Here is a 144,179-nt window from a genome sequence, read left to right on the forward strand (position 1 = left end):
ATCAGTCAAGTTCTCATCAAGAAGAAGAAGAAGAAGAGACCGAGTGTGAGGAAGAACCAGGTTGAAGTGTTCAATTGGCAACAGAGGTCAAACTTGTAGAGAAGAAGTGAAGAAAACTGTAGAGAAGGCAGGCATCGAACCGATAGAGTGTAGTATCGGTGGAGAGTAGTAGAGCAGCAGAGAGAAGAGGCAACTAGAAGAGAGAACCGGCAGAGAGAGAACTAGTAGTGAACTAGACTAAAGATCGAGCAGATAGATTTGAAGAAGAGTTACAAAATCCATTTGTAACAAGAAGATAACTTTGGTATCAAAATGTGTTTTTGTATTCACTGAGTTGGAGCTCAGTGCAGGGGTTGTAGCTCCTTGGGTTAATTCCCTAAATAAGGGGTTGGTGCCCTAAAATAAGGGGTTGGTTCTCCTTGGGTTGGTGCCCTAAAATAAGGGGTTGGCACTCCTTGGGTTGGTGCCCTAAACATTGTAATCAGAGATTGATTGTGCAGTTGGATTGGAGCAGTAGTCTCCAACAACATTTCTCACTAAGGTTTTTCCCATCTTGGGTTTTCCTCATATATGTTGGTGTTATGTGATGTCCCTCTTATGTGAATGCATTTGTGATTAGTCTCCCCACTAACTAGTAAGTCTACATTGACTTAGATCTGATAACCGGTATGCTTGCATAGGATAGTTAAAGGGAAAAGTTTGAGAATCACTGATTCACCCCCCTCTCAGTGGTGCATTGTGTCTAACAATTGAAATCAAATCCTAGGCTCCCAGTTAGATGAGCTTTCTCCAGCTTGGGTAGATTCTAGCTTAAGGACATAATGGTTTGTTTAGCATCAATCCCTACTCCAGTTTTTGATGGTTCAAACTATTCTATTTGGAGTTGTAGAATGGAAGTCTACCTATCCTCTCTAGGGTTTGATGTGTGGATATCTGTTGTAAATGGCTACCCTAGTAAATTCAACCCTCCCACCGATTCAGATGCGGAAAGAAGATACCAGTACAATGAAGAAGCAATGAAGGCTATACTCAGTGGGCTGACAGATGTTGTCTCCTCTCAGGTGGACAGATGCAAATTGACAAAAAGCTTATGGGAGAGATTGAAGAGCTCTATGGAAATGAGTGAACTGGCTTGTGATGATAGGATGAGAAATGCATCTCATGTATCTACAAATGATGAAGGCGGATCTGCTAGCAGCTACAACAATGATGATGAAGGAACCCATCTCTTCATGGCTCAAGAATTAGAAGATGAGAGGCACACATCTAGGAATGATCATGTAGATCACTCCTATCGGCAAGATGTGTTTAATAGTGATAGTGAAGGTGAAGAAGAAGAGGAAGTAGAAGTTGATCTTTAAGTAGAGCTTGTAAATAGACTTGAAGAACTTAGAAGAGTAAGAAATGAATACAGGCTATTCAAGAATGTTGTTGTAATGGAGCAGAACCGGTTGATAAAATGTCTTAAAGAATCTGAGAAATGTACCTCAGAGTTGAAGTCTCACTAAGGAGACACCAAGGAGTGTCGGTGCAATGATCTAGCCTCTAAGCTAGAAGTAAAAGATAAAGAATACCAATAGCTGGTTGGAGAAATGGAGGTTCTCCGAAATGACCTTGAGAAGTGTCAAGATGAGCTCAAGGTAAGAATCTAGTTCGATGGTAGCAGTGAGCCTTGGACAAAATGTTGAAAAAGAAAAAGAATGCCAAGGACACTGAAGGATTAGGAAGTGGTGATGGTGAATGCTCCACCCACAAGAATGTCTCCCATAATGACATTCTGTTTGTCTCCTCAAATGGAGAAAAAAAGGGATAGACCTTTTCTGTTAAAATTTTTCCCCGAAAGAAGGTTGACCTAACCACAACTGGTGAAGATTTGTAGATAAGAATGAAGACCGGTGCTGCAAGGAGGAACAATGCAGATCCCAAAGGAAAAGGAAAAATGGGAGAAGACAACTTTCTTAGAAGAAAGAACATGAGAAGATAGCAAAGAAGACCTCTTACCGGTAGAGGACAAAGAAATTCTATTTCCCACATGTCAAGACAAGTGAGGAAGATGAAAGGACCAGATGGAGGAAATGCAAAGAATGGACGACCCATGATCCATCATCAGAGAAGGAGAAATGGAGATACCAAACCAATAAGATCTCCTCATGCATGGCAGAATAAATTTGTAATTCATATGCCATCCTTCTCTAGTTATTGCTTTGCATGTAATGGTCATGGCCATAGGGAAGAAGAATGTAGAAAGAGATCTGGAAGGATTAATATAGGATCTAATAGAAATCATACATATGAGAAAAATGTATCAAGGAGTAGATACATGCATATCCCCTCTCCCGGTTATGCAAATAATATTTGTTATAACTATAATAGATCAGGCCATATAAGTTATGAGTGCAGGAAGAAGGACTTTTAGTCATATGACAACTGGTATAGCAGTTATACTCAACATAGAAATGAATACAAAGCATATGGAAGTAAGAGGTCTACATGGAACCAAAGGAGAAATATCCCTACAAGATTAGGAGGTCCACTGGTTTCGGTTACAGTCATAGCAACATGACTAGAAGAAGATGGTCAAACTGGTATGTTAAGAGATTTTCCAACCATGAAGTAGGGATGGATGTTGTGTGCTACTATAGAACTACTTCCGGTTGTGATGCAGAGTCTGGAAATGAAAGGACCCATCAACAAAAGATGGTAAGACCTTCTCCCAAGATGGAAAATGGGAAGAAGAATGAGACCAAGCAGGTATGGAGGAAGAAGAGCATGGATCGGCACTATGCATTCAATGCACAAGTGATATCTCCTAAGGCCTAAAGGATATGTAGGACCTTAGGGGGAGTATCATTCACACCCTTAGTGAAGAAGGACACTTGGAAGAACAAGATGTTGTTAGTATGAATGATGGAAATAATAAGATAAGTGTGTAGCGTGGCTTCCTTGGCTACACACCTACAGATTAGAGTTGGATCACTACTGCATGTGTCAATGGATGGATATTATCAATTGAAATCAGATGCACCATGACACAAATGTTTGGAGTTACAGGAAGGTACTTCAGTAGTGATGATGGACCGGTACAGGAAACCGGTATGTGCGGGATGTTACCGATATGAATGCTAATAGGTTCTTGCAGGTTATGTAAGACAATAAGGTTGGAGATCAGTGCATTGGTCATGGTAGCATGGAATGTGGAGTTTATATCTTAGGTGGTATTGGAAAAGACCTGAATGACATATGTTGGCCCAGTTGTTAATCATGCAGGCATGAATGTTTTTGGGATAACCAGTTTAACTCTTGGCATGATGATGACATTGTATGGCATTGTGTACATTTGGGATCATGTCATAGGCTATGGTGGATATGATGGAGTTGAAAGATCATTAGATGATCACATATGCAAAATTCAACCAGTATATGGAGTTGATTGGAGACCCAGGATTGGACATGACATGCAATGAGGACCTAAAATGTATGACTCAGGGGGAGTTCAAGTGCTTATGAAGTAGATCCTACATACTTGAACTTATGATGATATTGACTGCCCAAACTGCAGATGATGGAAATTGTTGTAGGAATACCTTGGAGAATTTCATGGTTAAGGGTATCTACTTGTCATTTGGTTGGTTGTACTCATAGTACAATCACATTTGATTCTAAAGAAATTTGGGATCAAACAGGAGGTGATGCATTTTGACCGACAGGTAAGTACTATTCACTCACACATCTTTCTACAAATTGAGTGCTTTAACAATTTGTATCATATTTGCATGCTCAATTGGTGTGAGTTGATGGTTGAGTCCTCCATCTCAAGTGTTTCTCCTTGAGAAGATGTAACAAGTGGTATCAAAAGAGGAGATGCATCCGATAAAGATAAAGGGGGAGAAAGATTGTTGTCAGTGACCGGTAAATAGAAGGAGGAATGATATCCTGACAGTACCCTTTGCCATTGTTGTCAAAAGGGGAGAAATATTTTTTAGTATACCGCATACTATATGTGTGAGAATCCATGGGATTATACAAAGGGAGAGAGTTGGATCACACAAAAGATGAGAGCGACTATGTAGTATGTCGGATACTACATGAGTTGACATCAATGCCAAAGGGGGAGATTGTTGGCATTGTGTTGTCATTGATGTCAACCGGTATAGGATGACTACCGGTATAAGAGATCTATGTGCAACACTATCATGGATGAGTACATGATGACATATCTTTGATATCACCTTGTGTTGTAGGACGTCGATAAGGTAACAGAGAGAATGTCATTCAAAGGAATGACCACTACACTCATAGTGGAGTCACCGGTACACAAGTTAGTGTTTGACTTGTGTGGATGAAATGGATAGGTTACCAGTACAGTCTATCAGTGGTAAGGAGAGGATGTCAACTGGTAAGTAATGTGTTGACAGTGAGTGGTTACCAACCTGGCAAGCTTATGACTAGTGTACAAGCAGGATGAGCAAGGTGCTTGAGTTGTTGTTTGTGATGAAGAGGCAGAATGTTACCTAAATCACATCAACACATGAGGAGAAGCATGTACAGGTCACCGGTATGCTATGTGGATGCAGAACAACAAGACTCCCACCAGATAAAGATGCATTCACCATGTGAAGAGATGACTAATAATTAATGTGCTCACATTAAATCTACCAAGGAATCAAAAGGATGCCTCAAGTGCATGAAATCTTGATATGCACTAGACTGACAAAGAAGGCATGTTGAGTTTCCGGGATAGATGAAGAGTGATGGGTTTGTCACTTTGACAAACCGGTTGATGACATGGTGTCATTAGGATGGCTACCAATGAGCATGAGAACCGGTAAGGAAGCAAAGGGACTAAGTGATATGCTTCTATTTAATGAGAAGGAGCATGCTATGGATAGACATGTGTGGCGACTGATTAAGGTGTTCCATTGATAGATCAACAAAGTGCAAGGTTGATGATAGACCGGTTTCAGGGTTTAACCAGTAGGGTTAGTAAGCTGGTAGATGAACCCAGTAATGGAGTTGGTCAGTGATCCAATCCATATTGAAACATAGTTTCCACATAGAGGTGAAGTGGCATGCATGCACAGGTCGGTGTGTTAAGTCGGTGAAGTGTCAGGCGATGAGGAAGATGGTGACAGGTCAACTTTTATGTCAACTACGAGATTCACGGGATGAAAGCAGAGGTTTGTGGATCAATGTCTAGAGGACAACAAAGAGCCAACCCAAACTAATTGAGGAGATTGATGCAGGTGAAGGAAACCGCAAAACCAATCTTGGTAATTGACCAAGAAATCGACCAACAGGTCAAAAGCAGATTGCCAAAGATAGAAGGTGTGATAAAGAAAAGCACGACAATGGCAGGATTGATTGATGAGTTATAGGTTGAGTGTGAGGAAGAATGGGGTTGAAGTGCTCAATTGACAACAGAGGTCAAACTGATAGAGAAGAAGTGAAGAATACCAGTGGAGAGCAGAAGAGCGATGGAGAGAAGAGGCAACCATAAGAGAGAACTGGCAGTGAACTGGACATAAGATCTAGCAGAGAGATTTGAAGAAGAGTTACAAAATCCATTTGTAACAAGAAGATAAATTTGGTATCAAAATATGTTTTGTATTCACTAAGTTGGAGCTCGGTGCAGGGGTTGTAGCTCCTTGGGTTGGTGCCCTAAAATTAGGAGTTGGTGCTCCTTGGGTTGATGCCCTAAACATTGTAATCATAAATTGATTGTGAGGCTGGATTGGAGCATTAGTCTCCAACGACATTTCTCACCAAAGTTTTTCCCATCTTGGGTTTTCCTTGTATATGTTGGTGTTATGTGATGTCCCTCTTGTGTGAATGCATCTATGATTAGTCTCCCCACTAACCGGTAAGTCTGCATTGAGTTAGATCGGATAACTGGTATGCTCACATAGGATAGTTAAAGGGAAAAGTTTGAGAACCACTGATTTGCCCCCCTCTTAGTGGTGCATTATGTCTAATATCCCTCAGTGAAAGTTTAACCAGATCCAAATAGGACCACATAATAGCACGCCATCCAATATAAAGTTACCAAATACTCAAGATATGATCAAGAAGCACCAACAGCATGAAGGAAACCAATTCCATAAGCTGGACCCAAAATCCACTGACCAAGTCACCAAAATAGCATACCGGTAAAGCTAACCGAGAATGCCAGAAGCCGGTAAAGCAAAAAGCTAGCCAGTAAAGGCATAAACCAACTGGTAACTGGAAATACCAAAAGTGATAACCAAATCATGAAACCACCAAAACATAGAAAGCATGTAAGCATCAAAATAAGCTTCCAAAACCAATTCTAGAGATCTGATCATATCGGATCAGAATCACAACCAAAACCAAAATGATCACCACTAACCAGGATAGATCCAATTGGGATAGTCTCTAACCGAGATACAATGTTGACAGCAATGACAACACTTAACCAAATCTAGCATATTGGCAACAGCCTCTTGTTTCGTGTTCTCATACTTGTATGAATTAATATGTTTCAAGACTTGTTAATTACATCTTAAAATGACTATCATGTTTATTTTGCCTCCAAAAATACTGAACTTATCACCATTTTACTAGCTTTGATGACCTATCACTTTTTGTTTTTAATATTCCTACATTAGCTACTCAATTTACTATCACCCTGTCCTATTTGAACCTTGCCTTGGCATTTGTCCTTTTTATAGTCAGAACAATCTCAAGGATAACACCTTCCTTGGTACTTTGATTGAATTTCAAAATTCTCGATCCACCCTTATAAACAAGGACACCCTATTCAAGAAGTGCTAGTCATTCCCCTTTTATAATCAAGGGATAATTTTTAGCGCCAAGAAGTACAACATATTTCATATATATGATTGGAATTGTTGTTTCTAAGAAAACAATTTTTCTTGTATACTAGATTCTATATGAAATTGATGTTGTTATATGGAGCCTAATCAGACTCAGAGGTTAAATTTTCCCTTCTATCGACATAGTTTCCCCCCAAATTATTTAACGTGGGTTTGGGGGTAGCGCCCCGCGGGCCCAAATGACTTTTATTATTTTATAAAGGCGTCAAAAGATATTTTCTTTTGGATGACATATTCTAACCCTATTTTTGTAATCGACATAAGTCTTAATAAAATGGCCAAGGGTTAGGGTTTTATGTAGAGAATTTTGTAGCATTTTGCAGCAATATAGAGTTGCAAGGGATTACTAGTTGTAATTGGTTTCATTTGCTAGATAATAATATTGGACTCTTTTTTTAGTAGATATAGTCCAATTTTGGGTGAACAACATTAAAAATCATCTCCTAATTGCTATTATTTATGTGTTTTTCATTCCTATGTTTAATCTTTATTTGCATATAATTAAAAAAAATTGCATGCAATTCCTAGCAAGTGGTATCAGAGCGAGTTGTTTTTTATTATCATCTACAAGAAGTTCTCATGATTGAGTGGGAGTCTCACAGTTAAGTGGAAGCAATATCAAACGAGGGTATATTGAAGGTAGAAAAAATCAATGGGCAAAAATATCAGTTATAGAAGATGCAGATGGAGGATTAGCTCTATCAGAAGGGTTTATGGAAGTCGTTGGAAGGAATAGCCAAGAAAGGCACAATTAGTAATGAGGATTGGAATATTCTGGACAAAAAGGCTTTGGGAACCATTCAACTTTGCTTGGAACCATATGGGGCATTCAATATAATAGAAATGAAGACAACAGATCAACTGATGAAAGATTTGGCTAAATTGTATGAAAACCCTCAACCTCAAATAAGGTATTTCTCATGAAGCATTTGTTTAATCTGAAAATGATTGAAGGTGGATCTATGACAGATCATTTAAATGAGTTTAATATGGTTACTAGTCAATTGACTTCTCTAAAGGTAAATTTCGATGAAGAGGTTAGAACTCTCTTAATATTATGTTCTTTGCCTGGAAGCTGGAATAGTTTGGTAATGACAGTTAGTAACTTTGTTTCTGGTTCAAATACCCTAAAATTTGATGACGTTGTTGGTGTTATTCTGAGTGAGTAAATTTGTAGGAAAAGCTCAGGTGGATCCACATCAGGTAATGTTTTGAATGCAGAAAGCAGGATTAGAACAAAGGAGAGAGGAAAAGGTTCTAGAGGTTGTGGGAAGCCATGAGGAAATTCAAAGGACAACAGATCCCAATCTAGAGGACCAAAAGACTATTGGTACTGTGGGAAAATAGGTCATCTGAAGAAAGATTGCTAGTCTCAAAAGAATAAAGAAGGAGACAAACAAAAAGGTAATAAGGAGGCAAATGTGGTAAGTAATAAATCTGAATACAATGCTTTGATTCTTTCCCTAGATAATGTTGATAATTCATGGGTTTTAGATTCAGGGGCCTAATTTCATGCTACACCCCATCGAAGTTATTTTCTTGATTATGTAAAAGGGGATTTTGGGCTAGTTTATTTGGGAGATAATGAACCTTGTCAGATTGTTTTGATTAAGTAAAAATAGGTTTTTGAAAGGAACCTGAACCTTATTACATATCAGGAAAAATATAAAGCATGAAAGCAGAAGACAATTGTGCCTGATCACCCAAACAAAAAATAGTTCCCAACAAAATCAAAAAGGGAACTCAAAACACATAAAGTCGCACAAAGACAACTAAAGGATAGAAAAAGGACAGCACAAAGACAAAGACAGAGACAAAGGCAACTAAATATTTTCCATAATATCTTCTGTGTGAACCGCCATCTGCTTCATGTTGTCCGTAGAGTTCTTCAATTCATCCATCTCTCATCCCTTGATATCACCCTGATTCCTGGTGTTGGCCCTAGTTCTCTTCTCATGACCTTTTTTCTCCATCTAGTCCTTGTTGCCCTCCTTGTCTTTAATGTTATCAAATCTATTAATCATGATATTCATATTATCCACTGAGGCCTTAAGAATTTGGAAATTTTGTTCAGCAATCCTCTTCACAGTTAATTCCATCTTGTCGACTCTATTGACTAGGTTGTTCATGGTAGTTTCCAGCCCGTTCGCCTCTCTATTCCCTTCCATTTCCTTAACCTTCTTTTTTGTTTCAAGAATTTTACCAACCATGGCCTCAATAGCTTCAACATTGTTGATAGCAACCACTAATTCTTTAACATTTTCAGAAAGAGGCTTCTCGCCTATCATAGAATTTTTTATAACATTAATATCATTCTTCAGGTTGTTGATATCTTTCACAATTTTGCTAATAGTTTCACAAAATCCCTTAATACTATCATTATCCCCATGACAGTCACTATGATTTCCCCTTTTATTCTCTTGGCCCTCATTCTGCAATCCTTGAGTACTCATGTCCTCACCACGATCCACATCCGAAATCTCATCCTCCTTACCCTTCATATTGTCATTTTTTTCCTCCTCTACATCCTCATCAAAAGCTATCAATATTTGCTTTTTTACCTTGTTAGCTCCCCTACTGGTATTTTTGTTCCTCTGGGTTTGTTTTCCCATTCCCTTTCCTTTCTTGCTTTTGATGAATTTCTCCTCAAAGGACTCATCCTCGGAGTTCAAGAGGTCAGAATCAACAACAATCTATTGGAATATGCACACACCAATGAGACATTGTATGTGATTGAAGGTTTTGTCATTAATGGCAACCTTGCAATCCTATGGCACCGGCAAGACAATGCACCAGCATCAACAGATCACTCTACACCGGCACCGGCACAGAAGAAAACAAGTATACCGGCACAGAGGCCGACGGGATTTTTATTATGTAATATTTTGTTTATTATTGTAAGATGACTTGGAAAATTGTAAAATGACTCTTATATATAAAGGAGATCATTATAGACATTTGAAGAAGTGATGTAGAAGCAAAAAGAAAAATATTAGGCAGACCTAATGTGCGAAATATAGGTCAAGGGTATATGTAAAGAACAGAGCAAGAACCGGTATTGAATCTGGCATTGAAGATGCTATTGTAAAGCAGTACAAGTCATTGGATTAGTATAATCCTTATTGTAAATCAGTGTGACTTCCCATTGAGCAGTGAGCTCTAGGCAATTGACCTTCCTGCATGTGCAGGCCCCTATTGTAAGTAATATTCTCTTTTTGGCCAGTGAGTGAATATTGAGGGTCACAAATCCCACCGAGGTTTTTCCCACACCGGGTTTCCTCATTAAACATCTTGTGTTATGGTGTACTTTTCATGTGGATATTCTTGATTCTGTTTATTGCATTATTTCTTGCATACCAATACACTGCTATATTATGTTCTATATGTTTTAACTTAAGAAACTCTTATCACCGGTTAGATACTGATTCACCCCCCCTTCTCAGTATTTGTGGGACCCCTAACACAATCCTCTTTCTTTTCCCCTTAGTCCTCCCCTTTTTGCTGAGATCCTCTGACTCACCTTCAATTTCAGAGTCGAAGTTGAAACCACCATACTCACTTTCCATGTCATCATCCTTGGTATTTTTACCTCTAATTGGTTTCTCAATGGATTTCCCTATCAACAATTTGTAAACTAAAACCATAAGACTCTAATGAAGAGCATGGCCACCCTGAGGGTCTTTCTGCATTTCTTTAATGGTATGATCCATGGAACATGCTAAATAATAGGACAGGCTTACCTTTTCACCATGGCGAAAGTGGTTGAGCAGCACAAATGGTACCCGTAAGCCCTCGTGAATATTCCATCCAGAGTAATGTAGGTTTGTGAGATTCTACGAGAACCGAGAACCGAGCCAAGATCTAATGTCGATCGTAGATCACATGCAACTCCTCACACAATGGATGATCAAAGATCAAAATAGCTAAATGAAGATAATTTCAATATGAGAGAGAAATAGAGACAAAGAGGAGAATTTGGAGAAGACTCTCACCGAGCTATCACTCCACTAACTTAACTAGTGAAGGTGAGAGTACAATGCTTATTATATAGAAAAATATAAGCATATACATCCAAGGGGTGCATTAACTCCTATTCCCCATAAAAAGTGGGAGGTTTTACCTTCTTGGTAAATGTAAAAACATGTGGCATAACCTCCTTACATGAAGACAAAGAAGGAGTTGAGAAAGTTGGCACATAAGGCCAAAAGAGGGTGTGAGACCCAACTACCCCATAACCCACTTAGGAAATGACAAAATAGTGGTTATGAGAGGTGGCACAACAAGCCAAAAAAGGGTGTGTAACTCAACTACCCATGTGAGGTGGAGAGTTACACATGTAGCTGAAGTATTTCACCACGTGTCCTCATATAAACCACTCCTATTAACCTAAGCAAGTTTAAATAATATATGTGTAGGAAAAATAAATACCCCCTAACATAAGGAAAATAAAAAAACAACACTAACACCCCCCCTTAAGCGTAGCTTAGGTGGGTGAAAATATGGGTCCCGAAAAATGCAACCATGTTAGGTACCCATGTACATAGATAGCCCCCCCAAAAGAAGAAGCTCCCCATCAGAGGAATAGCCCAAAGAAAGGAGGAGTAAGAAGTCCCTCCTGCAATAGACACCTATCGTATCCCAAGCAGAGATCGCAAATGAAGGAACTTGCTTTTGGTGAAGGGTTTGGTGAAGATGTCTGCAGTTTGCTCCATTGTAGAACAATACTTAAGATCAATGATGCCTTCCTGAATGAGCTCCTGAATATAGTGCGTATGTATCTCAATGTGTTTCATCCTCTGGTGATGAACTGGATTTCTTGAGATCTGTATAGCACTTTGATTATCACAAAAGATGATAGTAGGTTTCCTAACTGGAATACCAAACTCAATGAGAATATTCTAAAGCCAAATAGCCTTAGTGGTGGCATTAACTGCCCCTCGATACTCAGCCTCTGTTGATGAAAGAGAAATTGCAGACTACTTCTTACTCGACCAACAAACTGAACCAAAACCAAGTGAGAAGCAATACCCTGAAGTGGATTTGCGATCCTGAGAATCACCTGCCCAATCTGAATCCGTATATCCCACCAAGTCAATATCCATGCCTACCGCATACTAAATTCCATAATTGTGAGTACCTTGAATGTAGTGGAGAAACCTCTTAGCTACTTTCCCATGCAAATCATGTGGTTCCTGCATGAATCTAGAGACCATGCCCACTACATATGAAATGTCAGGTCTCGTATGAGTCAAGTAGATGAGGCTCCCAACAATTTGTCAATATAAAGTGCTATCAACCAAGTGTGAAGAGCACTTAGCCTCAAGTTTGACCCCAGACAAAAAAGGAGTAGGTGCAGGCTTACAATCAGCCATGCGAAATATAGAGAGCATATCGAGTGCATACTTGGGTTGTCTAAGGAAGATGCCTGAAGAAGATTGAGTAATCTCAATTCCCAAGAAGTAATGTAGAAGACCCAAGTCTGACATCAGAAATCTATCATGTAGAGTAGTTTTCACTACCTTGATGGTGGATGAGTGACTCCCTGTGATCAACAAGTCATCAACATAGAGAACTAGAAATGTGAGAGTATCATCCTGGTGCAGAATGTAGACGTTCGGATCAGAATGGCATCGAGTAAAACCAACTGTCAAAAGGAAGGAGTCCATCTTGGCATACCAAGCTTGAGGAGCTTGTTTGAGGCCATAGAGAGACTTTCGAAGTCGACACACAAGTGAAGGATCTTGAACAAACCCTTGTGGCTGCTCCATGTAGATTTCCTCCTGAAGGTCACCATGAAGAAATGCACTCTTGACATCCATCTGATGAACTTCCCAATAATGGGTTGCAGCAATAGCAAGGACAAGCCGGATGGAATTCATCTTAGCAACTGGAGCAAAATTCTCAGAGTAATCATCCCCTGGAACTTGGGAAAAGCCTTTTGCTACCAAGTGAGCCTTATACTTATCAACTGACCCATCTGCTGCAAATTTTGTTCGATAGATCCACTTGCATGGAACAAGATTCCTTCCCTTAGGAAGAGGAACTAAATCCCATGTGTGATTCCTTTCCAAGGAATTAAACTCTTCTTGCATTGCAGCATCCCATTCAGGAACACCTATAGCTTCTCGAAAAGACTGTGGGTTAGAAGCTAAAGCAATGAAGAGATATGGAGCTTGTTGAAATTGTGACCTAGTTCTTCTAGAATTTGATGGATCACCAAGCCAATCTCCTACTGACTCAAAAGTTTGTCGAGCCCAAAGAGGCACTGAAGCTAGAGAGTCTGGGGGAGAATCATCAACCTTTGAAGGATGACTATGAGAAGAATGTGAATCCTCACCATCACTATCACCATCTAAAGTGGAGGAAGAAGACTCCTCAATAGGATTAGGAGGATTAAGATCCTCAGAAGAACTATCATCATCATGCAATGTCTCCAATGTGATAGTAGATGGAGAAGTGGTATGAGAAGAAATAGAAGAACTCTCCTCAAAACAAACACTCCTCTCAATGAACAACTCATGTGTAGAGGGATGGAGAAGTCTATACCCTTTGACATCATCTGGATACACAACAAATATGCAACGCTTGCTCTGCAGATCCATAGCCTTGCGTTTTGCTGTTGGAATGTGGGCCCATGCAAGAGAACCAAACACTTTGAAATGCTTAACTGTAGGTTTCCGACTAGTCCAAGCTTGAAAAGGAGTTACCCCCTTCACAGCTTTATGAGGAACTCAGTTCTGGATGTAACATGCACAATTGATGGCCTTTGCCCAATATTGAGGTGCCAAAGACTTGGAGTGAATCATACAATTTGCCATCTCCTTCAAGGACCTATTCTTCCATTCTATGACACCATTCTGCTGAGGACTGTATGGAACTGTGTGTTGCATGTTGATACCTTTTGAATCACAAAATTATTCAAACTGATTATTAACATATTCACCCCCATTATCTGTACGCAGAATCTTGATGAACTTCCCAGATTGTTTCTCTACAAAAACTTTGAAATCTAGAAAATTCTCAAATGCCTCAAACTTTTGTTTGAGAAAGTAAACCCATGTAAATCTGGAAAAGTCATCAATAAATGTTAAGACATTGTTAGGGTTTCAAGCATATTCAAAGAAAATATGAACTAACAATTATATGCAGATTTAAATACAAAAGATAAAGAAATAAAACAAGACACAGATAACATAGAGATTTAACGTGGTTCACCCAGAATGGGTTACGTCCACCATACACAGCCGTCCAATCTTTCTTATTATCCAGCAAAAATAGTACATCAACCTTACAATGCCTTAAGCATCCCAGCTGCTTATAACATGCATTTTTAGGGCAACAAACAAAGTTGGCCTTTTTAGGGTTTTATTACAATGTCAATTTTCATAAACGAAAAATGGCAAAAAAAAAATTTCTCGGGGGCTCCCATCCTCGAACCCCTGCCCGGGGCCCAGCCCGGCCCCGGACCCCAGCGAGGATACGTGTTGAGTGTACAGTACTTTGCTAATTAGTCACCACATTTCAACAAACATATCTAGCCCTACTAAAAGATGGTCGTGGAAATGGTCCTGCCAAGTCACTATGTACCAACTCCAATAGTTGTGGAGCTCTCCATGCTTTGCCTTTATCATACTTCTCCTCAGGATGCTTACCAAGAATACATCCCTAGCAAACTCCATCAAAAAATCGAATAGAAGGCAACCCTGAAACCATGTCTTGTTTACTGAGTTGTTGCAAGTAACGATAGTTCAAGTGGCCAAATCGTTGATGCCACAAACAACTAATCTCATCTGCATGAGTGAGTAAAATTGTTGAAGGAGAGTCAGGAACAAAGTGAGAAAACTGATATAATCTGGATTGATGATTTGCTTTTCCCACAGCAATAGTAGACCCATTATGCATTTCACTGATTACCACTGTATCTGGTGTGAACTCAACTCGCTTGCTAGAACTAGTGTGAGTGATCTGATAAACAGATAGGAGATTAGTTGATAAAGATGGAACACAAAGGACGTCCTTAAATTTTCCTTCGTCCACATCAATAGACCCTCTCCCATGCACTTCAATAGGAGTGTCATCACCCATTAGTATGGAAGGCATAGAACATGGCTCTAAAGAGGTGAAATCATCTTTTGAAGAGCCATGTGGTGCGAAGCCCCTGAGTCAATTATCCAAGAATTGGGTTGTGAAGCAACAACAACTAGGGCCTTACCCTTTCCTTTCCCTTTACTCTTATCTGTATCCTTGGAAGATCCTTCTGATGAACTCTGTTTGACTAAATCAGGCACTTTGATATTATTCTTTTCAAGAAGATTTGAAAGGTGATCAATTTGTTTCTTTAAACACTTATGTTCATCATGACCAAGCCTCTTACAATAAGAACACTTGACCTTCTCCTTCTTAGGTTGTTCACCTGTTGATGAAGAGGTCTGATTATCTGCTTTTGAAGTAGTAGATTTCTGATCTTTTTTCTTCTCTCCTTGGTTCTTTTGTTTCTTATCTTGCTTACTAGACCCTTTTTATTCTTTTGTGCCTTGATTTACAACTAAGGCATGTGACTTAGAGGGTTTTATTGTACTCATTTGAACCAATTTGTCTTGCTCCCTAGTGAGTTGTGTAGCAAATTCATCTAGAGAAGGCATTTTGAATGTGGTACCTAGGGCACATTTTGTAGCATAGAATGTAGAAACAAACACTGAATAGTTAGGACCACGCTTAGAAAGAATACTCAAAATCAGTTGCTTATCATCTTTCTTAGTTCCACACCATTCCAACTGCAATCTTACAGACTTAATTTTAGTGAAGAAGTCATGTATAGTATCAAAATTGGTTGGATTCAACCCTATGAGTTCATTCTCTAACTGATGACCTCTTAGCTCATCCTACTTACCAAAGAGGTTTTCCAAAGTGGTCCACACTACATTTGGTGTAGTGGCAGATTCAATGTGAAAAAGAAGGTCTGGAGAGACTGACATACATAGAGTACCAAAAGCTTCATCACATTTATTAAACCATTTAATCTTTTCTGTAGCATCTTGAGGTTCAATTTCAAGTCTCATAGTAACACGATGATATCCATGTCTTTTCAGATATATTATCATCTTAGATTTCCATTCAAAATAATTATATGGTGTTAAAAGTGGAACTATAGATGCATCCATGATAGTAGAAAAGAAGATTGCAAAGAATCAAGAAAAGTGCAAGAAAGAAGGCACAAGAGACACCCCCCTTTTCACTAGTCTCAGAAATCACCCCCCCCCAAATATTATAAGGTTGGCACTTTATAATTAGTGCATTTACAAGGCTTTTTATCAGATTACAATTCTTTTAAGAAACCAATAGAAATTTTAAATACAAATAATTTGAGACAAGATCTGAAATAAATTAGCCTTATAACTACTTAATTTATCTCAATACCTTTCCAACAACTATTAGTTTTTGAAAAACAGAGTTGTGAGGAGAAAGATATGACCAATTGAAGAGAAAAAGAAGCAGTTGATACAACCTTTAATATCTAATAGAAAAAGGCAAAAAATTTCAATTATACCTACAATAATGGAGAGTTCTCATTTCCAGCTTTCCGTCAAGTATTTGTTTGCAAAAATCTGACACCTGAGGCAAAAGTTGTGCAACTTTTAAGAAAGGTTGTTAAATTTCCCTGATAGAAAAACGGCTTAGGCCCTATTCAAGCTCAATTTATGCAAATTGTATTAATTTTCTGGAAATACCATCCGAAACCCAAAAGTTTTTCAATGTTGGGAAGAAAACCCAGAAATCATTTTTTGTGAAAGTGAACAAAAGTTGGAACACTAAAGCCAAAATGAAAATAGCTCTAGTAAAAAACATTTACTTTGATTTTTTACTCTGTCCTCCAAACTCTTATTTTGGTGAAGTAAAAGTCACTTTTGACTTTGTCAAGCCTTATGGACACTCTATAAATTCTTATTAAGCTTCCAATATTACCACAAAGCTGCAATCACCCAGATCTTACAATTACACATACATGTAAACTAGATTTAACTAGAAGCTATTTTCCTTTAAACTGTTCTGATTCTCCAGATCACAGGAGAATGCAGGAGAAGAGCATACTTAGTTTTTAAGGAAAATATTAGCTATATAAAAGTCTCAAATCCCTCAAATAAATAAATAAATAAACAATGAGTTATACCAGACAATAAGCTCCGATACCATGTGAGATTCTGCGAGAATCGAGAATCGAGCTAAGATCTGACGTCAGTCGTAGATCACATGCAACTCCTCACATAATGGATGATCAAAGATCAAAATAGCTGAATGAAAATAATTTCAATATGAGAGAGAAATAGAGACAAAGAGGAGAATTTGGAGAAGACTCTCACCGAGCTATCACTCCACTAACTTAACTAGTGAAGGTGAGAGTATAGTGCTTATTATATAGAAAAATATAAGCATATACATCTAAGGGGTGCATTAACTCTTATTCCCCATAAAAAGTGGGAGATTTTACCTTCTTGGTAAATGTCAAAACATGTGGCATAACCTCCTTACATGAAGACAAAAAAGGAGTTGAGAAAGTTGGCACATAAGGCCAAAAGAGGGTGTGAAACCCAACTACCCCATAACCCACTTAGGAAATGACAAAATAGTGGTTATGAGAGGTGGCACAACAAGCCAAAAAAGGGTGTGTAACTCAACTACCCAGGTTAGGTGGAGAGTTACACATGTAGCTGAAGTATTTCGCCACGTGTCCTCATATAAACCACTTCTATTAACCTAAGCAAGCTTAAATAATATATGTGTAGGAAAAATAAATACCCCCTAACATAAGGAAAATAAAAAAACTACACTAAAAAGGTTATGGTAGCAAACATCATGAACCTCCATGGCTTACAGATACGCTTGGGGGAGTGGTAGGAGTTATCCACCTTCACCAATTTCTTCTTTTCACCATCTGTGATAGGAAATCTATCCGCTGCCTTATCAGAAACACTACGATCTCTATAGAACTTAATACCATCTTTCACCATCCCCGTAGCTTCTGTAATGATATCTTCATCCACCATCATATTCTAGGTGCCCACCAGAACTTTGTCATTCTTCCAATTCTTTATGAAGTGCTTGGTAATTGTTGGGTCTTTACCACAGAGCCTCTCCATGAAAACACTTAAGCCCCCCTCTTGTAGAATCTCCCAAACCTCTTTGTTCTTCTTCCAATCCAAACATGAAGTTGGTTCAAACCTGTTTTTGTTCCCTCCCATATTTCCCTCAAAATCACTGGAATTCCTAATCTTGACTCTGATATTTCCTCTCTGGTTTCTATTATTGCTCTGAAAAACAACCCAGAATCCATGCCTTGTTAATATGATATGACTATTAAATAAATACTTAACACCGTCGTTGTAAACCTTCATCAAAAAAATGGGGAAAGGCATTAGGAATTATGATTAATGATCCCACGTTGTTTCATCTGGATACGGTCCAGTTAAAACAAGGATTTTTCCTCACACGCAAGATTGCTCTCACCATAAATGGTAATGATTTTCTCAGATCGGTAGGCCAAGTTGGCTGCCCAGTCAACACATGAGTTAGCTTCCCTGTAAACATGTGTGAAAATACACATATCAAAGGTTTCACTTATTTCCTTCACAGATTTAATTGCATTGTTTATAGACCAAGAAGGCGGGAACACCTTATTCAAACAGTTTATAATATTCAAAGAGTCACCTTCACACCATACTCTGGTACAATTGGCTTCCTTTGCTAGAACCATCCCATGATAAGAAGCAATGGCCTCAGCAACATGATTAGTTTGACTGCCAATAGGAATACATTTAATGATTTTGTATTTTCCCCATTCATCCCTTAAAACCACACTAGACCCCGCATTGCCAGGGTTACCCTTTGAAGCACCATCGAAGTTGATTTTCATCCAGCCATGAGGAGGGCTTTCCCATTTCACATCTTCTCTAGGATTAGCCTGAAAGATGTCACTTCCCTTTAATCTCCAATTCTTGAAAATAATATGATCATTTTGATCTTTGGAGTTGGCTATTCCACCCATGATGTTGATATTCTCCAGCATATTTCGTTTGATTTTCTCAAAAATTATTTGAGCTTTAGATGCCTTATCTCTGAACACTCTTTCATTTCTCTCTTTTCATATTCCCCAGCAAATATGAGGTAAAGCCAATCTCCATAACATAATTATAGATTTATTCCTTGAGGGGTGATGTCATGAATTAAAAAAATCTTGGACAGATTCTAGATAGACCCAACTAATATTGAAGTAATCTAAACATCTATCCCAGATGTCAACAAAGAAGGGACATTGGAAGAACAAGTGGTTAATGGTTTCCTCATTCTGCATACAAAGAATACAAACACTAGGCCTACAAAATCCTCTAGTTTTAAGATTATCAATAGTCAAAATTTTATTTTCAAGGACAGTCCAAAGCCTTAGCCCAGCAAGGACTCTCCAGATTAGAAAATTGTTGATTATAGAGAGAGGTGACAGAAAATTTACCATTTGCAGTAAGTTTCCAGATTAGCTGGTCATCATCATCCACCACCACCATGGAATTCATAATTTTGTTTAGATTACCAAGGGAGGGATCAACTGGGGATAATTCCTTCCACTGTCCATCATTCCAGTAGTCACCCACCATAGTACCATATTTTTCCTTACACTAATCCTGAAATTTGCCCCAATCGGGACTATCACTCAATGGGGAGTCAAACAACCAAGAGTCTTCCCAGAATTTAATGAGATTACCTTTCCTCACCTTCCATTTCACACCTTTAGCAATTAGATCTCTAGTTCTTGTAACATTTTTTCAGATGTTAGAACCAATCGAGATATCTTCAGCATTGAGGAAACTTTGAAGGGTAGGGAATTGTCTTTTATACTTATTGTCCCATATCAATTTCCATTCTCCCTCAGTGTTATAACCTCTCCATTTCTACTTAGCCATGAGAAACTTATTCATTTCTCTGATTCTTCTAAGGCCTAGACCTCCCTTTCTTATAAGTTTACAAACCTTATCCCACGCAATCAGATTCATTCTCTTCTTTTCCTCAACCCCTGTCCACAGAAAAGTTCTTTGATTTTTTTCAATAGCCTCCGCAAACTTGGCTAGGATTCTAAAAAGGCTGATGGCATAAAGTGGAATACTCTGAAGAGTAGATTTCAAAAGATGGACCTTACCAGCTTGGCTGAGCAGAGAGCCTTTCCATCCAGCTAACTTCCTATGAAATTTATCCACAAGAGCACCCTAGAAAGTCTCAAGTGAAACTTGACATAAAGGGAGCCCAAGATAGGAAGCAAGAAGATTCCCCAATTGGCATCCCAAAATGTTACTAATCTTTATTTGTCTTCTTTCTGAAGTGTTTATGAAATAGACAAAACTTTTAGACCAATTTATCAATTGACCAGTAGTTGTCCCATAACTATCCAAAGCTTTCTTTAAGCTCCTAGAATCTTTCACTGAAGAATTCCCCACAATAATAGAGTCATCCACAAATTGCTGATGGGAGCAAACTTGGTCCACTGATGAAGGTTTCATCCCATAAAACTCTCTCTTCTCAACAAGTTTACCAATAAATCTTCCCAAACATTCCACCATGATAATGAAAAGAACCAGGGATAGAGGATCCCCTTGTCTGAGACCCCTTGAGGATTTGAAAAAGGGGGAAGGAGACCCATTGATTAAAATAGAAAAAGAAACAGAGGACACCAATTGCATAATAAGACAGATACTTCTAGAGAAGAAACCAAAAGTAGAGAGAACATCCATCATAAATCCCCAGTCAACTCTATCATAGGCTTTAGATAAGTCAAGCTTCAAAAGGAAGCCGTCTTTTTTAGCACTAGAGAGAGAGTGAATATTTTCATGGACCATGATTATCAAATCCAAAATGTGTCTCCCTGGGACAAAGCCACTTTATTGGGGAGAAATGATAGAGGGGAGCATAGTCAAGATTCTAGAGGTCAAAACCTTATAGATGATCCTGTACAAAGAGTTGCATAGGTTGCTAGGTCTAAAAAGATCCATGGAATCAGCACCCATCTTTTTGGGAATAAGAGCAATGAAAGTACCATTCAGTTCTTTCAAAATTCTTCTTGCACCAAATAATTCTTTCATAGCACTCAAAACATCACCTTGAACAATATTCCAATACATTTGAAAAAAGAACATAGGGAAACCATCCGGGCCCGGGGCCTTGTTACCTTCAAAGGAGTTGACAGCTTTCAAAATCTCATCATTGGATGGTATAGAAGTAAGATAGGAATTCTGATCTGCATCCAAGATAGAGGGAATACAGTCTGTAAGGTCCTTTTGAGCCTGCAGGTCCAAGTTCTGATCCTTAGTCAAGAGGTTGGAGAAGAACTCCAGGGCTATCTTCCTCATAGACTCTTCATCTTCAATAGTTCTACCATTGACTTTAAGCTGAGATATCATATTGATGGCCTTTTGTTTCAAAGTGGACTTATGAAAGTATTTTGTGTTTCTATCCCCTTCCTTCAACCAAATATTTCTCAAACTCTGTTTCTAGAATGTTTCTTCTTTAGCTATAATGTCATGATATTTCATGAGAATCTCATCTTCAACCTCTCTAGAGACCTTGGTATTGCCATTATTCTGAATCTCATCCTAGATATCTTTCAGATCTAAGAGAATGGTAGCTTTGGAAGCAAAGATGTTCCCAAAGGACTCCTTATTCCATCTTTTAACATTATCTTTCACAAACTTCAACTTTTTGACCACCTTATACATAGGATTTCCTTCGATTCTAACCTGCCACCATTCCTTGATTTTTCTTTCCATATCCTGGTGTTTTGTCCGCATTCTCTCAAATCTATAAGGGAAGTGTCTTCTTCCCTTCTTGGAATCAGTCATAAAGGATATAGGGTAATGATCCGACCCGACCCTAATATGAGTCGATAAAGAACAAAAATGAGAATTAAACCAATCCAGAGAAATTAAAGCTCTGTCGAGTCTGACCTGAATTAAGTCTTCACCACTCCTTCTATTGGTCCAAGTATATTTAACCCTATCAGATTATTGGAAAGGGAAGAATTAAGATTAATTTGCAGAATGGGAATCATTGGCTACTACAAGTGGTAAGGCACATTCCAAGGCTGAGTAGGAACTTAATTTCAGTAGGGTAGCTAGGTGATGAAGGTTGCACAGTTAATTTTAATGATAAAATTTGGAAGGTTTCAAGAGGTGCCTTGATAGTAGCAAAAGGTGTGAAAGTAGGCACCTTATATCTTTGTATAGGTCATATTGTTCCTTCTACTTTAATTGTTGCAGAGAATAGCCAAATAGATTCAGGAACAATTGTTGCAGGTTTGCAGAAAGAGACCAAAATAGTTACTAACAGGTTCTAAGATAACACTGTGGCACAATAGACTTGGGCATATGAATGAAAAAGGTATGAAGGTACTTCATTCTAAAAAGATTTTACTAGGTCCTACATGCATTAATATGGATTTATGTGAAAGTTGTGTGTATGACAAACAAAAGAGAGTTAGTTTTGTCAAGGATGGGAAGCAAAAGAAACATGAAAAGTTGGAGCTTGTGCATATAGATGTATGGGGACCGGCTCAGGTATCTTCTCTTGGTGGCTCTCAGTATTATGTTACATTCATAGATGATGCAACTAGGAAGGTTTGGATTTATTTCCTTAGATAGAAATCTGATATATTTGAAACATTTATGAAATGGAGAATCTTGGTTGAAAATGAGACAAGTAAAAGACTAAATTATCTTAGATCTAATAATGATGGTGAGTATTGCAACAAAGAATTTAAGGATTATTGTTCCTGTAATGGAATTCGTAGGCAAAAAATGGTTCCAAGGACTCCATAAGAAAATGGAGTGGCTGAGCACGTGAATAGGACAATAATGGAGTGTGTGAGGAGAATGAGATTGCATGTTGGGCTTCCTTTAAACATGTGGGTAGAGGTTGTTAATACTGTTGTATATTTAATTAATAAAGGTCCTTTAGCTCCTTTGGGTTATGGTATTCCAAAGGAAGCATGGATAGGTAAGAAGGTGAGTTATTTTTTTCTCAAAACCTTCGTATGTGAAGCATTTGCACATGTAGATTCTAAAAATAGAACCAAGCTGGATGAAAAATCAAAAAAATGTATTCTCGTTGGATATGGCATTGATGAATTTGGTTATAGGCTTTGGGATGTTGAAAATCTAAAAATTGTGAGAAGCGGGGATGTTGTATTCAATGAGAAGGTGTTGTACAAATATCAGTTGCAGTAGCATAAGAAGAAAGAAAAGGATTTTGTGGTGCTGGATGATACTCCAAACAATGATGTTCCACTGGTTCATTATGCTCCGCAACAACAACCAAAAATACCACAAACTCAAGTAAATGTTAGACAGTCAACAAGACTAAGTCGACCTCCTGCCAGGTTCTCTCCATCTTTGTATTACATTTTGTTAACAGACGTTGGTGAACCAGAAGGATATGATGAAGTTGTGCAAGTGGATACAAAGGTTCAATGGGAGCTTGCAAAGAAAGAAGAAATGGACTCCTTATGAAAAAATCAGACTTGGGAATTATGTAAGTTACCTGCAGGTAAAAAGGCTTTACAAACCAAATAGATTTATAGGTTGAAAGAGGAAGATAGAGGTAAGCACAAATTTAAAGCCGGGTTAGTTGTGAAAGGATTTGCAAAGAAAAAAGGCATTGATTTTGCTGAAATTTTTTCTCCAATTGTTACTTGATGACTTCTGTACACGGGAAAATGCGGTGACCAAAACAAATAAATCGAGATCAAAAGACCCACATACCAATGAGACTCTTGGTGCAAGTATACAAACTAATTGAACTAGTTTAACTTCCCAAGGGGTGTCCTATTGTTCTCTATCTCACAGGATCCCTAAAGTCAATGTTTTTCTCTCAGATTATTAAGCAAATGACTTAGGAATGACAACTCCAAGAACGAGTGATAATGTGATCTACATGCATGAATGCATTCTAAGATCTATATGATGTGTTTAAAACTATGATGATTAAGTTAAGATGAAAATAGTGATATAATAAAAGATTAATAAATTATCCTAACATGATATACTAGCCTAGCATGAATATTCTATGAAATGAAAAATGCTTCTAAATGCTATGATGATGTTTTAACAAAGAGAGGTTAAAATGCTTAGTAAATTAGGCTATAATGTAGATGCATAAAAACTTGGATGTATGGATAATGAAGAATGAGAGCTCTATTTATGGAGAAAATGGGTAATGGATGGTTAAGATTGAATAATCTTAACAAGGGCTAGGATTGAAAGTTAATCAATCCATGTTTACAATTTTTACCAATGAAATGGTGACAATTGTCAACAAGAGGTTGCTTGAGAGGAGATGCAAGAAGAATTAAATTCCTGAGAAGACATGAAGGTTACCTTAGGAGGTAAGGGTTAAGGTTAGGTTAGGGTTATCCAATGGATAAAGCTTGTATCCAAGGGGTAAACTCTTGTGCAAGGATTAAATGGATAACTATGGTCAAAGCCATAAGTGTTTGATGAGACCCTTGAGTCAAAAGGATGGTTAAGTTAGAGGAAAGTCTCTAACCAAAGGTCAAAGGTGAGTTAACCATAAATGGTTATGTAAGAGCCTTTAATGGTTTGGAAGACTTTAGAGGTTAACCATTTGAAGACACAAAGCCTTTAATGGTTATTGAAGACTTTGGAGGCTTTGAGAAGTGACTTCCTTTTACTTAGGAATGTGACAATAATTAGGAGATGAATTAGGCTAAATTGGAAGTGATTAGAAGAATCTAGAAAGGATTTAGGAGGCAAGTGAGAGATGTAGGAAAATGCAAGTGGTTGAGGGAAAAAGATTTTAACTAATATTAAATTAGTTAATTTCAACCAAAAATAGATGCAACTTGCATAAATACAAGTGGGGGGATTTTATGAATAGATTAGATTTATTTATTTGCAAGGATCAATTTAATTAAAAAGAGAGAAAGGGGAATTAATTAAATAAAGTGATTTATTTAATTAAAGGCTAGAAAAGGTTTATGTGAATTTAATTAAATAAATTAAGTAATTTATTTAAATAAATAGATGAAAATGAAAAAATTAATTAAATAGAATTTAATTAATAAGGGGATATGGTTAAAATAAATATTAAATATTGTTGGCATATGCACACTCCAATGAGACATTGTATGTGATTGAAGGTTTTGTCATTGATGGCAAGATTACAATCCTATGGCACCGGAAAGGAATTACACCGGCAAGGCATTACACCGGCATCAGCAAAACACACTCAGAACACCGGGACCAGCATAGAAAAAGGAAGCATACCGACACAAAGGTCAACAAGATTTTTGATATATTATATTTTGTTTATTATTTGGAAAACCTTGTAAGCCGACTTGATATAGTTGTAAAATGACTTATATATATAAGAAGTCATTGTAGGACATTTGGTAAGGAAGTGATGTAAGCAAAAAAGTAAGGAGAAAAAGATTAGGCAGACCTATTATGTGAAATATAGGTTAAGGGGTATATGTAAAGAATAGAGCAGAAACCAGTACTAAATCTAGCATTGAAGATGCTATTGTAAAGCAGTACAAGTTATTGGATTTGTATAATCCATATTGTAAGTCAGTGAGACTTCCCATTTGAGCAGTGAGCTCTAGATAGTTGGCCTTCCTACATGTGCAGGCCCCTATTGTAAGTAATATTCTCTTATTGGCCAGTAAGTGAATATTGTGGGTTACAAATCCCACCGACATTTTTCCCACATTGTGTTTCCTTGTTAAATCACTATGTTATGGTGTGATTTTCATGTGGTTTCTTTCATTTATGTTTATTGCATTATTTCTTGCATACCGGTACACTATTATAATATGTTCTGTATGTTTTAAGTTGAGAAATTCTAATTATCGGTTAGATACTGATTCACCCCCCCTCTCAGTATCTGTGAGTTTCCTAGCAATAGGTATCAGAGCTTGGTCCTCTATTTTTAGAAGCCTAACAGCTTGAGGAAGATCTTGACACTGGTAAAGATGGAAAATCTGATGAAGCAACTTGAAGCAGCTCTCTCAGACTATGATGCAGAAAAATTGAAAAATATCAAACTAGAAGATGATCTAAAAGCAGCTCAGGATATCATTCAGGCACTTCAAGAGAATCTTGCTATTGCAATAAATAAGAGAAGAGAACTTTGTGAAAAGATGCAAAATGAGAATGATGAAAAGGAATCACTTAATGATATGTTAAGTAAGCTGAAACTGAAGAACATAACTACAAGGAATGAGATGCAGGATATGACCATGAGATTTTGTAAAGAGATTGAAGATAGGAAGAAGAATGAAGAAGAATTGACCAGAAGACTAAGTGATGCAGCAAATGAGAACACAAGACTTAGCTATGAAAATGATCTATTAAAGATAGATCTGATGCACACTCTGAATGACTCCAATGAACTAATGAGATAGAAAGAAGTCTTAGAAAGAGAACTAGAAACTGCAAATCAACATAAAGAAAAATTCAAGAAAAGCTCAGAGGAACTTGGCACCTTGCTGAAGAATCAAAAACCTAAAGGTGACACTTCTGGAATTGGCTTTGAAGTTGGTGAAAGCTCCGGTATTGCAAACACACAAGATCATAGAAAACCGGTAAGGCAACCTAATGCTTATAAATTCAATGGAAAATGCTTTAACTGTAATAAGTATGGTCATAGAGCAAATGAATGTAGATCTAGAAATTATCAAAATATCAACACAGCCACCGGTCAATGTTCTAAATGCAACAAAGTTGGTCACAATTCTGAGAATTGCAGAATGAATGTGAGATGTTATGTTTGTGGAAGATTTGGAAATTTATCTAATCAATGCAGAACACAAATCGGTATAAGTTATGGGAAAGCTATTTAGAAGAATAATGTAACTTGTTATGCATGTAACAAGATTGGGCATTTTGCAAAATTCTGTAGAAGTAAAGGATCACCGGCAGACAACAAAAGTTCTAGCTTGAAAGGTAAAGAAAAAGTTGAAGAGGTTAAGGAAGAATTCTCAAAACAATGGATTAGAAAAGCTGATCTAAATATTGGGAATACTCCTCCACCGGTAGAACCAATCAATGCTTCACCGGCAGGACAGAGTGATGCTCCACCGACAGGAAGTTCTTCATCGAATTGAAGAAAGTTTCCTTGAGGGTTTGGTGATCTAATGACACGTGCTATTATTCCCTCGGTTAGAGATGAGAAGTTGGAAATTACTTCATTACCGGCAGACAATGTTAAGTGAATACTTAACTGGCATGCATTTAATGTGGTAGATGGCAAATTAACACTATAAATTTGTGGTTTTGGCTCTATTTCATTTCATCGAGATTTCAAACCTACGAAGAGCGCGAAGATTCTGAGGTAAGGCATTTCGAGCAAGAGGCAAGAACACTTCAAGCAATCATCCATCCTAAAGGTAGTCAAAGGTATTTTATCATGGCATCCACCTCTGCACTTGAATATTAAGCAAACCCTACTATTGTCGAAGTTGTAAAAAGACCTAGGCCCATATTTCAATTATCTCCCAAAGTAGCAAAGAAAGATGATACTTTAGATGCTTTTTCTCAAATTCCTAAAGGAGTTGTTTATGCTGAAGACCCCAGAATTTACATTCATTGCAACATTGAGGAACTAGGAGATGAAGAGATTAAAACCATGTTTAAATCTGTCATATGTGATGAATCCAGCAATGTAAAAGATGAACATAAGATCATTGAAACCCTAGGATTTATAGAGATCCTTAGCATTCCTGAATTCCCCAAGGATGTGATCAGGATAGTCTTAAGAAGGGTACATGGTGAATTCTTCTGGTTAGATGCAATTCACAAAATCACCAAGGAAGCTGTGAAAGTTGTCACAAGGTTACCGACCACTGGTAAAAGGCTAGACAAAACTAAGAAGGTCTCCAATGACCTAGTTATGAACCTAACTGGTGCCACATCTGATAAAAGGTCCTTAAGAGTTAATGATGTAAAAGATACTAATGTAAGATTTATCAGCATGATATTAGGATATAAGGTAACTCATGCAAACAGACTCAATTCAGTGTCAAGTCTATGCATTAAGAGTTCTTATGACATGGTCACAAATAATGCAAAGATTGATGTATGTGAGTGGTTGAAGGATGAATTAATTGACAACTTAGGCAAGATTAAGAAGGACAAGAAAGGAAATTTTAGGTTTGGAAATCTACTAGTATGTCTGATGCTACATATAACCAAACAGGTTCCCGGTATAGGCTACAAAGAACTTGGATATGATATACCGGTAGGTAAATAGCTAACAGAACTATTCAACAATATGGGAGAAGATAAGGAAGACAATATCCATGATTTCTTTCAAGCACCTAAGGCCAAAATGAAGAAAAGAATCTAATTATCACAAAAGATTGTTGACAAATATAAGGATAACATATGCTTTGTAATTAAGAAGGATGAGATCTCGATGGAAGCAGTCATCCGAAGAACAATCTGGGTAATAGAAATGGGTTATGAAACAGATGACCTTATCATTGAAACATATGCTAAAGCACTTATGGAAGCCCCTAAAGAACCTAAGGAAGAAGTATTTGGTAGTGCAGAAACTATTGAAAGCCAAATACAATGAAAAAGGTCGAGGTAGTTGTAAGAAGAGGTTCTAGGCAAGCAAAGGAAATCAAGGATAAAGTAATGGAACAAACTGGTATAACAAAGGATGAGTTAGCAGCTCCACAACCTGAAACTCACCTATCACCGGTAGGCACATCTTTAGAGAATGACGTGCCTACAACTTTCAAGAGAGTTGTAAGGAAAAGAGATCCCTCACTAACAACCACACCCTCACTTATGAGGACAAGACAAAAACAACAAGCAGTGAGATCTCCGGTAAGAAAGGCTACACCAAAGAAGAAACTAACACCCAAGAAGAAGAAGAGAACAAAACAAAACCTGGCTCCTCTTGATATACTATTGAATGAAATTACAGAGGAAGGGAAACTGAAGAATATAGAGAAACTGTATGACACTCTGACAGCTGATGAAAAATAACAAGTAGAAAACAGTGTTATATTGCATATGGACATGTATAAGAAATTTTTGATGGAAGTTGTAGATGAAGTACCAAATGAACTATTCAAAAGGCTGGAAGCAAGGAGACAAGCAGTAATAGAACTTGACAAGAAAATAAAGATAGAAAAGATACTTGTTGTATACCCCATGAATTCACCCAAAGAAATTGATGACTTATTTGTTGAAGCCAACCGGTCAGTATTTTCTACTGCACACTGGCACATTGCTTTAATGGTTGGAAGAGTTAATGAGGTGACTAAGGAGACAAAAAATGCATGGGATATATTCCTAGTGGAAAAAGAAAAATATGAAGAATACCAGAACCCCAAACCAATAAAGGTATATCAGAAAGAAAGAAAGAGACAAGGGTAAAGGTAAAATTGGTGGACCACCTAGTATCAAGGTTAAAGACAACTTACCCCCACCTCCTTTGATTACTCCACCGGTAACAACAACAGCTACAAAAGATCATCTGACAGTTGAAAGTATGGATGTAGAGGATGTCAATCCTAATCCTGAAGTCTTATATACAATGGATGTTGATACTAAAAAGATCAATATTATGGTAGACAAAGATACAAGTGATAAGACTGACATGGCTAGTGAGCCACCAGTAGCTGAGAAAATTGTTAACACACAGGAGAAACCGGCAGATGTCAAAGAGAAATAGGTAGAAACTCAGACTCAGACTAAGACAATGCAACAAATAGAGAAACAAATAGAGCAAAAGGCTCCAGAACAAGAAAAGAAATAGGAATAGCAACAGGTACAGGAACATGTTCATGAGGAAACAATGCAACCGACAACTGGAGAAGTAGAAAAACCATTGCTTAAGGAAATGCAAACACAAACAGACCTACCAGAGGTCAATACAAGCTTGGTTACTTCCACCGGCGGTACTTAGAATGTAGGTTCCTCATCATCAGGCTACAAATCAACTAATGTGACTGAAGTACTCTTAGATTCAATTAAAAGGATAACAGATTGCAACTCACAAGCTTATAAGGCAATAGATGACGCAATCCCAGTTTTGAAGGTAATTGCTCCTAACTGTAATATAGACAATAAAGATTCTTTAGGACAACTTGATACCTTGTGTAAATATATCACATAAAACATTGAGAAAATAAAGGAAGAGGCATTGAAGGATAAATTGGAAATTGAAAAACAAAGATTCTTTGATGAGCAGATAAAGAAGTGTACTAGGGATTTTGACACACTTCTATCAAAACTATGTAAATTATTGAAAGAGTACAAAACTCTATACAAAGACACCTGTAAGACAAACTTTTTGACTGTAGACATAGATAAGAAAATAAGCAAGGTACAGGATGAAATCAATAAACTTGCTGATAATTTTGTTAACTCACCTAATACATTATCAGTTTTTTAGCAAAAGATAACAAATTTTGAGGAAGAATTACTTAAATTAGAAAGAGAAAAGGAGAGAATAGTGAATAAGGCAAAGCATCTAAGATTAAAACTAAGTCCAAGATTGGACTATCTAGCATCACTGCAAAAGGAAATATCTGAGGCACTGATACAGGGACAGAAAACATCGGCAAAGCATTTGTAGCATCCCACTGGTACAGCTAAAAGAATAGAGACAACAATAAGAGACAATAAAAAGTTTATGGAGAGTATAAACTTGACTTTGGCGGATCTATTTCAAATCGTAACTACCCAGTTACAAGGTTGAAACTACAAACTCTACTGACATCTTGACAACCTTTGTCATTGATGCCAAAGGGGGAGTAGTGCTATGAGAAAATTCAAATATCACAGGAATCATATGCTCAGGGGGAGCACACATTTTTGGTAACATTTTTGGACTTCACATTTTTTGATACACTTTTGAAATTTCTCATGAGTGTTGCCATCAATGCCAAAGGGGGAGATTGTTGGCATATGCACACTCCAATGAGACATTGTATGTGATTGAAGGTTTTGTCATTGATGGAAACCTTACAATCCTATGGCACCAGCAAGGCATTACACTGGCATCAGCAGAACACACTGAAAACACCGGCACCGGCACAGAAACAAGAAGCATATCGGCACAGAGGCCGACGGGATTTTTGATATATTATATTTTGTTTATTATTTGAAAAACCTTGTAAGCTGACTTGATATAGTTGTAAAATGACTTATATATATAAGAAGTCATTGTAGGACATTTGGTAAGGAAGTGATGTAAGGGAAAAAGTAAGGAGAAAAAGATTAGGCAGACCTATTATGCGAAATATAGGTTAAGGGGTATATGTAAAGAACAAAGCAGAAACCGGTACTGAATCTAGCATTGAAGATGCTATTGTAAAGCAATATAAGTTATTGGATTTGTATAATCCACATTGTAAGTCAGTGAGACTTCCCATTTGAGCAGTGAGCTCTAGGCAGTTGGCCTTCCTGCATGTGCAGACCCCTATTGTAAGTAATATTCTCTTATTGGCCAGTAAGTGAATATTGTGGGTCACAAATCCCACCGAGGTTTTTCCCACACCGGGTTTCCTCGTTAAATCACTATGTTATGGTGTGATTTTCATGTGGTTTCTTTCATTTCTATTTATTACATTATTTCTTGCATATCGGTACACTGTTATAATATGTTCTGCATGTTTTAAGTTGAGAAATTCTAATTATCGGTTAGATACTAATTCACCCCTCCCTCTCAGTATTTGTGAGTTTCCTAACAAATATTTAGTTAGGAAGGTGGTCAAATTTATACGTCTACATTTTGACCCTCTTTGAAGTGATGTGTGTGCACATGTTGATTCAAAGAAAAATTGTTGGATATGCCGCCAAAAAATTTTGATATGATGTTGTCACCAAAGTTGTCGATATGATGTCTCAGATGTAGATTTGATGAACGATATTGATGATGCCGCCTCGGGAGATGAATCAAGGATCTGGTGAAAAGTTATCAACTTTATGATCGTCTTTGAATTAATTCTGATATGAGAATATTGAGGACATTGGATGCACATTATTTATTCATCTCTCAAAAAAAAAAAGATGATGTTGATAAGGTTAATAATGAAAAAGTGGGAGAAAAATACATGCCCTACTTATTAACCTTTCGATTTACCCTATTAAAAGGTAAAAAGTGATTTTAAAAAATCATTTGCACACTTGTCTTCTTGTGATTGTGAAATTTGGAGCTCTGACCATGATGTTGATTACATACTGTTCGCACCGATTTGAGCGCGTTAGGCGATACCGGAGACCCATCGCATATGGCCCACTAGTAAGTGGCCAAAATCCCTCGTTTTTAATTAATTTCATTAATTTTTGTCACATTTTTCAATTTTTGGGTCGAAATTTGCCGGTTTAGCTCATAGGGTAGGTCTTTTAGTGCATACGATAAGAATTTTAATGCATAGCAAACCCTAGGTAGGTTTAGCATCTGAGTGTCAAATAGTAGCATGGTCAGGGGTAGGTTAGCGTGTAGGGTAATTTTAGCGCATAGGGCTCATATAGAAATGCAAAGGGTATTCCAGTTAGCATGTAGGATAGCTTCAGCACGTTGGGAAAATAGGGTAGCACAAATGGTATGATAGATAGCGCGTAGAGTAGATTTAGCGTGTTGGGAAAATAGGGTAGCACAAATGGTATGACAGTTAGTGCGTGATAACAAGAAGGCGCAGAAGGTGTGTTTTATAGCACATACATGGAAAAGTTTAGCGCATAGATGGTAGCTTAGCGCTTTGGAGTCCTGATTTAGCACGTAGGGTAAAAATTTGGAAAAAAAGAAGGTGTTTTGAAAAATGCGTCGTGAGTCAAATGGATTTTATAGGTTGCATGGATATCAATATGGGTTCGTTGGTTGTCTGATACAATCCATGATCCGATGTGAGTCGTATTTTGTTATGATGTCTGATTTTGATATGTTGTTGGATTGTGATATAAGTCTGTGGTCGATATGGATCTGATTTCGATATGGGTCCTGAGTCGATTTGAGTCGATATGAGTCTTGATTTCGATATGGGTCAATTGTTTGTTTGATATGGGTCTACTTTTGATATGGGTCTTGATTTCGATATGGGTCTTGTTTTCATAATGGGTCTTGATTTTGATATGGGTCTTTATTTCGATATGGGTTTTGTTTTCATTATGGGTCTTGTTGTCGATATGGATTTGATTTTGTTATGGGTCTTCATTTCGATATGAGTCTGATTTCATTATGGGTCTTGATTTTGATATGGGTCTTGTTGTCGATATGGGTCTTGTTGTTGATATGGGTCTTGATATGATGCACTGCTATGATTCACTAATTGATGTGAATATGTTTCTGATGTGTTTTTTATATGATTCATGTTTTCAAGTTGATTTGTTGTTATTTTTTGAAATATTTAATTGAATTGAGAACTGATGATGGGTATGTGTTGATTTGCAAGCAGAGCTTGGTGTACTATAGTCTCAGGAGCGATTCCCAAAGCCATGGACACTTATCTCACGCTTGTCACAAGCTGACAGAGATGTGATTGAGAGATGTGGGTTATCATCCTTACTTGACATGCCCCGGTATATCATTAACCGGGGGTTACTGACAGCATTGGCAAAGAGGTGCCACAGTGATACGAACACCTTTCATTTGGCAACTGGTGAGTTGACAGTTACACTAGAGGACTATTATTGGATTCTGTGGATTCCTGTGGTTGGGGATTTGCTACCCTATGAACAGACTTATGATTGAAAAGCATTGAAAATATGATACCAAAATGTTTCCAATGCTTTCCAATTCCTTCTCCAACTTTTTCACACACTTATGAACGACCATTACAGTATAGTCTTTTCATCTTCACATGGAAGTTACAACTACCCAACTTCCTCTTATGACCATACAACTTCCCATTTTGGTCTTTTTACAACTTTTGAAAAGTTGCATTTTACAATTCTTACAACTTTTGACTCAAATGACTTTAAACCTTCAAAAGAACCTTCAAAACATATTAGGATGGAATAATAATGTATTTTTGTCACCATTTTACCCCTCAAAGGTTATTTTATACAAATTTTACCAAATGACTAGTTCAAGACCTTATTAGGACAACTTGGACAACTCATTACAATGGGCTCTTTTAGCCTTACATATTGATTCATATTGACTCAAAATGACATTACAAATGAAAATTTAATTGAATATACTTATGAATTGATTTTTATCCTATTATAGACTCCTTTTGTGCCTTTTTGTTAGGTGCTCCTGCACCATAGAGTTTTTCCTGTAGCCTTTCAATTGTTTCAATTCTTACTTACCTTTCCCGCATAGATGTTAGTTGTTGCAGTAATGCAGGGTAGTTATCGCAGGAACTTAGTGCATATATAGTGCAAACCCATTTCAAATATTACGTCCCTGGGCTGACAATCAAATGAAAACCACTATGGAGATAGTAACTTCACAGAGTGAATGTCCAAAATTTGGGTTGAGACTTCAACTAGAGTTATTATTCTTATTGTTGGGCTGAACATTTTTGGCACCATTATCGGGGATGGTGTCAAACTACGAACCTGTTATGGTTATTATCTCTTTAGTTTTTAGTTAATTGTTCTTTTTGATAGACCTGATCATTTGAAAAAAAAATTATGAACCTACATGCATAAGCGAAGAAGAGATGTTCTAGGTAGATTTCTACCCAGTCATCCTAATCATGCAGAAATGGATTCCCCAGATATAAATCTTTTTGCTGAACTTTATCAAACCCCAGAGAATTTGAACCACCCTGAATCTGAATTTCCTGAAAATAGCCTCCATTTCCTTTTTGGACCTCCAGAAGAAGAATTTCATCTAGTAACCCCCCCTACAAGTCCAATGCAAGGAAATCCACCTCCTGGTGGAAATAATCCACCCCCACCTTTGGATCCAACATTTGAGTTTCCTATCTTTGATCAGCATGATAATGCTAATCTCAAGAACATTCTGGCTTCTTCCCTCCCTAAATTCTATAGATTAATGACAGAGGATACAGACACATTCATGTTTGAGATTGATGTTCTCTGTATGAGTTTTGATTATACTACAGATGCTCATAGACTCAAAATATTTCCTACCACTTTGAAAGAATCATCTTTAAGATGGTTTATGAGCTTAGGGAGTAGCACAATTACTACATGGGAAGAGATGAAATGATTGTTTCTTGCAAAGTACAAGGATTATTGTAGAGGCACTGATCACCATGGGGATGAAATTTTTAGAATGACACAGAAAGAAGATGAGAGTCTTGAAGATTATCTAGAAAGGTTTCTGTTTAGTGTCAAAAAGTCCAAGCATAGCACTCTAAATGAAGATTCCCTCAAGCTAATATTTTTAAGGGGAATCAGTGATGAATGCACTGATGCTTTGGATCTTATGAGAGGAGGTGACATTACACAATCCACATGGAATGACATAGGACAAATTTGTAAGAAGTATTCTAGATCTGCTTCTAAAAAAATAGGTGTTTCAAGCCAGGAGTTTCTTCATCAACATCTAGTACTGGAGTTTCTAGAATGGAACATCCATTTGTTGAAGAAATTTAAGGAGGATATCATAAACAATATGGCTACTCAATTGGATACACTCTTAGCTAAGAAGAAGCATGAAGAAGCTGATGCAGTTCTTGTAGAATTTTGCCCTCATTGTAGATAAAGGAAAAGAGACTGCAGATGTAAAATGGTTGCAAATCTTGAGATTCTTGACTTCAAGCAAATACAAGGTGATGATGAACAAGTTTTCTATGTTTCTCAAAGAAGGACAAATTTTCAAAGACGAGGTATGCCTCTGGATCCACTTTCTTTTTCTGGTTATAGTGGGAATTCTTATGCACCAAATAATCAATGGCAATCTTCATATGCTCAAAATTTTGGTAGTTATGCAAACTGGTATGGTCCTCAAGGCCAAGGCCAACATTTTGCTAGTCAAACTCCACAGTGGCAGTAGCCACAGGGAAATTGGTCTCCACCTTAGGCACAATGGCAGCAATTTCAAGGAAATTGGCACCTGCTCCTCAATGGAGGGGGAGTCAACCAGGGACTAATCAGTCTTTTGGATATCATCAGCCTAGTCAACAACCACAACCGCCTACAATAATGCCTCCCCTGTAGCCACTACTATTCCACCTAAACCTACACAGTTGCCCACTCAACCAATGTCGAATCCCAATAGTAAATCTTAGCAACAACAACAAGTTTATTTAGCTGATCCTAATCAATACCCAACCTATTATTTATCTATAAGTGATATTCACCTCAGATCTAGGACAACTCTGCCTAATCCATCCCCTCTAGTTATAGCTGAAATACCTAAAGAACAAGAAATCTCTAGTCCAATAGTCACAATACCTCAAAAATAGCAACTACCCCAATTTCTCCAGAGGTTGCAAGAAAAAGAGGTTCTTACAGAACAGGAGAAAGTTTTTGATATTATAGATCAACTGAAACACGTGTTAAAATCCCATTGTTACAAGCAATAAAGGGTGTTCCTATATATAGTAAGGCACTTAGGGAAGCATGTCTAGAAAATCTTGGCAGAAAGAAGAAAGATCTACAAACAGTGCATGTAATGGGTCAACTGGCAGATATCATGCTAGGAAAAGTTTTAATTCCTAAGTATGCTGATCCTGGTAGTCCTGTTGTGAATATAGTCATTAATGGCACTAAGATAAAGAATGTTTTGGTCGATTTAGGGGTAGACATTAATGTTATGACAAGGGAAATAATGGAGCGGTTTCAAATCACTAGTCTCAGACCTACACCTATAGTTCTACAGCTTGCTGACAGTTCTACAATTTGACCTAATGGTATGATTGAAGATGTGGTTTTTGCTTTGGATTCTTGGGAATACCCTGCAAACTTTATGATCCTATCTCCAAAGGCCACATTGGGAGGATATCCGGTGATTTTGGGAAGACCTTGGCTTGCTATGATTGATGCATATATTGGCTGTAGATCAGGGGATATGACTATTTCAAATGGGAACTCTACCAAAACATTAGCTTTGTATTCTCCTGCTCAGCCCCAATTTGATCAACAACAGGTCATTTGGCCTAATTTGTGAGAAGAATTTGAAGGAGTTGACTCTATCAATCACCTTATGATGATTAATAGAGGACCATTCATGCAATTTCATGATGAAGACTCAATTCTTTATAAAATTTTGACAAATGAGTTAAGACAAGAGTAGCAATTGCAGGAGTTAGTACCAAATACTGCAGACTCAGACTTTCCTGCAGCCACTGATATATTGCATACTATGTTGTCGCAAGAAGTCTATACTTCTCATTTTTCTGATATATTCTAGGTTGATCTTACTGTCAAAATAGAAGTTGATTCAAATAAATATTTGAATATCAATAGTAATCTTATGGAAGCTCAAAAAGTGGCACTTGTGGATTTGCTCAAATGTCATAAATATGCTTTTGCATGGGATTACAAGGATATGCGTGGAATTGATACAACAGTTTGTACCCACTGTATCTATATAAAAGAAAATTATAGACCACTTAGACCGCCACAAAGAAGAATCAATCCTACATTAAGAGAAATAGTTAAGGAGGAATTGCATAAGTTGTAGAATGTTGGATTTATCTATCCTATTTCTGACAGCCAATGGGTAACACCTTTTGTAATAGTTCCTAAGAAAGGAGGAAAATGGAGGGTATGTGTTGATTACAGAGCCTTGAACTTAGAAACTAGAAAAGATCATTTTCCATTTCCATTTGTGGATCAAGTATTAGACTCTTTGTCTGGCAAGAGATACTTCTCATTTCTTGATGGATTCATTGGCTACAACCAAATTCAAATTGCCCCAGAGGATCAAGAAAAGACTACATTTACTTGTCCTTAGGGAACATATGCATATTTTGTTCTTCCTTTTGGATTATGTAATGCTCCAACTACTTTTTAAAGAGTAGTGATAAGCATATTTTCAGATATTTCCCAAGACAACATGGAAATTAATATGGATGATTTTACAACTTATGGTTCAGAATTTGAAGAAGCATTAGAGAACCTGAAGGAAGTTTTGCAATGGTGTGAAGATTATAATTTGTCATTGAATAGTGAAAAGTGCTTCATGATGATGCAGGAAGGTTTAGTCCTTGGTCATCATATCTCTATAAAAGGAATACAAGTTGACCCAGCAAAAATTGAAGTTATTCAAAATATCATTGCACCGATAAAGCGGAAAGATGTCAGAAGTTTCCTTGGTCATGTTGGATATTATAGAAGGTTTATCAAAGATTTCAACAAAATTGCAAGTTCCTTATATTCTCTTCTGACCATGGATATGAAATTTAAATGGACTTCTTCATACAATGAAGCTTTCTTAAAGCTCAAGCACGCTTTGAATCAAGCGTCAGTTCTTAAAGGTCTGTACAGGTCCTTGCCATTTCAAATTCATATGGATGCATCTGATTATGCAATAGGAGCAGTCTTAGGACAGAAGGTTGATAGCTTGGAGAGTGCAATATATTATATCAGCAAAAACTTGCAGGGGCCTAAGTTAACTCAAGCACTGAAAAAGAAATGTTAGCAGCTATATATGCACTCAACAAATTCAGGCACTATATAACAAGATATCCCATATTTGTGCACACTGGTCATACTGCAATTAGATATCTCATGAATAAGCCTTCAATTACTGGTAGATTAGCTCGCTAGTTACTGTTGATGCAGGAATTTGATATCACGGTTATTGATAAACCAGGAAAGTCCAATATGGTTGCAGATTATCTTTCAAGGCTTCAATTGTAGGAAGATCCTACAGCCATAGATGATGCTTTTCTGGATGAACATTTATTCCTTATAAAAGCCCACACTCCCTGGTATGTTGATATTGCCAATTATTTAGCTAGTGCTAAAATGCCAGTTCATTTCTCTCGTAAAGAAAGAAGGTTGCTAGTTGAGAAAAGCTTTAACTTCTCATGGATTTCTGATTGTTTGTTTTATACTGGACCTGACCAAGTCATGAGAAGATGTGTAAGAGAAGATGAAACATATGATATCCTACATGCATGCCATGATGAACCATGTGGAAGACATTTTGCTCCTAAGAGAATAGCACTTAAAATACTGAACATGGGGTATTATTGGCCAACATTATATAAAGATGCAACATAGTATACAAGGAAATGTGACAAATGCCAACACATGGGGAGACCTACTAAATCTGATGAGACGCCATTATACCCACAAATATTAGTTGTACCATTTGATAAATGGGGATTAGATTTTGTTGGCCCAATTGATCCCTCTTCTAATGGAAAATCTTACATTCTAGTATGCATTGATTATGTAACCAAATGGGTGGAAGCTCAAGCCATGACACATGCAAAAGATAATAAGGTGGATGGGTTCCTTTATGAGGAGATATTTACAAGATATGGAGTGCCAAGGGAAATTGCATCAGACCAAGGACCACAATTTACTTCTACATTGATTGCAGCCTTGGTCAATGAATACAATATAAGGCATAGAAAATCTACCACATATCATCCACAAGACAATGGACAAGTAGAGGTCACAAATAGAGAGTTAGAGGCTATTCTTACCAAGACAGTGGCTGATCATAAAAAAGACTGGTCTTATAGACTTTTAGAAGCAATTTGGGCATATAGAACAACCTAGAAGACACCAATTGGTTTTACACCTTTTGAGATGGTGTATGGAAAAGCAACAATGATGCCTACTGATTTTAAACATAAAACTCTAAGGACAACTTTGCAATTGAATATGACACTTTCTGAAGCACAAAGAGACCGTATTCAGCAATTGAATGCTTTGGATGAGTGGAGAAAAATGGTTGTCCAATAGATAGAACTGATTCAAAATCAGAGAGCCAAGTGGCATGATAAATACATCAAGGAGAAAAAGTTCAAAGAAGGTGACTCGGAACTGTTATATGACTCAAGATATAAATATACTATGGGAAAGCTGCAAACCAGATGGTTAGGCCCATATGAGATAGAGGAAGTTTTCAACAATGGAGTTGTTCGTTTGACCATAATTGACCCAGTTTAGTTTAAGATTTTAGTAAATGGTCACAAATTGTGTCTTTATCATAAGCCTTCCCCCAAAGAGCAGATCCTACAACAATTCGCCAAGAAAGATCAAACACAGATTCCTACAGCAACTGGGCAAGTTCCTACTACAATAGAAGAAAGTATTCGGGGTACGGTTCCTGCAGCCTCTGCAGAGAACATACCTACCACTTCATAATTCTCCAAGCGTCATTTCATAACGATATTTCCATGTCTTATGGAAATATTATTCTCCATAAATAAATTTTCCATCCACGTCATCCCATCTCATTTCTTTATCTCTCATTTCATTCATGTCAATTCATTTCATTTCACCATTCTTTTTGCACGGCTGTAGGTATGTACATATTTAATTTTTTTTAATTAGGAATTTATGATTTCATTGTGATTGTTGCCTTTGATAAATCCGCGTACACTTCCCTAAATCCCTTCCACGTGTGTGGACACATGCCAAAAAAAGTTGGGTGGGTGTTTTATGGTTCGATCTCCAAAATTACTAATTATTCGTCCTTTTCGATACCTTGATTTGATTGCTTGCCATCATTATTTTAATGAGATATTATTTTCCATAAGAAAGTAATGAATTCTACTGCCAAAACTGGAAGTAGGCAAGAAAGTTTCAATCAAATATTTCTAGTTTGTAGAGTATTTCAATTCTTCATTCTCAGCTGCAGAAATTGTTATATTAACGAAGTGAGACATGGGTGGAGATCCTATCCGCCATGAACCAATAATCCATGATGCATTGCTACGGGATGCTCTTTGTGAGCATTATTTTTGGCTGCATGGTTGGATTGTCTACTTTCAGAAAATAATAGATTATAATGAGGAAATTGCCTCTGATTTTATGCATTCATTCAACCAAGGGGAGGCTACTGTTAAAGGATTAAGGGTCATTGCTACAGAGTAGCGAATAGCTAAGGTTACGGGGTTGCTGCAGGAGGGAGAACTATTTGTTGAATCAAAGGATGCTAGAAGTGCCAGAGAAGAATTTACATGCCCCACAGATGGACCTCTAATGGTGGACAAGCAGGGAACCAGAAGGGTATCCATTCCAACAAAATGGCCCTAGGTGGACTTGTATATAATGAAGTATATTACCTACAATGGGAGGTATTCAAATTTACATTCAGCCCACTTCAAATTTCTTAGTCATTTACAGCATGGCCGAAGGGTGAATGTTCCAAAAAATTTATACCACCTCATTTCCACAAGTGCCAAAGAAACACAAAAGAAAAGAAATCATTCTGTCAGCCATCATGGTCTGATAAAATTGCTAGTAGAATTTTCTCTTAGGGATGTTTCATAGATGGAATGGGGGGTATTTGAAGACATACTGTAGTTTAGGGTTGAAGATGCTCTTGTTGCAAATGATTTAGTAGTTGAAAAGGAGGATATGGGAGAACCCTCTTCTCCTATAATTTCTACAAGGAATGAATCTCTTATCATCGAAGGAGCTTTGACTATTACAAAGGAAGAGATGGTGGAAACAAACATTGAGCAGCCCTCCACTTCTTTTCAAAGAGAAGCGACATCTTCTAAAAGAAAAGGGAAAGAATTAGAAGTAATTAATGCAGATGATGAACCTATGGTTTAGCCGCAAGCAACTCAAGTTTTCCCTATAGCCAAGAGGCATAGGCTGAGGAGAAATACCCCTGTAGCAAAGCCACAGGTAGAAACCATTCCTGCAGCCACTCCAAAGGTTTATGCAAGAAGGACTCAGAGTAGTACCCAAAAAGTTCATCTAGAAGGTGAAGCAACATAGGTTATTTCAGTGGAAGCATCAAAAGAAGAGAGCCTAGTAGAGGTTGAAATTTAGAAAAAGGTGATGTTGACAGACTTTCAAGTCTGGCATATGTGACGAGACAACTTGAGGAATCAGTTGAAGAAATCCCGCGTCCTAAGGTAACAGCTATTTGACCTCCATTATTTCTCACTAGTTTCTCTATTGCATTAACATTCTATAGGTAGTGGGAGATAGAGAGGGCTAGATTACAGGGGATTATTGACAAGAAACAGAGGGAAATTGAAAAAAGGGATAATAAAATTGAAGAATTAGAGGCCAAAGTTGATACAATCACTAGTATGGTCCCTGAGTTAATGCAATGTAAGGCACCACCAAGAGTTTATGCTCTGCATTTGAAGGAGCAGTATTTAAATTTTAAATTAAACTACATTATCAGGGACCTTAGCCCTTCTTTAGAAACTCCTGAGGAATTTTATGATGCCTATCAGACTTCCCCATCAGCTATGAAAAATTTATTGTGTGAACTTTACTTGCATAACTATGTTGTAACTTCTGACAGTGAGTGGAATCCCTTGCTATACATTGGTGATATCCACATAAAAGCCTTAATGTCATAGATTCAGAATGTGATCAACAAGGGAACATAGGCCAAAACTCATAAGAATATTGAATTTGATTGTCCATTACCACTAAGGAAGGGATAAAAAGACCCAAGGGTTCTTTATTATGATTGGCAGAAGCTATTGGCAAGGCCAGATGTAAGGGGCCAAGTGTTGCTAATGAGGGAATAAATATTTCAAGCATATGAACACTTAATTCAGAATGAAAGTGCGGCTACAATTAACTGCCTAACTTAGCATTGGAATAATTTTCCAGAGGAATTGAAACAAGGAGAACCTCATTCACTACCAAATTTTCATGCAACTATACAAAGAGCCCCTAAATATATCCAGCTGGGCAGGATGAAAAACCATAACTGGTTACCTTTGATCTTTCAACCCCTATCCTTATGTGGCCATTGTTGGGATGTAAGGTTATAGATAAGTCTTATGAAGTAGTTACAGAAGAGGCCAGATGGTCCAGGCTAGAAAAGATGAAGGGGTTTTATTGGAGTTTAGCTTCAGGAAAAATAGGTCAAGGAACCATTGGTGACTTAAGGGATAGTGCCAGAATCAGGAATTTTCCTCTTGCTAGAGGATCGGCAAGACCTTAAGTTGGGGGGCATGATGAGTTGAGACATTAGAATATTTTTATCCCCAGAACTCTTGATTTTTTCTCATATTTTGATTTATATTATGGGATAGTGATGATGTATTAAAATTTGACTATGTGCATTTCAGATGTTAAGCTGAGCCTATTAAATCATGTTTTGTCATTGCCAGTTATTCCTGGAGCCATGTTTCCATGTGGATTGTCTTAGGCAATATCATGTGTGAAATTAATAGATGTTTTGATTAATTAAAATAGATTTGTATGTTCTTGTATGTTCTTGTATGTTCTTGTATGTTCTTTCTTTTCAATTGAAGGAATAAAATGATGTTGTTGTGAAAGATCTCTTGTCATGCCAATTGCAGAAAGAGATATTCAAAGAGGTGACTGAAAGATCGAATCGACGGAAATGTTGATGAGCGTAAGGGATGGTAGAGGAAAACCAGGTGCACAATACTTACTGATGTCTTACTTAAGTGGGAATTAGTGTTGTAAATACTGCCACGCTATGTTATGACTATGGTTCGGTTTAGATCCACATTATCAGTGACTTAACTCTGATTGTTTCCTTTCTTGAATAATTATCTGCCTCTTCTCATCAACGTGATCTGTGTTTTAAGAAGTAGTTATTTTCTTTTAAATAAGGGTCTTTATCTCTTTTCATAGGTTAGAAAGAAAAGAGAGAAAATAGAGCAGAGGATTTATAAATAAAGTTACAAGTATTTTGAGTTTCTTTTGATTCTAAATAAAGTAATGACTTTTGAGGAACAGTGAATAAAGATATGTTATTCTGAGCACTTAGAATTGTTTTGGAAGCCTAGAAGCACTCATCGAAGGGGGCCCACTTGCTGAGTGTTCATGTGCCTTTTTAAAATTAGTTTTCTTCTTTAACTGCAGTAGACGTTCTTGCATTGACTGTTCTTGCAACCATTGGAAACAGATCCATTGATTGTTCCTGTAGCCAAATCAAACAGAGTAATTCATGTTTGGTAGCATTGGACTTAGCTAGTACTTCTTGAATGAATTTATGTTAATGCAGAGTTTTTCTTGTAGCCTTTCAATTGTTTCAATTGTTACTTACATTTCCCGCATAGATGTTAGTTGTTGCAGTAATGAAGGGTAGCTATTGTAGGAACTTAGTGCATATATAGTGCAGAACCATTTTAAGTATTATGTCCTTGGGTTGATAATCAAATGAACACCAGCTATGGAGATAGTAACTTCACAGAGTGAATGTCCAAACTTTGGGTTGAGACTTCAACTAGAGTTATTATTCTTATTGTTGGGCTGAACAGCTATGGGTTAAATCAGATGGATCAGAGACATGATGTGAGTACCGATAGATAGAGGATTTGTTCTCTTACAAGTAGTGCATGTTGCCAGTTTTTTAGTACTTGTTTTTATTGCACCTTTTGATTTGTTCTTTTTTTTTTTTTTGCATTTTTCTGATTTTTTTTGTTTTTTTTTGGATTTTTTCTTGATCCATGCATTGGATGACTCAAGTGTAGAACTTTGTTAGATGGATGTTGTTGGTTGGTTAGTCGAGTATGTCCCCTTCTAAATTTTACAACTGATATGCTCCTGATCCATAGGTTGATATGATGACAAAGGGTCCCAAACAATTAGGTTCAAACTTCCCCTTCTTTTCTCTATCTTGCTGATTTTGGGGATTTTCTTTTAGGATGAGATCACCAACTTTGAAAACCCTTGGGATGAGTTTGTGATTATAGCTTCTGCACATTCATTTCTTATATGCCTTAAGATGGTCATAGGAATTTTGTCATTTTTTATCAAGAAGCTCTAGTTCCTACAACCTGTTCACTGGATATTCCTCATCTAGTATGAGGCCCTTCAAATATACTCAGAGAGATGGGATTTCTACCTCAAGAGGTATAATTGCTTCTAAAACATACACTAATGAATATGGTGTAGCCCCTGTAGGTGTGCAGATACTCATTTTGTAGGCCCAAAGTGCTGGATTGAGTTGTACATACCAATCCTTGACAACATCATTTACTGTTTTCTTAAGAATTTTTTAGGATTATTTTGTTTGATGCTTTTGCTTGGCCATTCCCCTATGGGTAGTATGGTATGCAAAACTGATGTTGGATTTTGAATCGTTCGCATAGCTCTTGCACATCTTGATTCTTGAAAGAATGTATGTTATCTGTGATGATGAAACTGGGAACACCATATCTGCAAATGAGATGGTGGAGGATGAATGATAAAATTTACTTTCTAGTCATGGTGGTCATCAGAACTGCTTCAATCCACTTGGTTAATTACTCTGTGGTGGTGATAATGAACTTATGCCCATTTGAAGAGAAAGGGTGAATATTTCCTACCAGATCAAGTCCCCATTGACAGAAAGGCCAAGATGTTCTGAATGGTTGCAACTCTTGTGCTGGTGCATGTATGAGGTTACCATGAATATGACATTTAGGATATTTCTTAGCAAATTGATAGGACTCTCTTTCCATTGTCAGCCAGTAATATCACATTCTTAGAAGTTTCTTGGTGAGAGTAGGACCACTTGAATTTATACCACAAATACCTTCGTGAAGCTCATGTAAGGTGGAGTTAGATTCATTACGATCGAGGCATCAAAGAAGAGTACTATCTAGACCTCGGTGGTAAAGTGTATCAGTGGTTAAGGTGTAGCGGGTGGCTTGTCAAATGAAGATTTGTTTTTGGTTTTGAGATAGGTCAAGAAGGAGAGTATTGTTTTTGAGATAATCTTAGATCTTCTCCTATATAGGGGAATCAGAATCGGTCGGGGCACAGATGACTTGGGATTCAAAATTGTCATAGGAAGGGAAAAATAATTGCTCCATCAGGAATTCGTAACGATTATGTTTATTTGGAATTTGTAGAAGTGAGGTGATAGTGTCCATTGCAGTGGTAGCTATGTTGTCCAATCTTGGAATCTGCTCAAAGGTGATGTGCACAAAGTACTTTTTGAATTCATCCACCATTCTCTTGTAAGGCATTAGCTTATCATCTTTTGTCTAATAGTCATCATTGATTTGATTAATAACTAATTGAGAATCCCCATAGACTCTTAATTTTATGATTCTCCATTCTACAGCTACTTTGATTCTTGTTACCAAGGCTTCATATTCAGTAATGTTGTTGGTGCATGGAAACATAAATCTGTAAGATCTTGGAATTATGTGCCCCTCTAGAGTGACAAATAGGATGCTGACACTTGATCCATGTTGTCTATAGGATCCATCAAAGTATAGGGTCCATTGCTTGGGTGTGATAGTGAGTACATACATATCTAGAAATTCTACCTGTAGTGGGTGTTGATCTGGCAGTGGTGCTTCTGCCATTTGATCAGCAATTGCTTGTCCTTTGATAGCTCATCGTTATGTGCATTAAATATCAAACTCACTTAGGATCATGACCCACATAGCTAATCTTCCTGTGAGAGTGGCTTTGCTGAGTAGATATTTGAGAGGATCGATCTTTGCTATCAACTTGATTGTGTGGGTTAGCATATAGTGGCAGAACTTTTGAGAAGCAAGCACCACTACTAAGCAAGACTTTTCAATGAATGTATAATTGAGTTCATATCTATTTAAAGTCTTGATAGTGTAATAGATAGCCCTTTCTTTGCTTGCTGGATCTTCTTGTGCTAGCAGTGCCCCGAATGATACTTATGTTGTTGACATATAGAGAATGAGTGGCTTGCCTGCTATCGATGGTACCAAAACTGGTGGATTCATTAGATATTGTTTGAGCTGGTGGAATGATTCTGCACATTCATCTTCCCATCTGAAAGGTATATTCTTATGAAGCAAATGATTGAATGGAAGACATTTATCTGCTAACTGAGTGATGAATCATTTGATGGATTGTAGCCTGCCCTGCAGAGATCGTAGTTGGCTAATGTTTTTAGGAGGTGGCATTTCCATGATAGCCTGAACCTTTGCTAGATTCACTTTGATTCCCTTTTCTAATACAATGTAGCCCAAAATTTTGTTGGATGTGACCCCAAAGACACACTTCTTAGGGTTTAATCTGACATTGAATTGCACCAATCGTTGAAAGATTTTATCTAGGATGCCCAGGTGTTTTGCTCTGGTGAATGATTTAGCTAGCAAATCATCCATATAATCCTCCATGAAAGTATGCATCATGTCGTGGAAGTTTGTTGTCATGGCTCTTTGATAACTTGCACCAGCATTTTTCAAGCCAAAAGGCATGATGTTCCAGCAATATGTTCCCCATGGACAAGTGAATGCAATTTTATCTTGATCTTCTAGGGCTCTCTTGATTTTGTTATAGCCAGAGAAGCCATCCATGAGAGATAGCATTGTGTGCCTTGTTGTTAGATCAACAATAGTGTTGATGCTTGGGAAAGGAAAGTCGTCCTTTGGACATGCCTTATTTAGGTCCCCAAAGTCTGTGCAAATCCTTATGCTTTTATCTGGTTTGGAAACTAGTACAATTTTTGAGATCCATTTAGCATAATCAATAGGCCAAATGAATCTGACATCTAATATTTTTTTTAGTTCTGCTTTGACTAATAATGCCACATGTGGATTCATCTTCCTTAATTTATACTTGACAGGTTTAGCTCCAGGAGCGATGGATAAGTGATGCGTGATTAGATTTGGATCCACTCCTAGCATATCAGCATAAGACCAAGCAAAATTGATTTGCTTCTCCTTGAAGAATTTGATAAAATCAAGTTGTTCTTTTTCTGTGAGTGATTATGCCAGATGTATGGTTTTGACTATTGCTTCAGTGTCAATATTTATTGATTGAGTTGGCTCAATCAAGATTGGTGACCTTTCTTGATAATGTTTAGGAAGAGTATCAAGTCCCCCATCTTCAGGTGCCTCAAAAATGTTTTCACCTTTAGATACGTCCTTTATTTTTACTTTTTTACGATCTAATACTGCCATTAACTGGTTTTCACCATTAGATCCATTGTTTATTTCATTTTTGCACCTGAGAGACTTGGAACTCCCCTGATTGTAGATATTGTTATGTTATTCATTAGGGAAGCATGTTTCTGGGTTGACTGAGCATAGGTATTGGACAATTGATTCATCATTCGGGAATATTGGTATATCATGATGTTCGGGTTCTTCCTAGTCTATGAGATCAGGATATATGACCAGTAAGGAGTCATTTGCTGGGTTAAGATCAGCCGATGTAAGTGTCATGATGGAGTCATCATCATAGTCATTTAGGATATTAGTGAGGTCTATGATATTTTGGAGGTCTTCGATGGTATTCTCTTCGATATTGCCTTGTTTGTATTGTCATTGCTCATTCTCACTAGCCTCATAGATATGTTGTGGTCCGAATTCAAATGGTTAAGATCTTGATCCTTGTCCCTCATGAGAAATGGGTGTGTATGTGTAGATTGTATCCACCTCAATATCTTCAATAATATCAGAATAACTATCCCACTCATATTCATTGGAATCATTTTTAGAATCACTGTCCCAGGTTACCTCACTGAATCTGACAAGTATATTATATGGTGAGAAAAGATCACTGATAATTGACATAAGTTTAGTAGCTTGTTCTTATTTGGGATCGGTGTTGGCTTGTACTCTTTGAATTTGTTCATACACCATTTCTTTTCTATGAGTAGCAATTTCTCTAGGTTGCGGCTCAACCTTGGTTTGATCAAGTCCTTGTACATGATGTACTTTTTTATAAGAAGTTTCCTCCTTTTGAAAAGTGAGCTCTTCTTGTCATTTCTTGTCTTCTTCATGTTTTTGCTCCTTCCTTGTCTTTTCTGCTGCTTGATTCAATGCTTCTTGCCATGAGTCTTCATTATGCCTTTTCTTTTCCTTCCATTGAGGTTTTTTATGGTGATTTTCCTTTTGCACAGGAAGAATATGTTTCCCATACCCAAGTTTTGTTTTGTCTTTTTCAAATTGTGAACAAAGTTGTAGGGGTTCTATGATGCCTTCTTGGTGCTTGCCAATAGGTCCTTTTCCTTTGTATCCCATTTGTTGCATGATCTGGAACCCATTTCCATATTGTTTTGTTGGTATGGCTACTTCTATAGTAGAAGCTCTTATTTCTTCTTCATCCTTGTATAGCCAGCTAAGGATGTCTTTATCTTTTGATTCTTCAGCCAGCATGCCCATTTGGATAAATTTACCATTAAACTTGGTGATGGGTTGTGTTGCCTGATGTCTTGATGTGGAAGGTTGTCCATAAGACCTTGGCAAAGCTGGCAATTTAGATAGACACAAGGGTTCAAAAGAGTACTCCCACTTGCCTTTGTCCTTTATTTTCATCTTTTGCTTGAAGTTCATGGATAGAGACTTGAGTTCTTCTTGATGGTTGGATGTTGAGGAAGCTTGGGCCTCCCTGTTGTGTGGAACTAGGCTATCTTGAGCTGCCCCAATAGCATTGCAATACTAAAAAGGGTTATTATCTGTAGATATTGAAATTTCTTGTCCATTGTAGGGGAACTTGATACATTTATGGTACGTGGAAGGCATCACTTGCATTTCATGGATCCATGGATGACCCAATAGTATATTGTATGTCAAGTCTATGTCCAAGAATTGGCACATGGTGTCTCTTTGTACAGGACCTACCTGAATGGGTAGTATTACAGTTCCTTCGGATGACCTCTCTTCATCATAATAGGCTTTGATAGTGATTTTCTTTTTGGGATCAATAGACTGCTCAGAGAAGCCCAATGCACAGATAATCTTTAGAGTACATATATTGAGCCCAACTCCTCCATCTATTAATACTCTTTTTACCTGTTGTTTATAGACTAAGACCTCGATATGTAGTGGGGTATTATGTGGATAATTCAAAGAGACATCATCATGTTCAGAAAAAGATAAGTTGTGTGGCACCGTCATATGGGCCACCATGGCTTGGAATTGATCAATATCCAGATCATTTGGAATGGTTGTTTCGATAAGAGCCTGCTCCAAGATATCCTTGTGTTTTGGTGAAAGTTTGAGCAACTTAAGTATAGATATCTAAATGGATGTTCTTCATAGTTGGTCGACCAAGTTATATTGAGTCTTGGGGAGAGTTGTTGATGTTGATGTGTTCCCCTTCAAGACATGTTTATGTGCTCTTATTGTCACATTTATCAATGCATGTTCTTGTTTGTCTTTGATTTTTATGACATTCACTTGATTGTCATACGTTGATATGTGATTAATGGTGTTTTTCATATATGTGATTAATATGAGCTCCTTTGGTGTTATTTGATGTTGCTGCTCCTCCCTTGTCATAATTGGGAAGAGGATTTTTGAAAGCTTCATGGTCACCATTGTTTTTATGACCATCGACTGTTAAGTCATCCTTGTCTATCATGTCTTGAACTATGTTCTTCAGCCTCATGCAATCATTTGTGTTATGCCCCTTGTTTCGATGATAATCACAATAATGTGAATCATTCCACCATGGTGGTTTAACTTAGGGTTCAAAGTTGCTTGTGGTTGGCAATGTGATGATCTTATTTTCCAATAGCTCTCAAAATGTTGATTCCAAGGTTTTTCCTAATGGTGTGTATATTCGTCGATACGGGAAAGTATTAGTGTTTCTTCTTTGGTTTGTGTGGTTACCTTGGTTATTGTTGTTGTTGCCTTCATGATTCTTGTTGTTGTTTGACATTGAAGCTCCTTGGTTGGTATTTCATTGATAAGTGTTAGTGCCTTGATTAGCACATTTTTTATCATTATAGGATGGTGGGTTTCCTGATAAAGTCAATACTGGTTGTTTAGACTTTACATTGTTGGCATCGATTACCCCATCATTAACAATGTTTTTGATCCTTGTCCAAAATCTAGACTTGTTTGAATTGATGTTATTGTTTTGATTGTTAAAGGTGTTATTGTTTGATGAATTAACACCCTCTTTAAAGAACTTTAAGGTTCCTTTCTTGATGGAAGCTTCCTCTACTTGGATACCATTTTCTATTAATTTTGCAAAAGATGGTATACATTGTAGTTTGAGATGATACCTCATTTCACTATTCAGATTGTCTATGAAGATTTCCATCTCCTCCTTTTCAAGCACATCTCGTGGATACCTTACGACCATGTGTCTCCATCATTGTAGAAACACCATGAATGTTTCAATGTTATTTTGTTTGGTATTGCACACGTCAAGCATGGTGATTGTGTGTTGGATGTTATAGGAGTATTATGTTATGAATTTATTCACCAACTCATCAAATATTCTAATGGGAGGTGTGAGTTTTGAAAACCACTCCATTGTTTTCCCTTTCAAACTTCTTGGAAATAACCTCATTAAGTATGTGTCATTGTGAGCAAACTCCAAGCTTATAGTACAAGATTCCCAAACATGATCACGGGGATCACTCTTACCATCGTATTTATCATACTTTGGTATATCTAAATTTGGGGGAAAAGGTACCATGTTCAATATCCTATAAAAAGGATAAGGACAAATTTTGTCTAAGGAGTATCGTACCATGGTCCCTTGTTGCATGTCGTGCATTTGTCTTTGAAGTGTTTGGAGTTGTTGTGTAAGAGAAGCTATGGGTGCAGTTGTCCTTCGATGGGGAGCTTCCCCTCATTCATTAAGATTTTCCCAATTGCGGGTATTGTCTTGTTCGTGAGTGGTATCTTGTTCATGGGTGTGATCTTGGTTGTGTATGTTTCCTTGATCATATGTTTCTTCTTCTCTCAGTTGTTCTTGATAAGCATAGTTTATCACCCTTATTCTTGAAATTCTCTCATCTGTATTCCTCAAATTTTTTGTTTCAAAATCCTCAGGACTATTGACTCCTTTGCTAGTTAGAATGAGTAGATATTTTTTCTTATCCATTTCTATATGTCTTTCTACGAGTTTTTGGAAAGCTGCATTTTATTGACATTCTTGGAGAAGTTTGTCGGTGATCTTTGTTTCTCCCATATTTGCATATTCATCAAAAGGATTGGACAGTCTATGACTCATACTTGATTCTGGTTGTGATTGCTTCTTTTTGTTTCTCTAAGATCGAGTGACAGCGGACATCAGTATATCTCTATCGCAGTGAATTCTTCCTCTTCTATTGGGGTTCTTGGTGGAGTTGGTGGCTCAGGTCGAGCTTCATTGTAAGTGATAAGAAACTTTGGAAACAAAGTGGGATTAATCCTTCCTCCACTATTAAGGCATTGATTGAATGTTGCTTTCTGAATGTAAGCCCTACTTCTCAAAGGTTCTTTGTCAAATTCTTTGGTTTTTCCTTGGATATACAATTGCATATGACGTAAGAATGTGTGATGTGATGTAAAAAGTTGACGATTGATATAGAGAAATTTACTCCTTTTGATAAGTGACGTAGAAATAGAATGTCTCTTCTTCAACTTAGTTTTTTGATGAAGACTTCTTCTTCTCAAAATATGGGGAGTGGTCATACACAAATGATCAATGTTTGATTCGCTTCTATGATAAAGTGCGCCAAATGATATGAATCAAGTTTCACAATCTAGAAACTTAATTTGACAACTTGAGGACCTAACTACGTATTGGTTTGATAGGATTCATTGGATAGTGGAACCTTTGATAATTGTTTTGATACTCCTCAATTTTCTTGGATGAAATATGATCTCAAGATAGCTGAAGATTTGAAATCTCTTTCTAAGGGTGCTTAGTTGGATTTGGAAATTTCTCACTTATGATCCTTTTTTGAAATTTCGTTGTTGGATTTGTCAGAGGACCTAAAAGGGTATCTAAAATTATTGATGAAAATTTCACAAGGTGACTGGTTTGCTCTCTGTTTTTTGCTAATTTTGACCATGCACCAAAACAGAGACCTGGTGCGCTAAAGGATGCTCTCAAAGTGCTACAGAATATTCCAGATGTGCTATGTTGTCTGTCAAATGCACTATTTTATATTGTTTGATAACACAATTGTTGAATTGGTTATGCACTAATATGTCCCTTTGAGGTGCTAATGTTTGGTACAAATGCGTTATAATATGTTTCAGATGTGCTATGTTGATGCTCCTATGCGCTACAGTGATTTTGACAAGCACTATCTGAGTTTTTTACCAATATGATACTAATCATGTGCTAATGTGAGTGATGAAAGTGCTAACTATTGGTTGGAATGCGCTATCAGATGGTTTAGATGTGCTAGGATGTTACTCCTACGCGCTAATTGTCCTAATAACTTTGTTTTGATGTTTTCATTGTGATATTGAGAAATAAATTTTGTGACTTGATGGATGATTTTCTGAAAAATGACTTGAAAACACAGCAGATAGAAGTGATAACAGCTTGTCTATGCTAAATAAATAGTGTATGTTCTTTTGAGGATGTTTTCAAATCCCTGATGTTTTCACTAGTTTGGATTACAAAAAGACAGATAAAGCAAACTCTTTATTCAAGGATCATTGACAATATCATAGCCCACTAGTCTCGATACTCCATCAGCTCAAACAGCCTTGTCACCCCCTAGGGGGCGCCCAGTTTTTTTCCTTTTGCCAGAAACTAACCCAAAGTGAATTGCCTCACAATTGGGTAGTTATGTGATCTTGGGAGAAGATTCTTCCCCACCCTTGCACTATAATATTGCCAATATTTGGTAACTGACTCATCTAAAAGCTTTTACTTCTATAGTTTTTAATCATGCTTTCATTCGGTCTTCAGTGATAAACTCCCTCGGGAGGCTTCCCAACCTTTAGAACACAAGCTTTACATATCTTAAAGATACTGGGGGAAGACTAACCACTAAGCAAAACCGTTGGAGGGTATTTTCATCAGCCTCCACATTTGATTATAATGGGTTGGAACACTTGGCCATAAAGTCATTTCCAACTTAGGTCGTTCCCCTCTCACCAACCTTAATGGTACCCTAAGGGCAACTCGGGAGGGCAGGCCTTCTAAAGGTGTTAATGCATGAAACTGAAAGAAAGCATGAAAGAGATGGTTTTGTCTTTTTGATCACCTATTGAAGGTGGGAGCATCTACCTATCACCTCACAAACACAAAAGACAAAGATTATTTTTAAACATTCATTGCAAAATTTTCTAAGCTAGATGGAGATGTTTCTCCAAGAAGACATGATGTTCTTTTAATCCAAATAAAGCAATGTGTGAATATAGCAAAATTTTGAACTTTTGAAAGTAAGCCCTTGTCAACAAAATGAATCGCCAATGTAAACAACAACGATCTTAATTTTGAAAGCTTTTGAAATGGAAATGTGAAGGTTCTTTTTAAGCTTCCAAAACAAAGGTGAAGTTTGTTTTAATAAGAACCAAAGGAATGTGATGTTCAATTTTAACTTTTTGCAAAAATTGGAAAGTTTGTTTTGTTCCTTTTAAACACCCCCCCCCCCCCCCCAAAAAAAAAAAGATGATCATATCTTGCATAAAAGGAAAGATTTGAATTTGTTGTTCTTTTTATCCATGCAAGAAAGAAAGATGAGTTTTATTTTAGGCACCAAAAGGAAACATGACGTTTATTTTAGACATCCAAAAGAGAAAGTGAGATTCATTTTAGACTTTTTGCAATAAAGGAAAAGATGAGTTCTTTTTACTAACTTAAAAAGAAAGTAAAGAAAAACTTGTTAGGAACCAGGAAGGACAACTGAGAGTGCGGGGGGGGGGGGGGGGGGGGGGGTGAATCAGTTGTAAACCAGTTGTCAATATATTATAATCCAAATGCAAATTATTCCAAATTAAACTTGGCGTCGGTAAAATAGATTAACTGTTATACCAGTACTGGTGTAACTTAATGCATGAAACATAAAGAGAAACAACATCCACAAAACATGACATAGAGATTTTGACGTGGAAACCCTGTAAGGGGAAAAACCACAGTGGGAAACCTTACCACAATCAGATGATACTACTGCAGATAGTAAGTGTATACAAATGGGGTCTGCATGTGCAGAAAGGCCAACAGCCTAGATTCACTTCTCAATCACAAAATAGGAGTCACATTGACTACAATTGGATGGTTAAATCCAATGATAATGTACTGGTTCAGATTAGCATCTACAATGTTGGATTCAATACCGGTTTAAGCTCTAAACATGAGTGCCAAACACCTTCATAACCTTCCTTCAACCTTCAGATAATATCTGCGTGATTCACACAAGGATCTACTTAATTTTGCTCTTCAATATTCGAACACACTCATACCATATATGATCTTCAATAAGATCTTACAGTCATTTATACAAAACCTAAGACCAAATGTTAAGGTCGGCTCACTAAAGATATTACAATTAAATAAATTATAAATAAGTCTTGATGCGATACAATATGTCATCTCAATACATTTACATATTATCAATAAACCATTTCCAAGATGTGTCGTGTTGATCTAGAATAGATATCATGTACCAGTCCATAACCTAGACCTATCTGTCGATAAACACAAATATGTCAACCTGATTAGACCAATAAGAAAAACACCAAATCCAAACTTCCAATCCATGTCTTCAACATAACCAAATAATCTCTAGATGATAACAAGTTATCATCACTGCTGGTGAACAATATATCCTATCGGTGAAGCATATACCGGTGACTGTGCATAAGCCACTATCCATGTCGGGACCATAATGTGTCGGTTCAACAATAAACCAATATAACCACAGTGCCAAAACAATGTAGATCTCCAAGAAGATAAGTGTTGACATCAATGACAAAACCAATGCAACACATGATGAAGTCATCCATAATACCAACAAAACTAAACTAACTTCATCATGTTCCGGCACTAAGAAATGTTAGAACCTGCACTCAGTCAGTCAAAAATTAGATCTTGATGGTGGGCTTCACAAGCCTAAATTTTTTACTCGGTTACAAAAAAAAACTGCCTCTGTCAATGCTATGCGCTAACATGTAGACTGGATGCGCTAAAATATGGTGCAAAAGCACTAAAAAATAGACCCTACGCGCTACTCTGATGCTTGAATGTGCTATACTAAAACTCCTATGAGCGGAAAAAGAAGAGAAGAACACGCACCAGAAAGAAAGTTAAATGCACTAAGGAATGGTTTCTATGCACTAAATAGTGTGATGAATGCGCTAAATTTTACCACAGATGCGCTGCAGAAAGTTCCAGATGCGCTAAAAGAGTGTTCCAACATGCTTGCAATCTTTAACCTGCACAAAAAATGATGTTATTTCTGGGGACGAGCCCCATGGTGGGCGACAAAAATGTACGCGGGAAAATGCGATGACCAAAATGAATAAATCGAGATCAGAAGACCCTCATACCAATGAGACTCTTGGTGCAAGTATATAAATTAATTGAACTAGTTTAACTTCCCAAGGGGTGTCCCATTGTTCTCTATCTCACAAGATCCCTAAAGTCAATGTTTTTCTCTTGGATCATTGAGCAAATGACTTAGGAATGGCAACTCCAAGAATGAGTGATATTGTGATCTACATGCATGAATGCATTCTAAGATCTATATGATGTGTTTAAAACTATGATGATTAAGTTAAGATGAAGATAGTGATATGATAAAAGATTAATAAATTATCCTAACATGATATACTAGCCTAGCATGAATATTATATGATATGGAAAATGCTTCTAAATGCCATGATGATGTTTTAACAAAGAGAGGTTAAAATGCTTAGTAAATTAGGCTATAATGTAGATGCATAAAAACTTGGATATATGGATAATGAAGAATGAGAGCTCTATTTATAGGGAAAATAGGGCAATGGATGGTTAAGATTGAATTATCTTAACAAGGGCTAGGATTGAAAGTTAATCAATCCATGTTTACAATTTTCACCAATGAAATGGTGACAACTATCAACAAGAGGTTGCTTGAGAGAAGATGCAAGAAGCATTGAATGCCTGAGAAGAAATGAAGGTTACCTTTGGAGGTAACGGTTATCCAATTGATAAATATTTTATCCAAGGGGTAAACTATTGTGCAAGGATTAAATGGATAACTATGGTCAAAGCCATAAGTGTTTGATGAGACCCTTGAGTCAAAAGGATGGTTAAGTTAGAGGAAAGTCTCTAACCAAAGGTCAAAGGTGAGTTAACCATAAATGGTTATGTAAGAGTCTTTAATGGTTTGGAAGACTTTAGAGGTTAACCATTTGAAGACACAAAGCCTTTAATGGTTATTGAAGACTTTGGAGGATTTGAGAAGTGACTTTCTTTTACTTAGGAATGTGACAATAATTAGGAGATGAATTAGGCTAAATTGGAAGTGATAAGAAGAATCTAGAAGGGATTTAGGAGGCAAGTGGTAGATGTTAGAAAATACAAGTGGTTGAGGGAAAAGGATTTTAATTAAAATAAAATTACTTTATTTCAACCAAAAATAGATGCAACTTGCATAAATACAAGTGGGGGGATTTTATAAATAAATTAGATTTATTTATTTGCAAGGAGCAATTTAATTAAATGTAAATTTAATTAAAAAGGGAGAAAGGGGAATTAATTAAATAAAGTGATTTATTTAATTAAAGGCTAGAACAGGTTTATGTGAATTTAATTAAATAAATTGAGTAATTTATTTAAATAAATAGATGAAAATGAAGAAATTAATTAAATAGAATTTAATTAATAAGGGGATATGGTTAAAATAAATATTAAATATTTATTTAGGAAGGTGGTTAGATTTATAAGTCTACAACTTCTATTCGTACTGTTTTAAGTATTGTGGTTGCTAAAGATTTTCATTTGGAACAACTAGATGTGAAAACCACTTTCTCCATGGTGACTTGGAAGAGGAGATATATATGGAACAACCCCAAGGATTTGAGGCCAAAGGTAAGGAGAAATTGGTGTGCAGATTGAACAAGAGTTTATATGGCTTGAAACAAGCACCCCGGCAATGGTACTTGAAATTGATAGTTTTATGGCTGAGCAAGGCTACAGCAGGTGTAATTTTGACCATTGTGTTCATTTTAAGAGGTTGGATAATGACAACTACATTATTTTATGTTTATATGTTGATGACATGCTTGTAGAAGCATCTAACATGGACCACATTAGAGACTTAAAACAACAAGGTGCAAAATCATTTTCTATGAAGGATTTGGGGGCAGTAAAACAAATCCTTGGTATAAAAATTTGCAGAGATAGGAAAAACAAAAAATTAACTCTATCTTAGGTTGATTATGTTGAAAAGGTGTTGCAGAGATTTCATATGGACAATGCAAAAGCTTCGAGCACACCTTTTCCTAGTCATTTGAAATTGACTAAGGAGATGTGTCCCAAGACACAAGAGGAGGTAGACAAAATTTCCAAGGTGCCATATGCTTCATTTGTAGGAAGTTTAATGTATGTCATGGCACGAGATCAGATATTGCACATGTTGACGGAGTCGTAAGCATGTATATGAGTAATCCTGGATTGGAGCATTGGAATGCAGTCAAATGGGTTCTTAGGTATTTGAGAGGTATATCCAACAAACATTTATGTTTTGGGGGCTCTAATAGTGATTTAGCAGGTTATGTAGACTCAAATTTAGCAAGGGATATTGATACTAGGCAAAGTACTACAGGTTATGTCATTATTGTAGGTGGGACGGTGGTGAGTTGGATCTCCTGGTTGCAAAAGGTGGTTACTTTATCCACCATAGAGGCAAAGTATGTAGCGGAAGCAGAGCCAAGCAAGGAGATGATATGCATGTAATCTTTCATGGAAGAATTGGGAAAATGACAGGCTAACAATTATTTTTTTATGGACTACCAGAGTTTCATTCATCTTGCAAAGAATTTTTCATTGTATTCCAAAATAAAAACACATACAGGTAAGGTATCACTTCATTCGATTTGTGTTGGATGATGGACAGTTAAGGCTGGAAAAGTTACATATAAATAAAAATCTAGCGGATATGTTTACAAAGGCGGTGACAAGGGAGAAGTTGAGATCCTCTTCAGCTTCGGTTGGTCTTCACGACTGAAAACAATAAAATAGAATAGTAGGGTCTAGGGTGTTTTATTCCAGTGGGAGCTACAAGGTCAGCGGTGTTATGATCAGTCTCTAAGAGGGAGATGCTATTTTGTGGATTATGTTCAGTCTCCAAGTGGAATATTGTTGTTATATGGAGCCGAATCAAACTCAGAGGTTAAATTTTCCTGACTTCTATCGGTGTAGTTTCTCCCCAAATTATTTAATGGGCATTTGGGGGCAATGCCCCCAAGGTAGGGTTGACGGGCAGCGTCCCACGGGACTAAATGACTTATTATTTTATAAAGGCGTCGGGAGTTATTTTTCTATTGGCTAACATATTCTAACCCTATTTTTATAACTGACATAAGTCTTGATAAAATGGCAAAGGGTTAGGGTTTTTTGTAGAGAATTTTGTAGCATCTTATAGTGGTATAGAATTGAAAAGGATTACTAGTTGCACTCGGTGTTATTTGCTAGATAATAATATTGGAATCTCTATTTGGTGGATGTAGCCCGATTTTGGGTAACCATGTTAAAAAGTGTCTCCTCGCTATTATTATTTTTGCATATAGTTAATATTTTATGCATGCAATTCCTAACAATATTCGGCATAGATGAGAGAAAAAAGTAAAGACAACAAATCCATGAGGAAGCTTCTGCACTTTATGAAGTTGTTTATTATTATGAAAACTTGAAATAGGATACAAATTAATGATGTTTCAGAGGGCTAGTAAAACTCACATCTACCTTCAATAGTTAACACCAACAATCAACTTGTAATGGGACAACCTAATTGGTCTCATTCAAGTTCATATAGTGGATTGCCCTGATTTTAAATACATACAAATATAAAGTATATAGAGTATGCACCATTGACATTAGTACAACATCATCAATAGTATTGAGAAAGGCAAGTTGTGGGCAAGATGTCCATCTTCCATGGTACCAAGTTGTCTGATTGATGACCTTCTAGCACCTTTAGATTTGATTTGAAAACCCCATTGACATCATGAACGACATATGACTTTTCCTCAACGCATGGACCTACACATTTGGATCACCATGTTAGACCCAAATTTGTATTAAAATTTAATTTAGAACATATTTATCTTTTCTCCAATTTCATTTCACTACAAAATATGAAGGGCCGGTGAAAGAAACTTACACCAAGAAGTAGGTAGAAACAAATTGGTTGAGTTATCTCAAACATTCACCATCCGGACTATTATTTGCTCTTGAAGCCAAAAAGTATAAAACCAATATTAGATTTGATAAAAAAAAAAAAAAAAAAATTTAAACAATCTAACATATGGAAATACATAAGGAATATGAAAGTAGAATGTTTTGAAAATACACCTTGTTCATATTTTTAACAAAATCTGAAAAAAAAAAATTGTGATCTCTTTCTTCTAATTTGTATGTATCATTCCTAGCATTGTAAGATAAGTTTGTTGTTGCTATGATAGATTCAAGTTCCAAAAAATCATGATCTATCAAATCATACTTGTACATTAGTTGCCCCTTTATTCTGTTGTACCAACACAATTGAAGCTCGATTCCTTTTGACATATCCAAAAGGTCAATGTCATTATGGTAATCAAACACCCTGTTACCATCCTTCTTGTATATTCTTTGAATCCTTCCAATGTACCAAGTTACACAAGAAACACCTTGTCTTATACTTCAAGAAAAAACTTTTCTTGTAGTATGTTCAGTGGGAGGTATTAAATTTCTCTCAAACAACACCCAACAATATTATCCAATTCCAAAGCTATTTGAAATACCATTTTATGGGGTCCTCTCATCTCGCCTAAAGTAGACCATATTCCTCACTTTATTCAACCTATCTTTGGATAACATCAAATATTCATACAACTGACTAACCAAATAAGCTTCAAACATTTCTTATCATCAAGCTCTACCACTAGTTTTACAGTTTTATTTACATTTTCATCAATGGAATCTAAAATTTCATCCAGCTCATGCCTCCACTCACTTTCCATTATTTGCAATTCATAACTATTGTGTGCCACTGAAGGCATAGATTGGAATATAGAGTTGAATGAGTTGGTGGAGAATCATCATATACTTCATCCACAACTTGGAATGTTGGATAATTTTGGTCCTTTGTCCATGGTTTAACCCACCAAGAATATTGTGTGGGATTCTCTAGTGGCATGCTAAGAGTTGATAAAATTTCTTGTCCATCCTTCAATACTATATTGAGGGATTCTATAATTTTATCATCTGTAGATATTGAATCATATTCTAATAATATGTTAATGTTTTTTATCCTTTCTTGGTGCAATCTATTTCAGATACTTTCTTGCTTCTTATGAGATTTATTAAAATGAAGCCCTTGGGGATTTGATTATTCTTCTACAGCTCTATTAAGGGCTCCACTGACGTGAAGCAAGTCAATGAAATTATAGGCCCTTTCTGCTCCAACCATCTCATCAACTTTTCTAAATAAGTTCTCACATACATTTGACCCAGTCAGGTGCAAAACACATTGAAAGTGAGAGTATTGATCTCCAAACAATCTCAACAACAAATCTACAAAATGGCAATAAATTTTCACATCCTGATATGCCGCTTTGCTAATGAAATTTATGTTGATATTATTGTTAGATTCTTTTCGTAGCCAACATAACCATAATGTGAAGAACTGATGAACTCATGAAGCATTTCGCACTCTTTCCCAAAGAGTCAAACTTCAAGACATAAAAATATCAATGTAGTTAACAATAATCATTAGATATGTCTCTATGCCTAGTGTCCTTTCTACCCTTCCATTGGATTTACTTCTCATCTCTTTCAAACACCTTTGAACATGCCTTGAAGCAATGTGTTGTTCCAAACCCCAATTTTGTTGATATATCCTCTTTATATCTTCACTTTTAAGCTTGTGATCGGCCACTTTAAAAGTGTTATAAAGCATCCTAACATGATTAAAAATTATCATGTCTTCTCCTAAAATCAAACCTCATCGACTGTTAAATAAAGGTTTCACTAGCTTTTTGTTGTTGTGGACGTAGCCCTAGTCATGCAATCTTGTTACATTGCAACCATTGTACAACCCACTTAGTCTCCACCCTTCCCAAGGAATTAGATATTGAATAGCTTATGTTGAAAAATAGTCCATCAACATAAGTTGTCTTCTTCTACTATCCCTATCTAAGGAATGACCAACAATAGGTCCCAAATTATTTTCCACATGTCTCTCTTCCATAAAAATTCTATTTTTTACAATTATCAATGTACAACATTTGCATTGAACCTATTGAATGTTGGATGAGCAACCACAATTAAATGAGGAATGTTTTAATGTAAAGGGTTTGCAATTATAACACATGCATAGTGGCCAATAACATTGTTCTTAAAAGAACCTATTATGATATCATAACCTACAGCTCCCTCACCAACTGTCACCAAGAAATGTGATTATATCACTTTTTGCTACCCACCTAACATACTTTTTCACAATAGTTTTATCTTCAACAAGGTAGGAAAAATTGGGCCATCTATACCATTTTTAGTTTTATAAGAAGCATACACTTTTCCTACTACCTCAAAAAAGTAGTCATGCTCCCTTGGGATGTATGTCAATGACTTTCTAACTTGCCTCAAAGTTTTAGAAATTGAAGGACCATCCAGATTCAAGCTAATAAAGCTATGTAATATAGGACCTCACCATAACTTGATCATCTCATAAAGGGATTTATTGGATGTACTATACCTCCTCCCCGCCTTTGGAAGCATCAGGTTGTGAAAGATATCCTTAGCAAAATCCCAAAATGCTTCTTTACCTTGTAATTTTGGTTGTTTGTGTGTCTCACACACATCGTTTCAAAACCTAAAGACATCCTTCCTTTATATTGATTCAGACAACTTCTCCTTTAGGTATATTATTCTAATAGAGAATATAGAAACCTTTGTCTTTTCCCACCAAAGATCTTGCATTGTTGATCTTTGGCTAGAATTTGAAACCCTAATAGCTATTCTGAGTTCATCTTGAGCCAAATAGTCTAGTGTACTCCATCTCCTTGTATCCCAACCATGTATTTTATTGGCACACCTTGATTCACGATATAAACACATACTAAAGTAATCACATTATAGAATCATCTTACAAAAGTTGCATGTCAATTATTCAAATAGGATCCCTTCCTTAGAATCCCTCTTGCAATGAATATGCCTATATGTGCCACCAATATTACATTTATTACCCTCATATCATAGCATCATTTTGGTATGCTTCTCTATGACCCATAATTTTCCACCCCTTTGATCATCCTATAAGAACTTTGTGTCTAATCTCTCCCCATTTCTATTAATATGGGAATACCAATACCCCCAACATTGTAGCATCAAAGGAGATGAATGACCTTTAATAAGATGATAACACATAATGTACAAATCCCAATATATCATATTCAAAATAAATTTAAACGTTAACTCACCTGAAGTATAAGGATTTGTACTTGTATAACCCCTATGTAATACAGATGGAGATGATGGGACCAAGAACCTAGTCAAACTTTGTTGGGACTTATCATTGGTAGGCTTCTTGGGTCTCCTAGTTGAGCCACTCCTTATAAAGAATTATATCATATGAAACCTCATCTGTAGTAGTGGTGTGCTTCTTTGATTTCATGTGTTCATTTAGAGAACTAACAATATTACCACTTGATGTCACCAAACAAAACCATTTATTGCATCATGTACATTATACTCTTACTTTTTTCTTATCCTCATAGCTTGCAAGTGTTGCTTCCACCACCTTGAACAAATTAGGCTCTTTTGTCTTGTTGAAATCATCTAGAAGTTTAATTGCTCGATCAATCTCAAATCGATCTCTAACCATTGTTGTTTTCTTTTCTATGATACTTGAATGATTTTCACCATTTCCCTCCATTAAAATGTGATCTTGATGGGACATTATTTTCAAATGATTGTTTCTGAAGTTATGAATTTTTGTGTTGTCATGGATACTTACCCTATTCCATAATCAATGCCACAAATTTCACAAAGAATCTTTATTTTAGGTTCTTTCTTTTCTAAATAAACTTTCAGAGTAAGTTTCTCCTTGACAAATTCTTCCAAATTAAACTATTCACTTTCTTATTCCGAGATGTCAATACATTAGGATCAACAACTGTGCTTTTTTCCACTTAGTCTAACCCATAACTCTTGGTTGTTTATGCATACCTTCCTCCACACATGCTATTATTTTGAGGGTTTGGTGTGCTTTCCACTATATTTGACTCCAACATTTCAACATCCATTATATCATGTTTCCTCTTCATACCTATAAGTGTTGTTGTAGCTTTTCTTTTTTGTTCTTTCTTTATATATAAAGGATTCCCGAGCTCACTAATAAAATCGAAATGATATTCAATGAGTTCATCATCCACAATTTCATGGTGGATGTCGGCAAGTGTACAACCTTTTTGACAAATGATTGTGCCAACAATGGAATTTTCTTCACCGATAACAATTAAATATTCCATATCCACCGTTAGATCCATCTGTATTTCAATATACATGTACCTATCAATTGGTTAAGTAATGGATAAAATTATAATCAAATATTCAAAAGTCTAGTTATAATATTGCTATGAAATGATGTGTATGTCCATCATGGCGCATCCATAAGTAAATGAAAAAAGAAAGTAATTCAAATTTACACATGCTAGGGTTAATTTGAAAATAGGGAAATTAAATGTCAATGAATGTATTTCTTTTCCTTGGCAATTACCCCGAGGAATTGTTTATTTTCTTTTCTATTCCAATTTTTACTAATTTAGCTTTGGAATTGTACTTTTCATTTTCCTAAACTGATTCTTGTGACATGGTGTCTAGGTATGCTATTGGAAGAGTCTTTCAACTTGATCCTTTATGGATCAAAGAATAAATTAATTAATACAACAATGTGATTCATATACATTGCTATTGTGAATGAATAATCTATTCAAAGTAAAGCTAGAAAACTTTCCAATTGATACAATCCCAGTAAGAAGGGTTGAGCTATAAAAGAAGAACCCAATCTCTAAGAAGATCCTAGACATGACGTGTATGGTCTTCAATACTTGATCTCTCTTAAATTTGCAAAAGCCAGTCATTTTGCCTCTATAATTAAGTTGTTCTAGAGAGCTTGTAGTGGACTCTAGAGGGACTTCGAACACAATGGGAGTAAAGAATTATCTTCCCACTCCAAGTTGTTAATTGACTTAAAGAGAATTCTTTAGAGAGCCCTGCCTTGCAAAATGCCTTTTGACATTAGCATTATTTTTCACTTCAAAGGATACAGAATTGTCACATAAAAATCACAACCCAATTTAAACATGCAGTATGCCATACAATCACTTAAGTAGGGCCTAGGTTAAGTATGAATCTGTTACAAGCAAGTTTTCAAGTATCCTAAAAAGTGCCTAAAAGATTCAATTTCATGGGGATTTATGTTTGTGTTAATACATACATTTTTGTTGCCAAGTAAAACCTTTTGGGGGAAAACCAAGGGATGCTTCACCATATTTGTGGATGGAATTTATAATAAACCTGTTCATGTAGAATAGTGCACCTCACCTAAGGGGACTTGAACCAGGCACCCACTTCCACAAAACTATCCAAATGCTCATCAACATTAGTGATAACCAGTTGAGATAGCCCTTGGGCTTCTTGTGTTCATGTGTGTGTATGTGTGTGTGTGTTATTGTGTAATTACAGTTAACAAATTTCAAACAACATAAAAGAGCATGATTGCAGTTAACATAGTTCATTGACAGGGGCTACATACCACCTAGAAATGGGAGAGATTACACTCTTTACAACAACTAAACAATAGCAAGCTCTGCTGTCAACATTTGCTAGATCATTCTTTATCCATCTATATCATTCCCTTGTGCATAGGGATAAAATTAAAAAATTCTCATAAATATCACACAACACACAAAATTAAGAGTAAAATTTAACCCCAAGTCTATTTTTATCATTGCAACAGAGAGACTATGTTTCCATCCTACACTAAAACCAATGTTAAGAATTTCTTTCTCATGTTGTTAACAATTGAAAACCCCTACAAAGCTTCACATCACATTCATCAAATAGTATATACTGGAGCCTAGAAATAACCTCGTCAAACATATTTTATTATAATCTATGTATCCTCAAAGCATGATGAAATGGATGCCTCCAATGTTGAATGAGTAATATAAGGTTCTATTGGATCTTCTCTCTTCACTTGGAAATGAAATTCTTGAACTGTAAGTTGCAGCCATTAGCAATTGACCCTTGGAAGTGTAGGATAATGGAGATAAGGGAAAGATTCAACTCTTTATCTTTCACCCATATTTAAAGGGAATTCAATACCTTGGTAGACCACCTCTCAAAGAGGGATCTTCAATCAACTCCAAGAGTCCTATATTCTGAAGAATGCCAAAATCTGGAACTCAAGTTGACAAGGTCCATAAAGTTGTGGTAGTTATATTTTATCTCATCTGCCCCAATTACCATTTATTGTCTAGTATATTGCTGATGTCTACATGATCCTTGAAGTTAGTTTGATGTTTAGTCTCTATCTGAGGTTTTCATACTCATATTTTTCTGAGATATTATGTTGTTGTGATAGTAACTTTTCTCTATTTGAGGTATCCATACTAGCTCATGGGTATTTTTTGTATTGGTATTGCTATATATTATAAACTATAATCAGTCTTCAATAGCTCTTCGTTATAGATCAGATGATGGGATAGTAGTCTTGGATACAATTTGTGCTTAACGAACTTCTAAAGATATTTTGTATATGGTTGGCATAGTTATCACAGATATATCTTTGAACAGGCCTTTGTGATGCTCTTTTGAAAAGTCAGTGAAACTTCTATACTGAATGATGTAATATTTCCTTTGATTCCATGGAATATTAAGGATCTGGACATTTTACTTTTTACTGTGAAAAAAGGTTGACATGAAGTCGAGATGAATTTGTAAAAATAGAAAAGCAGAGTTAGTGGTGAAAAAACCATGTTAGAAGATAATGTATAGCATAATAGTCATCTTATATTGCATAACGAAACAAGTTACATATAAAAATGAGTCTACTACAAACTCTATCAGGGTATCCATATAGATATATACATATATATTGTATATTCTTCAAAAAACCCTCTGGAACAAGACTATGAAACTATAAAACAATTCATCGAGAGTGGAATTGTCAGCACCAGAGCCAACTGTCAAGTCTAGTTTCTTTTCAACAACCTTGAATTTCACAAGATCCACATAAAGACCCTAAAGAAGATTCAATCTAAATTCATCAACAAATATATATGGATGGTGATTTATTAGATCTAAAATATGTTGTGACATTTGTTTCTTTTCTTCACAACGTATCAACAACTCATCAATTTCACCCAACGTCAGTGACAAAATACCATTCTCATCCTTCCACAAATTGATAAAAAGTTGAAGAGAATGACTTGGAGTATAAGAAGACAACATGATAATCAAAGGAACTCAAATGATTAAAAGAAGCTTAGATAGGATAGGAAGAGGTTAGCTAAGTGAAACCCATCCAAGAGTGTAATAAACAACAAGGAATGAACAAGTAGGTTTGGCTAAATAAGCCAAGGAAACTGAGTCCAGCTCTGCATAACATGATGACAAGATTGGCAATAAGAAACGTAAATAAAAATATTTATTTATTTTATTAAAAAAATCTTGATGTCCTATGTGTGCCATATCCAATTATGTATATAGCAACGTACCTCAAGGATAAGCTTTGAGGTGGCACTATGAAGAACTCCTAGTATACAAGGTGAAAGGATAGGAAATCATTCGCGACCTATTTGAAGAAAAGATGTGGATATATCAATAGTTGGATTTTGGATTCGAAATAGAGCAACCAATAAGCAAATATTGGGGAAATCCAATAAAATCTAACATGTAGATTTTTGGAGATAGTCATGGCACCGAGGAGTTAGGCGGGATTCTATTTATAGATGACCAAATCTATCTTCTCATTCATGACCTTGAGAAAGAATGGCACAATCCTTTGGAGTGGAATGTAGGTGTGGAGGTTTAAACTCAGTTCATGGAACACCGAAGAAACAGGTGTATCATTTATTCCAGTAGGGAAATGAAGAAGTAAAATTGATCATAGTCAAGATCCTTGGCCCACATTTTTGGTCAAGGGGTCATGTGCATGATGGGGCAATGTATGAAAATGTATTTACCCCCATCATCCATATTTTGGGATATGATCTCAATGTGAATGGGATAGTGAGATGCACAATTAGGGAAGAGAATGTATTGGGTGTTATGATGGCCCTGGACTGGCTGTAGATAGTTCCTGGGTCTCAAATAATGATGGGCTACTTTGATTTAAATTTTAAGGGAAATAAGACCAAAATGTTGAAGGCATGGAAGCTATATAACAAGAGATTTGAGCAGTTATACTCTCTAGATGATTTTTTTGCATTCATCAAGGATAATAAAGATTTGCTCCCTTAAGTGATTGTAGAAAGACTAATAGTAATTGGATATAAAATTGATATCTCTATCACTGACGTAATCCTAGCTATGTAATCTTGTTTTTTGAATTAATAGAAAGGGTAATGACCCCTAGTGGCAGACTTATCCAAGAAAATATATCCAATTATGTATATTGTCATATCACGATTGAACCGATAATAGAATTCATTTCTAAGCTTTGATGAGGTCAGGGAAAGAAAATAGTGGTTCAACACGTCGCTATGATGGCCAATAAGGTGTTCTTTGAGTGTTCTTCATCCTAGTTTCCTAATTGTTTTGACAGACGGAATAGCACTTTCCATGGTCGACATTATTAAGTTAAAACATATGAATGAGAATAATAGTTCAATGGAGGGGATAAGAGTTTTCTAAATACTTTTATAAGTATTGTTCCTTGATCCTCTTTGACTATAAATCTTGATAATGGCTTGAAGTTATGGGTTTTCTTTTACTTTGTTTCTTAGCCACTTCCCACCTTCTAAATGAACACTATTTGACTAAAGTGTATTCTATGAAACTCTAAATGAATCAAATATGCATTTATTACATCCAACTTGTCCTCTGCGGCACTAATTCGTGGTTATGATGCAATTGTTTTTTATTTTTGGAGTGACCTCAAATTATTTTCTTTGATGTTTAAATGTCATATTGATAATTTTATATCCTTTTGATTGATGGTGGAGCTAGGTTTTAACAGAGATGGTCGGAAAAGGCAAGTTTGGAACTACAGAGGATGGAGGATTGAAGGCTATCATAATTGGGAGTGGCATCATCCATTTAGAGCATGGTAGGGACACCAAAATAGATATTCGCAAGTGTGGAAGGGGAGAAATGTTGGCAAATGCACACTCCAATTAGACATTGTAGGTGATTGAAGGTTTTATCATTGATGGCAACCTTACAATCCTATGACACTGGCAAGGCAATCCACCCGCACCAGCAAAGTCAGATTCTACACCGGCACACAAACCACCGGCATCGGCAGTGAAAGGAAGCATACTGGCACAGAAGCCGACAGGAATTTTGTTAATAATATATTTTGTTTATTATTGTAAAATCATTGTAAGCCGACTTGGAAAATTGTAAAATGACTCATATATATAAGAGATCATTGTAGAACAATTAGGTATGCATAGAGGAATGTAATTAGGCGAAATAAGGCAAACCTATTATGTGAAATATAGTTTAAGGGTTTATGTATGAAGCAGAGCTATAAACCGGTACTGGATTTGGCATAGTAGATGCTATTTTGAAGCAGTACAAGACATTGGATTTATATAATCCATTTTGTAAGTCAGTGAGACTTCTCATTTTGTAATTGAGCAGTGAGCTCTAGGCACTTGGCCTTCCTGCATGTGTAGGCCCCTCTTGTAGTAGTAATATTCTCTTATTGGCCAGTAAGTGAATATTGTGGGTCACAAATCCCACCGAGTTTTTTCCCACACCGGGTTTCCTCATTAAACTACTGCGTTATGGTGTGTTTTTCATGTGGTTGCTTTTATCTCTATTTATTGCATTACTTTCTATTTACCGGTATACAGTATTAATATGCTCTACATGTTTTAAATCAAGAAAATCAATTAACCAGACAGATACTGATTCACCCCCCCCCCCTTTCAGTATCTGTGGGAATCCTAAAAATTGGTATCAGAGCTTGGTCCTCTATTTTTAGAAGCCTAACAGCTTGAGGAAGATCTTGACACCGATAGAGATGGAAAACTTGATGAAGCAATTAGAAGCAACTCTCTCAGACTATGATGCAGAAAAATTGAAAAATATCAAACTTGAAGATGATCTAAAAGCTGCATAGGATATTATTCAAGTACTTCAAGAAAATCTCACCATTTTAAGAAACAAGAGAAGAGAACTTTGTGAAAAGATGCAAAATGAGAATGATGAAAATGAAACTCTTAGTGACCTGATGAATAAGCTGAAACAAGAAAACATGACAACAAAGAATGAGATGCAGGATATGACTATGAGATTTTGTAAAGAAATTGAAGATAGAAAGAAGAATGAAGAAGACTTGACTAGAAGACTGAATGATGTTGCAAATGAAAACACAAGACTTAGTTATGAAAATGATATGTTGAAGACAAATCTAATGCATGCACAAAATGACTCAAATGAACTCATGAGACAAAAAGGTATCTTGGAAGGAGAACTGGCTACTGCAAATCAACATAAAGAAAAATTCAAGAAAAGCTCAGAAGAACTTGGTGACTTGTTGAAGAATCAGAAACCTAATGGTGACACTAATGGTCTTGGCTTTGAAACTGGTGAAAGCTCTGGTACTGCAAACACACAGGATCATGGCAAACCGGTAAGACAACCTACTGCTTATAAATTTTAAGGGAAAATGCTTTAACTGTAACAAGTATGGTCATAGAGAAAATCAATGTAGATCTAGAAATTATCAGAATACCAATACACCCACCGGTCAATGTTCAAAATGCAACAAAGTTGGTCATAAATATGAAAATTGCAGAATGAATGTGAGATGTTATGTTTGTGGAAGATTTGGACACTTATCTAATCAATGCAGAATACAAACCAACATTGGTTATGGGAAAGCTATTCAAAAAAATAATGTGACTTGTTATGCCTGTAACAAGATTGGACATATTGCAAAATTTTGTAGAAGCAAGTCCTCACCGGTAAACAACAATGGTGCTAGTTTGAAAGGTAAAGAAAAGGTTGAAGAAGTAAAGCAGGAATTCTCAAAACAATGGATCGGGAAATCAAAACTAAATGTTGATAGGAATACTCCTCCACCGACACAACAAAGTAACACTCCACTGGTAGAAGAAAGTAACTCTCCACCAGCAGGAGACTCTTCATCTAATTGAAGAAAATTCCCTTGAGGTTTTGACAAACAAACATGAAACATGCTATTATTCCCTTGGTTGATGGTAAGAAGCTGAAATTACTTCTATACCGACAGACAAAGTTAAGTGATTACTTAACTGGCAAGCATTAAATGTGGTGGTTGGCAAAATTAACATTATAAATCAGTGTTTTTGGCTCCATTCTACTTCACCGAGCATTCAAACATTCGAAGAGCATGAAAATTCCAAGCAAAGACATTTCGAGCAAAGTAGCAAAGCAATTTAGCAATCAATCATTCCTAAGGTAGAGAAAGGTATTTATAATCATGGCATCTTCTTCTGTACCTAAATTCATAGCAAACCCTATTGTAGTCGAAGTAATCAAACGCCCTAGGCCTGTATTTCAGTTAGTTCCTGAGATAGCTAAGAAGGATGATAATGTTGGTGCATTTTCTCAAATCCCCAAAGGAGTAGTTTTTGCAGAAGATCCTAGAATGTACATTCATTGCCACATAGAAGAATTAGGTGAAGAGAAAATTAAGAACATATATAAGACTATAATTTGTGATGGTTTCGGTAATGTGAAACCTGAACACAAAATAGTCGAAACCCTAGGATTCAGTGAAATCCTCAGTATTCTGGAATTCCCTAAGGAAGTGATAAGGATAGTATTGAGCAGGGTTCATGGTGAATTTTTTTGGTTAGACTCACTCCACAAAATAACTAAGGAAGCAGTAAAAGCTATAATAGGGTTACCTTCCACCGGTAATAGACCTCATAAGACAAAGAAGGTCTCAAATGACCTAGCGACTAACCTAACAGGTGCAACATCCGACAATAGGTCTTTAAGAGTGAATGATGTAACTGACATCAATGTCAGATTCATCAACATGATTCTAGGCTATAAAACAACACATGCAAATAGGTTAAACTCAGTTTCTAGTTTATACATAAAGAGTGCTTATGACATGATCAATGATAATGCAAAAATTGATATGTGTGAATGGCTGAAGGATGAACTAATTGACAATCTTGGAAAGATCAAGAAGGACAAAAGGGGGACATTTAGATTTGGTAACCTACTTGTCTGTTTAATGCTACATATAACTGTAGCTAGGAAATGTGGAAATCATCAAAGCAATAACAAATTGGACTAGCTCAATCACGAAAACTCAATTGCAGTGATAACAATCCTAAAAACATTCAATGAAAACATGAAAACAAGACATTCAAAATGAAATCTAAGCAAACCAAATGCAGATGTCTCCTTCATGTGGCTCCATTGTCCTTCTTTCTCCTTCAAATTGCTTTGTTTTGTGGATCTCACCTTCAAGTGCATAAGTATAATGTGAAAGCAAGATTGACAAGATGAGATGACAGCATAAGGGTACTAGAAGCATGATTGATTCAACCTTTTTTATTGAAGAAATTCATCCAATTTATAGACAAATTGGAGAAAAGATCAGATTAGCATGAAAGTGATTTGAATGGAAATTCAAATCAAGAATAGCAAAATTATGACAAGTGTATGACAAATTACTATGCAAAGATTTATGACAATTTATGACAAATTGCTATGCAAGGATTTATGACAAGAATTTGAAATAGAAATAGACATTTAGGAATTTAGGAGAAATTAGAAAATTAGGTTAGAAATAATGACTTGGAAATTAGGAAATTGATGCAAATTAGGTAAATTAATTAATAATTTTTCATTCATTAATTAATTTACAAAAATAGGAGGAATTAATTAGCCAATTAAATAAACATTTAATTGTGACAAGAAGACTTAGGATAAATAAATAAATTATTTAACCTAGAGGGAAAATGACAAACAAGGTTAAATGAATAAATCATGAAACCCTAGAAGATGAATTAGAAATGCAAGAACGATAATTAGGTCTTGATGTAAGATCGACTTGATCATGATTCTAACTTGATAAAAGACCAATGCTGATAAGTGATTTGATTGACAAATGCGCCAATTGACAAGGAACAATAACTAATTGATCCAAATTGACATGATTGAGAAGGACAACGATCGATGTCAAATCGATCGCAAAATGACAAAAATGACAACGATTGATGACCAAATAGATTGCAAAATGACAAGATTGGAAATGACCACGATCGATGACAAATCGATTGCCAGATGACAAGATTGAAAATGACAACGATTGATGACAAATCGATCGCATGATGATAAGATTGAAAACGACAACAATCGATGACAAATCGATCGCATGATGACAAGATTGATAAGAGGACAAAACCCTAATTCCATCATCGATTAGGATTGACGATGTCCAAAATGAAATTGAATTGACGATGTCAAAATATGACAAATGAGCACGCACATTGATGCGACAGGATAAGATTGACCAAAATCATGATTGAAGATTGTTGTCAACAAGACCAAATTCGAAAGCGAGATAAATGAAGAATGCAGAAGAAGGACTTGATGCTCGCAAATGATAAAAACCAAGTGTGCAACATAGGAGAAATGTTAATGCGACACAAAAACCCTAAAATAAGGCAATGCGCAAATGTTAAAGTATGACTCCGCAAGCATTGACCAATTTTAGACGTCTACATTTTGCCCCTCTTTGAGACAATGCGATTTGAAGCATTGTTTCAAAGAACAATAATGAAAATGCCCCAAACACTGACAATGACATATGCATGCCCCCTCGAGGAATTGGCCGGAAACTTCCAGAAAAGAGGCCAATTGATCGATAAGAATGATAGAAAATGATAGGTTCAAATAGACTGAAAATCAGAGATCGAATACACAAAGGACAAGCAATTGAAGGTGCAAAAGACCGCAACCAGCATAAGATGGAGAGAATGCACGTCCATCTATGCACTGACAAAGATCTGTAAATGAGACAAAGAGAGTGAAAAGAGCTCATTTGCACTAGCCAAAGAGGAGAATTTGTTGCTCTGGAAAAGGACGCTTGCAGAGAGATGGCGAACATTCTAATGGCAGATCACCTCAAGGAACATGTACGCACCTACAGATGACCAGACGACACGGGAGCAGTGGTATGTATCTCAAAAACCCATATTGTCAATTTCATGAATTTGACTTGCTTGTGGGACATTGCGAGGCCCACAGAGAATGCAGAAAGTGACTTCTGCGCCTATGTGAGTGCATCCTGCACTTGTGTAGAGTACACAGGTGCAAGTTGATGCAACACAAGCGCAATTGTTCACTGGGAACTCAATTTTGGTCAAAAATAGCATGCAAATGATCCAAAAAAGGGGATAAGGGTAGGATAGGTCAAAATAGATTAGAAACACCCTGATTTGGACATGAAACAAGGAAATGCAGCCCATAGGAAGAAATCCTAAAACTGACAAAATGTGCCCCAATTGTGATGCAGAGTCGACAATATCCCCTGATTACGCTGGAGAACCATCCTGACTACTTCATGTTATGACATAGACTCAGAAGCACGGACAGAGATACATTAGCAGGACTTGGAATATACTATATCACATTCATTCCTGAGAGTAGGGAAAACACAGGACTACTTACCGCATTGGCAGAGCGATGGCATTCAGAGACTTCCTCATTCCATCTGGCGACTGGAGAGGCGACTGTGACACTAGAGGATGTATGGCATATCCTCCTCATTCTGATTCATGGGGAGATGATAGAGTATGACCTAGTGATAGGGAGAGACACATTGTGCAGATTATTTGAGTGCGACGTAGATGATCTGGATATCGTAGAGAAGGAGATTGGCTGGGAGACCATGGCATCAGAGTATGATCAGTGATATGTAGTGATAGCCGTGGTTATAGAATGCCTATTAGCAGGAGACAGACAAGGACATGGATTCCCTATTGGATGGGGAAGAGTGCTAGAGTGGATGGTGACAGAGGGGATAGTGTACGCATGGGGACCATGTGTGCTTGCTATGCTATATTTTTAGTTGCATCAGATAGCATATCAGGGGGTGCAGACTTTGAGCTGTGGAGTCACACTATTACAAGTATGGGCATTTGAGCACATAGCCATATGTCGATCGATCGTAGAGAGACAGGTATTACCACACCGACCATATGTGTACTGCTATGGGGGAGCACTGAGACAGGGTCCGTTCGGATACATATTGTATTGGCGACATGAGCTAGACAGATTGAGAGAGTTCACATGGAGGCCATATCTTGATTGCCCTGGATGGTTAGATGATAGCGATGAGCTATCATATTGTAGACAGGAGAGGTACCTAATTGGGTGACCAGTGAATTGCCAGAGAGTGATTGAGATGTACCTGCCAGAGAGAGTCAGACGACAATTTGGAGAGAGGCAGGATGTACCTAGAGGGACTACACACTTTTCTCGATCTCATAGAGAGACGAGTCAGTGGGGGAGGATGATTCAGCCACACATAGCATATACTGACTTCACATAGCTATAGCAGAGATAGTGGGATTGGAGATCAGATGTGGTGGATGCTGGGATGATAGAGGAGTATGAGCGATGGTTTGCATGACGACGGCCAGTGCCATTGACTGATCCTGATATTCCAGTACCGAGGAGACAAGAGGACTTCCCACTCACTGGAGAGGAGGAAGGAGATGATGAGGACAAGGAGGATGAGGGCGGTGATGATGAGGGGGATGACTATTATGAGCCAAATTCAGCCGATCAGGAGTCATTGCAGGATATACACATAGAGCCGGAGACAGCTAGGATAGAGGAGATGGAGATGTGTAGGGCTACCATAGCGAGTTAGCATGATCACATTGCGACATTAGAGAGACAGAATGCTATCTTGAGGATAGAGCAGGATTAGTTCAGAGTAGAGATAGCCAAACTTATAGTGGCTCGAGATACAGCAATAGTCCAGGCATAGCGAGAAGAATAGAGAGTCACCGAGTATATTGGGTCGATTAGGGTTGCTTGTGCATGTGAGATGGCACAGATGTTGGTAGAGATCAGAGAGGAGATACGCCATTGGAGGACACTATATGAGAGTGCAGCTCCACCAAAGCAGAGAGCAGCGTCATATCAGGCACGATCGAGGACAGAGAGCAAGCCACGCTCTCGGAGGTCAGTGAGTAGCATGGGGGTGAGTGGACCTAGGAGACCACCACAGCTAGGACTAGGGATAGGAGGGACATCATCCTTGAGACATGGCAGGGATGAGGAGGATAGAGGGAGAACCCAGTGACAGAGGCATGTGCTCCTTAGGATAGAGACAGATGTAGTTTGACATTTATGTAGTTAGCCTACGGGCCATACTTAGGACAAACAGTCCAATTGTGTACTCTGACAGTATTTGATATATGATATGACATGCATCGATATGATGGGATGCAATGTGTTATGACTTATAGTTGTTTTCCATGTATGGATGACTTATGCACTGTTGATGTACCATTGTGGAACATGTATGGATATATATTTTTTTATGTGTTTTTGATGCATTTATAATATGAAATGGATAAAATGCTTGATGTAATGCAAATGTACTAATCAATGGATGCAGGATGCAGCATATGTGTTTGGGGAAATCGGAGCACTAGACCGAACGGACTGCCCAACTAATGGAAGAAATGTTAGTAAGAAGAAATTAGACAGAGGACAGTTAGAGACAAAGAAAAACTTGCTTTCACTAATGCACTTTGTAGGTGAGAACCTTTATTTAATGTAGCAAAATGGATGCATAGCATCATGGCATTGAAGGCCAGAGCTGAAACGCAACCTTTTTTGCAAAAGATAGACACATCGCACACAAGGAATGAGTGAAGCATCCTAGGGTGCATACATCAAGGGTCAAGGTATGTGCAGCGTTCACAAAGTGAACATACTTATCACAGACACCCAATGATATAGTTGCCCCAGTTTGTAACAAACATTCCACAAACAACAATCACAACAAAAAAAGAAGGGACCATGAACCATCCCGGTCACTCTAAATCACTCAGTGACATCCTCGAGCAACATAGGAACATGATCGAAGATAAATCAATAAATGATAAGACTCGCTAATTCCAACAAGTCAAACAAACATCTTGATCTTCATTGTCAAAAGTTGAAAGCGTTGATAGGACAGTCATGTTGTCTGGTTACAGGACATGTGGTACCCCGTCTAAGACAGGACACAGTCTAGTTTCAAGCATACCACACCCTGTATAAGACTCATGATAATGTGCCAAGGACGAACGATATTAATGTTGATGTTCGATTGAGAAGACAATTGTGATCAGCTTGAATGTCTGGTTTGATTGGAAAAGTTCATCTGTTTATGCATGATTTCATTAAAGCACAATGTGTGATTGCGTGTTGGTGGAGGTATGCTCAACGATCTGTCTATGCACAAAGGGGATATATTTTTTTTGTTTTGCTTTTCGAGTGTGTACAAAAAATTTTTGTTGGTGTTCATTTTTTCAGGACTTTATTTGATGTTTAGGGATTTTTTTCAGGACTTTTTTTTTTTTTTTTTGGATTATTTCAGGACATTTTTCAATTTTTTTTTTGGATTTATTTCAGGACATTTTTCAACTCGAAAGTTCCAGTGATTGATCATGACAAGGGGAACACACCCAATGCACAACTGAAAGACATATATAGAGACCAGGACTAAAACATATGCCCAAGAAACCGGAGTATGTAAGACAATGATGTTGACCAATCACAGGCCTGGAACAGAACATTGGGTCAGGACAAGGATAGACATGATAAACCTGCAAAGAGAAAGCATAGCTAGAGGTCGTGATAGATGACAGAGCAATGATCTTTTTACACATGGCACCTGTTTGCCAGGTTTTCACCATGGTACTTGCCCAAAGTGCTTGTTTGCCAAGTTTTCACTAGAGGGTGAATCATTTTTCTTTACTTTTTTGTTCTTTTTTCTTTGTTTTTCACTTTTTTTGTATTTTTGGAGCTTTTTTTTTTAATTTTTTTTTATTTTTTTCAGGATCATAGAATTGCTGATAGAAAATTATACCCAGTACTTGCGAAGGTGCATGCTATTTACAGGATCAGACAAAGGTTCACCTTCTGGGGTGGCAAGCTAATATGCCCCCGAGCCATAGGCTGCAGTCACTATGAAAGGCCCAACCCTAATTAGGTTCAAATTTACCTTTGATGACATCAATAGATTGTGCATTCTTGGGGTTTGCCTTTAAAACTAGATCTCCCACTTCGAAGTGTCACCCTTTGACCTTCTTATTATAAGAGCGACGGAGACGGTTTTGATATGCTTGCAAATGTGTCAGGGTTGTCTGACGTTTCTCATCTAACATCTCAAGCTGATGCAACCGAGAGACTCTGTGCATCTCATCATCAATCAAATGTTGCAAGGAAACACACAAAGAAGGAATCTCCACTTCCAAGGGTAAAATGGCTTCCGCACCATACACCAAGGAATAAGGTGTTGCGCCAGTAGGTGTGTGGATAGAAGTACGATAAGCCCATAGTGTTGGATTCAACTGTACATGCCAATCTCGACCAACCTCATTGACAACCTTTTTCAGGATCTTGATAATGGTTTTATTTGATGCTTTGACTTGACCATTACCCTGTGGATAGTATGGACTGGAGAAATGGTGTTGGATATGAAACTTTTCATAGAGTTCCTTGACATCTTTATTCTTGAAGGGACGGCCATTATCTATGACTATGGCAAGGGGAACCCCATATCGGCATATGATATAATTCAATAGGAATTTTGAAATTTGTACACCAGTGATATAGGTCATGGGGATAGCCTCGATCCATTTTGTAAAATACTCTGTGGTTGTAATGATGAACTTGTGTCCATTTGCAGATGTCGGGTGAATCTTGCCAATAAGATCCAATCCCCATTGAGAAAAGGGCCACGGAGATATGACAGAATGAAGCTCTTGGGCTGGTGCATGAATGTAATTTCCATTAATTTGGCATTTGTAGCACTTCTTAACAAAATCATGAACATCCTTTTCCAGAGTGGGCCAATAATACCCAGCACAAATCAACTTGTTGGCTAAGCTCAAACCATTGAAATGGCCCCCACATATACCATCATGAACCTCGTGTAAAGACGTTTGTGCTTCATCAGAATCCAAACACCTGAGGAGGGTATGGTCAAAGGAACGACGGTAAAGGGTGTCGGCAATGATGACATATTTGGTTGTCTGTCGGATGAAGGCTCGGCATTGGTTAGTAGAAAGGTTAGGTGGTAAGGTTTGGGATTTCAAATATTGATAGACATCATTGTACCACGGGGAGTTAGAGCCAACAAGAACACACATCACATCTATTGTCAGAATTTCAAAAGAAGGGACAAGCAACTGTTCGACCAAAAATTCACATTTGTCCATATTGTGGAGCATATTGAACATGGAAGCAATTATAGCCATCGCATCTGCCGATTTGTTTTTAATTCTTGGAACTTGACTAAAATGGATAGCCGTGAATTTTGTCTTGAAGAAATCTACCATGTGCTTGTAGGGAATAAGCTTTTCATCTTTTGTTTCGTAGTCATCATTCACTTGACGGATGACTAACTGAGAATCTCCATAAACTTGTAAATGTGTGATGTTCCAGTGGACTGCTACTCGGAGTCCTATGATCAATTCTTCATACTCTACAATGTTATTGGTACAATAGAAAGTTATTCTGTAGGACTTGGGAATAACATCACCTTGAGGGGTGACAAACAATATGCCTGCTTCGGACCCGAACTTGGTATGGGATCCATCAAAGTATAACTTCCATTCATTAGAAGAGGTAAGAGCAAAGACTGATTCATCCAGAAAATTGGTCAACATGGGATGATCATCATAAATAGGAGCCTCTGCAAGTTGATCCGCTATGACTTGTCCTTTTATTGCCTTTCGCTCCATATACTCAATATCAAATTCACTGAGGATCATAACCCACTTTTCTAGGTGACTCGTCAAATCTACTCTGTTAAGCAAGTATTTCAAGGGATCAATTTTTGCAACCAGCAATGTCTGGTGATTTAACATATAGTGTCAGAGTTTCTATGTTGCAAAAACCACTGCTAAGCATGCCTGTTCAATAGTTGAATAATTCAACTCATAGCCTACTAGTGTCCGGCTGATATAATAAATAGCTCGCTCTTTGTTGTTCTCATCCTGTTGGGCCAAGAGAACTCCTAGTGCCATTTTAGTTGTAGAAATATACAATATAAATGGCTTTCCTTCTATAGGAGGCATTAGAATAGGCGGCGACAGCAAATAGTCCTTAAGAGTTTGAAAGGTTAATTGACATTGCTCAGTCCATTTAAAAGTGACTCCTTTATGCAATAGATGCTGGAAGGGATGATATTTGTTTGCCAATTGAGCTATAAACCGACGGATTGACTGTAACTTTCCTTGCAGACTTCTTAGTTGACGAAGATTAGAAGGAGGCATGTCCATTATTGCTTTAACCTTGGCAGGGTCGACTTCGATGCCTCGATGAGAAACAATGTACCCTAGTAATTTGTCAGCTGTGACACCAAAGACACACTTCTTTGGATTGAGTCTAAGCTTCTAAGTTTCCATTCGGTCAAAGATTGGGCCAAGGATGGCTAGATGACTATCTCTTGTGACATATTTGCATAATAAGTCATCAACATAGTCCTCCATCAAAGTATGCATGAAATCATAGAAAATTGTCATCATAGCTCTTTGATATGTTGCTCCAGCATTTTTAAGACCAAAGGGCATCACATTCCAATAGTAGGTACCCCAAGAATAGGTGAATGTTGTCTTATGTTGATCTTTAGGAGCAATGCGAATTTGGTTATAGACGGAGAAACCATCCATCAATGAGAGCATCTCATATCCAGCAGTCATGTCAACTATGATGTTGATATTTGGCAATGGAAAATCATCTTTAGGGCATGCTTTATTAAGATCCCTAAAATCCGTACAGATTCTGATGCCCCCAGTTACCTTGCTAACTGGTACCAAATTGGAAATCCAGTCTGCATAATCAATGGGTCTGATAAAGCCCACATCTAGTAATTTTTTTAATTCTACCTTGACCAATAGAGCCACCTAGGGATGCATCTTTCTGAGTTTTTGTTTGACAGGCTTAGCGTCTGATTTTAATGGCAAGTGATGGAGGACTAATTCTGGATCAAGGTCGGCCATATCTGCATAGGACCATGCAAAGCTGATCTTCTTCTCAAGAAAGAAATTGACAAAATCTATCTTTTCCTATTTTGATAAAGAAGCAGCGAAATGAATGACCTTAGGGTTGTTAGGTGTACCCAAATTTATCTCTTCGGTCATTTCCACAAGCAATGTTGATTTATCCTAACTTGATAGGGGTATGTCCAATCTTCCACCTTTGGGCACCTCAGAGAGGTTTTCACCCGCAGGTACGTCTTTTATTTTTACTTTTTCATGGTCAGAGAGTGCCTTACGGTTTTCACTCAAAGACTTATCTTTTTGATTTTGTACTTTTTCTTTTCTTTTTTCATTTTTATGACTGGAAGATGGAGTTGACTCCCCAAAATATGCTGTGGAATCCAGATCCATAGCAAATCCTACCTTATGATCACCTTGTGGTATGCCTTCCTGTAGTCCAAGGAATTCTGTAGTTGCTTTGTCATTTTGAAAACAATCCAATGTGAGTGGTTCTTGTTGGTCATGTTGGATAAGCTGTAGATAGACAAGGGGCATGTCATCATTGGTTTTAAGGAGGGAGAAAGTCGAGATGGTAAAGATGTAAACGTCTGTGGTATCGTTGTCTGAACTGCTTGCATCTGATTCAGAGCTTGGGTCCCAGAATGACTCTATCCAGGCGTTAGGACATATTTTGGGGGGGGAGTTATTTCATGTTTGTCTTCCATGGGCAAATCATCAGGGTCAAGGAAAACATTGTCAAGGGCATAGGAGCTAGAAGAAAAAGAACTCCACTCCCATTCATTAGAATTAGTTTCGGGTCAGGTATCCTCAGGTGTTGTTTCATGATCAGAGTCATGCCCCTTTCCACACGTGGTCAGTTTGGTAGACGAGGGTCCAATTTGCAATGGTACAAAACCTAACCCTAAAGTTGGAGGTCGCATCTTGGGTATAATAGGTTCTAGCCTTCCTTTCTTGTCAGGGCCTAAGCCACTACAGCCATCATATCCTTTCTTTTGCAGCATAGTAAATCCTTTGCTATATCGCTCCACTGGCAACCTGACAGGTGGTGTCTCAGTAGGGTCCTTATAAAGCTAGTCTATGACATCATCATCCAAAGTTTCTTTGTCAAGTTCACCCCATCTTGTAAATGTAGTGGGGGGCTGATACTGAATGACCATCTTAGGTTCCTTTTGCAACAAATGGGGTTTGCCATATGATTTTGGAGATATCAGTAAATTCCCGATAAGGAATGTTTGAGCCATTGAATATTCTCTGCGTCCTTGGTTCTGTATTTTCAACTTACCTTTGACAGCTTCTAACAATTCATTAGGATCCACATAGCTATGTGAGTTGGCCTCTCTATTGACTGGGACTTGTTGCTACGGGGAATCCTTTAGGTTGGCACAAAATTGAAATGGATTAGGATCTCTTGGAATTGTTATTTCAGTCCCATTGTAAGGATATTTTAAACATTGACAATAAGTGGATGGAACTGCTTTCATTGCATGGATCCATGGTCGACCAAGAATCATATTGTAAGGAAGATCAAGGTCTAGGACCTGCAGGAAAGTGTTTTCTGTAATTGGACCGACTCTGATAGGCAATGTAATTATCCCTTTAGATGGGCGCTCAGCATCATCATATGCTTTGATTGTTATTCTTCTAGAAGAATCAATATCATTTTTTGTATAACCAAGACCAATGACCACTCTCAAGGTACAGATGTTAAGACCTGCTCCGCCATCTATCAAGACTTGTTGGATTTTGCAATTATGGACAAAGACTTCAAGATGTAAAGGATCATTATGAGGGAGCTTATCAGGAGAAATATCGTTATCAGAAAAGGTGACATGTTGGGAGATGGCTAAATGTCCAATTCGGGCTTGAAACTGGTCAACATCAATGTCTGTTAGGACAGTGGACTCAGTTAGAGCTTTATCTAGGACTGTGTGATGCATAGGGGACATTTTCAACAACTCAAGAATTGATATTTGTGTAGGTGTCTTTCCCAGATGATCTAGGAGATTATATTGATTCGCAGGAGTTGATTTGGGAGGAACTGCAGGAACTTCTTTCAGGACTATTTTGGATCGACGAGTGGTGACCACGCAAGAAGGATCTTGTTCCTTTATTCTTATGGTAGAAACATACTCATTTGACACTTGGAAACAATTGATGACATTGTTATAACCAGTATTTGCATAATTTGTTGTTTGGGTAGAGTTTGAAGAAGATGCTTTACCCTTGTCATGATCAAGCAAAGGAGTTTTGAAAATTGTATGATCAATGTTAGAGGTTGCATTGGGTGGATCTACCTCAATTACTCCTTGCTCTAACAAGTCTTGAATCATATGTTTCAATTGAAAACATGATGCAGTTTTATGTCCTTTTGACCAATGGTATTCACAATAGGCATTATCATTCCACCAATGCAGCTTTACCAATGGTTCTGCCTTGATATCTGGTAACTTGATAAATTTTGCTTGTATTAATTGTTTCGTTACTGACTCAATAGGCTCTCCCAATGGCATAAATTGTCGAGGAGGCCCATCCCTTGGTCAAAAAGGTTTTCATTGCTGGTTTTGTTGCTGACCTTGTTGTTGATTATATTGTTCAGTGTATTGTTGAGTATGTTGTTGGTATTGTGGCTGTTGAGTAACATTGCTTGCTGGTGTTTGATTATGTTCCATAGTTGACATATTAGGAGCACTCAATTTCTTGATTGTGAACGGGGGTTGATTTGCATTCACCACACTTGCATCAACAACTCCATCATTAGTGACATTCTTGTTTTTGTACCAAAATCTATTTTTGTCCCCTAAATTGTTTGTGTTGTCACTATCTTTATTGAGCTTAATGATTCCCTTGGCTACAAGAGCAGTTTCAATGTTCATCCCTTTCTTAATGAGTTTCTCAATAGTACTGGGACTTTTCAATTTGAGTTCATACATCATTTTTGGGACCAAATTTTGGATAAACAAGTTCACTTGTTGTTTTTCAGGTATATCTAGGGAAGAACGACTATACAAGCTTCGCCATCATTGCAAGAAAGTCACTAATGGTTCACCTTGCTTTTGCTTGGTGTTGCATAAATCTGACATGGTCATGTCACTGTCGATGTTGAATGCGAAGTGAGATATAAACTTTTGAGCCAGTTCCGACCAAGTCTTTATATTTCCTGGCAGATGCGAATACCAATGCATGGCTTGTCCCGTGAGACTTCGTGCAAATAAGCGCATTAAATATGTTTCCTCATAACTCACTTTAGTACACGCCGTGAAAAATGCTCGAATGCGATCTTTTGGATTGTCATTCCCTTTATATTTCTCAAAATTAGGTGGCTCAAAATGCTTAGGGAAGGGAGGCATGTATAAGCTCTTGTCAAATGGATTAGGACATAAATCTTGATCTGTGTACAAATTTTTTGTTCCTTTGGTTTCTAATGCGTCAACTTGTCGTTGCAACTTCTCAAGTTGTTGCTCAATTGTGTCGGATTTTGGAGGTCCATCATTAATCTTGGTGGGTACTCTTTGTCGATACATCGTGTTTCCTATCAGTTGTTGATGCTCTGAAATTGTCATCTTTGGTGTCTCCGACATATAATGTTCTTGGTACAGCTCTTGTTGTTGTTGTTGTGCCATGCCTTGATATTGACCTTGTTGCTGTGCTTCTTGTGGTGGGATTATCGTTTGTAGCCTAGGTTGATAGTGCAATTGAGGGTGTTGTTGATACTGCACAGGCGTCAATTGCGGTTGTGAAGTGTGATAGCTTGTTTGTCTTGGCACATATTGAGGCACATGTTGTTGTTGACATTGACGAATCAGAATTTGCTGACTTTGTGCCGATTGTTGTTGTCGCGGTGTAAATCCCATCATTTGCAAAAAACTTTGTTTGGGTGGTTTTTGTTGTTTCTCCTTAAGATGGGGTATGGCACTTGCATTGACTTGATGTGTTGTTTGTCCAATCCATTGTGGTGGTTGCAAGTTTGCATTAACTTGTAATGGTGCAAAGGGCACTGCAACTTGTTGTCAAATGTGGTATTGTTGTTGTTGTACATTGTTTGTTTGCACATTTGATTGTACCTTTTGTGTATTACTCAATTGTTGCAACATTTGCTATTGGTGCAAACCACTATCTGTAGCTCTTTGTGTCACCATTATCGAAGGATCTGTCACAATAGTTAGCATAACAGGTACTTGAGTGTTTGGCAAATATATTGAACTTAATGGGACATAGGAACTTTGTTGCATTGTGGAATTATTTTGGACATTTGTGAGATCAGGCATTCCAGTCATAAAGCTTTCTTGCATCTTAGATTTTGATCAAATTTTATGCATGCGAGGGACCACTTCTTGTTGAGGGGCAGCTGTCAATATTTATGTGGTCTTCATTTGATATTGTGTTACAGGTGTTGTGTTAAATAATGGATTATTTATTGTTTCAAATGGTGACTTTTGAGGAATAGTAACTGGCAATGCCTTTGAAGCACGTTTACTCATTAAGGTAGGTTGAATTTCTTATTGCACATTTTCTTCATTTGGATGCGGAGAGAAATTTAACAGCTCACCGCCTTGTTGTTTTTGCACATTGATTTGCTCACTTGAGGAGGTCACATTGCTCATCATGTCAAGATATTTTTGTGGGAACATCTTAAAGACCTTGTTCAAGAATTTATCCATCTTTTTCATCAACTTTGGATCTTGAAGGAACATCATCAGAAGCATCAGAATCTGATGAAGAATCTGGTAAAATGTTTGGATTTGTTTCTTGTTGAATGCCTTGATCTGAACCAAATCCTTGTGAAAGAGTTTGTTCCTCATATAATGTTTGAGTTTGAATGTCATGTTGTAGGTTCAGTTGATTCCAATCAAAAGGTGTATTTCCTCTTGGTGTTGGAGGAACACTCCCATGTCCTGGTTTCATGGGTACAAACACTGGTTCATATAATGGAGGTGGTCCAAGTTGAACCATTCCATATGGTGCTAATGATATGCTTGACGAACCTTCAATTTGTACTGTTTGACTAGTTTGAAACTGTGAATTTGATATGTTGTCAATGGGTTGATACGTTGGTTGGCCCATCCTTTTAGATTTTGACCTTGTTTCAACAGGCATGTCACTATGCAAATGCAATATTTTTGGAATTTTTCAAGGAAAATATATGATATGCAACTAAATGCAAACTAAATAGATGAGAATGCAATCTATGGCAAGAATGCAACCTATGTTTTTGTTGTTTTTCGAGATTTTGACAAACTTTTTGGAATGCAAATCTAAAAAGAGACCCTTAGGAAATTGAAATGATGTCTAGACCTCAAAGGACAAAAGGACCAAGTAACAAAAGGACAAAATGACAATGTCTCCCCTATATGCTTGGATACTAAGCTAGGTTTGACCAAATGACAATGGATGACAAAAGTTTGATAAGGTCTAGACTTCCTAACAATAACTTAGGGTTTATCAAAGATTTGGATTACTCAAGTATGACAAAACCTAGTTTTGATACTATATGCAAAGGGACAATTACTATGCAAATGATCCTAATATGATATGATAATGACCTAAGCTTAATAAAGAGACCTAGGATATGCACCTGCAAATGTATGACAATGTCAACCTAAGGGAAAACCTAAGGTTGAATTATGAAATGGTATTTACTCTAATGCAAGAGGACACATGCAAATGGATGACCCTTATTGATATGCAAAGGAGTATGACCTAGGTGAAACTTAACTTTGGTAATTGAAAATGAATTTGCAAAAATGCAAACCTAGGATGAACCTAAATCTATGTGACATGAATGTTGAGACAAGATTTTGAAAAATGTTTGACAACCATGTTTGAAGGTGTTTTGAACTTTGTTGGATGAAATACTCTTGTGTTTAACCTTGTTTTGAATCAATTTGTCTTGGTTTTTGAAATGAGACACAACTCAACTTTTGACAAGCAAAGAAGACAAGATATTTCAACTTAGACTCAAAATAATCATGCTCATTCACACATTTCTTATGGTAGGTAAGGACAGTAGGTACTTGAGAGGTAGACTCGTTATGAGATTCAAGGAGAATACATAGATGCTTGACCCCACAGGCTCCCCTCCACGGCACTCACTTCTCAGGGCAGCCAAGCATCAGTCCCCATGGAAATCTCCCCATGGCGAACTTAGTATCTCTTCCAAGTATCCGAACTTGTCCTTCTCAAGCAACTAGAAGGATTTTTGGCCTCTAAATACAAGGTGTTTAGTAAGGATTTATGTTAAGCGTTACTCCTTGGTGTCATGCAAGCATGATTGAGACAATAAGCCCACCAAGATACCAAACAAATGTAGTCGCGCAAGCATGATTTAGACCATGAGGCCCTACTTAGATGTTGATATGAGAAAGAGTTCAAGGGTCATCACTTCCCAAGTAACTACAATTCCCACGTAACCCTTCCTTCAAAGATTTCACCCATCAGGTATTTATTTATAGTGAGTTAGAATGCCAAGGTACTCTGGATGTGCTCACTTTGGGTTGTTCCCTTCTCACGATTGTCACTTGCTTGCAAAAGAAAGCAAATGGTCGGGAAGGCAAGCCCTCTAAAGGTAACAAACAATCCAAGCCATGAGAATGGTATCAAAGATCTGGATTTCTGATCACCCTAAGAAGGATGAGAGCATACTCTCCTACTCTAATGTCAAACTTGACAATCAAAGAAAACACACATTCATTCCATCCTACTTAGCAATCATACTAGGTGCCTAATTATGAATCACAAACACAAAAGTTCGGTTGAAATACAAGACAACCTACAAAATCACCAAGTTAGAAGTTTAATTTGTTTGGTCTTTGACTAGCGAACTTGCATAAAATTTGTTAGTAGTTTCATTTTTGTGTTTGTCATGCGTAATGCCAAGGTACTGCACAGAGAATCAGTACCAAAGAAAAACCAAAATGCAGAAACAGAATGCAAAACAAAGTAATTTGCAAGTAAAAACACTACTTTTTACCACTGTTTCTGGCCTTACACAGGCGCAGAATGTCTTACACAGGCGTAGAATGCAGTAACACAGGAAAAGGATGCATTGACACAGGCGCAAATCCCTTTGACACAGGTGCAGAATGCAGTAACATAGGCATGGAACTCTCCTACACAGGCGCAGAAGTGCCCAGAAAGCCCTAAATTACCCTGTTTCTTAGGTTTTTCACCTGCAAATCAACTCAAAAGCACTCAAAAGCATGGTTAGGGGGTTAGTTCACGTTGGGTTCACCAAGAAATGTAGATAGGAATTTGGAAATCATCAAAGAAATAACAAATTGGACTAGCTCAATCACGAAAACTCAATTGCAGTGATAACAATACTAAAAACATTCAATGAAAACATGAAAACAAGACATTCAAAATGAAATCTAAGCAAACCAAATGCAGATGTCTCCTTCATGTGGCTCCATTGTCCTTCTTTCTCCTTCAAATTGCTTTGTTTTGTGGATCTCACCTTCAAGTGCATAAGTATAATGTGAAAGCAAGATTGACAAGACGAGACAACAGCATAAGAGTACTAGAAGCGCGATTGATTCGACCTTTTTGATTGAAGAAATTCATCCAATTTATAGACAAATTGGAGAAAAGATCAGATTAGCATGAAAGTGATTCGAATGGAAATTCAAATCAAGAAAAGCAAAATTATGACAAGTGTATGACAAATTACTATGCAAAGATTTATGACAATTTATGACAAATTGCTATGCAAGGATTTATGACAAGAATTTGAAATAGAAATAGACATTTAGGAATTTAGGAGAAATTAGAAAATTAGGTTAGAAATAATGACTTGGAAATTAGGAAATTGATGCAAATTAGGTAAATTAATTAATAATTTTTCATTCATTAATTAATTTACAAAAATAGGAGGAATTAATTAGCCAATTAAATAAACATTTAATTGTGACAAGAAGACTTAGGATAAATAAATAAATTATTTAACCTAGAGGGAAAATGACAAACAAGGTTAAATGAATAAATCATGAAACCCTAGAAGATGAATTAGAAATGCAAGAACGACAATTAGGTCTTGATGTAAGATCGACTTGATCATGATTCTAACTTGATAAAAGACCAATGCTGATAAGTGATTTGATTGACAAATGCACCAATTGATCCAAATTGACATGATTGAGAAGGACAACGATCGATGTCAAATCGATCACAAAATGACAAAAATGACAAGATTGGAAATGACCACGATCAATGACAAATCGATCGCCAGATGACAAGATTGAAAATGACAACGATCGATGACAAATCGATCGCATGATGATAAGATTGAAAATAACAACAATCGATGACAAATCGATCACATGATGACAAGATTGATAAGAGGACAAAACCCTAATTCCATCATCTATTAGGATTGATGATGTCCAAAATGAAATCGAATTGACGATGTCAAAATATGACAAATGAGCACGCACATTGATGTGACAGGATAAGATTGACCAAAATCATGACTGAAGATTGTTGTCAACAAGACCAAATTCGAAAGCGAGATAAATGAAGAATGTAGAAGAAGGACTCGATGCTCGCAAATGATAAAAACCAAGTGCACGACATAGGAGAAATGTTAATGCGACACAAAAACCCTAAAATAAGGCAATGCACAAATGTTAAAGTATGACTCCGCAAGCGTTGACCAGTTTTAGACATCTACAATAACAAAATAGGTGCCCGGTATAGGTAACAAGAATCTTAGTTTTGACATACCGGTAGGCAAACAACTGTCTGATTTACTACACAACATGGGTGAAAATAGAGAAAAGAATATTAATGAATACTTTCAAGCATTGAAGGCCCGGATGAACACTAGAGTAAGATTTTCACAAACAATTGTAGATAAGTATAAGGATGAAATATTCTTTTCTATTAAAAAGGATGAGATTTGGATGGAAGAAGTTATCCAAAGAACCATTTGGGTTACTGAAATGGGTTATGAAACCGATGACAACATAATTGAAACATATGCAAAAGCCCTTCTGGAAGCACCTAAGGAACCAAAAGAAGAGGTATTTGGCAGTGTTGAGACTATTGAGAATCAATTTCAATCAAAGAAAAGAGTAAAGAAGGTAGAAGCAACAGTGAGAAGAGGATCAAGGCAGGCTAAGGCTATCAAAGAAGATGTACTTAAACAAACCAGTATCACTGAAGATGATTTACCAGCACAACAGCCAGAAACTCACCTTTCACCAGTAGCAACTTCTTCAGAAAGTGACATGTCAGCAACATTTAAAAGAGTTGTGAGGAAAAGACAACCTTCACCGGTATCTACACCTTCACCTAGAAGAACCAGACAAAAGAAACAAGCAGTAAGGCCCCGAGCTAAAAAGATAACTCCTAAAAAGAAAAAGTTAACACCAAACAAAAGGACTCAACAAAATATTGCTCCAATTGATAGACTCTTAGATGAAATAACAAAGGATGAACAATTGAAAAACATCAAAAAATTGTATGATTCGCTATCAGCTGATGACAAAGAAAAAGTTGAAAATAGTGTAATTGTACTCTTGGATATCTATAAGAAATTTTTGATGCAAGTTGTAGATGAATTACCGGCAGAACTATTCAAGAGACTTGAAGGTAGAAGGCAAGCTATTGTAGAGCTTGACAAGAAAATAAAAATTGAGAAACTACTTGTTGTTTATCCTGTTAACTCACCAAAGGAAATAGATGATATGATCTCAAAGGCTAACCAGACAGTATTCTCAACTGCACACTGGCATGTAGCACTAATGGTTGGTAGAGTGAACGAGGTTGCAGAGGAAACTGCAAATGGATGGGATATATTCCTTGTAGAGAAAGAAAAACAAGAAGAGTATAGAAATCCTAAACCTATCAAAGTGTATCAAAAAGAAAAGGATAAAGGAAAAGGCAAGGTTGGTGGACCTTCGAGCATTAAAATAATAGATAATCTTCCCCCACCATCTCAAGATACTCCACTAGTAGTAACTACTAAAGATCAACCAACAAATGAGAGTATGGATGTACCAAAAGAGGACACAAACCCAAATTCTGAGGTATTATACACAGTAGACATTCATACTCAGAAAGTTAACATTGTGGTAGATAAGGACACAACTGGTAAGATAGATGTGGCTAGTGAACCATCGGTAACTAATAACATAGAAGGTAAACCAGTAGTTGGTAACACTGAGCAACAAGTAGAACAACAAGCTGAGCAACAGGTTCACACAGAGTCAGTACCACCAGCATCAAATGAGCAAGACAAACCTTTGCTTAAAGAAATGGAAACACAAACTGACCTACCAGAGGTCACCACAAGCAAGGATATTGCTCTCACCGGTGGGATATAGAGTGTTGGCACTTCAACTGTAGGATTCAAATCAACTAATGTAACAGAAGTTCTTTTGGACTCTTTAAAGAAAATAACAGATTGTAGCTCACAAGCATACAAGGCTATAGATGATACAATTCCAATTCTGAAGATGATAGCTCCAAAATGTAATGTAGAAAATAAAGATTCTTTGAGTCAACTTGACACTTTGTCTAAGTATATTACTGAAAACATTGTGACAGTTGAACAAATAAAAGAGAAAGTATTCAAGGAGAGATTAGAGAAGGAAAAACACAAATTCTTTGAGGAAGAAATAAAGAAGTGTACAAGGCAGTTTGACACACTTCTACCAGAATTATGTAGCACATTAAAGAAATTCAAAACTTTATACAGAGATACTTTTAAGACTAAATTTTTGACAGTTGACATAGACAAAAAGATCAGTAAGATACAGGAGGAAATAAATCAACTAGCTGACAATTTTATTAATTCATCTGATTCATTATCAATTTTTTTGCAGAAGATAACAAGTTTTGAGGAAGAACTATTAAAGTTGGAAAGAGAAAAGGAAAGAATAAAAGGTAAGGCTAAGCATCTGAAATGGAGACTAAGTCCACAACTAGACTACCTCGCCACCTTAAGGAAAGAAATATCTAATGCTCTAGTTCAAGGACAGAAAACATCGGCAGAGCAAATGCAACACCTCACCAATACAGTTCAAAGGACAGAGGTCGCAATAAAAGATAGTAAAAAGTTCATTGAGAGCTTGAATCTAGTTCTGGCAAATCTTTTTCAGATTATAACCAACCGGTTACAAGGTTGAAATAGGAAACTACACTCTATTGACACTTTGACAACCTTTGTCATTGATGCCAAAGGGGGAGTAGTGCTATGAGAAAAATCCAATAACTTAGGGATCATCTGCTTAGGGGGAGCACACATTTTTGGTAACAATTTTTGGACTTCAATTTTTGGATACACTTCTGAATTTTTCTCATGAGTGTTGCCATCAATGCCAAAGGGGGAGATTGTTGGCAAATACACACTCCAATGAGACATTGTAGGTGATTGAAGGTTTTGTCATTGATGGCAACCTTACAATCCTATGACACCGGCAAGGCAATCCACCGACACTAGCAAAGTTAGATTCTACACCGGCACACAAACCACCGGCACAGGCAGTGAAAGGAAGCATACCGGCACAGAAGCCGAAAGGAATTTTGTTAATAATATATTTTGTTTATTATCATAAAATCATTGTAAGCCGACTTGGCAAATTGTAAAATGACTCATATATATAAGAGATCATTGTAGAACAATTAGGCAAAATAAGGTAGACCTATTATGCGAATTATAGGTTAAGGGTTTATGTATGAAGCAGAGCTATAAACCGGTACTGGGTCTGGCATAGTAGATGTTATTTTGAAGCAGTACAAGACATTGGATTTATATAATCTATTTTGTAAGTCAGTGAGACTTCTCATTTTGTAATTGAGCAATGAGCTCTAGGCACTTGGCCTTCCTGCATGTGCAGGCCCCTCTTGTAGCAGTAATATTCTTTTATTGGCCAGTAAGTGAATATTGTGGGTCACAAATCCGACTGAGGTTTTTCCCACATCGAGTTTCCTCATTAAACTACTATGTTATGGTGTGTTTTTCATGTGGTTGCTTTTATCTCTGTTTATTGCATTACTTTCTGTTTACCGGTATACAATATTAATATGCACTACATGTTTTAAATCAAGAAAATCAATTAACCAGTCAAATACTAATTCACCCCCCCCCCCCCCCTCTCAGTATCTGTGGGAATCCTAACAAGAAATGGTTTTATTTGCAGAAATAAATGGGGGTTTTCTGCTATATATACATGCCCACTGGTTGATTTTAAAAATATTGAGAAGAAGGTCTAGCAGCCAAAATAATCCACTTCAGAACCATTGGAAAAAAAGGTATGTAAAACCCCTAAATATACACATGGGATCTCTATTCTTATTGATAACCATGAGTGGAAAGTTTCAGTACAAATTTTAAAGAGTAGAGGTTTTTTATGAAATGGAATGGAGAATGGCCTACTTTTTTTAGAGTATGGTCATGGGTAGATGCACACTGGGGAGAGGCGTGTGTCTTGAAAACCCTCCTGAACGGCTTCTATTTATTTATCATCCCTAGTGAGAAAGACAAGGAATGGATTATTAATAGCAGTCCTTTCCTTATGGGGGGAATGTTAGGATTCCCAGAGATACTGAGGGGGGGTGAATCAGTATCTGACCAATAATAGAACTTTCTTGACTTATAACATGAAAACCAATTCAAAATTGTGTACCGGTAAACCAGAATTAATGCAGTAAATAAGAATAACAACCGCAACATGAAAGACACACCATAACACAATATTTTAATGAGGAAACCCAGTGTGGGAAAAACCTTAGTGGGATTTGTGACCCACAATATTCGCTTACTGGCCAATAAGGGAATATTACTGTTTACAATAGGGGCCTGCACATGCAGGAAGGCCAAGTGCCTAGAGCTCAGTGCTCAGTTACAAAAGAAGTCTCACTAACTTACAAAACTGGATTATACAAATCCAATATATTGTACTACTTCAGATCAGCATCTACTATGCCAAATTCAGTATCGGTTTAAGCTCTACAATATACATATATCCTTATCCAATATCTGCCTTACAATTTGCATATTAGGTCTACAATAATCCTTCCATACATCACATCCTAAATGATCTACAATGATCTCATACTTATATGAGATATTACAATACGCCAAGTCATCTTACAAAATTTTTTACAATTAAATACAAAATACATTTATACAAAATTCATGTCGGCCATGGTGTCGGTAATCTTTCTTTTCCGTGTTGGTGAACTGTATGTCAGTGTTGAGTTTGTCGGTGTCGGTGCCTGCCGGTATCATATGATTGTAAGTTTTCCATCAATGAAAATACCTTAAATCACCTACAATTTCTCATTGGAGTGTGCATTTTCTAACAATCTCCCCCTTTGGCATTGATGGCAACACTCATGAGAAAAATCCAAAAAGTGTCCAAAAAGAATTTACCAAAATTATCTTACCAAAACTGTGTGCTTCCCCTGAGCTGATGATGTCTTTCTTCTGATCATTTTTCTCATCTCCACTACTCCCCCTTTGACATCAATGACAAAGGTTATCATTCACTGTCAGTGGAGTGTGGTTTTTGCCTAGATCCTTATAACCGGTGGGTTACAATCTGATAGATGTCTACCAATGCAAAATTTTGACTGTCGTTGAACCTTTTGATGTCCTTTAATGTTGCTTGTGTTCTTTGAACTATACCATTGAGTATGTGCATATTCTCTTACAGTGTCTTAAGTTCAGGAACCAGAGCCTCAGAAATTTATTTTCTCAAAGAAATGAGGTAATCTAGTTTAGGACCTAGTTTGCATTTTAAATCCTTTGCCTTAAACTTTATCTTTTCTTTATATTTTTCTAACTTCTCAATTTTTCCTCAAGATCTGCAATGTTCTTTTCAATTTCTAAAAATGGATCTGATGTTCCTATTAAATTGTCAGCAATATTGTTAATTTCTTCTTGTGCTTTTTTGATCTCTGAATCTATGTCCTCTGTCAAAATATCAGTTTTTCAGGTATCTCTGTATAGTTTCTTGAAATCCAAAATTGTTTCTCCTAGTGCCGATAATAAGGTTTCCATTTGTTCCTTATTCTTCTTCACTATTTCCTCAAAGAATTTTTCTTTCTCCTTATTCATTCTCTCTTTGAATGTGTCTTCATTTATCTGGTCTAGTGTAATTAGATTGTCGGTTATATATTTAGACAATGTGTCTAATTGACTCAAAGGATCTTTATTATCTATGTTACACTTTGGAGCAATCATTTTCAAAATTGGTAAAGTGTCATCTATAGCTTTGTAAGCTTGTACATTACACTCTATTATTTTCTTTATTGAGTCCAAGAGTGCCTCTGTCACATTCATTGGTCCGAATTTTGTCATTGAAGTACCAAATGTCTGCCCAACTGTTTTCACAATCTCCATGTTGCCAGTTGTAGTAATAACTTTGCTTGTTTTGACCTCTGGTAGGTCAGTTTGTGTTTGCATTTCTACTAGCAAAGGTTTAGGATTTTCGGCTATTGTCGGTGGCACTGTCTCGGTTTGAACCTGTGACTCTAACTATTTTTGTTCTGGTTTCTCAACCTGTGCCTCAGTGGGTTTCTATGTGCACTCAACTGTCATTTTTTCTGATCTAGTCTCAGTATGCACTATTGGTTTCTTTGTATTCACCTCTGCACTATCCACTACTAATGACTCAGTAGATGCAATAGTATGCACATATGTGGTCTTTGCCTTCTCAGTGTCTGGGGGATCATTTGATTTTTCAGTTTGTTGTTGTTCCCCAATTCCAATGTTATCAATTCCAACATTTCTTGTCAATGGCTTTGTTGCCACATTTGTCTTCTCAGTTGATTTCTTATCTACCACAATATTTACCTCTTGGGTATCTATGTTCATAGTGTACAAAATTTTAGACTCTGGATTTGTATCCTCATGAGGAGTCTCCATACTCTCTGTTGTCGGTTGTGTGTCAACGGTTTCTACCGGTGGAGCATCAAAAGGAGGTGGGGGTAAGTTATCAGTTATTTTTAGGCTTGGAGGTCCACCTTCCTTACCTTTCCCCTTATCCCTATCCTTTTGATAGACTCTGATAGTCTTAGGTCTTTTAAATTCTTCTTGTTCCTCTTTTGTTACAAAGAATATATCCCATTGATCCGCAGTCTCTTCTGAAATTTCATTTACTCTTCCTGCCATAAGTGCAACATGCCAGTGACCAGTTGAAAATACTATCCGGTTGGCCTCACTGATTTATTGATCTATCTCTTCAGTGGAGTTCACTGGGTGAAGTGCAAGTAATTTTTCTATTTTTATCTTTTTGTCTAGCTCAACAATAGCTACCCTTCTAGCTTCTAGTCTTCTGTATAAATCAGTGGGTATATCATCAACAATCTCCATCAAAAATTTCTTGTATATGTCTAAGTGTAAGATTACACTATTCTCTACGCTTTCTTTATCACCAATGGAAAGTGTGTTATACAGCTTGCTAATATTTCTCAACTTTCCATCCTCAACTATTTCACTTAGAAGTTTGTCCAGTGGAGCAATATCCTATTTTACCTTCTTCTTCTTTGGAGTTAACTTCTTAACTGGAGACCTAAATGCCTGTTACTTTTGTCTTGCCTTTCTAGGTGGAGGTGAGGGTGCCAGTGAGGGTTTCCTTTTCCTTACTACCCTTTTTAATTCAGCCGGTATATCACTTTCAGAAGAATTTGCAACCGGTGAAAGGTGAGCTTCTAGTTGAAGTCCTTCCAACTCACTTTCCTTAATACCAGTTTGCTTCAATGCATCTTCCTTAATTTCTTTCACTTGTCTTGTACCTTTCCTCACTATCTGTTCAATTTTCTTAATTCTTTTCTGTGATTGAATACCACTCTCAATTGTTTCAGCATTACCAAAGAATTTCTCATCCGGTTTTCTTGGTGCCTCAAGTAGAGCTTTTGCATATGTCTCAATTATGTTCTCATCGGCTTCATATCCCATTTTGGTTACCCAAATAGTTCTTGGGACAACTGCTTCCATCCAAATTTCATCTTTCTTTACCACAAAGCATATGTCATCCTTGTATTTGGCAACAATTGCTTGGGACAGTCTTGTTCTAGATTTCATCTTTGCCTTAAATGCTTGGAAATATTCATTGATGTTCTTATCTCTGTTTTCTCCCATGTTGTTCAGTAGGTTCAATAGTTGTTTTCCTACCAATATATCAAATCCAAAATCTTTTCTGCCAATACCGGGTACTTCCTTGGTGATATACAACATTAAGCTTACAAGTAAGTTGCCAAATCTGAAGGTTCCCTTCTTGTCACCTTTGATTTTCTTTAGGTTTTCTATTAGTTCATCTTTCAGCCATTCATAGATGTCAATCTTAGCATTGTTGTTCAATAAGTCATAAGCACTTTTAATACATAAGCTAGAGACTGATTTTAGTCTATTTGTATGAGTAGCTTTGTAGCCAAGTACCATGCTAATGAATTTGGCATTTACATCTTTAACATCATTGACTCTAAGTGATCTCTTGTCAAAAGTTGCACCAGTTAGGGTCTTTACAATGTCATTAGAGACCTTCTTAGTTTTGCCAAGCCTGCTATCGGTGGAGGGTAAGCCTAACACTACCCTAACTATCTCTTTCATGATCTTATGAATTGAATCCAACCAAAAGAATTCACTATGCAATCTGCTTAGCACAATCCTTATAACATCCTTGGGAAAATCTGGGATACTAAGGATTTCAGTAAAACCTAAGGTTTCCACTATCTTATGTTTCGGTTTGATGTTTCTAGATTCATCACATGAAATAATCTGATACATATTCTTGATTTCTTCATCTCCTAGTTCTTCTATGTGACAACATATGTACATCCTAGGGTCTTCAGCATATACTACTCCTTTAGGAATTTGAGAGAATGCCCCTAGGGTATCATCTTTCTTTGCAATGTTGGGAATGATCTTAAACACAGGTCTAGGGCATTTAACTTCTTCTAAAATAATAGGGTTTGCAAGGAATTTAGGAACAGAGAAGGATGCCATGGTTATAAATACCTCAATCTGCCTTTGGGATGAGTGCTTGAATGATTTGCTTCCTTCTCGCTATGGATGCCCTTGCTCAGAATTTTCGTGCTCTCGGGAGATTTGAATGTTCGGTGAATGAAAAAAGGAGCCAAAATACTTACTTTATAATGTTTTTTTTTCCAACTACCACATTTAATGCTTGTCGATTAAGTCACAACTTAACTCATCTATCGGTAAAGAAGTAATCCAACTTCTCACCATCAACCGAGGGTATATTAGCATGTTTTTCAATTTGTTGCTAAACCCCCAAAGGATTTTCCTTCAGTTAGATGAAGAGTCTCCTGTCAGTGGAGTGATACTCTGTTCTATTGATGGAGGAGTATTCCCATCAACATTTTGATCTGACTTTTTGATCCATTGCTTTAAGAATTCTTTCTTTACCTCTTCAACCTTTTCTTTACCTTTTAGGCTGAGTCCTTTATTATTTGTCGATGATGTCTTACTTCTACAGAATTTTGCAATATGTCCAATCTTGTTACAAGCATAACAAGTCACATTGTTTTTTCTGAATAGCTTTCCCATATCCTATGTCGGTATGTGTTTTGCATTGATTAGATAAGTGTCCAAATCTTCCACAAACATAACATCTTACATTCATTCTGCAATTTTCTGAATTGTGACCAACTTTGTTGCATTTAGAACATTGACCGATGGGTGCATTAGTGTTCTAATAATTTCTAGATCTAAATTGATTTTCTCTATGACCATACTTGTTACAGTTAAAGCATTTCCCATTAAATTTGTAAGCATTAGGTTTTCTTACCGGTTTGTTGTGATCATGATTGTTTGCAGTACCGGAGCTTTCACCAACTTCAAAGCCAAGGCCATTTGTATCACCATTAGGTTTCTGAATCTTCAGCATGTCAACAAGTTCTTCTGAACTTTTCTTGAATTTCTCCTTGTGTTGATTTGCAACAGCCAGTTCACTCTCCAAGATTCCTTTCTATCTCATGAGTTCATTTTTGTCATTTTGTGTATGCATCAAGTCTGTCTTCAACATATCATTTTAATGACTAAGTCTTGTGTTTTCATTTCCAGATCATTCAGTCTTCTAACCAAGTCCTCTTCATTCTTCTTCCGATTTTCAGTTTCTTTACAAAATCTCATAGTCATATCTTGCATCTCATTCTTCATTGTATTGTTTTCTTGTCTCGGCTTGTTTATCAGATCATTAAGAGTTTCTTTCTCATCATCATTATTCTACATCTTTTCACAAAGTTCTCTTCTCTTATTCCTTGCAATAGTGAGATTTTCTTGAAGTCCTTGAATAATATCCTATGCAGCCTTCAGATCATCTTCAGGTTTGATATTCTTTACTTTTTTTGCATCATGGTCTGAAAGAGTTGTTTCCAATTGCTTTCTCAAGTTTTCCATCTCTACCAGTGTCAATATCTTCCTCAAGTTGTTAGGCTTTTGAAAATAGAGTAGCAGGCTCTGATACCAATTGTTAGGATTCCTAGAGATACTGAGAGGGGGGCTGAATCTATATCTGACCGGTAATAGAACTTTCTTGACTTATAACATGAAAAGCAATTCAAAACTGTGTACTGGTAAACCAGAATTAATGCAATAAATAAGAATAACAACCACAACATGAAAGACACACCATAACACAATATTTTAATGAGGAAACCCAGTGTGGGAAAAACCTCGGTGGGATTTGTGACCCACAATATTCGCTTACTAGCCAATAATGGAATATTAGTGTTTACAATAGGGGCCTACACATGCAGGAAGGCCAAGTGCCTAGAGCTCACTGCTTAGTTACAAAAGAAGTCTCACTAACTTACAAAAGTGGATTGTACAAATCCAATGTCTTGTACAACTTCAGATAAGCATCTACTATGCCAGATTCAGTACCGGTTTAAGCTCTACAATATACATAAATCCTTATCCAATATCTGCTTTACAATTCTCATATTAGGTCTGCAATAATCCTTCCATACATCACATCCTAAATGATCTACAGTGATCTCATACTTATATGAGTCATATTACAATTTGCCAAGTCGGCTTACAAAATTTTTTACAATTAAATACAAAATACATTTATACAAAATTCTTGTCAGACATGGTGTTGGTAATCTTTCTTTTCGGTGTCGGTGAATTGTATTTCGGTGTTGAGTCTGTTGGTGCCGGTGCCTACTGGTATCATATGATTGTAAGGTTGACATCAATGAAAATACCTTCAATCACCTACAATTTCTCATTGGAGTGTGCATTTGCCAACAGGGAAAGGGTTTTTCATTAAGGACTGGAAGCCAAATTTTGACCCTAAAAAGGAGGAGATTGATGTAGTGCCTATTTGGATACGGTTATACAATCTCCCTCATGAATATTGGGATAATGAAACTCTAAATATGATTGGTGACAAGTTGGGAGTATTTGTAAAGGCTGGTGAGGCATTGGAGGTCAATGAGTATAGTATGTATGTCAAGATCTGCATACAGTGGTAGGTTGTACACTCGCTTCCACAATATATTGAGTTGAAGTCTTGCAAGGGAGTGTGGAGGCAAACCATTGAAGTGGAAGATCTAATAGATGTAAGTGCTTTGTGTAAGAAAATAGGACATATAGAGATAGAGTGTTAGAGTAATTCTAAGAGGAAGAATCTATGTCAAAACATGTTGCAAGACTTACTAGTAAGACTGACAGAGGCCAACAAAACAGCAGATGAAGGTAAGTGAAGTGCATGTGTTGAAGATAGGTTCTACCAAAGCATGGAAATAAGCCCTAAGGAAGGTGATAAAGAAAATAGGGTTAATCTCAGTAAGGTTGGTAATGGGAAATATGGAGATGGAAACTCAAATGGAAGTAGAAAATATGGTAGATAACACGCATGGCTCTATGGATATTTTTAGCAACAATCGGTTGAAAGAGGGTAGCTCGGGTATGTATGATATTCCAAAGTTTGAAGAGGATTTGAAGGGTCAGGAATCTGCAAAGGATGCACAAAAAGAGATAGAGGAGGAACCTACACTAAATAGAGAGTATCAAGTAGAGCAAGGTGGAGAGATGCCTCGGATTGAAGAAATTAGGTCGGAGGAAAATTTTGGGGAGGATCTTCAATATAAATCATCGAGCATGTTATACCAAAATAGAGGACTGAAACCAAGTGATCTTCCTTTTGGAGATCAGAATACTCTTTTCATTACAGGAAGTCTAGAGGGAAGAGATGATAAGGAGGATATTTGTGTGGAAGAAATTGATGAAGGAATTTTTAAGGATATTCAGATCTGTCCTATAAGAACTTTGAATTTCATGGACGATGAAAGCAGGGATTTGGAATCGGTTGAAAGGGAAGGCTTGGAGTCATAAGAGTCAGAGGATGAGATTAATAATATTTATGAGCTATGTTTGTAGGAGGAAGTGGGGTTGACAGAGAGGAGAACTCTACATCAAACTAAATCTAAACATGACAAGACAAAAATTGGGGAGAAACAGACCAGAGGTGCAAAATCTAATAGGGTTAGACTTGAGATAGCTGGTAGTGAAAAGGGACAAACCAAATTGAGATCAGGAAGAACTTATGACTCTTCCCAGAGATAATGAAGTGCCTTTCGTGGAATCTCAGGGGCTGCAATACCCCTGAAAAAAGATGTCTGGTCAAGAGATGTCGTGATCAAGTGTGGTCGGACATTGTGAGGATTTGAGAATCTAAATTAAAAGTTGAAGATATTCAAGCTTTCCAGATTTGTTTTCAGAAATGGCAAGGTGTGTTATCTGAGGCAAGTGGTTCTTCTGGAGGACAAGGGATTTTGTGGAATGTAGCTACTATAGATATTACGCCAATAAGATTGGAAAAGCATTGGCAATGGGTGAGTCTTTTTGAAAGCTCTGCATAGTAATTTTGATTTGATTAATGTGTATGGGCCAACTAGAACTCTTGAAAAAAGGAGGTTGTGGGAATAGTTGGAGAACATTCTTTATAATTTAGATGGCCATATTTGTGTTTTAGGGGGATATTTTAATGCCACTCTATCTCCTCTAGAGAAGAAAGGTGGATCTTTACAATTCAGTCAGGTGCAGCAAGATTTTAGTGATTTTACTATGGAGAATGGGTTGATGGAAGTGAATTTTAAGGCTAGTGATTTTACCTAGACTAATAGGTGGGTTGGATTGTTCTTCCTAACTGGCGATTGGATGTCAAAATAATGGGTTACTGAACCTGCTATACTGCCAATTCATGGTTTGGATCATTACCCTATAAGCCTACTCATTCAAGATGATATAGCACCAGTTAGATGCCCTTTTAAATTTGAAATTATGTGGTTTAGAGCTGAATTTTTTAGTGATTTGGTTGAGGCATGGTAGAGGAATGCGCCTATTTGGCATGGTAATCATGCCTTTGTCTTTTACAAAAAAATTGCAGTTTCTTAAAGAGTCATTGAAAAATGTATTTCCTGAGAATTTTACCATTGAAAAAGAGATGGAAGAGCTTCATAATTGTGTGATTCAGAATGGTATGAAAGAGTTTGAATTTGTGGAGGAAGAAAAGGCTTAATCACAGAATATATGGAGGTTTTAGCCAAGGAGGAAATATTTTGGATACAGATTTCACGGGAAACATGGCTCAAGGATGGCGATAGAAACACCAAGTTTTTTCATAGTTCTATAAAGGTAAGAAGATCATGCAATAAAATCTTCTTCAGTCTTAATAATGATGGTATTGTGGTTTCCAATTAGAATGATATTCAGGATGAGGCAGTGAGGTTTTCCAGCAGCTACTTATGGAGGAGGATCCGCAAAGGATAGTTGATGCTAACTTCCTAGAGATTATTCCAGAATGCATATCTGAAGTTCAAAATCACAGTGTGTTGGGTAGAATTTATGTGGAAGAAGTGAAGAGCACTCTTTTTTATTTAGGTGGTGATAAGGCCTCAGGTCTGGATGGATTCCTAGCGGCTTTGTTTCAATATTTATGGGATTTGTTTGCTAATGATTTATGACGTATTGTGGAGGAATCCAAAGAAGGGGGCTTTGTTTTGAAAGATTTCAATAACACTTTTATTGCCCTTGTTCCTAGTACAAAAATAACTATATTTCCTCCTTTTATGATTTTTGTCCCATTTCCTTGTGCAATACTATAAATATATATATCTCCAAGATAATTGCAAACAGATTAAAGAAAGTTTTGAAGTTTATTATCTGTGAGGAGCAAAGCAGTTTTGCACCAAATAGGTCTATAGTGGAAGGAATTATTATTGCCCATGAGGCCATATATTTCATTTGTGTTGCAAAAATAGATAGAATGATAGTTAGGTTTGATATACAAAAAGCATATGATAAGGTGTGATGGAACTTTCTTTTTTCTATCTTGGGGAATTTTGGGTTTTGTGATGAGTGGATTGCTTGGGTTAAGTGTTACATATATTCTTCTCATTTTTATGTGTTGGTCAATGGTAGCCCTAAGGGTTTTTTTTAAGCTTCTAAGGGTTTAAGACAGGGTGACCCATTATCATCATTCCTTTTTATAATTATGGTAGAAGCTTTAGGTCACTTTATAGTGAAGAAAATAAATGATAGAGTTTGGAAAGGGGTTAAAGTGGCTCAAGGTGTAAGGGCTATAATTCATAATTTGTTGATGATAAATTGTTATTTGGGGAGGCATCTTTGAGAGAAGCAAGGGTGATGAGGAACTCACTTGATCTTTATACAAGGTGGTCAAGTCAAAGAATTAATTAGAGGAAATCAGAAAAAAAATTATTTAACACTTCTTTGGGATTGTAGAGGGAGATATCTCAAATTATGGGAATGCAAAAGGGGAGTCTTCCAGGGAAATATTTGGGTATCCCACTCTTTGGCAGCACAAGAAGATCTTCAATTTGGAAAAATCTAGCGGACTACTGCATTTAGAGAATGGATGAGTGGAAAAGCAAGTGGTTGACATCGGCAGGTCACATTCTGATGTTGAAATCGGTTATTTCTGTTATTCCTCTTTTTTCAATGATGTGTCTGAAAATCCCTCAAAAGGTTTTAAAGGTGATCAAACAAAAAATGAGGAAGTTCTTCTTGAATGATTCATAGGCTGAGGACAAAATACCTTTGTTGGCCTGGGAAAAAAATTGCAAACCCAAGCAGCATGGTGGGGTGGGTCTCAAAAATTGGTAGAAAATGAATGAGGCAATGGGAGCAAAATTGGTTTTGGCTATCTATAAAAATCCTCATCAACTCTGGGTTCAAATACTGAGGGATAAGTATCTTGATCAATCACATGATTGGAGAATTTTCCCAATTGTCAATCTGCCGCCTAGGTTAGCAATTTGGAATTTTATAGTCTCATGTAGAAAGATTATCACAGATCATATTACCTGGCAGATTGGTGATGGTAGGAGTGCATACTTCTAGATGGACTCATGGGATGGTAAGAAGGTCATTGGAAGTGGTGAGGACATGAGGGAGGTAAGTATAATTCTGAAAGAGCTTTGGGGAGGATAGGTTAGGGATATTTAGAACCCAAAAATGTGGATGGGAGGGTAGTTTGGACTTGGAAATCAGCGAGAGGGGTGTTGCAAAATCCTAACCATGTTAAAGTAATGGAGAGAATTTTCAAGGAAAGAAGAGTTATAGTGATAGGTTGCAAGGATGAAGTAAAGTGGTGTGGAGCAAAAAATGGTAATTACTCGATAAAAATTGGTTATCAAATGATGGATAGATGTGAAGAGATGGATGATTGGCTAGTAGGTTTATTTTGAGGAAAAGAATGTCTCCCTAAGGTGGGTGCATCTGCTTGGCTAGTTGTGAGAGATAGGATTTTGACAAGTGAGATGAGGAAGTGGCTAGGGATGATAGGTTAGAAAATATGCATTATTTGTGACAAGGATGAAGAATATGTTGATCACCTACCCCTCAATTGTTAATTTTCCTCGGAGTGTTGGACGATGGTGCAGTGAAAGTTGGCTTGGTAGGGTCCTCTTCCGAGATCATTAAAGGAAGTGTTTTGGAGTTGGCCAAGGAATTTCAAAAAATTAGTTTTCTCTTGTGTAAGGAAGATTAGTTCAGTAGTGGTTGTGTGGGAAATCTAGAAAGAGCAAAATAGGAAGATTTTTCAAGACAAAAAGGAGTCTTTAAATAGGATTCTTGCTATAATTGATTCATCCATTGAAGAGGTGGTGGGGATAGCGGTGTCTAGATTTTCAGCAAAGGATGCAGTGTTATCAAAAGAGGACTCGCATATTCAGAGTTGTTGGCCTCAGATTAAGTTCAAGCCCATTTATTGGCCTAGGCGGGATGACCTGTACTTAAGGATAGCAAGTGATCAGAGTAAAGATAAATGGGAACTGCCAAAGGAAATGTGGATTAAGGCTAATTTTGATAGTGCATCAAAAGTTAATACAGGTGATTCAGGCACAAGGGTGGTGTTTAGGGATTGTCGTGGAAATATTATAGCACTGGGACCTCAACGATTGGAGAAGGGCAAGAACAATGAAGCGAAAGTTCAGACAGCTCTCTTGGCGGTTGAATGGGGTTTAAATTTTGGATTTAAAAAATTCCATTTGGAAGGGGATTCACTGATAATTATAAATGCAATTATAAAAGGTGAAACGCAAGCATGGGTTTTAAATAAATATGTTAAAAAAATCAAATATGATTTAAATATTTTTTGAGACTTTAAAGTATCTATGTACGAAGGAATGATGTGGTCGACATGCTATCAAAATGGGCCACAATTTTCAAAGCACTACACGAATATCATATTGAAGATTTTTGTAATCTACAAATTGATGACATGGTGGAAGGGAATTATTGTTATGGCAACTCCTAGATTCAAGCATGTATGGAGAAGTGGAAGCTCGATAAGTTAATTGGCTCGATAAGGTGGTGGAGTCAATGCCACCTTGATCGGAAAGGAAGGATTGAATTGCTAGGACAATGCATTTATGATAATGCATTGATGAAAATGGAAACTGCTAGCGGTGAAGGACGATGGAGCGGATTTTGTGGGCAATGGCTTGAGGATTATATTTTCTTCATAGGCTCTCTTTAGTTAGTTTGTTTTGTCTTTATTTAATCTCCTTATGTATCCTCCAGAGGCTGGGCTTTAGAGAGAAGAAGGTAAGGTTGTAAAGGTGGTGTCATTGTGTTATTTGAAGCAATGGAGGTGAGCTTTACACTAAAGAAAGAGAAGCTGTTAGTGCCATTTGTGGGTAGGGTTACTGAGAAATGGCTACAGGGTCTCTTTTTGTTCAAGGATGAGAGATTGGTGGAGGTAGTGAAGCTCATTTTGGGGGAGGAGATTGCACATATAGGACATAGATATAGAATGAACATGGAGATATACTCCCTAATAGCAGCATGGTGTCTAGATTTTGAGGATTCAGTGGACTTGGTGAAGAGGATTTTGAGAGCATTAATATCTGAAAAAGTATCTTTTGGGCTTGGACTCTTTTCTCAAATGGGCAATTCCTGGAGTGGGCATTGATGTCTCTGAAAGGGTGGATGCACCAGTGAATTATATACCCTTTGTTTTATGGCAAGAAGAAGAAGTGAAGGCAAGATTCAGTGCTCTCATAAAATGGGGCTGGGAGGATTTGAAAACTTTTGTAGAATTGATGAAAGTAGAAGCTTTGATATAAGGACAACAAATAAGGTGGCCAGAGTGGATGCAGGTCGAGAGCTGAGGACGAGGAAGCATTCTATGGATGTGATGCTTGCAATGTTGACATTTCAAGATGGCATTGAGCCAAATAATTAAATGCTCTGTTTAATTTAGTGTTTTTCTAGCATGTTGGTAGTCACTATTAGGACTGTGTTTTTGTAAAATCATTTAATGTACGAACTACAACTGGTCTCGAGCAGTGAATATGCTCATTTTATTGGTTTTTTGGGTGTATGTTGGGGGCAGGTTTTTGTGATGTTTCTAGAACTCGTCTGGATGTATGGTCTAATTTATGGATGGCCAGGATGGATGCACTTTACTTGCCATATTTATATTTTAATAATATTAATAAAATCAACTTATTACCAACCGAAAAAAAAAACAAATTGTTAGGACCATTTTCACAGCCTTTAGGGTTAGGGTTTATCAAATGCATAGTCCTGTGATTTTAGATGTCCTAGCCTTCAATTTTATAACCAATTAAGTGTTTCATTGGCCTAATGTTTTGGCCTCCACCCCCCTTTCCATCTCCTAGTGCAACATTCTTGTGGCTCTTTCTTTATAAACAAATTTAAGCACATGCATATTTGGGCACCTTAAGTCTTTACCTTCCATCCCCATAGGTGGTGGCCAAGACTTTACTTTACCCGCACAAGTGCATAGGGTATCCTTTGGTACCCTGCGCCCCCGTGGGGTATTAAGACACAAAGAATTATAACCCGCGGGTATGCAGGGTTGTGGCAGTGGACAAAGAGGTGGGATAATGACCCCACTAATACTATAATGTGGAAGACAACATGGATGTAGGTGTGGTGTGAGATTAAAGAGGGTAGTGGGTCTCATCATCCCCACATGAGTCAATAACTACATGCCAGGCAAGAACAGGAATGCCACGTGGAACAGACTCAACACAAAGGATAGCGACATGGATGCTACATGGGTGGCCAATAGGGATTCTATTTGAAAGGAGGCACCACAAACATGTGGACCCAAAGGAAGGGTAAACAAAAGGCTCAATGTATGTACCCTGCACCCTCACGGGGGAAAACATAAAAATAGGAATGATCTCGTGGGGACAAGGGGTAGACAAAGGGAAGGCTATATGCACCCTGCACCCTCATAGAGGTAATAATAAGGAGAAAAGCCCACAAGCATACAGGGTCAAATGAAGATGAATGTGGTGGGCTCCACGGTCTCCACCCAAGCCAATAACGACAATGGATATGCCCACATTGATAAGTCAAGTAGACTTTGACCCAGTCTCGATCAATCAAGATGCACATCAACAAACTATCCCCTAAATATTTTGCCTCTACTTCTGACATTTGTCAAATAAAAATATATTATAATATTTGTATTCCAATGTTAAATTTATAAAACCCCTACGTCCTTAATATATTTGCAATATAGTTTTCAATTTTTTGGATATTAAACCCCCCAATATGAATGGACATGATATAATATTGCCTAGCCAGTGAAGCCCCTGTAGCTCAAACACATGGAGGATGCATTGGAGGAGCTTGATATTTTATAAGTATTCATTGAGACTTTGTAAGTGTACTGTAATGTTTCATTTGTTAAATAATATGTATTGATTATGGATACTTTTGGATGCTAGATTTTTTCCTTTTGAGGATTTTCAAGGCATATCTTGTGTTATCTTGTAGTATGTCCTTGATCTTTACATGTAGTTATTCTATAAGCTTGCATGCATGCTTTTCTCTCATGGAGTTATGTAGGACATTGTTTGATCAACTTGTATGATTTTCTTAACAATATCTACTTGTCTAAGGTATCTTATATTTCAAAGATGTAGATATTAAATGTAAAATTTTGTAATGTCTATGAATTTTTCTAGGATTGATTGTATTTTTTGGTGTGAATCTTCTCAATAATTCCATATTTTTTAATTCTTGATCATTTGTCCAATCAAAGTTGTCCATATTTGGTGCTCCATCTAACCATATGAATCCATGCACATGTGGTGAACCTCTATGTTTCCTACATATTTAGACTAATAGTTGTTTACTTTGATTACTTTTTTCAATATCTCTTTTCAAAAACTTGTGTATTTCAAGTGTGTGTGCTATGCCACTAGATAAGGATAATCAATAATATGTTTTTATCATTTTTTTTACTTATCATGGATTAGTAGTGGTATTACTAACATCAATGTATGTAGATTAGTCCAATACAAATATATTGCACTCCAAGTGAAGAAAATGGTTTGTGGTCCAATTTGATAAAGCGTGTATAGTAATTTATCTCAATATTTTCATCAATACAACGTTGCACCCCTCAAGGTATTTCTAAACCACATCAAATGATCAACTAGATAAGAGAAGTGTGTTATATATATGGTGACACAACTTGTTGATAATGTGACATTATTTAAAGGCTCTTTTTTTAGAAACAATACAAATAAATTTTATGCATAATGTCTCATGATCATGTTCATCATGTAATATCTAAATTATGGGTGGCACTTAAAATAATGATCCATATATCAAAATAACTATTCAATAAGTTTATGTAGATGTACTCATTTCAACTATAGTTATATCCTATCACGTCTTCCAATAATGAACATGCGGTACAAGCTATAACAGGTAAGCCTGATGTGACATATTCATTGATTGGAGAGGACCTAAAAGTAAACCTTGTGGCAACAACCCTACTAAACCCAAAAATACTACACAATTTTTTGAAAAATTATATCTTCCATTCCACCATAGTAACAAATGATTAAACTAGACAAATAGTAAATGTAGCTAGGAAATTCAGAATAAGCATCAAAGCAATAGATTAGGCAGCCACAAACCTAAATTGCAATGAAATCAAATCCTAATACACTCAATAAAGGAATGAAGATAAAACATTCAAAATAACGCAAACCATATGCAGATGTTCCCTTCATTGACCTCCATTGTTCTTCTTTCTCCTTCAAATTGTTGTGGGTGTCACCTACAAAGCAAGTGTATTGAAAGCAAGATGATGAGATGATAGCAAAATGATTTAGGCAACATAAGGATACTCTAACCGTGGTTGAAAAAGATGAAGAAATGAGACCAAATTAGCATGAAAGGAGATGAAAGAAGAAATTTCATTTGAAATTGGCACAATGATTCAAAAATGGAAAGTTTATGACACCTTTCTATGTCACTTTTATGATAAATTTCCCATGCAAGGTGTTATGACAACTTGCTATGTCAAGAGTTATGACATGTTGCTATGCAAGTCTTATGACAAAGTGAGAGAATCATGCTTCCAACTTATGACAAAACGAAGCACAAAAATAGGAGCAACTAGAAGAGGATAATTAGTGGGAAATTAAATTTGAAAATGAGCAAATTAAGTGGGAAAGAGGAATATTAGGAAATTAAGAAATTGGGAAAAATAGAAATGAAGAATTAGGTGACAATAATTAATAAATTATCATTTATTAATTAACTCACAAAGGGGACAATATTAGCCAATTAAATAAAATATTTGATTTTGACAAGAGGCACCTAGGATAAATAATTGAATTTATTTAACCTAGAGGGAGAAGTTAATAGGATTAAATGATTAAATCATAAAACCCTAGAAGAAAAATTAGAAATGAAAGGATGTCAATTAGATCATGACAAGATTAAAACAATTGATATAAGATCAATCATGACTAAATGATAAAGATTTGAAAATCAAGATAAAGAATTGATGTTTATTGACAAAGATCAATGACAAATTGATCAAAAATTGATAAAAGGAACCAAATTGATGAACGACAATTGATAAGGATCAATGACTAATCGATCCAAAATTGACGAGAAATTATGATTGATTTAGAATGATGACAAATCGATCAAAGATTGATAAAAGGTTGACTTGATGAAGGTCAAATGACAAAAGACCAATGACTAATAGGTCGCAAATTGATAATGACAATTGACAATTGACATGGGATCCAAAATGATTGATAATGATAAAGATCGAGGACAAAACCCTAATTTGACACCGATTAGGATTGACGATGTCCAATGATAAGATGATCACAACCAATGATTGCAATTCAAAAAATGATATTGACAAGACCTAATTGAAAAAGTGAGAAACACAATCAAAGGAGGAAGAAGTGCAGAAGAATGACAAGATATCGACAAATGATAAAGATCAAGTGTGTGACATAGAAGAAATGTTAATAAGATGTGAAAACCCTAAAATAAGGTCATGCAGACATGTTAAAGTATGACACCGCAAACGTTGACCAATTTTAAATGCCTACATTTTGCCCCTCTTTAAGACAATGTGATTCTGAGCGTTATTTCAAACAACAATCAATAAATATGCCCCAAATGACAACAGGATATACGTATGCCCCATCGAGCAATTGGCCAGAAAAATCTAGAAAAGAGGCCAATTGATCGACAATAACACCAAGATTAGACCAAGAGGATTACAATGATTGACAAAAGAAATGTTAGTAAGATGAAATTAGATAAAGAAAAATTGCTTTCACCAATGCGGAAAGAGTAGGTGAGAACCTTTGTTTTGATATTGCAAAATGGATGCAGTGCACCATGGCAATGAAGGCCAGGATGATAATGCAATCCCTTTGCGTAAAACAAACACTTCGCAGACAAGGAATGAGTCAAAACATCCTAATACATGATGTATGTCAAGGGTCGAGGTATGTGCGGCATTCACAAATTGAATGTACTTATCACAGACACCCAAGACATGCGTGCCCCAAAATTTTACAAAACACTCCACAAACACAAAATAAAACAAAAATGATCATGAGTCATCTAGACCACTCTAAATCACTCAGTGACATCATCGAGTGACATAGGAACATGATCTAAGATAAATCAAAGGAAGATAAGACTCACAAATCCAAAAAAGTCAAACAAACATTCTGATCTTCATTGTCAAAGGTGATAATGTTCTGATAAAAGGACGATCATGTTGTCTGATTTCAAGGAATGTAGTACCCCATCTAAGATAGGACACAGCCTGGTTTCAAGTATACTACATCTTGTATAAGACCCATGATAATGGTGATGCTAACAAAGATTGATGTTGTTTGATTGAGATGACAATTGAATCAGGTTGAATGGTTGTTTGATTGAACAGTTCATCTGTTAATGCGTGATTTCGCGAAGCACAATGTTTAATGTGTTTATGTGTGGCATCTGCTCAAATGGCTATCTATGTACAAAGGGTGACAATTTATTGATGGAATGAAACAAAAGTAGTTGTTTGTTTTCAAAATTTAATGTTTTCAAATTTTTAGGGTTTTTGAACTTTTTTTAAAAAATTGTGCTTATTTCAGGATATTTTACAATGTTTTTTATTATTATTTTAGGACGTTTTCATTTTTTTTGGATTATTTCCAGATGTTTTTCAAATTTTTATTGCTTTTTATTTTAGGACATTTTTAAATTTTTTCTGGTCTTTATTTGATTTTTAGTGATTTTTTAAAGGACTTTTTTGGCTTTTTAGTGATTTTTTTAAGACTTTTTTTTTTTTTTTTAGTTTTTTTTTTAGGACTTTCTTTGATTTGTATTGATTTTTTATGATTTTACCCCTGGTGTCTAACAAGGAAAGGAATATGACAAATGGATAAATAGGCTTGTTGTAATGTTGGTGGATAGAAGGGAAACAAAGACCATTTATGAAGGAGACGGGACATATGCAATTTCCAAGGGCTATCGCACAATGGGAGAAGGAACTGGATATGACAATTTAAAGTAATGAAATGGTATGGGGGACATGTCAAGAGGTTTTTGAAACCATGGTTTTTGCATTTTATGTCATGTCAGATCAAGATCAAGATATAGAAAGGAGTATGGACGGTGATGGGATATATGGACAGGATAAGCAAGATCAAGAATGAATAAGGGATATTGGATAAAGGTTGTGATAGGCCAAAGGATAGTGACAAAAGGTTTCAATAAGCCAAGGAATATGGATGAAAGGTTGCAATAAGAAAATGGATAGAGACCCAAATGCTATGATAAACTGAAAGCTGCAAATAGGATGTATGACATTCATGAAGATCCTCAACCTCGTCAAGATCAAAGGTGGACAAGGGAATATGGATGTGAGGGATGATAGGTGTATGATACGATAATGGAGGGCATGAGAGGGTAATGAAAGATAGAAAAAATGAAACTTGTCCCCAAGTATGGTATGCAATAAGTGTTGGCATATGAGCAGAGTATGTTGACATGATGATATTGTGTTGTCATTGATGTCAATATGTTGAAGAGTGAACCGGTAATATGCTAAAGAGTGAACCGGTAATACGTTGAAGATGAACCAGTTTATTGAAGTTAAGCAATTGGCAAAGTGAACCGATATAATGTTGTGAACTAGTATATGTGCAAAGGTGAAGCGGTATGTTTGTCCAAGAGAACTGGTATATGGAATGTTTTCTATTAAAGTTTAATATGGTATGACTATCGGTTAGTAGTCCTAGCCTCAGAGTTTCCAGTTGAAGTGTTTCGAGCCTGTGTGATTCAATCGATGGCATTGTGTGATGAGTTAGCATTGTAATGGAGATCAGATCATGTTGCCACATCAGCCTTGTGTGCATGAAAGATCTTGCATGAAGGGGATTGATCCGATCTACCTCGGGAATGTGTGAAGTCCTTGCAAATAGTGATGAATGCGTGATGGGTTATCACCTTCAAGAAGCGGTGAAGAACGAACGATGGAGAATGTCTTGAGATCTATTCAAGACCGTTGTATTGAATTGCAAAGTATTCAATGGTTAGGATTGAACCGACTGAATTGCTCAACCTAAATGTTTAGGGTTTAGGGTTTATGCTACTGACCTATCTGTTTCCTATAAGGTCGATGTTGTGTTACATGTTGAGATTGTTGGAAAATGTTGTGTGTGTATCTAAGTACAGAGATACGTGATTCTTGCCTGACCAAATAAGAGAATTGATACTTGCAAAGTGTGTGTGCAGAAGGAAGGAACTAAACCGGATCTGCATTGGCATTGAGTGCTATTACCAGATCATTGTAATACCTGTTGATCTCTAATCACTTCAACAGTTGAAAATCCCTTAACAAGGTAGCTTTAACCAGCTTGTTGTAAATCCTTTAATAGGGTGACTCAAAGCCATTGAGTTCATAAAATCCTCTAACAAGGTAACCTTTAATGGGGTTTAACCCTTAACCGGGTGATCCCTAACAGGATCGGTTCCTAACAGAACCTGTTGTAATAGTCTTTAACCAGACTAGGCTCTTAACAAAGCGAACTTCTAAAGAGTTCAAAAATAGCTTGTGGGTATTCATCCCCACCATGGTTTTTCCTAGTTGGGTTTCCACATGAAAAATATGTGCGTCATGTGTGATGCTTCTTTCATGTGATGTTTTGCTATTTCCTATTTAGTGGTGAATCATGTTATTCTAGTAAATTATTGTATCTCTGATGATAGATTATCTGTTTATGCATAAGGTGGAAAGCTAAGTGTTGCCAGTTTATGTAATCTAGTTTAGACCAGTATTAGTGTTTGTCTGTCAAGTGCACTGTTTGTAGTCAAACCGGTTCAGGAAAAGTTTTTGTGTCTAAACTGATTCTGCGCCCCCCCCTCTCAGTACTAGTTTAGTACTCACTGTTCATTATTGAGTTATCAATTGGTATCAAAGCATCCTCCAGGTCCTCTGTGTTGTAAGCTTAATTGCTTGAGGGAAAGATCCTATTGTAATGACGAAGAGAGAAGGTCCAAAGTTCAACAGAGATAACTTTAAAATATGGAAGGATGGAATGAAGATATACATCAAAAGCATGGGTGCTCAACATTGGAGCTATGTTGAGAATGCTTATGTTATCCCTACCGGTACTCTCACCGATGACCAAAAGAGGGAGATTCAGGAAAATGGACAAGTCATGGAAGCCCTAATTAGTAGTTTATCTAACATTGAGTTTATTGATGTTCAGGACAAAGAGAATCCCAAAGAAGTATGGGATACTCTTGAGAATATCTATGGCGGTGATGAGCATGTGAAACAAGCTAAGGAAGAAAGCCTTAGAGGAAAGTTTGAAGACATGTGGATGGTTAAAGGAGAGACCATTCCACAATATGGAATAAGAATCAAAACTGTTGTTGGAGATATCAAGAGTGCAGGTGGTAAAATGGAAGATTCCACTATTGTTAGCAAAGTTTTGAGATCCTTATTACCGGTCTATGCAATAAGGGTTGTTGCTATTTAGGAGTTGAGGTCAATAGACAAGACTAAGGTATCCCTAGATTCCATCATTGCAAAGTTGACAGCCTATGAGCTAAATAGTTTTGATGGCAGTGTTCAGAAGACTGAATCAGCCTTTAGAGCATCTACTGCACCATCTAGAAAAGGCAAAGAAGCTAGTACCAGTGGTGAACCAAGACAGAGTAGAGAAATGGATGATGAGGAGATCCTAATGGAATTTGAAGCTCTTCTTGCCAAGAGACTTCCTAAGGGAACCAGTAAATACAGAGGTAAGCTTCCTTTGAAATGCTTTTCTTGTAACTGGATAGGACACATTGTTGTAAACTATCCTAATGGTGATAGCAAGGACAAACTGGAAAAGTTCAAGAAGTTCAAAGGAGGAAACCGGAGAAACTGTTTTGTAGTAGTTCATGAAGGTGTCACTGATGAGGAATTAGAAGATGAAGAAAATGAACATATTGTGTTTGTAGCAGTCAAGGAAGATGTGGCAGACAAGAAGGCTCTTGTCTCCTGCTTTGATAATTCCAATGAGTGGATTATTGACAGTGGTTGTTCTCACCATATGACTGGCGACCAGAGTAAGTTTCTATCCCTGGAAGAGTATGATAGTGGTGTGGTTCATTTTGGTAATGATGCACCATGTATGGTAAAAGGCAGAGGATCCATCTCTCTGAATGGAAGAAGCAGTGCTGACAATGTATATTGGGTAGAAGGTCTAAGGCACAACCTTTTGAGTGTTGCTCAACTGAATAATAATGGACTCACTCTGGAATTCAAAAATGGAGTGTGAAAAATCAAAGGAAAGAGTGGTGAACTGATGGCTACCAGTATGTAGACCAAAGGTAACCTATTTTAGCTAAATGTTAATGTCAGTACATGTCTTATGGCTAAGTTTGAGGACAGCTGGATATGGCATAAGAGACTCTGCCATGTAAATTTTGAAAATATTGTGAAGGCCAGTAAGATCAAGGCAGTTAGAGGATTGCCTATGTTGAGCAAACCGGAAAATCCTTTGTGCAGAGAGTGTCAACTGAGGAAAATGTCTTCCTCAACTTTCAAAGGTAAATCTTTCACTGCAGACAATTTACTTGATCTTGTGCATATTGATTTGTGTGGTCCTATGAAAACTAGGAGTGTGCAAGGAGATAGGTATTTTATGATTCTTATAGATGATTGCTCAAGAATGATGTGGGTCACATTCTTGAAGGACAAGTCTGAAGCCTTTGGAAAGTTCAAAAGGAAAGCGGTAGAAGAATCAAATGCCTTAGAACTAATCAAGGAGGAGAATTCACTTCTGGGGAATTCAACAAATACTGTGAAGAGAATGGCATCAAGAGGCAACTGTCTGCCCCTCGAACTCCATAGTAGAATGGCCTAGAAGAAAGAAACAACCAGACTGTGGTTGAAGCGGCTAGAACTATGTTGATCCAAGGAAAGGTTTCTCACAGCTTTTGGAGAGAAGCAGTGAGCACTGTAGTCTACACAATGAATTGGATACTCATCAAGAAAGGAAAGGATAAGACTCCTTATGAGTACTAGACTGGTAAGACACCAGTACTAAGCTACTTTAGAGTGTTTGGTAGAAAATGTTATATCAAGAGGAGTGAACATCAGAGAAAATTTAGTGCAAAATGTGATGAGGGAATATTCTTAGGATATTCCACCAAGAGTAAAGCTCTCAAATGTTTCAACAATAGGACTCAGAAAATTGTTGAAAGCATCAATGTTAGGGTTGATGAAAACTTTGAGAAAATTGAGGAAACTAGTAGAGAGCATGTAGGAGATGAACCGGTAGTAACCTTCTGGGAACCGGTTGCAAATCAGCCCAGTACCAGTAATTGTGCTCCTACACCGATGGATGCTGATGCTGATGAAGATGAGGATGAAGAAGAAAAGCAAGAGGAATCTGTTAAGAATACACCGAGGTATGTAAAACTCAATCATGATCCAAAGCAGATCATAGGAGACAAAGATGCAGGATTTCTTCCAAGAAGAAAGGTCAGAGAAAACTCATGTATGATCTTTGAATTTGAGCCTAAATCATTCAAAGAGGCACATAAAGATGAAGATTGGATCAAGGAAATGGAAGAGGAACATGATCAGATAGAAAAGAATGGTACACGGTCTTTGGTACCCATACCGAAGCATAAAAATGTCATTGGAACCAAATGGGTCTTCAAAAATAAACTGAATGAGGATGGCACAGTGGTAAGGAACAAAGCCAGACTAGTATGTAAAGGATATGCCCAAGAAGAAGGAGAAGACTATGGAGAAACCTTTGCTCCAGTAGCAAGATTGGAAGGAGTTCGTATGCTTCTTGCATATGCAACTTTTAAAGGATTCAAGGTATACCAAATGGATGTAAAATCTGCATTTCTAAATGGAATACTTGAAGAGGAGGTGTATATAGAGCAACCAGATGGGTTTGCCCTATCAGAAGAGAGTGACATGGTGTGTAGGTTACATAAAGCCTTGTATGGACTAAAGTAGTCACCTAGAGCATGGTATGAACGCTTGCACTCCCATCTTGTGAAGATTGGATTTGAAAGAACAAGTGAAGATAGCAATATCTACTTGAAATCAGAAGGAGATCATATTCTGATCTGTGAAGTATTTGTTGATGACATAATTTTGGTGGAGATGACAAGATGAGTCATGACTTTGCAGATGAGATGAATAAGGAATTTGAGATGTCACTCATAGAGGAGATTAAGTTCTTCATTGGACTACAGATTCAGCAAATGAAAGATGGAATCTTTATTACTCAGTCCAAGTATGTCAAAGAGGTGTTGAAGACCTTTGGCATGGAAGATAGCAAACCGGTTGGTACACCAATGGTGACTGGTTATAAACTATCAAAAGAGGATGACTCAACATTGGTAAATGAGAAGGAATACCGATCAATGATTGGTAAGTTGCATTATGTAGTGCATAGAAGACTGGATATTGCACATGCAGTGGGTATTACTGCTCGGTTTCAGAAAAGCCCAAGAGAATCCCACTTGGTAGTAGTCAAGTGGATTCTTAGATATCTGAAGGGAACTATTGACTATGGATTATGGTATCCATACAATGATGATTTCAACCTGAAAGTGTTCACAGATGTTGATTGGGCTGGTAATGTGGATGATCGAAAGAGCACAACTGGTGGTGCATTCTTTCTCGGTGGTAGACTGGTCTCATGGATGAGTAAAAAGCAGAGTTGTATCTCTCAGTCAACAACAGAAGCCGAGTATGTTGCAACTTTTATGAACTACACCCAGACTATTTGGATGAAGCATGTATTGAATGGCTTCAAAGTTCTTGTATCTGAACTGGTAAGTATATTTTGCGACAATACAAGTGCAATTAACATCTCCAAGAATTTGGTTTTACATGCTTGAACCAAGCACTTTGAACTCAACTATCATTTCTTGAGGGAAAAGGTTTAGGACAAAGAGGTGGTATTGGAACATGTTTCCAGTAAGGAGCAGTTAGCAAACATATTCACCAAGCCTCTACTGAAGGCTACTTTTACCTATCTGAGAGGTGAATTAGGGGTACTACCCCTTCAAGAGGTAAACTAAAGGTTTGTGCTCCACATCAGTCAGATCTTACTTTGCTATATCTTTTCAAGATTGATGTGTTGAAGGATGCTACTCCTCAGGGGGAGCAGCATAGTGGAACAGGGAAGCTCATGCCTCCACTTTGGCATTATTGTCAAACAGGGAGAAGATGTGAAGCGGAGAAGATGTGATGCAGAAAGAGAGATATCTTTGTATATTGCCATCAATGCCAAAGGGCGAGATTGTTGGCATATAAGCAGAGTATGTTGACATGATGATATTGTGTTGTCATTGATGTCAATATGCTAGGAGTGAACTGGCAATATGCTGAAGAGTGAATTGGTAATATGTTGAAGATGAACTGGTTTATTGAAGTTAAGAAACTGGCAAAGTGAACCGGTATAATGTTGTGAACTGGTATATGTGCAAAAGGTGAAGCGATACGTTTGTCCAAGTGAACCAGCATATGGAATTTTTTCTATCAATGCTTAATATGGTATGACTACCGGTTGGTAGTCCCAGCCTCAGGGTTTCAAGCCTATGTGATTCAACTGATGGAATTATGTGATGAGTTAGCATTGTAATGGAGATCAGATCATGTTGCCACGTCAGCCTCATGTGCATGAAAGATCTTGCATGAAGGGGATTGATCTGATCTACCTTGGGAATGTGTGAAGTCCCTGCAAACGGTGATGAATGCATGATGGGTTATCGCCTCCAAGAAGCGGTAAAGAACGAATGATGGAGAATGTCTTGAGATCTATTCAAGATCATTGTATTCAAATGCAAAGTGCTCAATGGTCAGGATTGAACCTGTTGGGTCTCAAATCAACAGATTGGATAGGTTCTAAGGAAATGCCAACTCCTATGATCAAACCCTCCAATTGACTTGCCCAACTTATAGAGTGAACCTATTTGGTTACTAACTCTCTCACTTTAGGCTCTGTAGGACCTAGGCGGGTATACCTACTCACTAGTTGTTCCTTCAACTAATGCTTTTTATAGCAGATTTAGTGTCTTAATTTGATGTCTCCTAGTCTCAAAATGGCATAAGTTTCTTAAACAAACTGACTTCAAATGTGTGTATTGATCTATGTATCTTACAAAAGTATATATGTTACACTTTGGCTAAATTACCTTACTATACCTACTCTACTAATCCTAACGCTTAAAAGTAAAGGGTAATTGGGATGGTTAAAGGGTTTGTTTACAAATGATCAGTGCCTTTCCTCTTATTTGGGCTACAGAGTCTTATATTTCTTCAGGACTTATTGTGTAAACTTATGAGACAGTTTTTAAACCCACCCCCTCTCGACGAGTCTGTCAGTTACTGTTTCTTATGAGCTCTACTTCAATGTCTATATTGTAAACCGCTTGAATGAATTTAACCCTAACTTTAAGAGACCATCCAAGGAAGAAATACAGGGAACAATTACAATTCACAAGTAAATATTTTTTAATCCAAATCTACAATATGAAACACAAAATTTCAGTGGAAGAACACAAATAACCTTATCTCCTTTAGATAATATCACAAGCAACTGCCTTCTGAAAATATGTTAACTCTCAAGACATATGAGAAAGAAAATGCAACTGGTAATTTTTGATAAAAAGTTTAAAAGTACAAAATTGCCACCACCTCTTGTCTCTCCATTCTCTCTTTACATTTTACATCACACATATATATGTGGTTGAATGGTTTTCATACCCCTTTGGGTGAAAAGACACCCCCCTTTTAAATAAAAATAATTCCAAATCCCGAAATTGCCTTAGTTTATGTAATTAATTATCACTTTACAAGTTGTTTAGGCATATTGGAGGTGTTTTAAGGCTATTTTATGGGTATATAATGGATAAATGGTCTTTAAATGATGTAAATACCCCCTTTGGTACTTCACAATCCATTTTTTATACCCATTATTATGTTTATGTTATGGTTTCATATTGTGCAACAAATATAAAACATATTACTTGTACCTATTCAATATAGATATATATATATATATATAATTTTTCTTGTTCCTTGTCTTGGAATCTAGAATTCTAAAAATTGCAAAATTTAGGGTTCCAACAGTGGCTCTGTCTGGGGATGTATACCCCTTGCGGGCATAACAAGAATTCAGATCTCTGGTAGAGCAGACCATGTGCCTTATTCATTAACCTATTTTGGTGGCCTCAAGCCTCAAAAACTGAACACTAATTCTTTCCTCTATCAAACATTTGATTCTCATCATGAAGTAGTATAAAAACTTTGAAATTAGTGATATCACCTGATTGGCAATTCCTATCATAAGATGCATCATCCATCCTTATTTTATAAGGATTCTTTATTTCACCTCGATTACCATTATCCCCTATTTCATAGGAAATGTTATTTATACTTTTACAAAAGTTTGCTTCTTGTGGCATCCGCATATTCTCCATCTTTATTTTATTGGAATGTTGCATATTATCTAACTGGTACTTCTTTTCATCTTTTATTTTATCTCTATGTGATGTACCTTCCTTTTGTAACTCTCTTATTTTTGCAGTCCTTTTATCACCTGACTTAGTCATATTATTACCCATGTTGTCTTCACACATGTTTGTATTGTCCATACTGTCTAAATTTTTTTCTTCTTCATCATATAAAGGATTTGAGAATACATGAAAATCCTTTTCACTCATACCATGGCAGTAGGGAATATGATTTTCCTCTATCACTTCATCACATAAGGGGTTTGATAATATTTGAAATCCATTTTCAAATTTGCATACCTCTTCTTTATCAATTGTATCATCAAGGTACTCAGGTATGGATTCACTTTCCTCATGACTGGTACAATATTCTTCATCAATGTTAGCAGCAATTTCTTTAGGTTCTAACTTGTACTCACAAACATCATCAATTGCTTCTTCATCAGATGGGACTTCCAAAGGGATAACTAATTCTTCTATATATTCATCTTCATTTTCATCTCTTATGTTGATGTTACTCGTCTCATGCAAATCATGTAGTTTTTTATTCAATTCTTCAAGAATTGAACATGTTGATTCCAAACTATCAGACCCACATTCTCTCGCGATCAATTCCTCCAATATAGCTGAATTAAGTGTTATATTATCAGGCATTTGGAAATAAGTCACCATCATTCTGCCAATCAGTTTTTCTATAGATTCACCTTCCTTTCTTCTTATGTTGTAGATTGCATTGCCAAAATTATAATCCGATTGAATCTGATTTTGGTATGGAGAACCAATTGAAGGGCTAGCAACTGAAGTGTTGTCCTTGATTACACCATAGAATTCTTCCATGAACCACCACTCAAGTTCTTCCCATGATGATATACTTTGTGGGGGTAACAAGCTGAATGACTGCTCTGCAACATCCTCCAATGTTAGCACAAACCATTTCATGATCATTTCTTCTGAGTAGATTCTGAAGGTCTCAATAAACCAATAAAATGATTTTAGATGCCCAATTGGTGATTCCCTTTCATCTCCATGGAACCTCGACATACGGATCTTCAACTCACAAGGAAATACATATGGATACTCAGGGATGTTACCGAAATCCAATGGCTTAAAACTTCTTGGAATATTCTTGCCTCTTTGTGGTTGTGGTTGCCATTGTGCATATTTTTTTGAAGATGCTTCTCCATAAAAATATGGATATTCAAACATACTGAATGCTACTGATCTTTTTCATTTAATTTTCTCTTTTACAGAGTAACCACCTCTTTCATAGAGGACATTAAGTTATTTCTTTCTTCTGAGTTCTCTCCCACAACAAAGTCTTAATAATTCTTCCCCAACAGAGTCGCCAATCTGTTGACTGTTGGAACCCTAAATTTTGCAATTTTTAGAATTCCAGATTCCAAAACAAGGAACAAGAAAAATTATATATATATATTGAATAGGTACAAGTAATATGTTTTATATTTGTTGCACAATATGAAACCATAACATAAACATAATAATGGGTATAAAAAATGGATTGTGAAGTACCAAAGGGGGTATTTACATCATTTAAAGACCATTTATCCATTATATACCCATAAAATAGCCTTAAAACACCTCCAATATGCCTAAACAACTTGTAAAGTGACAATTAATTACATAAACTAAGGCAATTTCGGGATTTGGAATTATTTTTATTTAAAAGGGGGGTGTCTTTTCACCCAAAGGGATATGAAAACCATTCAACCACATATATATGTGTGATGTAAAATGTAAAGAGAGAATGGAGAGACAAGAGGTGGTGGCAATTTTGTACTTTTAAACTTTTTATCAAAAATTACCAGTTGCATTTTCTTTCTCATATGTCTTGAGAGTTAACATATTTTCAGAAGGCAGTTGCTTGTGATATTATCTAAAGGAGATAAGGTTATTTGTGTTCTTCCAGTGAAATTTTGTGTTTCATATTGTAGATTTGGATCAAAAAAGATTTACTTGTGAATTGTAATTGTTCCCTGTATTTCTTCCTTGGATGGTCTCTTAAAGTTAGGGTTAAATTCATTCAAGCGGTTTACAATATAGACATTGAAGTAGAGCTCATAAGAAACAGTAACTGACAGACTCGTCGAGAGGGGGTGGGTTTAAAAACTGTCTCATAAGTTTACACAATAAGTCCTGAAGAAATATAAGACTCTATAGCCCAAATAAGAGGAAAGGCACTGATCATTTGTGAACAAACCCTTTAACCATCCCAATTACCCTTTACTTTTAAGCATTAGGATTAGTAGAGTAGGTATAGTAAGGTAATTTAGCCAAAGTGTAACATATATACTTTTGTAAGATACATAGATCAATACACACATCTGAAGTCAGTTTGTTTAAGAAACTTATGCCATTTTGAGACTAGGAGACATCAAATTAAGACACTAAATCTGCTATAAAAAGCATTAGTTGAGGGAACAACTAGTGAGTAGGTATACCCGCCTAGGTCCTGCAGAGCCTAAAGTGAGAGAGTTAGTAAACAAATAGGTTCACTCTATAAGTTGGGCAAGCCAATTGGAGGGTTTGATCATAGGAGTTGGCATTTCCTTAGAACCTATCCAATTTGTTGATTTGAGACCCAACAGAACCGACTGAATTGCTCAACCTAAATGTTTAGGGTTTAGGGTTTATGCTACCGACCTATCTATTTCCTATAAGGTCGATGTTGTGTTACATGTTGAGATTGTTGGAAAATGTTGTGTGTGTATCTAAGTACAGAGATACATGATTCTTGCCTGACCAAATAAGAGAATTGATACCTGCAAAGTGTGTGTGCAGAAGGAAGGAACTAAACTGGATCTGCATTGGCATTGAGTGCTATTACCAGATCATTGTAATACCTATTGATCTCTAATCACTTCAACAGTTAGAAAATCCCTTAACAGGGTAGCTTTAACCAGCTTGTTGTAAATCCTTTAACAAGGTGATTCAAAGCCATTGAGTTCATAAAATCCTCTAACAAGGTAACATTTAACAGGGTTTAACCCTTAACCGGGTGATCCCTAACAGGATCGGTTACTAATAGAACCTGTTGTAACAGTCTTTAACCGGACTAGGCTCCTAACAAAGCAGACTTCTAAAGAGTTCAAAAATAGCTTGTGGGATATTCATCCCCACCGTGGTTTTTCCCAATTGGGTTTCCACATGAAAAATATGTATGTCATGTGTGATGCCTCTTTCATGTGATGTTTTTCTATTTCCTGTTTAGCAGTGAATCATGTTGTTCTAGTAAATTATTGTATCTCTGATGATAGATTATCTATTTATGCATAAGGTGGAAAGCTAAGTGTTTTCGGTTTATGTAATCTGGTTTAGATCGGTATTAGTGTTTGTATGTCAAGTGCACTATTTGCAGTCCAACCGCTTCAGGAAAAGTTTTTGTGTATGTACTGATTCACCTCCTCCCCTCTTAGTACCGGTTTGGTACTCACTGTTCATCATTGAGTTATCAATAAGTTCATGAATTATGCATGATGCTTGTTTGCCAGGTTTTCATCATGGTACTTTCTCAAGGCACCTATTTTCTAGGATTTCACCAGTGGATGAATTATTTTTCTTTAGTTTTTTTTCTTTTTTTTGTATTTTGACTTTTTTCAATTTTTTGAATTTTTGGAAGAAAATGGACACATTATAGGGGATGGAAGAAGGACTCAATTATCTTGTTGTTTCTATTGTAACCCTAAAAAATGGTCCATGACTATTAAAAGTATGCTCAAAGACATTGGCAAGATAATGACTTGGAAATGAGATGGGCCTAAGGCAAGGATTTATGCAAAAGATTTGATATGATAGATGAAAGGATGGAAAAGAGGTGTTGGATAGTGGAGGGGGTATTGGAAGAATTGTGCTTGAGTGGATGGAAATGATAGAAAGATCAACATTGGCACACACCTTGAGGGGTGGTGGGATTATGGAAGAAAAGTGGATTTTGGATTTTTGAGATTTGGATGAAGCAATGGCTATGGATTTTGGGACATAAGGAGCCAAAATGAATAAGGAGGTGATGGAGGAATAGAAATTTTGGATGCCCAATTTGATGCTTCTTTAGACTGTTGTTCTTCAAGTATCCACTTAGGAATCCACATGGTTTTTTACTTTTCATGTTTTTGTGGTTCCTTAGAACACATTGCTTGCATAAGGGATTTAGGAACCCATATAGATTTGGACTTTTCTTTTTGAGAAATGGACCTTTGTGGCCTTTTGGATTTTTCTTTTTCTCTTTGGATCATATTTTGCTTTGTTTTGACATGTCGATTAGATGGGACATGTTGATCCTTGACTGTATGTGGATTGTTGGACTTATGACTTTTATGCTTGGCATCCAAATTACTTGGAGAGGGAAAAAAATGCATGGATGGATGGAAGGTGTTCTAAGATGTGTGCCTTTGCTGACCTTTCATAGGGGATGAAGGAATATAAGGCCCTAAGATGGATGGAAGGGATGAAGGACTAGGTGCATATTTAGATTTAGGTTTGGTAGGGATACCAACATCTTGAGCAACATCACTGAGGCCATGACCATTAATTTTTTTTTGATATGGAGGGATTCTTGCTTGTGAAGGTCTACCCCTTTGCCTTTACAAATATTTTGACCTATAGGATACTCTTTGCTTTGAGAAGAAGATGTGAATCCATTATGAGAAGGATATGATATGATGAGAATGATAGGATCATGAAGTGGATCAGAGTGGACCAAAGTGGAATAACTCATTGTGAATGTAGGGGATTAATGAACATATTACACCAACATGTTATAATCATGAGGGGGATTGGGATCATGAGTGGAATAAATGATAGGCTCTTCATGAGATGGAATGGGAGGAATAATGGGATCATCAAAAGAAATGAGATCTTGAAGTGTATATGGAGGATTAGGACATGGAGATGGAGGGACAATGGGATCTTGTGGTGGACATGAAGCTGAAAGGATACTTTGATCTTGACAAGGAGAAAGATCATTTGATTCCCCTTTAAAGGTGCTCTACTCTTGACATTCAATGGGATCATTGGGAAGAATGGAAGGGACATCTTGACCTTTCTCAGGGAGTGGAATGGCAATGGGAATTGAAAAGGTGTTGTGTTCTTGGATAGAATGAACATTAATAGGGGGGTCATCGTGACTGTCTGGGAAGATGGGATCCTGGTCAACAATTGAATGGAATGATAAGGTTTCAGGATCTTGATCTTGAATTGTTTTAGGACTCATTTCTTCATGCTCTAAATCATCCTCTTGACATAGGGTTGGATTTTGGATATACATGAGAGATTCTGGCGAGGAATCGATGCTTTGACATGAGGAAGATAGACTTTGAATGGGGTCCTCTGAAATAGGTTTGATGGGAAATGAAGCATGGCAAGGACTTGAATCATGAATTGGATTCACTTGCCAATCAATTATGGATATCCCTTGGGGAATTTCATCCTTGGGTGTATCATTTGATGAGGATGATATGGAAGGTTCTTGTGAAGCTTCAAAAGGTGTAGGGATGGAGGTTACTAGATAGTCAATTTGTTTATGGAGGGATGGTGAGCCATTGCTAGACATGAGCATATGATTTTGATCTCTTAGAAAAATCACTTAGGACTCTCTTTAAGAGCTTTCTAATAGAGCTACCTTTCTTTGGAGACATATTTGAATCCTTGCAAGGTTTTGACATGGTTAGGTTTTGATTTTGGATTTTTTTGAAAGGGATTTGGTTTTGGTTTGATGTTACGTTTTGATTTTGAATTGGGTTTGGTTGAATGAGATTGGATTTTGGACTTGGTTGAATTGGTTTGACACATTTGAAATTCAACTGGGTGTTAGTTGCAACTTTTGTTTTTGAATGTTTGGTTGTAGCTATTGATATTGTTTTGTTGACTGATTTTGTTGTCGGTACTCCATAGTTGGTTGGACCAAATGTTGACATTGTATGATCGGTTGAGCATATTGTTGAAATTGTAACATTGGTTGTGTTGGTTGGATATGTTGGACCATTGGTTGTGTTGGTTGGAAATGTTGGGCCATTGGTTGTGTATGTTGGATCATTGGTTGTTGATTCAAGATTTAATTGAACGAAATTTGATCGAATGAAGTCTGATTTGGGACTTGATTAAAATTTATGTTTTTTACTTGAAATTGTTTCATCATCTCTATTTGTGCGAGGAGATTTGGTATGTTTGATCGTTCAATGCGAGCTTTTACATCAATTGGCTCATTGTTTGGATTTGGACCTTGAAATTTTTGAAACATTTTCATCATTTGGGATCTAGACTTCTCACTGTTCTTCAGTTTTTGTTCAATGATCTCTATTTCTTGAGCTAGTTTCTCCTCTAGTTTCTGTATTTGGATATTTGTTTCATCATAAATAGTTTGATCGATATTGCCTTGTTTTTTAGGTGGATAAAATTGTGATTGCCTTGGATCAAAAATTGATTGCATTGTGTTATTGATTGGACCAATCATCTGTTGATATGTCAAACTTTGTTGCATCATAGGAGCTTGGAACCTTGTTTCAATAGACATGTCACTATACAATATTTTTGGGGATTTTTGAATTCTAAGGATGCAATAAGATTCAAGTAATGGAATTGACAAATACAACCTAAAAGGATGGCAAATGCAACTTATGTTTTTTTGTTTTCAGTTTTGGGATGATAATGAAATGCAAATAAGTGCAACCTTAGAGAATGACGATGAAATCTATGACAAGAATGCAACCTATTTTTATTTATTTTTTAAGGTTTCGACAAACTCTTGGAATGTAAACCTAAAGACGCAACCTTGGGAAATTGAAATGAACTCAAGACCTTAATTGACAAAAGGACAATATGATAATAGGACAAATGAAAAATGTCTCATCTATGCACTTGAATACTAAGCTAGGTTTGACAAAATGATGTTGATGACAAAAGGACAAGATGTTTGGACAAGGTCAAGACTCCCTAACAACAACTTAGGGCATGATCTAGAGATTTGATTTTTCAAGTTTGGCAAAACCTAATTTTGAGACTAAATGCAAATTGCCAATGATAATGACAAGGACCTAAGGATATGATATGATATGATATCAATATATGATATGATCTAAGGATATGATATGATATGACAAAATAAAATGAACCAAGGATATGAATGCAAATGTTTGACAATGTTAACCTAAGACAAGACCTAGGGTCTGGACTATGCAATAATAAAACCATTGTGATATGGATATGTGAGGACTAATTACTTTGGAAATTCAAAATGCAACCTAAGCCAAGATCTAATTTTGGGATAATGATAATGCAATGAAGACTTAGGAAAATGATTCTAACCTTAAGTGCAAGAGAGGGTAATGACCAAGCAATGAACCTAATATGAAAGGAGATGAATGTATTCCTTAAGACCTAAGTTTAAACTATGAAAAAGCTAACCCTAAGTGACATGAATTTTGAAACAAGGATATCCAAAATTTTGATAAGCCATGTTCATAAAATGTTGGATGAATACTTGGACAAAATTTCAACCCTTGTGTGAATTTTTTTTGAACTTTGATATTTGATCCTTGGAAAATTTGTTGTTTATGTCCTTTGTTTTTTATTCAACTTTTTACAAGTATGAAAGATAAGATTTGTTTGACTTTGACAAAAAAAAATCATGCACATTTAGTGACAAATCCTAAGGCTGGCAAGGACAATATTTGTTGAATCCCCTAGCAATAAAATACCACATTCAAGTAGATAGTTAGAAGCTTGGTAGCATTGGCTCCCCTCCATGGCACTCACTTCTTCAGGCATACCAGGTTTCAAATTTCTAGGTCATCACTTCCCAAGAAATTTACTATCTCAAAATGAAGGGCACATGAGGGGTATATTTGGCATGCATGTATCACAACACCTAAGACAACAAATAAAATGTTTTGTGTCTCTAAGCACAAGGGGTTTTAGTCAAGGCATCCGTTAGAGTGGCCATAATCAGTAGTGTTTTCCACCCCATTAAAGGAGGCCTCGCAGCTTGCAGAGGTTACGCTCTACAGGTTTTTATGTGTCACGCGGGCATTGAGGAAGACATAACATTGCTATGATAGCATGTAACACACGTTGCTTGCAAATTTCATCACAAACGCATTTGTTTATAGTGGTTTGGAAGGGCTCAGCTTCAGCCTATTACCACTTGGGCCATTCCCTCTCACCAACGCATGTGTGAACTGCCAGGCAAATCAGGAGGCATGCCCTCTAAAGGTAAAAGCACACACACAAAATGAAATAAGACATAGCATACATGGTGTTCTTTATCCTTTAATAAATTAAATTGTGCACTAATCTACAAAACACAAACACTCTATTTTTACAAGATTCTTTGTTCGCGTCCTACACCAAATCAATTAGTAGTTTCAATGAAATATTTTTCCCATGAATGCCAATATGTTGCACAAATCATCAATAAATTGACCAATTTGTACCCCTATTTAAAAAGCTATATGAAGATTGTGGGGTTCATTTTAACACCTTATGAAATAAAATGAGAATTGTTGTTCATTCAATCCCCTAATTAGACTATGTGATGATTCATTTTGAAACCCTTAGTCTAGATTGTAATGAGAGATTGTTATTGATTGACCTCCTAATTAAGCTATGTGAGGAATTGTTGTTCATTCAAACCTCCTAATTAGGCTATGTGAAGAATTGTTGTTAATTAAAACCTCCTAATTAGGCTATGTGAAAAATTGTTGTTCATTCAAACCCTCTAACTAAACTATGTGAAGAATTGTTGTTCATTGCATGTTAAGAAATCCTGCATAAATCATTGTTTAGACAGCATAAAACCCACATGCAATAATAGATCCTCACATAAAACCTGCATGTAACAATAATTTAGTTCAAAAAACCTACATGCAACAATGGATTAGTGTAAAATACCTACATGCAAAAATGGATTAGTGAAAAAAACATGCATGCAACAATAGATCAACACATAAAACCTGCATGCAAATATATATCAACACCTAAAACTTGCATGTAAACATATATCAACACCTAAAACCTACATGTAAACATATATCAACACCTAAAACCTGCATGCAAATAGATTCATTGAATTGTTAGATTTTGCATGTTCACATCGGGTTCACCAAGAAATGTAACTAGGAAATTCGGAATAAGCATCAAAGTAATAGATTAGGCAACCACAAACCTAAATTGCAATGAAATCAAATCCTAATACACTCAATAAAAGAATGAAGATAAAACATTCAAAATAACGCAAACCATATGCAGATATTCCCTTCATTAACCTCCATTGTTCTTCTTTCTCCTTCAAATTGTTGTGGGTCTCACCTACAAAGAAAGTGTATTGAAAGAAAGATGATGAGATGATAGAAAAATGATTTAGGCAGCATAAGGATACTCGAAGCGTGGTTGAAAAAGATGAAGAAATGAGACCAATCTATAGAGAAATTGATGAAATGACCAAATTAGCATGAAAGGAGATGAAAGAAGAAATTTCATTCAAAATTGGCACAATGATTTGAAAAAGGAAAGGTTATGACACCTTTCTATGTCACTTTTATGACAAATTTCCCATGCAAGGTGTTATGACAACTTGCTATGTCAAGAGTTATGACATGTTGCTATGCAAGTCTTATGAGAAATCGAGAGAATCATGCTTCCAACTTATGACAAAACGAAGCACAAAAATAGGAGCAACTAGAAGAGGATAATTAGTGGGAAATTAAATTTGAAAATTAACAAATTAAGTGGAAAAGAGGAATATTAGGAAATTAAGAATTTAGGAAAAATAGAAATGAGGAATTAGGTGACATTATTTAATAAATTCTCATTTATTAATTAACTCACAAAGGGGACACAGTTAGCCAATTAATTAAAATATTTAATTATGACAAGAGGGACCTAGGATAAATAAATAAATTTATTTAACCTGGAGGGAGAATATAATAGGATTAAAAGATTAAATCATAAAACCCTAGAAGAAAAATTAGAAATGAAAGAATGTCAATTAGTTCATGACAATATTGAAACAATTGATATAAGCTCGATCATGATTAAATAGTAAAGAATTGATAATTGATAAATAATCGATGTTGACTGACAAAGATCAATGACAAATTGATCAAAAATTGATAAAAGGAACCAAATTGAGAAATGACAATTGGTAAGGATCAATGACTAACCGATCTAAAATTGATGAGAAATGATGATTGATTGAGATCGATGACAAATCGATCAAAGATTTATAAAAGGTTGACTTGATGAAGGTCAAATGACAAAAGACCAATGATGAATAGGTGGCAAATTGATAAAAAATCAACAATTGACGATTGACATGGGATCCAAAATGATTGATACTGATAAAGATCAAGGACAAAAACCTAATTCGACATCAATTAGGATTGGTGATGTCCATTGATAAGATGATCACGACCGATGATTGCAATTCAAAAAATTATATTGACAAGACCTAATTGAAAATGCAAGAAACGCAATCGAAGGAGGAAGAAGTGCAGAAGAATGACAAGATGTCGACAAATGATAAAGAACAAGTGCATGACATAGAAGAAATATTAATAAGATGTGAAAACCCTAAAATAAGGTCATACGGACATGTTAAAGTATGACCACAAGCATTGACCAATTTTAAATGCCTACAGTAAATATCAATCAGATGCAATTCCCAACAATATGATGTTTCACAATTCATGTGTAAGGATGAGTCATCCATAATAAAACAAATAGATTATGAAATGATGACTTATTGAGGTTAATGGTTGATAATACCTTAAGCATACTTAATCATTACACAAAGGTAATATGAAATTTTACATTAAGGTTCAATGTTATCCTGATCAAAGTATATACAAACTTTGTCCACCCCATCGAAGTGGATCTTGTGGCCCATGGTGAGAGAGTAGACATCATACTGGCCTACAATGCAGAAGATCAAATTCCTAATGACCATTCACCCATGGTTCTACCTACCTCTAATAATCTAAGATACCATTTCTCACATAGGATATGCCAAAACTACACTATGAGGTTGGTCCAAATAATTACCTACCTATACTTCATTAAAATCTCCTTTTATGTATAGTCCATTAGATGGCTAATCCTAAGCATGGCCAATCACCTACATGCTACGATCTGTAAGGCTCGCATTGCATAGGTGGAAACCATCCAACCCTCTAGCGTACACTAGATATCCATTGCCTACACACTACTAGCACCACTTGGCCTACATGTCACTGGTGAAATTTGTCTAGGCCTCTAGAGAAACACATGACATCCATCACCTAACTGTTTCTTGCACTAAAGCCTATGTTTTGTAGAGTGGAAAATGTGAACCACTATGAAAGGTGGTTAAACCTTTCGAGGAATCACTAACCTTCCTCTCCACTTGAACCCAACCATAAAAGTGTTCATATCTCTAAGTCAACTCACCAAGATTAGTACAAAGCACATATTTGTCTAGTACTAATAGATATAAATGTTTTGATCACAAGACCCAAATGTACAAGTCATAGATACCATCTGGTGACCTCTGCGATCTCTCTATCTAGGACACACGCACGGATCATGGATGATAGGATGATGTGTTGGCATTCTATACAGATAAAGAATAGAAACTATACCAAAAATTATAGTAACAATAAGATACTGAGGTTTTTATGTTTTAACAATATGTGAAAGCATAGAATAACAATAAATAAAGTAACTAACACTGATGAGGATAAAAGGGATATTAAAAGAAAATCTCACAATGGTCCATAAAATGAAGCTTCTAGTTAGTACAACTCCTCTTCAACGAACCTACACACAAAACACATAGAGACGAGATGTTGGGGATGTGTTTAAGAGGTCTTCCATAGTCAGACCCATGTTTTGTTGTTTCCACCTCCACCAATAGAAAACATAGATAAAAGATAAATGATAAAAGGATACAAAAGGAGGTGTTACACTACTAAAAATAGTAGGCCTAACACTCCAACGACCACCTTTGGGCTGTATTTTTGTGGGACACTAGCAGCATACGGATGTTTGTGCAGCATGTAGGTGTCCTCGAGTCATACAGTCAAAAAAGTCGATAAAGAGGGCAAAAGCAATGACAAAGAAATTCAAGTGGCTAGATAGATGGAAGCCAAGATATATCTCCAATTCTACTTAAAGAAAATGCGCATATGTGATGTGGAATTGCACGAGGTGCAACTTATGATGTTATGTTTTGCCCCCACTTTAGTGAGCATATCATAAGAGACATGCGAGATAAAGTAAAGAGAAAAAAGTTAAGAAAAATTTTATTGAGATATAAGGGGAATCAAAATCATATATCCCTATGTTGTTGCCCCTAGGGAAGAGACCTGAACCTTTGTGAGATGTTGTTGAGTTGTTTCATCACAAACATGTTAGATGAAAAAGAAAACAAATTAATACATATTTGATTATGATTCGAAACAGATTACAAGATAGTGATCACTAAGATTAAAGATTGCTAGATTGTGTCAGTATGGGTAGCAAGTTCTGTTATGCTAGATAGTCATATGAAAGGGCGGCATGTGACTGCTACAAACCATGTTATAGAATAGCCACATAAAAGATTAAAGACTAATAATATTGTGGTCTGTCCCCCACGAAGGCAACATATAAAAGATAGGAAAAAAGATAATGATAATCAATAATAAGATACATATAATATGAATGTAGATATGCAGAAGTGCAGATATGATAGCCCCCCTTAGAATGATACGCATTGCACAGCAAGAACACGTAGCATTCTGAGAGGAATAGATTTTGTGTCATGTCAACATAGCTAGAGGATTCCATAGAATGCCACCTTGCAATAGATGGCATGTGATACCCACAACATCAATAAAAATACAAAGAAATAAGGGGATCTAATTATTTGGCGTTAGAAGAACTTATAGCAGTGAAAGAAAATTATGTATATATCTGCATATGAGTTACTCATCATGGTCCTAAAGTTTTTCAAATCTAAAGAAAGGCACATGAAGACAAAGATAAAATAAATATTCGGGTCAAGATGGAAAAAGGCTTAAATGCCCCCAACACTTTGCATCATCCATGGTTATCAAAAGTCAAGATACAATAGATAGAAGAAATATGATTAGCAAATAGAGGAAGGACATGATAAAAAATCCCCTATATCCAAGCACCTATAGAATAACTTGAGTCCTTTACGAAAGAAAAAAAAACATTAAATCATATATCACCCCTATATCTAATTGTTTATGGAGTAACTTGGGTCCTTCAGGAGGGCCCAAAACATGTAAAGAAAATCACAATGAAACACATGCAGGAACACTCCAATCTACAAGATAAGAAGAGTATTGTCCTAATGATCCTCTACCATTAGATCATTGTCATCCCAATATTGATCATATGCGGAGGGAGAATGATCCTAAAAAGGGACAATCACAAGGGTGGTATTGGGCACCTCACCAGCAATAAGAGCCAAGGATCATGCAGTGTCAACATTCTCATCCAAGAGCTTCTGAGAGGTAAGAGTCAATGACTATCTAAAGATTGTAGACAACATTGGGATGTCTCTAATGAGTCAAAAAAATCCCCTCTATAGAAGAGGTAGGTGACTCAACCCGAAGTGGAAAAATAGGAGTCACATCATTGGCCTTTGGAAGAGGGACATAGGCAAACTCCAAAGAAGGAAGAGCCTCATCAAAAACACACACAAAAGAAAGAAATAAAACAGACAAATAAGTCACCAAAACCAACTTTTAATGATGAAACTCTAGAATGGGGCCCTCTTGAAACTTCCATTTAGGTTGATGCAGAGGTGAAGGCCTCCTACCAATTGTAGTTGTTCCGAGTACCCCCAGAAAAATACAATGGAGATGCAATTGTGAAGCACTAGGATTAGACAATGCCATAGTGGAGAAAACCTGTGTATGCAACATGACACTGGGATGGGAGAATAGATGGATACAAAGAAAGGAGGTGATGAGCAAAGGCTCCAAAGAGGGAGAAATAAAAACCTATAGCCATTTAAAGTGAGGGTCCTCAAAGTGGTAGGAAATAGCATGGAGGATGGAGTGGATGTAGAGCTGACAATGAGAGAAACAAATGCAGAGGTAGGTACCAATAAAACAAGATCAGGGGTAGACACTAATGACTCACCCTCAACTCTCAAAGAAACCTCGTGATCTTGAGCCATGCCTACCAATGACACTCATGCACAAGCTGGGTCTGACATAAATGGGGACTAGGAAGAGAAGTTTTAGAGGATCAACAATATCCTACTTCATAGGAGAGGCCATTGATTTCATTTCTAATAGAGAAGAAGGGCCTAACAATGAAGCAAAAGGTGTTGAAATAATAGACTCTGCGAGCTCAACAACAGACACCCTTCCCATCTTTTCTTTAGGAGAAGTCAAAGGAATAAGGGGTACCCTTAAATGCTAAGATATAGGAGCTAGAGGTGAAGGATGATCTCAAGGTGAACACCTACCCCTACCATATTGAGCTAGATAAGGGGTGTCAACAAGGATTGGGAACTTGAAGGGAGGGAGGGTCTTAGACATCAGCAACGTAGGTACCTTTCCATTGTCTATTCTACGCATGAACATAGGAATAGAAGACATCACTAGAGGCCACATAGTTCTTAGAAGACAAGGAGTTATACCCTAAGGAACAAGTCTATACTTAGCCCCCAATGAAGAAGGGGTAGAACACACAACTCACTACAATACTAGAGCAAACAAGAGAGGAGAAAGAATTGATTTAGGAGGAGGTAAAGAAACAACAAGCTAAATGAACTTAGGTGCCAACTCTCCCATATTTTATTTATAATAATCTTTGTATAACAAGTCACCATGGGGAAGTATAGGCCCAATTAGAGTAGGCCAAAAATGATCTAATGAAAAACCCCACGAGCCACCAGTGACTAGTATCCAATATCCTAGATAACATGAACTATACCCTCACAAGGAAATTTTAAACATTTATGAACAACTGAGGGTATTACATTCATGGTGATCAAACAAGAGATACCTAGCTTGACATGGAATAAGTTTGACTCGAGAATAACAATGAAAGTGCTTGATACTACTTTGGGTTCAATGAGAACGATCAAGGTGGTGCAACCCAAAGGAGGAACAAATAGATCATCATGCATTTGAACAATGGCATGACACTCATCATATCTCACTCTATGCAAGCCATTAATAAATAGACCCTCCTCTATGATAACATCAACTCTACACGAAGGTTCAACCATCACACCTATAACAATGTGATTGTTTATATTCATAGGATCGTACAAAGGAGTAGGATCCCCATAATAAGGAGTATCTAGAGGTGTGCAAGATATATCATAAGATATTATCATCTATCTAGAGGGTAAGATTAGAGTGATAGTGACTATGTCAACATAGGGGCCACCACTTGATATAGGATATTATGATGCAAAGATAAAGTTAGATGAATGTGGAGGAAAAGGATCCCTATAGATCTAGAGCTCACTATTCACTTTATCGGCAGATTTATTAGATCTTTTTTTTTGATCACCGACCTGATAGCACCATTATGTTGGCATTATGTGAACTAGTATGAGGACATGATGACATTATATATTGTCATTGATGTCAATAGGTTGAAGAAGAGAGAACCGATATGTTACCAAGAACCGGTATATGTTAGAACCGATATAACATTGTGAACCGGTATATGTGCCAAAGTGAAGCGGTGTGTTTGTTCAAGGTGAACCAACATGTTTATATGGAAACCGGTACACGGAAGCTTTGTATGAATACCAGTTGGTAGCCTCAACTTCAAGGTTTCCGGTTGAAGTGCTTCAAGCCTGTGTGACTCAACCGGTGACTTTGTGTGATGAGTTATCATTGTAACGAAGAACAGATCGTGTTGCATGAAGGAGATTGTTCCTATCTACCTCGGGAATGTGTGAAGTCTGTAAATGATGAAAATGCATGATGGTTTATCAACCGCCATGAAAGCGGTGGAAAACAAACGATGGAGAACGTCTTGAGATCGGTTCAAGACTATTGCATTTAATGCAATGTTCTCAACGGTCAGGATTGAACTGTTTGAATTGCTTAACCTAACAAGTTTAGGGTTTATGCTACCGACCTATCTATTTTCTATAAGGTTGATGTTGTGTTTCTTTCTAAAGTTGTTGGCAAAAGTTGTGTGTGTGTATCCAAGTGAAGAGATACGTGATTCTTGCCAGACCAGAGGAGAGAAGTGATACCTGCAGAGTGTAAGTGCAGAAGGTGAAGAGGAGCTAAAGTGGATCTGCATTGGCATTGAGTGTTGTTACTAGATCATTGTAATACTTGTTGATCTCTAACCACTTTAACAATTGAGAAATCCCTGAACAGGGTAGCTTTAACCGGCTTACTGTAAATCCTTTGACAAGGTGACTCAAAACCATTGAGTTCTTGAAATCTTCTAACAAGGTAACCTTTAACAGGGTATTCTAGCCATCCCTTAACTGGGTGATCCCTAACAGGATCGGTTCCTAACAGAACCTATTGTATCAGTCTTTAACCAAACAAGGCTCCTAACAGAGTAGACTTCTAAAGAGTTCAAAAACAGCTTTTGGGTATTCATCCCCACCGTGGTTTTTCCCAGTTGGGTTTCCATGTGAAAAAAATTTGTGTCATGTGTGGTGTTATTCATGTGATGGTTTAAGTGATGTGCGTCTGAAGGTAAATCATGATGATCTAGCTATTTATATATTTATGATGATAGATTACCTGTTCATGCACTAGGGTGAAATGGAAATGAAGTATTAGATTGTATGAAAAGATAAGTGTCAACCGATTTATGCTTGACTTAGTTATTCTGGCTTTTGCCTGTTGTACTCTGTTTAAGACCAGTGTTACTATTTGTCTGCCAAAGCACAGTGTCTACTAACAAATCAGTTTTAAGTATGTGTTTTTGTCTATATTGATTCACCCCCCCCTCTCAGTACCCTTGGTACTATCCGTTCATCATTGAGTTATCACATTATCTATATGGTCCTGGACTATGTGGTAGAGACACTACAACACTCAATGTTGTGGCCAAGCACATAGTGATACTTGTTGGAAACTTGAGTTGTGCCTTCTTATCATTGATGTCAACCTGTCTTGTATTGATATGGAAGTAAGAATAGTATAACATATGTTTCTATATGCAAAAAGATTAATTATGTACAGTGTTGAATGTTTGAGTATTCATGAAGATTTTGTGGTGTTACTAAAAGATTGGTATAGGGGAATTTTCAATATGCAGGAAATAATATTTAATGTCTTAGTGGAAGAATGTCTAGCATTCCTCTGATTTGTGAAGATTATGTGCTATGGTTCTACATATGATGTCTATGCTATGTGTACATTTCACTATCTATTTTTGCAAATGCTTTCTGGCTCAGTTGGCTAATTTGATTACTATTATTGCTAATAGTAAGGTAGTCTGTGAGAAGATATCCTAAAAAGGTCTAGTGGCTTCTAGATGTGTAGATTAAAGTGTTGCACTTTGGTGGATTCGTTCATGTGATCTATGTAGTGTTCTAGATCATTTGTCAAGTGGCAACTTGATTGGCAAGTGAAGTCATGATGTTTTGAGTTCTACATGTCAGTTATTATGGTCTATGGCTAACTATGGTAGTGTATTCTACTTGGATCACATTCTTTTGGTCTGGTTTTTCTTTAGAGGATGTGTATGGCTAATATTTTGGGTCTCACCATGGAGTGTGTAGATCCACATTGACTTTCATGCATTGGAGAATATTTTTAGGCCAATTGATTGGTGTGCTTCATTGTTCATCGACATGTTTCATTTGATGTCAGCCTTGGAGGATGTGCTAATGTGTGTAGTTTGTTGGAATCATTTGGAATTGTTGTATTGTAATTTTTTGGGTCCTCTCTATCTCCTAGAGTGGACCGCGTTTGATATGTCAGGTCCAAATGGCTGAATTCATGTGATAATATATATTTTATTTGTGGCCAACCTAATTAAGGGTTTTTATGATTAACCTTCCATATAAAGGACACAAATGTATTAGTGAGAGTTTGGAATGTGTGTGAATTGATTTGTTGAAGGTGTGAAAGACCTACAAGAAGATTTGGTATTGGAAATGTGTGAAAGACTATGATGAAGAGCTTTGATGATAATATTCTCAATGTGATAGAAATTAGAGATTGTGTTCTTGAATCAGAAGGGTTTGTTATGATATTTATTGCTTGACACAGTGGCTCAAGATCAATTTCATAATCAGGAGCTCTTGTTCATTCTAATTTGGTTATTGGTTTCTCTGTCAAAAGATAGTGAGTCCCTTGGCAACTTTTTGTATCTTGCCTTGAAACAGTAATTTTCAGTCTTGCAAGTCACTTGTATCTTTCCCTAAGGTTGTGCACCTTAACTTTGCAAGTTATCTCAAGAGAAGGGTGTTTTGGAGGCAACATTGTAACAGATTATATTATATTGTGAGTTTGATTCTCATCGTGATTTTTCCCTTATTGGGTTTTCCATGTAAATCTGGTGTTCATGTGTTAGTTGTGTCGATATGTGGCAAATGATCATACAAGTATTGTACACTCATTATGATCCTTTTTGGGGTTTGGGGTGGGGTCGGGCTCCAAGCAGGGGTCTAGGGGCGGCAACCCAAAGTAGGGGTTTTGGGGTGTAGCCCCAGAGGAAATTTTTTTGCCATTTTTTGTTGAAAAACCATTGAAATAAACCCTTAAAATAATTGACTTTGAGTGTTTCCCTAAAATTTCTTGATATAAGTGGCTGGAATGAAAAAGCATTGTAACAGTGTTGTACTAATTTACTAGATAATAAGAAAAGATTGGACGCTTGTACTCTATGGATGTAGCTAATCTTGGGTGAACCACATTAAATCTTTGTGTTATCTATGTTATGCATTTTTCTTCATCTTTTGTGTTTGTGTCTGCATATAATTGTTAATTTGTATTTGTTCTGGATCTGCCTAAACCCTAACAAGTTGTACTTCATACTTTCATAATTTGTTATTACTGAGATTATATGCTTTTTATTTAAAGTTTGAACATGAATATTAAGAATTAGAAGGTCTCAATTGATTCACCCCCCCCCCCCACCTCCCAGTCTTGTGGTGTGTTCAACAATTAGTATCAGATCAAGGTTCCTCTTTTTAAGCTTAACCACTTGAGAATGATCCAATATGGCACAAGACTATACATTCAAGGCCCTAAAGTTAGATGGCACAAATAATGCTTATTGGAGAGAAAGGATGGAGTATCATTTGGCTACTATGCATGCTAAGATTTGGGAAAGCATTAAGATAGGTTATACTGCTCCACAAAATGGTCTTATAGCTCTAGATGAAATCAAAGCATTTGAGAGAAATGCAAAGGCTACTGCTGCAAATATTACTTGCTTGAATGATGCGGTGTTCAATAAAATCATAGGGGGCTAAGTCAGCTAAATAAATTTGGGACAAGTTGAAGAATATATTTGAAGGAGATGAGAAGACAAGGCAAACCAAGATTACAAATCTAAAGCACAATTTTGAGAATGTGAGATGTTTGATGATGAAAAAATTGAAGGAAATGTTAATTGAGTGAATGAAATAGTAAATTCCCTTAGAAGTGTTGGTGTATTGGTATAATAAAGTGAATTTGTAAGGAAGATAATGGCAACATTACCCAGAAGCTATAAAACAAAGAAGTATCCCATTGCTCAAGGAAAGTCATGACATGAATAAAAACATTATAAATCAACTTCTTCGATCACTTGTTGCCTTTCATATTGCAGAATTAGATGACATCAAGAAGGAAAGAAAGGAAACAACATTTAAAACCACAAAGAAGCCTGAAGATGAACCATAAGAAAATGAAGAATTGGATGAGATTGAAGAAAGATTTATAAGAATATTTAGAAGAGGAACTGGCAAGTATAGAGGTAAGTTACCCCTAAAATGTTTCAATTGTGGAAGCATAGGACATTATACTTCTAGATATGTGTATAAGTAAGATTATGGTGCAAGACCTAATCATGATAGTAAAGGAAAGGAAAAGTATAGAGGGACTAAAAGAGATATCAAAAGAGATGATAAAGACAAGCGGAAGAGAAGTTTGTGTTCAATAAAGGCCTACTCATATGAAGAAGAGGAGGAAACAAATGAAGAATACTTGTTCCTGGCTTTAGAAGAAAAGAATGATGGACGGTCTAGAAATTCAAAAGACAAATCTAATCTACATGCTAAAGTAGAACCAAAGGCATGGATCATCAACTCTGGGTGTTCAAATCATATGATCGATGATAGAGAAAAGTTTATTAACCTTGAAAAATATGATGGTGGATCAATCAAGTTTGCAAGAGAAGAAGTTGCACCAATTTGTAGAAAAGGAAGCATCTCTATTGATAATAATCATAAAAATGATGATGTTTACTATGTTAAAGGTCTAGGACATAATCTATTAAGTGTCAGTCAAATGTGTAGCAAAGGGTATAAGGTCACATTTCCTAAGACTAGATGTGAAATTAGAAAGGGAAGTTTTGGAAGATTGGTTGCAGAAGGTGCAAGAGCTAATGACAATGTTTACTTTGCAAAGGACAATATTGGAGGTAAATATTTATTGGCAGAAGTCTGTAATCAAACTGAGGATGTAGCTATGACTATGGTTACTCCTACTACTGTAATAAAGATGAATATCTCAAAAGATAAAAGTTGGACAAAGATGGTAAAAGAAAGATTAAATCAAATGGAGGAAATCAGGATAGTGGAACCAGTACCTAACCTTGTTGACAAGAATCTAGCAAAAGACAACTAGAATGAAGCTAGTAGAGAAAAGGTCATGAATGGAGCAAGGAATCCTAGTTAAATTATTTTCCCTCAAATCAGAACAAAGATGTGTCTAGGAGGTCTCATACTCCAACTTTTAATGATAAATATTTTTCATACAAATTGATTGGACATAGAGCTAGTGAATGCAGATATCAACTGCTTAATGGTCAGTGTTATGTTTGTAACAAAGTTGGTCATAGGCTAATAAGTGCAGAAGTGGAATAATGAGGAATTCGAATAATAGAAATGTTCATACTTTCAATGGACATTGTTATACTTGTAATAATTTGAGTCATAAAGCTATTGAGTGGAGAAGATTCATCAAAAGAAGTGGGAGCTTTAGAAGAGATAGGAATGTCAGAACAAATAGAAGTGCTTGTTATAAAAGTTTGGTATGTTACAACTATAGCAGACTTAGACACATTGTCAAACTTTGTAGAGAAAGAAGTGGGAAGAATAGTCTAGTAAAGAAGATTAATATAAATATAGAAAAGGAGAAGATGCAAAAGATGTGGATGAAGGAATCGGGAGTGGAGGAAAAATGTGGGGATGAATCCTCACCCTCTGGTGGTGTTGATTGTTCTACAAGTAACTAGACAGTATGCACTAACTGAGGGGGAGAGAAAAATGACAATTGTATGATCCCTCTTATGGTTTGTTGCTGAAAAAATTTCAACATGGTAGAGATTCTTGTGTTTTCCTCTTCATTTGTGAGGTTTCGAAAGTCTACAAATAAATTTTCATACAAATAGATTGAGAATTTATTTGGGCTCCTAGATGCTACTAGGTTGGAGCCAATCCAAAAGTCAATGTAGGAATGGTAGAAGAAGAAATGACTTAAAGATAATGTTAAAAAATTATGATAATAGAAAGGGAAGGTGTATCTGTCCAAGGGTAGCCGTCTGGTTCTGCTTTTTTTTTTTGGATTGGTATTGTTTCTTCTCTTAAGGGAATAGATAAGGATGATATTTTTTGGATATCCTTATCAAGGGGAGTAATGTCATCTCTTGCTACACTTTAGGTGTGTTGTACTCATTGGGAGAAAGAGTTTCAATCATAGGAAGAACTACTTAGAGTTGTGCTTGCTACCATTGGTGTCAAAGGGGGAGAAAAATTAGTATGGTGCCCTTTGTCCTTGATGTCAAAGGAGGAGAGATATACAAGTTGAGTTTAGTTGTCTTTTCTATTGGTGGTACACATGTATTGCCAGCAATGACAATGGGGGAGAATGTTGGAAACTTGAGTTGTTGTGCCTTGTTGTCATTGATGTCAACCTATCTTGTGTTGTCATTGATGTCAACCTGTCTTGTATTGATATGGAAGTAAGAATAGTATAATAGATGTATGTATATGCAGAAAAGAGTATTTATGTATAGTGTTGAATGTTTTGGTATTCATGAAGATATTGTGGTGTTTCTAATAGATTGGTACAGTGGAAGTTTCAATACGTAGGAAACAATATTTAATGTCTCAGTGGAAGAATATCTTGCATTCCTCCAATTTGTGAAGATTATATGATATGGCTCTACATATGATGTCTATGATCTATGTACATTGTATTATCTATTTTTGCAAATGCTCTATGGCTCAGTTGGCTAAGCTGGTTATTGTTATTTATAATTGTAAGGTTGTCTGTTAGAATGGGTTCTGAAAAGGTCTAGTGGTTTTTGGATGTGGATTCAGGTGCTACTATTTGGAGGATTTGTTCATATGATCTATTGAGTGTTTCGATTCAAATGTCAAGTAGCAACTTGATTGGCAAGTGAAGTTAGGATGTTCTAAGTTCTAGGTGTCATCTATTCTAGTCTCTGGTTAACTGTGATATTATAGTCTACTTGGATCATATTCTTTTGATCTGGGTTTTCTTTAAAGGATGTGTATGGCTAATGTTTGAGTCTCACCATGGTGTGTGTAGATTCGCATTGAATTTCATGCATTGGACAATTTTTTTTTGGTCAACTAGTTGGTGTACTTCATTGTTCATCTACATGTTTCACTTGATGTCAACCTTGGAGGATGTGCCAATGTGTGTGATTCGTTGGAATCATTTGAGAATGTTGTATTGTAATATTTTTGGGTCCTCTCTATCTCTTGGACTGGACCACATTTGATATTTTAGGTATGGGTGGCCAAATTTATGTAATAATGTATATTTTGTCTATCACCAACCTAATTAAGGTTTTTGATGATTAACCTTGTATATTAAGGAGCATGGATGTATTAGTGAGAGTGTGGAACGGGTGTGAATCAATTTGTTGAAGGTGTGAAAGACCTACAAGCAGATTTAGTATTGGAGATGTGCAAAAGACTATTGTGAAAATCTTTTATGATGATATTCTTAGTGTGACAAAAATCAGAGATTGTATTCTTGAATCA

The sequence above is a fragment of the Cryptomeria japonica genome, chromosome 10, assembly GCF_030272615.1.
Source record: "Cryptomeria japonica chromosome 10, Sugi_1.0, whole genome shotgun sequence".
Lineage (NCBI taxonomy): Eukaryota > Viridiplantae > Streptophyta > Pinopsida > Cupressales > Cupressaceae > Cryptomeria > Cryptomeria japonica.